This window comes from Dromaius novaehollandiae, chromosome 6 (assembly GCF_036370855.1).
Source record: "Dromaius novaehollandiae isolate bDroNov1 chromosome 6, bDroNov1.hap1, whole genome shotgun sequence".
NCBI classification, from domain to species: domain Eukaryota; kingdom Metazoa; phylum Chordata; class Aves; order Casuariiformes; family Dromaiidae; genus Dromaius; species Dromaius novaehollandiae.
Genome location: NC_088103.1, coordinates 17,980,451 through 18,124,629, shown reverse-complemented (window position 1 = coordinate 18,124,629; position 144,179 = coordinate 17,980,451). Strand labels below are relative to the sequence as shown.

Genomic DNA, 144,179 nt, shown 5'->3' with positions numbered 1-144,179 from the left:
AGAACAGATACTTACTTTCTTTTCTCTCTGTAACTGTTCTAGATTTTTGAAGACCGTTAGCAGTTCAGTCTTCTTTCTTTAAACTAATCAGCACTAATTTGTTTAGTCATTCATCATTCCTACTGCCTTTCAAGCTGGATGTAGTATTCCAGCTGAGACCTCACCAAAGCTGAGCAAATCAGGCTGTTCCTAAACTGAAATGCAGAACATACGGGAGGTGTTTCTCTCCTACCATCCATTTGCCCACACCCACTAAGAGGGCAACAGACTTTGATGTGAGTATGAAAAGTCAATTTTAAGTACAAAAAGAAAGGGTTTTAGAGCCTGTACTCCCAATATGCAGAGATGTGTGATTTTTCTGTATCAGAGCAAGGATATTCTGGGACCATGAAAAGTTCCAGTCCCAGGGGAGCACAAACAACAAGCTCAGAGTTTAATGAGCCTTGGGATCCTGAGCCCTTCATCATGATCTGGCAGAGATTTTTGTGTACTGGATGCCCTGTGGTAAACTCAGAGAAGTTACCCCAAAGGAAATAAGGACAAATGCAGCAGCAAAATAGCATTTTATAGAAAGGTTGATGTTTTAAGACAAGGACCAACAGTCTCTGTTCAAGCAACAATTTCAAACTTATTACAGGCTCACCTCTTTGAAAAAAACCTCTTTTTCAAAAGCCTACACTGTTTGCTGAGAAACCTACACTTTAATATTGAGCTGGAGAATAAATACACTGTTGGAATAGAATCCGGAAACTGGTTAATTTGTAAGACTGAAAAAGAATAGAGATCTGTTTTTCAGGGCACGGATCCCAACAAGGAGATAGGAAATAGATTAGTAATTGTAAGTGGATTCTTAGGGTCATTTTCATAACAAAAAATACTTTGGCTTAGGCCCAAATAGGCACACTTAGAGTGTCTAAGGGCTGCGTTAAGCATGAATGGAAAAAATACTCCTACAAATATTTCAGTTGCCTTAAGTGGGCTGGGTAATAAGCATGTGGAAAAAGAAGGTAGATGTATGGAAAATGCTGGTTCTGTCTCATTTCAAATTCTAAAGGGTTCTTCTATTGCAGCGATTCAGGAAAATTAGGACTGCTTAACTAACTGATTAACTGGAAAGTGCGATTAAACTTCTGAATGGATGCTCTTACTCTGAAGCATTTGTTTGACATAGTTTAGTTGTCATCCAAATTATGTAACTTTAATACATTTGATGAATCTCTCTTGACTTTCCTGATTGCCTCTGTGTAGACAAGCTCTAACAGAAACCTGGGAGAATAACAGGACTTGGAAATCCTGCCTGCTTCCAGTTTCTTATTTGACAGAGCTCGAATAGCCCCACTCCAACCAATGCCCCTTACGTTGGCGGTAGGGTGTTGGTACCTATGCTGGGGAATACTGAGCAGAATTAGGCCTCTCTCTTCTTTCGGAATTTTACATCCTGTCTGATAGGCGTGGTTTGGGGGCGGCCCTCTGCGAATATCTTTTATTAGCTTCAGAAATTGGTGTGGTTCGCTCAGAAAATTGAAGATTTGCTCACAGGGAGCAACTGAGTGTGAGGAAATTGTCTTTGAGCAAAGGCAGAAGTGGTGTTTGCCACAACTTGACCTGCACCCCGGGAGGTCAGAGAGAGCTCCCCTGTTAGCAACGGTAGCGAGTGATGCCACTTCAGTGCTTAGTTGCCTGGATGTGTCCTCTCTTCTGCTGTGTTTATTTGAAGACAAATGTCAAGTGGGTTGCTAGAAGAGTCTTGCTAAATGGTTTGAAGTAAAAATACTTATGGTTTGGCAGGGTTGGGACAGTCAAAGCTTGAGGAAAAAATAACTGATTATAATAATGTCTTATAATAGTACTTCCTCAGCTTACCTGTTTTGTCTGTCTTAGTCTTGAGGATTTGGGGAGGAGGAGTGAGGGGAGTACAGCTTTTCTTTCATGAAAACTGTTCATATTCTAAAAATTCGGGCAGTGGAAAAATCAAAGTCACTTGCCTTTCACCCTCCAGCATCAAAGTGGGTAGTATAAAAAGAGCTGGTCCATGTCAGCCCTGCAGTGGTCGCTTGTTCCCGTGCCCAAGCCTCCGATGAGCAAGAGGAAGGTATCTCTGGACTTGCCGTGTGGCAGCACCAGTCTGTACTGTCTGATGTCCAAGACCTCTGTGGGCAAACTGGAAATACGCCACGGGAGTCCAACTGAAAGGGCAGGACTTCCCGAGAGCTCCCGCCTGGCTGGCATGGATTCCCCTGTGAAGGTGCCCGAGAGACGCGTTTTGCTTGGGGTGCAGAATAGCTGGGAGTGCCAGTGTGCAAAAGCAGTGAGTTTCAGAGTAATTCCAGAAAACAGACTGTTTGCCCCTTTTTAAATTTCTTTTAACCAATTTATGAAGAGTAAGTTGGAAAAAAATATTAAGCTCTCATCCCTGAGCTTTTCTTTTCCCTTTCAAAGGCCTGACAAAATAGCTGCTCTCAAGCTGGATGTATCCTACTAGTGAGTAACAGGGAGAAGCAGAATATGGCAGAACAGCTGCTTGAAACGGTGCTACTATGCCAATGTCTCTCTGCTAATCTCTGATTTTAAGACTAAAATTAACTTACTTGATCATGTGGATTGGCTTTCTGAATGTGGCACTTGCGTGGGTAACTGAGCGTTACCCAGCAGCTCCATTGGAGCAGAGAGAATTGGTCTTCCTAACCTTCATTTAATAAAAATATTTTCCTTTGCCCCTACCTGTAAATATAACTTCAACAAAATACTAAAAGAAATTGAGGGATTGGGCATTCTGCTTCTCAGTTCAGCTATAAAAATTTGTGGCTTTTCTGTGTGGTGTTTGCTTTCCTGCTTTGGAGTCATGCTAGATTTGGAATTAAGTGTTCCTTTCATCCATGCAGCACACCGTATTAAGGCAGCATTTGTATTTTGTATCATTGTGCTCTATGTCTTAATGAAAAACTGGGACTATTTTTACATAATCCAAATGGGCAGAGGAGTCAACTGCTGCACATTATTAATTAATTTTGGGGAATTCGTTATCACAGCTATTATTCAAATACAGGGAGCAGCAAGCTTTTTAGAAACGCACTTTTTTTTTTCTTTTTTTTTTTTTTAACAGACACCACTCCTGGAGTGGGCTATCTATTTCCACACTTTATAATTCTATCAACTAATGTTGGTCCTTTTTGGAGTTTCACGTAAGGTCTGTTCTCTGGGGGATGTTTTGCAGTTCTACCTTTAACATGCTCTCCAGATGACATACCGTACTGCACCTTCTGGAGTCATGAGATAGAGATGGGTGAAAAAGACATTCCTCATTTGATGTAAAACAATTTCCCCTGCTGACATCAAAAGAAAGGCATTGATTTATAACAGCTCAGGCTCTCACACTTTGAATTTCAGTTTTTCCAGGGAATGTAATTAAATTTTTGATTCTGTCACTTGGGGGAAGCTAACCGTAGGCAGAAACATGGGGGAGCGAGAAGGCAAACAGGAGGATGGAGAGCACAGCTCCCCTATCAGCACACAGGCTCTGCTGTTCAGTTTAGCTCCTTTTCCTGGAAGGAAGCTTACAGGTGCTCGCCACAGCCGTCTGCCTTGAACAGGAGCCCTCCTGGGCTTTCCCCGGGGGTGAGGATGCCGAGACTGTGTGTGCCTCTCTGAGCTGCATGACCCGTCACGGTTAGCTTGCTCCTAGCGCTGGTAGAGGTGAGACGTTAGCAGTGCACAGGGTGTTTATTGAGATCTCAGTCCTTCACATGTGTATTGTATAGCCACACAAAGGGCTTCAGAGTAATATTTATGAATATGTATGAGTGTCAGTTAGTTACTGGGACAGACTTTTTCTGCTTCCCCTTTATGCTTTGCCTCCTGTGCATCTACCTTCCAGGTGTTACTTAAACCCTGCCTGGAAGTGAGGTGGTGGAGAGGCAGTGCAGAAAACTCAAGCACTCAGAAGGGAACAAAATCGTTCTTCCTCTCTTCTGTTGTTTTCTTTATGCTTTTTGGTGCTTAATGTGCAATTGAAATAATGTTCATAGAGTCAGAGAACCCCTGTGTGAGCGGCCTTTGCAGTATTAGCTTCCCAGACATCTCTGTGATCATGTCCCAGATTAATGCATTTTCTTGATTCTTCCCTTTTCTATCAGTATTATTTCTTAAATATATTAAAACCAATTGCTTCTATCATCAGGGCACCATTTTGCAGCATGCCTGAAAGAATGAGGTCTGCATGAAAAACTGAAGATACTATGTGTAAATAAACTGTTCGCACACTCACTAAATACAGAGGCATTTCTTTTTGATTTTAGCAGGCCCACTGTGTGTGGTGATTCAGAAGAATCTTGGATTGTACAGAACAGTGTTCATTTTCCCTCCATTGCAGGAGATCCTCCCTTTGTTAGCTGCCAGTTTTACACTTCAGTCTTTGCTAGCTGCTTTTATTTTTATGGCATGGAAGAATGCAATAGACTACCTTAGAAAAGTAGTGCAATAGTAGAAAAGTAATGCAATAAGCTACTTTAGAAACACTAAATTTTGTGGGGATCTATGTAAATTAAGGCAAATTTTGATAAGGAAATTAAAATATGCTTATCTGCATGTGAAAAGTGTTTTTAAGAGAGCATTTCTATGTTGCATAACTACCCATGCACTTTCTGGCAAGCTTTTGATTAAATGTGTCAAAGATAGCAAACGCAATCTCCTACCGTTTCTTACATCAGGCAAGTTGGAAAAAGGCTGCACAGTCCAGTATAATTTTGCTCTCTTCTCCGGAGAGATTTGGAAATAAATAGCAAACTAGCTCCAGGACTAATGTGTAGTGACAGAAAGTATTTAGAAAACCTGAGTTTACCACCTGCCTATTGATTTGGGTTAGTGTTAGTACTCATTAAGATCTCTCATACTTTCAAACACAGTTTTCAACTAAACTATGTAATATTTCATATTTTTTCAAAGTTATTCACTCAGTTACAAGGTTTTTTTGGCTGGGAAGAATATCATAGTGGTCATTTCATTTGGACTGCAGTTCAAGAAATGAAGTAAACCAGGATATCTGCTTAAAATAACAAGTGCCTTCACTGCAATTATTTTTGTGTCATAGCTTCTACTGTGTACTCTACAAAAAGACTTTTAAATGCCTTGCTTTTATTTCTAATGGGAGTCATTTATGCAAATGGTGTACACAGGCCATGTGATTGTTGTTTTATTAAACTCTTTTCCATCAGCATTGCACAATGGTCCTGACTAAAAAACAGGAAACAAAAAATTCAGTCCCAGATGAAATTTTTGCTACAGATATTTTCCCCTCATTTTTTCCATTGCTTTACTTCCAGCAAAACATGTTTACATGTGACTTAAAACTTTTTTCATCTCATGTAGTGACAATATCTCATCCTTGAGGACGCAGGAGGCAGTAAGAGAACCTTCTAATTTATTTGCAAGATAGTGGCACTGTCCCTCATCACTTCCCATTCAAATTTGCAGCCTGCTCAAGGATTATTTTGTATTATTTTTAATAATTATGTTAATATTTATTAATTCTTTTTAGTAGAAGTAACACTTACTAGGAATATTTCTAGAGTTTTTGTGTGCCTGGAAAAAAAAATATTTAGAATTCCATCTGAAAATTTCTAGGGATTCTTTATAACAAGCAGTATCGTGCTTGTGTTTCTCTTTCTTTCATCCGTGCCTTTGTTCTCCTACTGTAGTATATTAGCCCTATATTATCCACTCCTGTATTTTGTAAGTGCTTTCTCTGTATGTGCATATGTTGTCTGCTTAAAATAGAGGCTACTCTATGAAAAATCTTATTTGGTCCAGACAAAACACAGTCAAAACAATCTGGCGATGTCTGTCCTGTTTATCTGATTCTCACATTTTCTACACCTTGCTTACATACGTGAAGGATAAACTAAATTGTTCTGTCTAAATAAGATTGAAGATTTTTCTGCGTTTCACATTTTCACCTTATTCCGTAGTCGGAAATTGTTTTTTAAAAGTACATGAAAGATCTTTTTCCTGACTGTCTTATTTCTTGAAAAAAAATGACTGGGGGAAGAAAAGGCAAAAGAAGAAAGGAATTTGTTATAAAGTTCAGTTTCTCTCTTCCACAAAAACTGATTAAAACACTTCTAAGCATTACACTTTTATCTAATGAAATTATTTTTAATAATCACAAAATTAAAAACAAGCACATGTCATTTAGTGTTGCAATACAGTTTTGCAAATGTGTGTCAGATCACATATGATGTTTGTATTTTAAAATAACATTTAAATAGTAGTAATCTAAATTAACCAGCACTTCTCATTAACATAGGACTCCACATTCATTCATAGATACATCCCTGTGTCTGCTCGTGTGGATGCAGTGTTATCCGCACATCACAGAGCAGTAAATCACTGTACAGATCTCTTAGCCAAGGCTAAAGAGGTCACCTGGGGGGGAACTGAAATTAAGCCCAGGTGTCCTGGGACCCAGTCCCAAAGCCAGTCCCGAAATCTGTCTGCCCACTGCAGGTCCTTGTTGCAGCCCTTACGCATGTTGCTTTCTGTCCCAAGGCTTCCTTAGCCTTTTGGAAACATCGGCTCCATCGAGGGGTGTCACTGAGCTGCCTGTGTCGGAGCCCAAGCTGACGGCCATCCTCTGCTCACCTGGGCTTCCGAGCCCTGTCCCGCCAGTAGCTCCGTTTCACTCCGTGGAAGTCCTGAAGGGTACAGAACAGCCGTGTCGTCAGCTCTGCCAACAGCACCGCTGCCTAGTATAAAAAATGCTGTTATCCACAGCGAGCTTTGCAGTATGGTTGCCCAGAAGCAGTTGAAGAGCAGGTTTTGGCTAAGGAGCCTGTTCCCCGTGCTGCCAGGCAGGGCCAGCTCCTCTCTCTGGGACTGTCGTTGTACCACGCTTCAGGCAGGTTCTCTCTCTTCCCAAACGTCTTCCTGGTCCAGCAGAAATTGTTGCTTTCTATTAAATTTTTCAGAGCTACTTGCCACCTGCAGAAATTTAGCTGCCTTCAAGTTTTGTCTCTCATTGTCCATTTACTATTATTTTCTAACCTCTGTCTCTCACTTGTCTTTTTTTATTGCTCTGAGCTCTCCTTTCTTGCAGACATCAGCTTCCTAGTATCTGGCACAACAGGGTGTAACCTCGCTGTTCAGTTTAATTCTTTGGAGAATTGTGGCCCGTTGTTGCAATGGGTCCTGAATCGAGGATTAAAGGAGACTTTGTTTAATCAGCAGCATCTGTGGACGCTCAGCCTGCCGGCGGTTCTGGGGGCTTGACTGCCACTTTTGATTAGCTCACTCTGGGCTCAAGCGTGCAGAGCGCTGTCTCTCTAACCCAGATGCAGTGAAGCTGACAACCACATCCCTAGTTAAGGTTAAGGTATTGCTTTAGTTGTATTGTCCAGGAAGTCTGTTCTTGAACCTACTCACTTAAAAAATTTATTCAAACTTCACTGAAGCAGAATGCCTGCGATGCGCTAGGATTGGCACAGGGACTTGAAACATGGGGAGATGTGATTTTACCACTTCAGTGCTTACGTTTCTGCATTTCTTCATACAAAAAGAAAAACATCCTGAAAATGCCAGTCAAAACTGGCGTTATTTTTCATTGACTCACCGAATGCTTTCCTTCATGTAATATTTAGATGTCTTTTATATTCTGGATAGGTTATAACTTTTCATAATTCAGTGTCATAAATATATGATTTGTCCATGCTGAGAGGTGTACTCTGTTCTTGCCCCACCATTTTCCCATAAGATGGAATTTGCCATCTACCTTGCATGCAGACTCGCTGCCAATATGCACACCACTATCTGTTTAGTCCTAGATGCCAGTATCTGTCAGGCAGATCTTTTTTTTTTAAAGTCATTTCCACCCATTACAGCAATTCACGTATATTTAATAAGAGCATCATGCATCATTTCTTTCTTTCCAGGCTTGTCTCTTCTCTGTGGTTTCATCCAGCGGCTTTAGCGCTCCATTCTGCTGCGTTATTCTCTCCAGAGCCTACCCTTGGTGCGTGTACCTGTCAGGAATTTCAATGACAGTTTCCCAGCAGCTGCAGATGCTTCTTGGGCTCACACAATTCTGACCCCAGCCCAGCAATATAAGTACGACTGTGTTCTGCCTGCCAAAAGCTGTGCTTTTTAATTTTATACACTGTAATATTCTGTACATTCAGTAGACTTGAGAATTGTTACCAGCTGCTGTTGCAATTAGATCCAATACCTAAAGCAAGATTCTAGCGTTGAATTTTCTAAGCTGGTAGAAGCGTTTAGTGAAGGAGAGAAAATACGTTATTCTCCCTTTTCTCCATTTCTGTCTGTTCCTTTTCTGCATTATGTCTACTCCTCTCTTTCCCTTGTCCTCTGAACCACAAATTATAGTAATTCAGTCAAGATTAAACCAGAAATTGAATCCTACCCTATTTTAAATCATACGTGAAAACTGTTGTTTTGGGTTTCTGTGGGATACACGCTTTTATGGGCTGAATGCTATCTCTCACAGTTAAACCTTTGACTTCCGAAGTTCTGGATGAGCTTAGTTTGCCAAAGCTGATCAGGAAAGTTAGTTTCCCACATAATATAGTATGTGTATATTGGTCTTTTTAAATTTTAATAAAAAACTGAACCCCCCAGCCAGCCCCCCCACCTGTATTATTTTGGGACCTTTAAGGGCATTTACAAGATAAATGTTGACTATCTTTGCTACTGTGTGACCTGCTCACTGCGGCCGGTATTGCAAATGTGCCAATTTGCAGGAAAAGGACGATGAAAAATGTTAGCTGGAGCTTCATGTTATTTGTCACATACAGGCTGGTAATGTTTCTGAAAAAACAACGGACAGTATTCTGGTGATGGGAAGTGACACCTTAAGAAAGCTGAGATAATTGAAGCTGAAAGTAGGCTCAGTTAATACAAATTTGTTGTACTATTTAGACTGCAGATAGTACACAGTGGGATGTAGGATAGAAAGGTTGACCAAAAAAGGGCACTTTCTGAGACGGATAGTTCCTTAACTCTTTAAAGAGCTCAAACAGACCAAAGACTGTTGGACTAAAGCTTGGAGTAAAACTGATTTGGAATTTTTAACAGAAGAGTTTTTGAAACTATTTCTGAGTAAAATGAAGCAAGATTTGACCCTGACGACTACTTTAATTCCCTGGCTACTCTTTTTTTCTGAAGTGAGGCTTTCTTGTTACTTGGGGAGTAGAGGAGGACGTGGTTTGAAAAAAATGGAAGTGTGATTTTTCTTTTTCATGCAGAACAAGAAAAAAATATTGTTTGGTGAAAAAAATGGAAATAATTTCATGTACAGCTCAATTTTTTGCAGTAATTTTCAATAAGTGTATAAACACAGAAGCACCCACTCAAACATTTATGGCTCTGATCCATCTACAGTTTATTTATATGCCTTTTTTTATGACTAACGCCATTGCATTTCCAGTTTTGTGTGCTGAAAATATTATTATTGTTACTGGCAAGGCATGTCTGCTTGCAGATTTAGCTGCCTGACTTTAGCCATTCAAATTAAAAATTGATTGCTCTGTCCTCTCTGGTTCGTGGAGTGACACCTTCCTAGCTGACTCTTAATAATTCTTTTTCATTAACACTGTATCAAAGACTTTTTTTTTAAAACAGATTTATTCTTTTTTGCAGTTGGGTGGAAAGGTTAGAATATATTTTTCTTTACAACAGATTTCTCCTTGTTGATGGTAGGTACTTTTCTTATTCTCAAAGCCCGCCAACAGTCATGGTTTGAATTCTGCAGTATTGCTGAAGCATGGCACTTCACAGGCCTTATCACAGTTTCCGAAGTTCCCTGTGCCCACATTTATAGACAAGGCAGTTTGGGCCTAAGTTATGACCTGGTGTAAACCAGCTTATATTCATTAACTGGGAATGCTGTCCATACTTTTTGAATTTTCCTGTAGAGATGATGTTCTTTGAAAGACACAAGAGATAGCAGAACTATCAGTGTCTGATAAAAATGATACACTGAATAAAAGATACTTTCTTCACTTGTTTTTCCACGTGTTAATAAAGATACTCTGTTTTGAGAGGAATTTCTTGACTTGTCAGGATCATAGACAGAATGACCTTCAGAAGGCCCCTAGCTTAGGAGCTGGATGGGGAGCTTTGCTTTTTAATTTTTGTTTTAACGAGGAAACCGACTAAATCGCTAAACTTCTGTGCCAAATAATGACACAAAGGAGGTCCTCAAACTGCTTCTCCTGTGGTTTGTAACCACACAACTTGTGAGGAATTCTACTGGCATCGCTACTTCTGCTGCAAGCAGAAGAACCAGGGTATAAAAACATCTGTGCTGTGAAGAAACTTTGATTATGTCAACCATTATAGGGCATAAGGAAGGAATACCTGTGGTAAAGGTTTGAGAATGCTCCTGTTAACAAATATTCATATGAGCTTTATCTTGGGACTGCCCTGAATTGGTTACCATGTTTTCCTTGCAATGGAATAAAATTGTTCCTTATCACCTGCAACCAAAAGTCCTTATGGTTGCATATTTCTTTATAGAAATATAGCTGTCGAGAGGCAAATTGAAGCTATTATTGTTTTGGAAGCCACATTTATAAGATACTGTCTATAGCCATAGGGATGTATAGGCTTAGGTAAGTGTTTGGTTCTCTAATGTGCATCATGTTTTATCCTTAGCAGTACAAACACAAAGAGACATACTCGAGGATCAGAGTTCTCCTGAGAGGAGACTTGGCCTCACTGAAAATGGGCTTGTCACTTTTCACTAGGTTGTTGATGTATTCTGTAGTCTTTGTTCATTCGTTACATCCAATACGTGATACACAAATAACGAGAAAAATGTATTATGGGCTGGTGGATGGAGCTGGTGAGCTAAAACACACAACCCAATAATAGAGAATTATAAATTATTTCTACATCTAGTCTCTATTGTAGCTTTCTATTTTTCTATAATTCCTTTTTCTGATGTTTTGCTTTGGTTATATAGGCTCATAAGAACAAATGCTGAACATCAAGATGGTCAGCATTTCTTCTGAAAAAAGTCTTTTTTATTGTTTTAATCTTACAGGTGAAATTAAATCTTTTAGGAGTTGTGGTCTAAAAGGAATGAGCTGAGCCATTGGGTCCAGTTCTGTGTATTATTCCTGTGTTACATTTTGCATTTTGGGAAGGGTTATCAGACTGAGAGATTTCACATTTCAGAGTCAACATATGGACATCTTGATTGGAAAATTTCTGGCCAGCACTATTTTACAAGGTCATTAGTTTGTTATCATGGATTGCCAAACTGTTTCTCATCTTCATAGCTGAACCATTTAATTCTAATTGTAAACCAGTAACCAGAAATTAAGGAGATTAAATGTTTTTTGTGAGTCTTCACGTTCATTTACTGGGTATTCTTGCCTGGTTTGCTGTAGGTGATATTCCTATTTGTACTGTCCTATAGGAGAATGCAAGACCTGTGATAACCTTCAGTGTAGCTGGAAGGGAAAGGGAAAGGAGGTGAGTTGCCAGCCTTGCTGCTGCCCATTTCCTGCCTTCTGTGTGCCCTGTCAAATCCTCTGTGTCATGCAGATACTTGCACAGGATGTGATTTTCTAAAAGAGTAACTAAGTCTTTGCTCTCTTCAATGGCTCATAATTTATCATTGTCAAAAATATGCAAGCGTTTCTTTTTGTTAGGTGGATGAGAACAGAATATAAATGCAAGTGTGTGAGTGACACTGTTTCAGGACTGATGTCTATAGTGGCAATCAATCACAAGTGCTTCAGAGGTGCAAGATTACTGAAATGATGTGCTGCAAAACAAGCAGTACTGCAGTAGGTTGGGTAACTGGTGCTTTTATTAGTGTTATTACACTGTGATGCTTAAACAGTATGCTGCTTGCTGTACATTTCCTGTGATTGAAATGACTGGGAATGTGCCTTTGCTATTTCAGGCACATGTACGACAGAGGTGTTAAAAGAGATTTAGCTATTGACTGGACAAGATATGGTTTGAAAATGATGAAATTTAAGAAGGAGGATTTGGAAAATATTTCCCAACTAGTTTCAAGGTTGACTGTAAGAAAACTGCTTTCCTAATAGCCACGCAGTGAAAAAATAGTACGAAAAAAGTCTCTTTTTTTCCCTGAAAGTTTTCTATTTTTTTCTTGTTTTGAGCCTTTGTGTATAAAGGCAAAGTGATGTAGCTCATTCTATACATAGCAGTGGGTCACTCTGGCTTCATGAAAAAATGTAATTGCGAGACAAAAGAGGTATGTTTTCAAGCTGGTCACAGCCTGTTGGCTTTTCAGCCCGAAACCTTCCCCGGTCCTTCGTAACCAGGAGGGATATGACCTGCTGACGTGTAACTGCATCATTTCAAAAGCAATGGGGAAGACTAACGTGCGCTTGCAGGGAGGTCACACTCCTGGCACTAAAACAGTAAATTTCTGTGTAAACAGAAGTGATTTATCTTGCACCTTAGTTATGGAGGGGAGGAGGACTCTTGAGTAGCTGGCTGAAGGGAGCACAAAACAGAGCCTGGAGTACGTAGGAGTCATACTTTTACGGGAACAAAGGACTTTGTATCTCTCATAAGCACAAGGCTTGTGACGTATATGGTGAGGATGCAGTCATCGTGCTAGCTCCAAGGTGATCACACAGCCTATCCACAGGATTAAAAAGGGTCTTTTTGCTCTATGTTTAAAAAAAATGAAACTCAGATCTTCTTGTGGAAAAGGTGAAGTATATCCATGCATATACTAGGCTTCCTGTTCTGAAAAGAATATATATTATACGTTACACAGTGATTAAAAAAACCCACAGAATTTAAAAACAATTTATGGCCGACGTGAAATAACCTTTCTTCCCAGAATAACACACATCACAAAGGACATTCCAAAAACTACGGATTATTGCAAAAGACAGCACTTGCTGATATTAAGAGAACAGTATTTTACTTTACAACAGGAAGGAAGAATTATCATCCCAGAGAAGATTTATCCCAAATGACAAGATCTGAGGGCTCAGTACTCTGTGTTACCTATTCTGGAAGCATGAGGTCTGTGACTCTTGGGTTTATCACTTGACTCTGTTACTCACATAGTATAACATTAGGTGGGCAGAGGCTTGGGCTACTGTGATGTCCCCAGGATCCCCATATTTACTGCAAGTGACAGGAATGTGCTAGGCTGGTCTTCGTAGCCTTGAAAACAAAACAGTGCCAAGAAAATGAATGAGCAAAGTTCTGAGTCCTAACCTCTGGGACTCAAAATCCCAGACAATGCTCAAATGAATCAAGTGCTAAATTTCTGTGAGAAACGGTAAGAACTTGAGCAATTCCCTGAGTGCAGGTTGGCCACTGTCATTTGTTAACGAAGAACATTGCAAATGGCCTAAAGAGCAGTGTTTGAGGCTTTCGTCAAGGGCCTCTTTAGGTGACAAGTATTCCGAGTATTATTAAAGCTTACAGATGTATGACCTTATTACAGTGTCCTCTGTACCAGAGGCCCTTTTGAGTGCCAGATCTTCTTTGCTTCCCTTCTGTTCACCCTTGTTCTCAGAGAGGCGCCTCTTTCTTCTTATATAGCTGAATGTCCAGATATAGGCTTGAGTATAAATGCTATAAAAATGTTTTAGCCTTATCTAGAAAACCCATGAATGCATGTAAGAATGATTAATATATGAAAAAGCAAGGTTAACAAGTCCACAGTGGTGTTGGGATCAGCTTTCTCTGAGCTTTGGAGATAACCTTATGCTGAAGGACTAGTGGGGAAAATTCCTGGCAGCTCCCAGTTTCACTGCTTCATGAGAAGAGGAAGGGGAAGGTGGTCTAGAAAAAAGGCTGTGTGGGGAAAGATTGGGAAAACTGCTGCTGTTCAGCCTGAAGAGGTGTGTGTAGAAAAGGAAGGGAATAATCTATTCGCTCGGTCTGTGGGACATAAAATAGTGACATTAATTTGCAGCAAGGAAGAATCATGTTAGACATTAGGAAAAACTTTCTCAGGGTAGAGATGGAAAACCACCTGAAAAGGTTGGCATCTTCAGTGTGAGATGCTTTTAAGAACAGCTTGAACAAATATCAGCAAGGAATTGTATAGGGCTAGTTACAACCTATGTGGGGAAAGGTGTGTATTAGACAGCCTCATAAAAGACCTGCCAGCACAAGCCTTTTTTATGAGTCATTCTGCCTTACTTGTTTGTAACTCAGACTGTTGCCTTGCTGCAGGACTCTTTTGTGCCTGTCCCTCACTCCCGTCTTTGTAGGAGACATTTCATTTTTACCTCCGTATCCTAAGAATTACTTCCTCCGTGAACCTCGGAGCCAGAGCTCAGATTCCTAGTACCTTTAAACCTGTCTAGCTGTGTCCGTGTTGTTTCACCAAGTGCAAAGGTGACTGAACTAGCAGTGACCCAACCCAAAATGTCCAGACTGGTTTCACTTTGGTTCAGAACTTGTTTGTCACGACGTGTTGTTGAGCCCTGTTTCTCACTGCTTTTAGTAGACTGACAAATTCTGTGCAGCGCCGTGACCTCTCATGTGGCCTCGGGCGCTCAGTCACTCAGTGCTTCTTGTCGGCGTGTTTTCTTTCCAGTGAAGCACCATCCCAGTGAGCTTGCCGCTCACTTCATTTCTCTGTGATGTTTGCATGGCTCCAGGGGACCAGGAGCCATACAAGGATGGTTACCATGATGTGTAGGGGGTTTGTAAGCTCAGGCTTGATGCTTTTTCCATAATATCACGTAGTCTCTGGACTTTTTCTCCATTTTTCTTCAGACCCTCCATGACTCGAAAATGAGTTGTTCGCAGCCAGTAGATGAGCATATTCACAGTACATGCATTTCTTTCCAGTTCAGGGAGGTGAGCGTCAGCACCGTTCAGAGAGGGGCTGCCTCTGACGAGCTTGCCTTGTCAGTGATTTTGTCCAGGGCTCGGGGTTCCTTGGGCAGGACGGCAGTTGTTGAATGCAAGATTATTACTGTATGTGTTCTCGACAGAGCTAATTCTCCATTTAGAACAAAAAAGATGACATTTGAATTTCCAATATTGAGAACAGTTGATTAGATTTCTGTTACTAATCCAGTCTTCTCCTCTGAATTTGCTTTGTATGGCATACATTATTTTGAAAGAATACTAACTTTATCAACTGAAAAAGAGGAGTATCTTGAAATAGCCAGTGCAGACCATCAATGTAAAAATCAGCAAGAGAAGTCAAGTGGTTCACAAAAGAACTATAACATAGGAGCCTTGCCTCAGAATGAGGTAAACAGATCTGCAAGGGTTTACTCTAGCTTAGGATGTGTAAGTATTAGTTTGGGTCATATGTTTTGGTCCTTTACCAAGTGCTCATGTCAATGGGCTCATGGTATAGCATGACATCAGAGCAAGATGTGCAAACAAACAGCAGTGATAAGGTAGATAAATATGTGTGTCCTATCGGTATTTGATTTTCAGGAAATGTGCAATGCTATTTCACTTGCATGAGAATTGTATATTTAGAAATAGTGCATTTACAATATTTTACTTTAAAGTGACTGTCTGTCACTATGATGGGCACTGAACTTGCAAAGTGCTAGTCTAGTGGTTTCTGAGCTAATCCTTGCTTTTGCGTAGAGGGCAAAAACACTGTTCATTGCTGGGAAGGACAGACCAGGTCACTGACGTGAAAGGAAGTTCGGTTGAGCTACCTGCCATTCAAGTTCATGCCGTACCAAAAATGTATCAGTTGTAATTGTATTTCTTTGGGAAGTAACTTGGAAAGGTGACTGGAAGAACAGGAAAGTTGCATTTAAATTTAACAAGTATCAAGATGGTCACCATACATTTAGCCTGGAGAATTCAAGTGTATGTGCCTTTTCACTGTCTTTTTTCATATATAAATAATGATGGTGTACAGAAAAGTTTCAAGTGTATAAGTTCTGTTCTCAGTTGGATGGTATAAAAACAGAGACTGAAGTGAGTAAGGCAACACCGGAAGTATATTAATTTTCCTGTTTAAAAATTACATGTAAACATCTTTAAAAAAAGCGACTCATTCTCCCCTTTCAAGACCTGACATTGGAATAGTACATTCCTGCGGCAGGAGTGTGTGCTTCACTGTTTGCATTTGCTACTGAAGTAGTGCTGGTTAGGCATAAAGGCCGTTGGACGTTTATTCTGTCCACTGATGGGATGTGAGCAGGAAACAGAAAAAAGGCATCTAACAGATTTTCAGAGAACACCCACACTATAATATGAGGAAAATTAACTGGGAGATTCCCCAGAAACGCTTGAGCCAGATATGTCTTGTTGCAGTACTGGAAGTGAAACGACAAGCAGTACATAAAACTGCACAGGTGAAGATCTCTGGGAGAATCAGCATTAGCATCTAAGTTTAATCAAATGTTGGGATGAAACTAGTGAAAGGATGTACTCTAATAAGATACGAAGGGTATTCATATATCCCGAGACGGTGATTCTGCATTTTGGGACTGTCCGCTGCAAATGTTGCCAGTCGTAATGCAGTATAAATAATTGGCTCAGAGTGCTTTGGCCAGTGAAGCACAGATGAAGCCAGAGACAGGAGCGTGCTTGTTAACAGATTGCATCCCTGCCACAGGCGCCGTGGAGTCTTCTCTCTTCATTGCCTTGCAGATATAGACATATATCTGTGCTTCTTAACTTGCCTGTCATGGCCAAGGGCTAACTGTTGGCTCTCTGTGTTGCTCAGTGGTGTGACAGAAGTAGTACATAAATCAACAGATCACTGCAAATGATCATTAAGTGCAATGATGTTGTGGTACAGGAATTTGGGAGATATACTAACCTTCTGTTAATACATAGAAGGATATCTAGATTATTGTATTACAGAATGCTGTAATACTGATTGCACAAGTTTAGTCTTCAGAGTATGTGAAAATTTGTAACGTTTTGCATCCACAGATAAGGCTTCAGAATAAAAACACATAAATAATCTCTTCTATCTCATATTCCTCAGTGATTTCATTAGGTGTAGTTCAGCCAAGGCTCCAATGTCCAATATATAACATTTGTTTCCTTTCCCCGTGTGTCTGTAATCAATCATTCTTTAAACAAGTATTTCAACTGCTTTTTTACATAACTTAAAGTAACAGTGTCCTGGAGACCCTTCAATAAGTATCTAATTCTGGGTCTGTTTTAGTCAGTCATTTAGGACTAGTCCTTGCATATGGATACCACGGCAATGGGTATCTTTTAGCAGAGATCTCTGTTTCAAGTTTTCCCTGCTTCCTGAGGACAGTTTTCCAAAATAAAAGGCAATAGGTTTCTACAGTAGTCTAAGAAAGCTGAGAAGAAAAAGCCTTTAGAGAGCCACCCCCCTCCAAAATGGTCTCAGCCTGATGAATGAGTTCTCCCCCAGTTTCTCCCTTTCTTGGTGAAATTAGCACTGAAGGTGCAAGGGGTGGATGAGGCCAGTGTACCTGTGGAACACTTTCTACAATATTTCAATAGGTGGGAGGGGAGAAATAAGAGTCAGTCATTTGGATTAGACGGTCCTTGGACCTGTTTCCATTTGCTTCTTAAGTATATGAAAAATACTTTTTTACTTCCTCCTCTCTAAAGATGTAGAGAGAGGCCAGTGGGATGTCAAAAGGTCCCTGGCACCAAAACCCTAGGGAAATGATATTTTGCCTATTTGAATAGTCAGACAGGTGTCTGCTGATTGAAAATCTGGCTGTCAGCATAAAACCCCTAGAAATGTTTGTAAAGACAATCCAAATTGACCTGCCAAGAGGACACACTGACACAATCGTAAGCAATACTTAAAAGTTAGCATTATACAACCCCTGAAAGCATTCGTATTTTGATGTTTCTTAAAATCTGTGAACACTTACTAAATGTCTATCAAAACATTTGTTTATGTTGCATTAAAATCAGATTATAAAGGGCACTTATATGGTTATGCTCAAACTTTTTACCTCATTTCACTTATATTTGTTTGCTTCAAAGAGGCTCTAATTTCAGTCATGAGGATGATGACTTACTTCAGCCATCTTTGCCTGGTGAGAAGGCAAATGATTGACTTCTGAACTTGTCAGAGAGAGAATATTTAAAATATCTTTTAGATCTACAGAATGGGAGAGTAATGTCTAAAACGATTTCTAGATGAAGCATTAAAAATAACAAGCATTTATTTCAGGAGTTCTGTTTTGAAAAATAGACATATTTATAGTCGGAATCCTTAGTAGGCAGTGAAACAGTGAAATGCAACACAGCTGGTCTTGCTCTGTCCGGAAGGCTCTTCTAGCTCACAGGTGATGTCTGGACACTGGGAGCACAGTAACTACTATCTCTTTACTATCCTGACTTTTGGAAACATTTCCCCACTCTTTCTTCTGAATATCCCTTGCAGTAATTCCATCTTCGTTTTAACTGTTGATTAAATTGGCATTATAGCAAGTATTTTAAAAGGAATGGAAAGAAGTACTGTGTTATACAGTGTAATTTGTCCGTGGAATTCATTGCCGTGAGGTCCGTGTGAGGCCAAGCTTATTGGAAGTGCTATAAAAGAAACGTGAGTTGCTATGTAAAAGGAGACTCTCCACAGCTGCAGTTGCAATTAATAACAAACAACAAAAAAAGTAGAATGATATAAATTACAGACTCTCTAAGTAATTAGGACTTCTTGCCCTTTACTCGAAGCAGGTGATGACATTGACCGCTGTCACTGATTGAATATCTAACTGAAACAAATATTGATCTGATTTGAGTACGGTGGACACAACGCCCTTAGGAATTTCAGTGGAGCAATTCAGATAGTATTAGAGATAAGGTCCTGTACCAAAATTTAAAAGAACCAAAAAAAATAAATATTCCAAATGTCAGTTCAAGGTCTATTTCTGAATTTTACATTTGGTGTAGGAAAGGAGTCTTTTACCATGTAGGTAAGAATTTGATCAGACAAATCTAAAATCAGCTTTTACGATTCATAGTCCAGCACTGAAATGGAAACCATGGAGCTAAGGAGGATTGATCAGTCTCATCCCCACTCAGTCTCCCAGGCTCAGAGGCAGTTAGAAGAGGAGTTAGACCACGACCTGAGAGCATGTGGGAGAAGGAATCAGCCAGATTTGTTGACGCTTGCCCTCTAGATAAGAATTCATGTCAAATCTAGCGATTCAGTAAATGTTTTTGTGGAGCTACATACCTAATTTAAAAACGGTGCATTTTTACCCTAATGTAGAGTATCTTTCCTCTTGTAGCGCTGCTGCATGACTCACCTGCATTTCTGTGGGGTCTGATCCATGCAATCCACTTGTATCAATGTAGGTACTTTGCTGTTCAGAGCCCCAGTAGGTTAGTTTTGTTTCTTTCCTCTAGAGGAACTTGAAGAATAGTGCCGCTGGTGATGTGAGGCAGAGGGCTTTTTTCTTTTTCGGCTTGGAAATGACTGTCTTCTTTCCAGCCACACTGGGAACACAGAGGTCAGTTCAGTCAGTCTAAGCAAGAGCATGTTGTGCACTTTGAGAACATGCTACACCCTGGCTGATAAATCTGTGCAGAGAATTCGCGTGCCTGTAACTTGGTAGTGCACAGCTCCAAGTAACCCCCAGTGTTTCCTTTGGATATGATGAATCGGTCGCAAATGAAATTTGCAGCATTATTTGTAGTTGCTCTGTTCTTAGGAGGAAGTTATTGGAATTCGCTAAGGAATAAATAAGTTCTGTCAGTTTGAAAACTTAAAGCATTAGTAAACTCCTCATCTCTTAAAAATAAGAAGAAAGGTTTGCAAGTGCTGTAGCTGCAAATTAAAGACTGAGAAACCCATACAGTTACCTAAGTACTGCAATGGACTATATCGGACTGTGAATGGCAAGGCCAAGTCATGATTGGTTTAAAAATTACAGGATTAAAAATTAATAACACCTTTGGGCTTTTTCATTTTTCCTAGCCTTTTCTAATCCTGAATACAGCACACAGTTCACATTTTAAAGCTCTTCTCCACAATTGTAAGGGCTAGAAATTTATGTATTTCTTTCAGTTTACTCCAGAAGCAAATTAAAGGTCTTAAGAAAGTGATCAAATAACATAAAACATGTAACAAATTCATGAGTGGTGGCAGAGCTGCAGGATAGGTTTCAAACTTGTATGACTGAGTCAAAAAAGAAAAGTTTAAAGTCAAAATAATCTGTTATTTAAACAAAAAGGTACTAAAGGATCAAACATACTAAGGAAATAAATATTCCAGAGAGCTCGGAGTTCAGATGAATGTTCAGCAACTTTTAGGACTCACCCCAGTAACATAAAATTTTTCACTAAATAGCTTCTAATAATAAATTTGATTGTGGAAGACTTGTATCCTCTCCACCTCCGAAGGGTACTCAGCTGTGCAGGGGTATACAGGTAGCCAACACACCTGCTCCTGCCCTGGCGTATTCTCATGCTGTGAGTCCGGAGTCCAGCTGCAGAAGGAAAGGATGAAGCTGCTCGTCCAGTGGTGTCTGTTTTAAGTAAATGGAAAAGCCAGATAGTGACAGTAACCTGCAGTCCATGCACCCTGTGACATCTGTGTAAGTATGGCTGGATACACAGAGAACAGACATAGAAAAGAATCATTTAAATCTCTGGTGCTGTGTAACTCATGGAGGAGCACAGCTAGACCTTGCCGCTTGCTCTGGGAGGACTGTAAGGGCAGCCAGGCCTGTTCTCACCACCTGCTTTTGTTACTGGCTTCCATTGCTGGAGAGTAGGTTTGCACTTGTTATAACAAGAGTGAAAGTCCTGAGTTTCACATCTAGCTCAAGCCTTTGTGTCTTCTTATGCAGTTTCCAATATGCAGATGAGTAATATAGTAAGAGTTACATCCCAAATTCTTGATCACTGGGATTCCTTACTGGAAAGGTAGTAAAAAAATGTAGATAATAGACTACATCTCAGAAAAAATCAGCACACTAGCTTCTGACAACAGTAGAATTTAGATCAGAAGTCATGTCTTCTGTTTGTGCTAGTAACTTTTATTTAAATTTAGCCAAGCCATCCATTCTTCGTGCCATGAAGGAAAGCAGAATGGAAGTTCCCTTGCAGGAGCGGCATATCTCAGAAGCGTCCTGCTTGGGATTCCTACTAACATCTATGAGTCACTTGGCTGATACTTACACAGTGCTTAGACAGTGTAGTCTGAACTGGGCACAGTTTTGGCTGATTGTGCAAACATGTCCATGGTGAAAATTTTTAAATCCTGAATTAAGTTACACAGGTACTGAAGTACCAGTCAGTGTATGCCATGCTATGCTGTGTGCCGATGATTCTGTGACTTAAGTCAACTCTGTGTCTCCTCTTATCGCAGTGGATTGAATGATGTGCTCTACTTCATGCCTTACTTTGTAGCTCCCACCAGTTTTGATTCTATGTGATATACAAACAAGACAGGAAAGCAACAATTGAACACAGGGAATAGATGTTTTGTTTTAATCCTCGCTTAAGGAAAAAAAAAAAAAGAACAACCAATGTATGACTGCTCAGATATAACAGGATTTCCCAAAAAGGCGAGGTGAGCAATAGGAATACAAATGATAAGATTTTCCCAGAATATGAACCAGTGAATCAAATCATGAGTCTCACACACACATGCGTGCTCACGCACTCAGAATCATCTCCCTGCATGTAAGCCATCAAATCTTAAGAAAAAAACAGAATAAAAGACATTTTAAACCCCTTTGCTAGAGGGAATATGGAGTGTTCATACTGAAGCATGAAGATATGATCCATAGATATTGTTCAGTAGATAGGATAATAGATCATTCCTTTCAGTTTCAGCTTTACAAGAAAGCCAATAAAGTGTTTATTATTTCATTACTATGGTCAGTGGGCTAAACTGGCAGGAAATCCAATTCATTCTGCCCCATGTATAGCCACTGACTGAATCAGGGTCTGAGCTTGAGTGGGAAGATTTTATACTATTTGTGCCTCAATTTTGCTTCTCTAAACAGGGAAAATGGAATGTTTTGAGAAAGAAAAGGGATACAAGTCAGATCACATAGTAACCCATACAGTGGGTTAAAAATATCCAGTAGCCTGGATTAGACTGTGGTGGGAAACTCCTCACCCTGGAGCCAGTTATGCTTGTCCTGGGGGTGACACCTCCCTCCGCTGCGCACACAGCGTTCTTCACCAGCAGAGTCGCGGGCGGTTGTTGTATCCAGTGTCAAAACTCACCCGAATTCTTCATGGTGCTACAGGCAGTAGCTGCTGTCAACAGACAGTATCTTTCGCTAATAAAAATGATAACATATTAAATGAGGTATATGTACCCTTGGACTTTGCCTTGAACGTGTGTGGATATATGTACCCACGCATGTGTGTCTGTTATTTACCTGTGATGTATTTATACACAAAAATGTATGTATACAAGGCATTGAGGTGAATCATTTGCCTCTGATTTTAAGAAATACTTAGGATCCTAATACAGCTACAGGCAAGCATATCATAGCTGATTTCAAAACAGTCTGAAACACGAGCCTGTACTGCCTGAGGGTATGGTCATATGTGGATTAATACAGCACTAAAAATTGAATTAAAATAATAATTGTCATTGGTCTTTAGAAGAGCCACAGAATGCTCTAAGAACTGCCCTCTGATGAGCCTCCCAGTAACAAAAATTTGGGCCAAAATAAATAAATGAAGGAAATACCTGTTAACTGTGTGCCTTGTCTCAGGTGAAATATAGGAAGACAGTTACTTATATTTGGAGTGGAAATAATAATGATGAACATCATACTGTTCCCTGGCATCCTTCCAAGCATGTAAATGTCAGCAGAGTCAACAGTGGATAAGCATACAACGTGTTAGGTTATGTCTCACTAGGCTAAAACAGTCTTACAGTTTACTGCACTACACCATGCAAGCAAAGCAATTTGTGAAGAAATATGATGCCTTCAAGTCAACATGACATGTGAAAATGATAGCACACGTAATAAATTTTGATTACTAGAAAATGTGTATTATTCTTAACAAAGCAACTTTACTGAAAGTCTCTAAAATGTGCTCTTCCAAATTTGATTAACTTAACACACATTAGCTTATAAAAATCTCTCCATGATTTTTCACTTTGAAACTGATATCACTGGTTGAAATAGTAAGAGTCCAGCTGTGGTGTTTAGATACCGTAGTCTGTGAAATCTACATGTTGATAATTTATGTAAAGAACTAAATCCTCACCTGTTACAAATCAGCATACCTCTGTCATACATAGGATGCAGTTTTCATCTCCATTTATGACTTGGATCAGTGTCTTCATGCTGCACAGACTTTCATGCAAGAGACTAATCTTACGTTTCCCTTTATCAGTGTCATGGGAAAAGGTGGACATTAATAAGAAGATGGCTCGGCAGAAACATGGTGAGGTTGGTATATGCTGCTGCAGCGGCATCCAGCAGTCATACTATTAAGTTACATCACCACAGTCAGCAGCTAAGTCCTGCGTGGTCACAGCCATTTCCACCTTTTCATTATTCAGGCGATGTCTGTAACTCAGGCTGCTTTCAGGATACAATATGAAGAGGTGAATTTCTAAAGCTTGTTTGTTTCAGCCATTTTGTGGTAGAAACAAAAAATGACAGTAAAATGCTGTTACTCGAAGTTAAGTTTAACAGGGCCTGGCAGACTGCTACCATATAATACATCTTTTGTTCAGATAAAAATACCAGTGCAGGTGCTTTCTCACATACATTTCATAGATTCATTATGGTAGACACTCATTTATGTACTCAAAAGAGTAATCTCACAGTTTGGCCTGCTAAATAGATGTCCAGATTATGTGACATTGGGAATCGGTTATGAATATATAGCTTTATCAGCTGTATAGTAGCTTGCACGGTAGGTTTTGTGCTTTTATGGAGCTCATGTACTGCAGCCTCTTGATTTCAAGAGCAGCAAATACTTGGTAGTATTTTCTTTGAAAAGAATTCCACTGCAATAAGGAGATACTTCTGCAGCTCCAGCCAGTAACCTTAAGGCATGGAACATGGCACAAAGAAAGAGTAAAACCAATGTGCAAATAGGGAAAAAAAGGAGTCAGGTTTGCACAGAATATTAACACTGACTTATGGTCACCTTACTGCTGAAGAACTCCGGTCAGCTGGTACCCGAGTTTCTCTCGCTCTTTTCCTTCTGTACCAAAAGCGACACACTAAAAATTCATAATGTAATCAGCCACTTATGCTTATAGAGCACCGTTCATGCAAACATCTCAGAGCGCTTTACAGTTATTAAAATCAAATTAAAATACTATCTCAATAAATGGAAGAATATGCATAGTAATTCTCATTTGAATATTAACCCAGTCAAAACACTAACTTATTTCTGGAAAATTCTAATAAAAAAACTAGATGGCAATGTATTTTGTCTTTTTACTATTCTATAAGGAACAGACTCCTCTGACTGGATTCTGCTCCAGCACACATAAGTAACCGAATATTATCATTAAAGTCAACAGAGCTACTCAGATACTTAAAATTATGCTTAAACTAAACTACCTCACAGTCTCAGGTGGGTTATATTGCTCTTAACATGCTCCTGAAACAGTGTAAATGAGAGCATAGTCTAAATCCTATATCTGCTATGCCCAGAACACAGCTTTATTGATTTCTTACTATATATTGCATATGCTTAAGAACCATCTTCAAGTAAGTTTTCTTCTTCTCCCAGTCTATAAGCATTTGTCTATGTGGTCTTTTTGTTGCCTGGCAATAGCAAATCACATCAGAGCTGCAGATCCCCTTATTTCTTATTTTCTTTGATCCATTTCTCTGCTGACACACAGAATGCGCAGGGGATGCGCGGTACCACTTGCCTCGGGGAACTCGCATGTATCCAATCAGTCCAGCTGGTGGTGGTCCATGCAGTCCATCTTCTTTCTGCTGCAATGTCTCATTCGTTCCTATTTTTTAATAACGATGGTCATGAGTCAGCTTCTTATTTGTTGGTGACAGCATACAGAAATTAGAAGGCAACAGTCAGTGGTTTCCAGTTTTCATCAGTAAAGGTGTCAGTCGTTTTACAAAACGCTCTTTTGCATAATCACTCGGCTCTTCTGCAAGCAAGCAGGCAACATTTGACTGCACTTGGCTGCAAGTAAGCAGCCTGCCTGTTCTGTAAGCTGCGCTTCTTTATTTAGTCTTCACATTATTTATTAAATTATTGGCATGTGTTCATCCATGACCTCTGCTAGACTGACAGGGATTTTTTTTTTCCTGTTTCACTGACACTTTGTATTAACTAGAATTCCCGATACTGAGCAGGAATTGGTCAAATTAGGATGTATATATCAGTGGATCTCCCTTGTTACTTCTGGGTGAAAAAAATTTGCAAAGCGTATGGCTATGTCTGATCACTTAATTTCATGTTACTTCTTGATTTTCATAAGCTAAAGAGAAGGTCCATGTTACTGATTTTAGAAAAGATTTGGCGATTTATGCGATTGACTGTTTTTAAGGTTTTTTCTTTTAAACACCACAAGTCCATTCCTTTCAGCTGAAAGCTCTTGCCCAGTTTCAGTTATTATGAGTATATAACTAGAGGGGAAAAGGAAAAGATCATCAGATGAAATTAAAAATGCATTATCAGTCCTTCCAGCAAAGGAATGAAATTACAGTTTCAGCATGAATCAATCATCTGAATGGAAAGTGAGAGCATTCTGAGGACACATAACGTGGCCAGTCCTTCTGCCTCTATTGCTGTGGGTTTTTTTCTCTGCAGAGCTTCGTTTGGAGGTCTCCTTGTAGAAACTCTATTTGTGGTTTATCTGGGCTTCTTTTCAGCTAAGAAACAGAGATGGGCGAGGTGAGACACTGTAGCGTTACAGTGTTTTGTCTAGGAAATTCTAAACAGTAGGGGAGGGAGGAATGAACCTCTTCTTTAAGGCCCATTAGCAGTGTAAAACAATATTCGCACACTGTAGGAGATTAGAGCTAACACTTTTCAATTACTGTAAGGTAATACAGCTCCCTGGGGCCATCGTATCAACGATTGATATGGAGCGCCTGGAAATCTTGACCAAGATTCTTCCCTCTATTCTACATTCATGTTTCAGAGATGCATTTAATATTGTGATACGATCTTCTCTGTAATTCTCTCATCATCAACAGTCTTCATGTTAGGAGTAAGAAGTCCTACTCCTAACAGATCCATTTTCATGGGTTTTGAAATGTTTTTCCTTTTTATTGAACCTGGGGGAATTCTAAACTTGTGAAGAAGTGCTATTTGGCACTTTTCAGAATAATTTTTATAGTATTTTCTAGACTACAATGGAGTATCTTAGTTGTTCTGCCACAAAGCAGAACTTTAACGTGAAGAAATTGCTAGTGGCAATAGCTAATGATCAGTTATGATCATGAAAAAAGAGGGAATAATCACATTGTGTCACCACTCTGTCTTCATTTCAGATCCAGCAGGTACCTACCAGAATAAGCTACAGCAAGGATTAGTGAATTATCTTCACAAAATTGTCATTTTACAAGTTTTATTTTAAAGGGCAGTAACTGTATCAATAATATCTGATGGTTGCTCATGCTGAATATGAATATTATCATGATAAATCTTCATGAATTTTATAAGGAGCTCATGACATAACTGTTTTCTGGATGTAAACTAAGGCTGGATTTTTTTGGTTATTCACATTAATAAAAGACAAATCCACTACTGTTGAATATTGCCACTAGGTTGCCAGTTCCTGGAAGAATCCTGCTAGACAATAGTTTATCGATTCCCTGGTAGAGAATCAAGCCCTTTTAACATTTCTTGCTCTTGTGAGACTCTGGTAATATTGCTCAAATCCAGAAAGAGTTTTGCATTTCTTGCTGTAGGTGAAGCATCACCATCTGTACAGAACCTGCACAGATGACTGTGCTCCACCACAAAGCAAGAAAAATGTAAGAAGCATTTGGAAACCACTGCATAGGTGGCTGAGGAGACAAGACGACTAACAACCATCAAAATTAATTGTAAAGCATTGATAGTGCCACTGTAGAGAAGAAAGATGTTTAAATTTTAAAGACTGCTTTTTTTGGTCTGTTATGATGACCCTGCTCTAGACTGAACATATGCTTAGCTTTAGGAGCATCAATTAATTAGTATGAAGGGAACTGGTTACATGCCTAAAATTAAACAGATGTTTTCATATATTGGTGAATCCAGACTTGCTTTCCATTTTCATCTAATATGAAAGTTAGCTCAAGAATGAAAATCTTCAAGAGCATAACAAATTTCTAGTTTACACGATTTAAATCTTAGTTGCACTTGCTTTCACTGGGACCATGGCTCCTAAGCCACTTATTCATGCACTTCTAAAGCCATTATCCAGCGCATTAATTATCACATTGTCTGTGTAACTAATTCTCCATACGTTAGCACAGGGATGCCCTTCAAAATTTCAGCAGGCATATATCTCACTTTAAAATCTGTCTCTGGGCTATGTTTTTAAAATTTAATGTATATCATTTGATGGCAGTGCTTGTTCATTTCAAACCTTGGTTTTATTTGGTAGCCTGTAGTCTCCTTGTGATGTGATTCATGTCATTTCTCTGTTCTGCACAATGGGTTTGGTAAACTCTCAACAAGTATATATTGAAAGTAAAGTGGAACTTGTTAGTCTGCCAAGATACATAACAAAAATCTTTTGTAGTGAAAATATTACAGCCATTGTTCTGAACTCTCACACAGCCAGAAATTAAGAATTATTAGGCAGGATTTGCCACTTTTCATTCATGTATAGGCAGTTTTTTTCTCCTAAGCCTATGCAAGTTTATGGTACTAGTGATCCTAAATTTTTGGAAACATGGTTTTTCCATATTAAAACACTTAGCACACACCCTGAGAAGGTGCTGAACATGCTGGTCCCAAAGTAATTCCATTTTAAATTTACAGTTTCTCAAAGTAGGCAGTCTGACATGTTCAAGAATTGTACAATAAAAACAAGTTGCTAGTTTGCTCAGATGTCAAAACAGGATTATCAAGTATATCTCAAAACTGGGTTCTAGAACTTGGTGAAGCTCAGGCAATTTGGCATCTCACCAAAACTGATGTGTACAAAGGATCCGTCTAAAATATGTGTGGCAGAATATTGCATTGCAGTATATTTTTCCAGATAAATATTCTAGCTGCTTTAAAACTTAATACCTTTCCATAGTATGACACTGATGTAGGCCATCTGCAGATCTATCCTAGGGTTAATTAGGTGACTTAAAGATGGAATACCTTGTGTTTCTTATTCTCCAGAGGATAATCATCTATCTCCTTTTTGATCTAAACCTTATTTCCTAATTTAAGATTATTAAATGGAAATGGGTGTTTCCACAGTCACTTTTTTCAATATACTCAGTAGGAAAAGTACTTTTCCTTAAGAGATGTAATAGAGGGTTATTTTGCAGTTATCATCCAAACTGCTATTTAATTGTCATCTACATCTGTCAGCATGAATATGAGACCTGAAAACTGTACATGGTTTTAAGCCCCAGTCATATTTTGCATCAAGATTATGGCTACATTTTAATGTTTAGATGTTAGAGATCTTCTGAGCTTGTATTTGAAATAATTTGTTTTAATTGGCACAATTTGAGCTCATATTTACAATATTGCAGAACTGTGTTATCTGCTTTTTAATGAAAAGACAGAGTGGGAAGAACAGAATGACTTCAATAACATTTTATGCCTACACACAGTGTTTTTCATAATGATCTGCGGGTGGCTCCACCTTGTTTAGAACAGAGAAGTTTGGCCAAATCCACTTACAAATATCTGACTTAAAGTGATGTATGCTAAATATATCTGAGCCTATTTATCAAGAATTGAATGCAACCTTTGTGTATGAACTAAATACACAACTTCCTCGAAATTGGTCCACTTTTTTCCCCCCCCAGTTTCATGACCTTTATATTTTTTTCCTTTCCCATCCTATCCCTCCTGTCTGCTTTTTGGCTTTTATTCTTCTGACCTTCAAATAATTGCAAGCCTCTTTCCATCCACATCAGCATCTTCCAACTGCTTGTCTCACAGTTGAATGAAGGTTGCCTAGAACAATTTGATTCCCTCTGCTCAGGTTGTCCTGAGACCAGCCCTCTCCTCTGACTACTTTTTCAGTCACTTGAATCCTTCTCTTCCCTCTTTTACACCACAGCTTTTAAAATTCTGTTTCAAAGGTTACAGCAGCTTTAGAGTTCATCTGATCCCGTCCTCTTAAAATAAGCCCTTGAGCAAATCAAAGGACATTGATAATCCAGTTGAAAGATCAGAAGGAGAAAAAATATTCTAACCATCCGGTTCACTAGTGTCCTCTGAGAGAGAGAGATACAAAATCGCTGATGTCTGCTGACCAAGTCTAGCTCTTTGCTTGAATCTTGCCTGCTTTGGATCATGCTGTTGATTAGCATGCTGCAGAAGTGAGGGTCAAAAACAAAGGAAATATCCATAAGACCTTTTGGATCCTTTCAGTTTGGCCTGCTTAGGTCATAGGCCTGGGTGAGTAGAGCGGTGTCCAGTTAGTAGGGAGATGAAACCTGGAACAAATCCCAGTAGGAGCAGGACTGAGGTATACCCTTCTGCCTCTATGGAAAGTTGAGGTAATGAGCAACGCTGACAGTACAGAGGCTCCGACAGCTGAAACACAAATTTAGAAGAAAAATGATTGAAAGTGAGCTAGGATGATTCATCCCTTATCCCTTATCTATCAACCTTAATGCTTTGCTGTCTGTCTGTAGGCAGTGAGAATGGGAGATAACACCTATTGTCTAATGAATGTTATGTTTTTGATCTCCTAATTTTCTTAAAAAAATTAAGCTATTTTAAAACAGTTTTATCTCTATTAACATTTATAAAAGGAATAAACAAAAAATCAATGGATAACAACAAATTACAGTTTTGTCTCTCTTCCCACACCTGAGACATTGTCTAGAAAGTTAAGCATAAAACACAGGACTTGTCAGCTGACTGCTTTAGAGTTACATATGAAGGGATGGGGTGAACATACACAGATTTGCATCTGTTTACAGCTGAACTGTGAATATAAAACTTAAGGCAATACATGATGGATTTCTATGTCTATAAGTTACTAATAGCTGAGGAGAGGCTAAGGGATTTGACTACACTGGTCCTATTCCTACCTTGAAGGTCTGGTACACCATTGCAGCTGTCATTGCTTCAATTTTCCCTTTGAAAACGAACTTCAAGAGTGTTATCCATATGTACAGAGTATAGCTAGAAAGTCTAAAGGTTTTTTAAAAAGTCATGTTACAAATAAGTTTTACATTACTAACAAGACGGTGTTACTCAGAGAGTTTCACAAGCCCAAAAGACAACCCAGTCAGACATTTTAGCAGGTGAGGGACTGAGAGAAAGCTGATGTTGCAACAAAGATTAAATGCGAGTGATGCTTTCTAACTCAGTGTCAACGTGAACTAAGTTGAGGCAGCTTGAAGACAGCAACAAGTAGGCTGGCATGTGATGTGCAGGCTGACTGTCTGTGGCAAAGGCAATAAAACCCTTGCCTGCTTAGGGATTTATGAAGAGTGAAAGGTGAGCTGGACAGCTGGCATGAACACAATGAAGAGGAAGTTCCTGACCTAACATCACCTAGCAAGAGCAGTAAGAGACAAGAAACTGCACAAAAGCATGGTCTCCCCCACAGCCAAACCTAAATCCTGATCAAATCTCGCTTATTTGTATTACTTTTAGAATTAATTAGCATTTGTGGTAGTTATTGATAATAACATTGCCAGGTGACTGGTGACATAATATGTCACTCTCTGTGTTTTATAGTGTTATCATAAGTCAGAGTAGGTATTTTGCCCTGCTGAAGAGATTTCCTTGCCCACCTCCTTTAAGAACCAACTGGTAATTGGACCAAAAGTATTAATTAAGTGGCTGGCTGATTGGTGAGAGGCAGCTGCTTCCAGTTGGGGTGCAACACTGAAGAGGCAAATCATTGCTTATGAAAGCACTCCCAGAGATGCGAGGACATAGCATGCATGGGGGACACACATAATTGTCCCAGTGTGAATGTACTTATGACTGACCAAATGGTGCTCTTTGAACAGTTATTTGGAGAATTTCTGAAGGTGTGGGTATGAAAAAATAACGCAGTGCAGACTGTAGTGAAGTACACAAATGATCTAGCAGCAAGATGTAGGTTCAGAATGAACGACTCAACTAAACTGTGTCGAAAATTGGTGATTGAGTCACTTCCGTGGTGCAGTTTACTCAAGTTGCAAAAGTTGTAACCTACCTTTCTCTCTAGTAAACTAGAACTCCAGATGCTTGACGGAAGCTGGGAAAAACTCACAGACATACACAATACTACCTACATGATACCGCGTACAATACTAGCTGTTTAAGCCTTGGATTGAAATACAACACTCCAAGAAAAAATCTGATCAGTCCAGTTGCAGTTGTTAGAAGAAGTTGTCTGGCAGCCCAACCATGAGAAGCACACAAATCTAACTCACTCCTTTTATTAGTACTTTATTTTCTAATATTTGTCAATATACAAGGGGCAGCTGAGCTTTTGGCCCTGGCGTGCTGCCTACAGGGCACCTCACCCAACAATGCCAGCTATCTCACAGTCCCCCCAGACTACGCTAGGAGGTCCACCCACTTGCTCCAAAGTCTTTCAGTGCGAGGTAAGTTGGGATCTCAGAGCGTAGGAGCAGGAAGGAGAGAGGAGGGGACACAGACACAGAGGGGCAGAGAGGACATTTGCTCTTCCCAGCTGAAGTCTTCCAGATGCTGCGTCCTAAGCACTGTATCTGCATAGGTCTCAGCCTTACTGAAAACATATTTTTGGAGTGGCGGAGCAGTCATTTTCATTTTTCTCAACATCTTCAATGTTCATGGTTGTATTAATGTATCATTTTCAGCAACAACAACAATCAAAAGCATACTCAAATTCATTGCTCAAAGCCCAGATTTCCAGTTTCTAAAGGACCCCTCTGGCACTAATTTAGGAAATCACAAGTACTCTTCACTTTCAGCATATTGGTAACTCCTACTTTTTATAACTGAACTCTCCCTCCTCCCTATTTAATGTCCAAAGGTCTTGTGTCACACTTGAAGTCAGAGGCAGCTGAATACTAATAGGAACTTACGCTTTTAAATTCTACCTCAGTAAAATTTGGAAGGTGCTCTGAAATTCCTCTGAATCAGGTATGACTTATTATATAAAGATAACATCATTATCATTGTATTGGCATTGGGATAGTGCTTGCCTACCAAGATGGTATTCCCTTGCTGCACAGGATTTGGTGGATTCTCTGCTGCTTAAACAGCAATGGTGTGATGCTCTTCCATTTCCTTTGCTTCTTTTAACGATGCTATAAAATCCTACACTGAAGAGGAGGCTGTGCAAATGCAATTTCCAACAGTATTTGTGAGGTCGTTTCTGTTCAGCCATACCTCAGATACTGTAGCTCCTTACAGACATGTTGAATAAAATCAGTATCTTTCAGAATATCTGAAAACCTTAAGAGATCTTGTGGTACTCAGAATAATACAGATTTTAGCAAGATTAATTACAGCAAAGCAATAAAGAAACTCAGGCCTTATTTCCTTGTTCTTTAGCAGGACTTTCACTTGCTCGGCCAAATTTGCACCTCTTTTTCTAAGAGGAACTTTAGAAAAGAACATTCAGAGAAGTAAGCTGCCGTTTCTGAATGCTCTTTATGAATCGTCTCGCTAGTTCTTAGGACAAGATAGGTGCCTTGCAGGGACACCTGTCCCCCGCCCCCCCAACCCATCCAGCTTCAGCAGCAAATATGTGAATCGCTTTGCCAGTGGCCGACTTCGCAGTCAGTAACATACCACAGAGATTGGTAAAATGCTGTGTCCTGTATTTTACAAAACAGAATGATTTATGTCACACATGAATTGCGAGCTTATAGCTTCTCTGCAAGCATTTCATACCTCTTTGCTAAAGGAAAAAAATGTGAATACAAAATATGAATACAAGAAATACAAAATATGAGTACAACTTCATTTCTAATGAAAACTCTCTCCCAGTTGCAGAGTTTGAAAAGATTAAAGCCATGGGGTAATTTTATAATGTCAGATAAAAGGCACTATAAAACATTAGCCCAAGAAAACTCATGTTAACTGTTGTCAAAATTAACATATTCATAAAATATTTTTGTTAAATGATACCAATTTTTTACACTCATATCAGATATGGAGGTCTTCTGCTTCTTTAATGGCTTAATCCTCAAAAAATTAAGTCATTATCAGAAACATGTACAGTACATCAAAAATGCAAATTGTAATTGAGTTTTTAACCTTTGCCATAGTGGTTACATTTGTGTGTAAGGGAGTGCAAGCTGTTGTCTTTGAAATGAAGGTCCTGGGGATAGTCTTGTCAGTAGCAGAGTGTCAAGCATTCAGCTAAGCATTACTGAAATATATAATCAGAGGTTTGTAGAGGGGGAAACAAGCTAGAAAGGGAAAATATTAGTGTGGATCAGGAAGCAACACACTAGTGTTCATAGATGGCATACATTTATTTCAGTAGTTGGAACATACTGCAGTTGCAAGCTAGCTGTCTAGCCGTTTTCGATAGACAGTTCATATAGATGCCTCAATATCCTATTTGTTTGGGATTCGCTGATGCTGGTACTATTTATGATTGTGCAGCACCATTGCAGCTTTAATGGTAATGAAATGCCTGCGTGCGTGCAACATCCAGACCAGTAGGACGTCGCTTCTAGTTCTGTCGGTCGTCTCAGGGGACTGTCGCGCAGACTAGTCTCTTCCATGTCTCTTGCCGTAAAATACAGGTTTCCCCTCGTTTGGGTTGTCTCGGTAGAGCACTCCTGCTGATGCCCCCATCACTTCTGTACGGCCAGCGGAGGGGTTGTGTTTGTGGGAGCGGGGCTTGGTCCCTGGCGGCCCTTTGCCGCTCCGCCTTGGGGCCGCGTGCGGTGCCGGGAGCTGCGGTGCCGGGAGCTGCGGTGCCGGGAGCTGTGGTGCTGGGAGCTGCGGTGCCAGGAGCTGCGCCAGCGCCTGCGGCGCTGCAGGGCTCCGGGCAGCGAAAACCTGCAGGGCGAGATTTCTGTTCACAGTTTGAGCTTGTTAAGCAATAGCATCCGGAAGTGGAACAGACGTTAACGGGAACTTCATTTCATTGCAGGCTGAAGGATTTGATCCATGCTTTGCTCCAGAAAGAGGACAAGGCATATGCAGAAATTATTTACTAGGCCGAGTATAGGAAACTTACTTCTCCGTGCTGTTTTCATTTTACACATAATGATAAATCTGACATGTTTTCTTACCATTCAGTGTTAGGAGGGAGATAAATACTGGCCCAGATCCAGTGCTAAGCATAATTTAGTACAATTTACACTTTTCGTGTAAATGGCATTTCCTGACATAATCCTGAGTTTATTTCTTCCCTTGACATAGATTAAAATAGATTCCTTAAAGGCTTTTATCACTTTATAGACTGGATCATTATCACTAAGTTGACACTTGCCTAAGTGCTGACTATCTGGTTTGGCAGTACTGAACACTGCGTTTTAGCACTTGGTTTGGGTGGCCTGGGAGAGCGCTTCCCGGAAATCACGGCCTCTCTGGGCGGCGCCTCCGGGTTCCCGGCCAGCCCACGCCGCCGGGGGCGACTTCCTAAAGACCCCCTCTGCCTTTAGCCTGTCACTCTGCGTGCAGGCCGGGTAGTCACCCAACTCGCTCGCTCAAGGAGCAAAAATGAGAAGTTGGAAACGAGGTATGTTAAAGAAGAAAAGCTTGTTTAAAATGTTTCTTCCATATTACTTTACCCATCCTATTACTTGTGCTCTGACTATAACTTGTCTAGTGTTAGAAAATCCTGTGTGTGTACTGCACATTGTATGTCCTATTTGAATGTGAGCCAGCATGGCACTGTCACTGGTTTTCCTTTTAGACATTAAAATTGTACTTAATTTTGATCTAGGTTTTAAAAGTATTCTCTAGCCTTTGTTTGTTCAGAAACCTTGAATATAAATTTCAAGGCATTTTTATTAACCTTTTTGTGACCATCTATATCCTAACTTCTGACATAATTCAGAAAGGAAGTGAAAGTGTGTCTTTTTTAAGGACTACGTATAAATAATAGAGAAATTTTACAGATTCCTGCCTTCATTTTGGTGTGGTTTAGAGAATGGAAATCCTTCCCAGAACAACAACTCTTACAGCAATTTTTGAATTAAAAAATGAAATCACTATTACAGTCTGAAATTGCAAAGCACTATCAAAAAAAGTTAGCAAAAAAATAAGAGCAAAGCTTAATGTGAAAAGAACTCATCAGCGTAGTTAAATACTTGCTTGAAAAAGGTTTCAAGTAAGGGACTGTCATTCTTAAAAAAACATTGCACATTTCCTGAAATTTTGGCAATTGCCTTGTAGCAGCCAATGAAACCTGTCATCAGATGTCTCCTTAGATCACGTCATCTCTAATCTAATGAGCTATGACAGATGTAACCTGCTATGACACTTAAAGGAAATGTTAAAAAATGCACCTGCCTGTGGATTATACTTTTCCAGTTTCTAGAGAAAAACAAAACAGCTTTTGAACAGTTCAAGACCATGGAAACTGAAACTGAAGCTGCAACTAAAAGAAGAAAGGAAAAAAACCCAAGACCCAAAGTACTGCTGATTAGAATATACTGTGCATACTGCAAGAAAAAAGTGTTGGTAGGATCAGGAAAAGTCGATACGATGTCAAGAACGTTCACGAACACTGTATGGAAGGTTATAGAGGGTTGTCCTCCTATAACAGAGGAAATGATACACAGAGGATCTTACAAATCATGCTAGAGACGCAATTGTATTAGAATAGAGCAATTGTTAACCTAGTCAGGCATCCTGGTGTCCACCAGTGGTAAATGCGTGCATCAGAAAAAACGTGAAGCCTTCATAATGTCTTGAACTGTGCAGGGTTATTATGTGATACAAATAACACTTCTTGACCTGCAGCAAAATCCACTTTATGACCTAACCCCAAAAGTAAAGCATTTAATAGTTCTGTATCCTTCTAGGAGATGCTCGCTGCAAAGTGTCTCATCTTTTCCTTGACCTGTACCAAACCACTTGTCTCAAACTTACACTGTGATAGCAAGAGATTACATTGTAATGTTTTGTTGTACCTGCCTTAAGTTTGTTTCCTCATACAGCCACAAAGTATTGCGCTTGAATGGTGTTTTCTTATCATTACATTCATCATGTCATAATAAGATTTTGCTTTACACACCTCTTCTTTAAGCCGGGGGATCCTGGTTAGGTTTGGTGTAGTCTCCACTAGCATTCTTTTTCTGCAGAAGATTACCAAAGATTAAGTCATGTTTGAAATAGGCTTATTGACCAAATAACTGGTTTAGCTATTTCTTTAGTTGGGATGGGGAGGCAAGGATGGATTCTTCCCTCTCTCCCCCTCTCCCTCCTTACAAGGGGCAGTAATTTTTTGCCCTTTCTAACCTTGAAAGCAGGGACTATAAGACTCTGTTTGGAGCAATTTTGTTCTTTGCAAGTGAGGCTTACTGTGGGTTAACAAAGTTGCACATGGAGTAAGGTGTTTAAGTTGATCATGAGATAACTTTGAAGAAATAGTGTGTTGACCAAGCCAGGTCAGTAAGTGCCATGAAGTCACAGTAAGTGACAGGTGAAATCACACACCAGCACATCAGAGACAGTGTTGGAGGAGTCATTTGCATGATTCAGATACTTAGAGCGTCCTAAATGAGCCTTAGCAATGCAAGAGAGAATTTCAGACATTGTTGCTGACAAGGAAGTGAAAATCTTCTCTTAATGGGCAGCAGCTGTCTAAGGACAACAACATTTTAGGGAACAGAAAAAAAGGAAAAGTCGTGAAATTGATAATACTGTGAAAATATTATCAAGACAGAATATAAACCGGTATTAGTCCCACCCTGCATTTTCTCTTATTATATATTACGTATCATTGTGACTCGATACATTATTATAACATACGACATGAAAAATAGGTACACGTCGGAAGATTAAAAAAGGAACAGAAGCAAAGGAAAACAGAAAAAAGAAATTAGATTAAAAAAAAGGACTATATAGATTAGAGATTTATAGGAAGGCACATTCTGAAAATATGCAAGACAATTAATGGTACAGATAAGCTAGATTAGGACCTTATATTCACTCTTCTATATAATACATGAAAAAAGAAATAATGAAATGGAAAGAAACCAAACTTAAAACCAGTACACTGAGTTTTCTTTGAACAGTGGGTATTCATTGTCATACAATATACTAAGAATAGGACTTAGACTATTTGAAGAGGGGAGCCAATATGTGTACAGAAAAGAACATCGAGAGTTAAAAGAGTAGTTTAAAAAGAAAAAAAAAAGCTTGTGATTCAGAGACTGAACTCATGAGTCAAGTTAGTAATGATGGCTGGCCCACATACTGCTGCTGGATGTTCTGCAGCCTTTTCTGAAGCATGCAATGGCTTTGCTGTTAGAGCTACACAGACTGCTGGCCCAGATGTAATAGGGCAATTCCCATATTTCTCATCTCTGAAGTATCATAGCTTTCAATATACAATTATATTAACAATATTTTTGCATTTTGTCATGAAATGGCAGTATAAATTAGACTTCTTTTGTAACTGGACTGTTCCACTTATAAGCCCATCTCTGTAATTCAGAATTTTCTTTGGAGCAAGGTTCTCTACATCTTCTGATTTTTTTTTAATGGAATGCAGTCTTTCTAGGAGCAATTGCTAATGAGGTCCACACCAGCTGCTGCTTTATTTCCATCTCAGTTTATTAAGTTTTTTATTTATGGTTTAGTCACTTCTGCAGCTGTGCAGAAACCTACTCTTTAAATAATATTATGGGCTATTCAGTCTGTGGAATTTGGGGCAAAGACATTGGAGAAACAGTCATCACAGGAGTTGTAGGCTGCCATGAAAAAATTTCTGGCCCTTTCAAAGCTGGGGGAATTGTCTTTAGAGTGCAAATATCACCTAAACTGGATCTATTTAAATAACTATAGGTGAACCCTGAAGGAAAAAAAATCAGAAAAGTTTTCTTAGACATTTTAATAGCATGATTTCAGGTTTGTTCCTTTATTATTTATTTCATTTTTGTACAGATTTGCTCTGCACAGCTAAGCAATGCTCTCTTAGCACAATTTTTGTAAACATTAGATCAGACATGAAATTTCAAAATACCCTATGAAATCTTCACAGAGACAGGATTTAAAATGTGCAAATGTTTGAGCTTTTGAATCTTTGATTATCAATTTTTCCATGTATATACCATTGGCATATATAAACCCCCTGTCATTTGTGAGTGTGTGCTGTGGTTTTAGTTCAGGTATCTTGATGTTGAAGATGAGATTCTTACCGCTTGTTTTAATGATGTAGAAGTTCAGTGCTTCGTAATCAGGGCTTTTTGTGGACAATGGAGGGAGATGGTGCTCTCGGAGGACAACTAATCACAGCTAGCTTAAACATCCTCCATAATCTGTGAGGAATCGCATTCTGGAAGTGCTTCATTTCTTTCCACTCAGAAGAAGGAGAGCTTGACTAGTTTAAGCCAGATACCTAATTTTTAGAAGCCAGAAGAAGGAGAGATGAAGCCCATTCTCAGGAAACGTAAGTTATGCTAAAAACATGATCATAAACTTGAGTTTCATTTCCTGACTAAACTTCCATAGAGACTTTTATAACAGGTAAAACGAGGCAGTGTTCTAACGAAATCTTAAATTTGTGCTATTATGAAATGTTTTTTGTCTCAAGAGAAATTATTTTATGGCCCAGAAGACACCAGTGGTCAGCTAAATGTCCCCCATTAGCAGCAATGTAGCATTTCAAGAATAAAAAGTGGAAAGAAACATCTTCCAGGCTACATTAACATAAAATAATTGTGATAATAAATTCCAACTAAGTAATACATTCTGTGGCTATTTGAGGAGCTATTCTTTAAGGGTATTATGGACAAAAATCTCTAAGTAAACCTAATGAAAAAGTTATGTATCACAGCACATGTTATTACTGCAAGACTGCCCGCACTGTGCAGCCTGCGGGGAAGAGCAGCAGACTGGAGGGGGATGATGCTTCTGAGCAAGGAAGTAACCAGGGAAACCTAAGGGAGCTCTTCGTGCCCTCATCCCTTGCTTCTTCCCCAACTCCTTGGCTCCTTTGCCGATAGCCTTATGGGATTGAGATGAGGGAAGCTGATTTGTTCCCTGCACTCAGAAAGATTCGGTTGTTGCTGTCAGTGAAGGGTATGTGAATAATTAATTCAGATTGCTGATTATAGTTCTTTTAATATCTGATGGGAAAAGGGATGAACTAGTATAAAATATACGTGTGTATGTGTGTGTGTGTTAAAAAAAATAATCAATTCTTATTCTCGTGAGTCACGAGATTACATTCCTCATGGTCAGGTTGATGATTTTAGTGAATTAGGCCCCCTATTTAACCTGCTGAATACCAATAGCATGTGGTATTGCATGTGGGTACTTGTTGCTTCAAAACTGCTAGTTGGAGTTTTAATCTAGTTGATAAACTCTTATCTACAGTATCTAATGTATTTCATCTCCAAGTCAATGCTAGCTATACAGTTGTAGAAAAAATACCTGCCTTTTTAATGAAGTTAAGTAAATATTAGCCTGGCTCTAAGAACAGGCCAACGCTTTTTCTTGGGCAAGGATTAGACAATCGCTGTGTTTATATTATCTGTGTTAAGAAATAGCTTTATTATCAGAACATATATTATGTTTTGGTTTTTGCAGAAGGAAAAGACCGCTGTCTTCACTCATCTTCTGATGTTATAGTAAGGGTATCATTTTAAAAATAAAAGCTGTCTGTTCATAGTGATTGTTGTCATTCCTCAACATCCTAAATTTGCCATGTGCCATATTGAAGTCAGAAATATTTAATTAGGTATGGATTTAGTTTTACTTAAGAATTCAGGGGATTTGAAGCTATCCTGATATCATCTTGGAATACTAAGGAAGTAAAAATCTAATAAACGTATAAAGGAAAAATACATTTATACATTATACAAAGTACATCTCATATATATATATATATATTTCCCTCCAGTTATTTTTGATATAATCAGATACTTAATCAAGATCAGATTTAACTCAGTTTCAACCAATGTTAAACTGCAATTATGGACAAAGATCATTATTATAAAAAACTGGTGTCAGTAACAACTGATATATACAACTGATGCTGAGGCACGAGCATATACAACTATTATACCTTTCTTCATCTTGCCATCTTAACTAGCACTCTATAGCACTCAGACCTTAAATAACCCTAGAAAAGAAGTATTAAATAGTTGATAAGAGCGTGCAGTTTGGTGTTAAGGAGGCAGTATCAGGCAGCAAGCAGCCCTCTGATGTGCACAGAAAACACTAAGTAACCTTTGGAACACCATGAATAATGTGAAGATGAGAGCTCTTACCTGACAGAATTACTGGTATTTCTGGGAAGACGCATCACTTAGTTGAATCATACATGTAGTCAGGTAAAATGGGAAATTTATATTTTATCCATGCAAAAGGACATTAATCTCTGAACTTGCTTAATAAAAGACTTAACGGTTTTTCTGGCATAAGCAGACTACATGGAGGGTGCTTTGCCTGTGAGGAAAGCTTGAAAGTGCTGCTGAGCATTTCCAGTGACAACCTGCAATCTCTGGGAATGCCAAATGCTAGAGCAACTACAATTAGACTAGAAGTAGTATAGTCTTTGGAGATGAGCAGATGATGGCAGTGATACATTTTCCTTCAAAGGTTGTGAGGACTTCTTACTGCAGGCTATTGTAAAGCCAAAGCAATTAATTTCCATCAGTTCAGGTCTCAGTTAAGAAGCGGTAAGGACCTGTGTGTATTAAGCCATTGAATGAGGCAAGGGAAGCATTTTTGTCAATTTACGAGCAGATGTAAAATACAAGGTTCAGTGACTAAAGGTGCTTCACACTGAAAGGCACAGACTGAGTCACCGTGTGGGGGAAGTTTGACTGCTCTGAGTCAAGTTTGCAGGCTCCTCAGCTGCTGGAGGTGGCACCTGATCTGCTAAAGTGGCATTTGTAGCTCCGAAGAGGTGAGGCAGTCTATAATTTAGTGGAAGAAATATCAAAACTAACTCCTGAATACCTTAGAGGTAGATAAACTTCAGAGGAAGGAAACTGAGTCTGAATGTATGTGCGAATCACTCCAAAAAATAAAACAGGAAAGGTTTGTCTCCGATAGCTGAGCTATCTGTGGTACGTATATGTTTGGAAATCTAGAAAGCAAGAGTGGATTTCCCAAATACCTAGTAACGCATCAATTATCCCAGGAAAAGAAGCTGCCTAGCTAATGAACAACAAGCACCTTCAAATCCTCTAGAAGTGTGGAGGATCTGAAGCACTCCGTACAATGCCAAATCAGCCTTGAGGTTTTTTAAGTAAATCAGCGCTTTATTTATAACAGCTAGAATTATTTATAGCTGCTAGACCTGTATTGGGTGGTAAGCACATTTTCTGCACGCAGCTATGACTATAGGGTAAGCAAATTGCCGATCTTTTGCACAGCTCTGGCAATATCACCTATGGTGACAAGTGCTATAAATTCTCATCCTCAAAATAAATCTCTTCAAGATTTGACACAGTTTAACACAGCCATCATGTTCTGTGAGGAAGGGTTTGAGTGCAATTCGTCACAAGTTCAGAAGGCCCCTACCGCTGCTTCTAGATTTGCGAGGAAGTAGTTGGCTACCCATGAGCTTGACAGTATTTTTTCAGTTTCAGTGAATACAAGTTGGCTGGGAATAACTTGCAGCTGGTACAGCTCTATTTTTAACTAGATTTATTAAAAGAAATTGAAATTAGCCTTTCTCCTTTCCCTCAAAATTCCATCTGCTACAATTAATATTAACACGATTTCTAACTTGTCGTCTTAGCTAATTATATTTTTAGAAAGACTGCATAAAAGGTTAGAGTAAAGAACATACATTTCACATTCTTATCAATCTGCTTGCAGAAAATGTGATCCTCCATAGCAACATGTGGGTCAAAATGAATTTTATTTAATGCTTTTCCACTGATCGGTTAGCACATAAAGCACCCTCAGGCGTGTAGGTATTTTTGAGATACGGTTCAAGCCTTCATCACCATCACGCAGTGAATTTCACAGAGCACAGATGTGGAGGCTGGCAGAATTCAAAGTACTGAACGCAGAATTAAGCAGAAAACATTTGCCTACCCTTCCTCAGTAATACATGTCTTCATCAAGTGTGGGTGCTATAAGACAATCGTTGGAAGCACTGAGCATCTTTTCAGAGATCCAGAGCACACTCTATTCCTCATGTTCTAGTGGGCATTACAGGTCCTCCCTAGCTTCGGTCCCACCCTTTGTTAAATTTTCTTTTTGGGAAGATGACGGGCTTGGCTCTGGAAGGGGTTGCAGCTCGAGGCGTCTGGGGGACTGCAGAAGCAGAGTTGTAGCTGAGCTTGCACTGACAAAGTAGTCAACCTAGCCCTGATCCAGAGAAGCAGTTAAACATATAACTGGACTGTACTGGGTCTATTCTTATGAGAAGAACTTTATACTATATAGCTTTAAAAATTCTCTTTAATGTAAAAACTACCTTCCTTGTACACACTATACTAATTTTCTAGACAGGTAGATCAGCATAAGATTTTAATTACAGTATGCTTTGGGATGCTGAAACCAATGTGTGTCACGTTTGACAGTAGTGTTCTCCAGAGTAAAAGGTTGCGAAAACAGAGCCGGCTCATGTAATCTTTTCTCATTTGAGGAGTCTCATTGACATGAATATTACTGTTTATTTTAGGGAAGGAATTGTAGGACAAGTCCTATGGTTTTTACTCCCTCCGTGGCCTTTCTGATTGACAGATCTCAGTACTAATGAATCATTAAGAAAAAACAGGTATTGTATGTATTGTTCAGATGCATCTGCAGGTGCACAAGTAAATCAGCATCCTCTGGAACTTGTGCAGCTCTGTGCTCGCTAGCAGGGACGACTCCATAGAGAACTGCTGGTGTTCGGTCTGCTTGTAGCAATAATCCACCAAAATATGCCCCATCTCTAAAAAATGAGTACTAATAGTTATCATTTTACCTTTTTTTTCCAGAGTCTGAAAAACCTTCAAAAACTTTCTCTATGTATTCCACAATCTTTTCCTTCAAATGAGTAATAACCTTTTTGGTTAATGTCTAACCTGCAGAATGATACGTTGAAGGTAGTAGTAATGAGGCTCTGTGGACACCTGGGGTATTGCCACTGCTGCCTGGGCAATGAAGGTAGAGCAGTGCCAAGGGTGAGACTGCTCAGTTTGAGGGCAGAGATCCTGTGCCAGGTAATATTTTCATCTGTAAATCTAGATGCATGGAAGAAACCAGCTGTTCCTGTTGAGCAGTTTAGGTGCAGTTAGAAAATTAATTGTGAGTGCTCCACAGTCCTCTTCCCTGCCCCTCAACGATGACAGTGTGCTGTGCATTGAAGTGCAGTATCTAATAAGAACCTTAGCTATTGCTGAGGAAATAAATATGTATACGCAATTACTACAATAATGAGCTGGGAACACAATTTCTAGTGTGAAAATATTTTAATAAAGGAGAAATTCATTAGCACTCACTTAATGACTCTCTTTTGCTTTGCCTCTGTGAAGTATCAGAAAAGGAGAGGGAGGAAGGGAAACAGAGGCATCGTCTTTGATTCTGTATCCTTTTTAGTCAATGGCAGTTTCTTAAACAAAAGCACCAGTAAAGTTATTCTACAAAGCATAATTTTGCTGGCAGTAGTTTTGCTTGATGGCACGTCTTAAAATAGCTTTGTCATTCAAATCTTTAAAAACAGCTTCTTCATTCAAATCATTATTACAGAACTTTCATTTTCGTATTCATAGTTTTATAAATACGTGATCTGTCTGGCACGAAATAGCCATGTTGGCCCTGGTTCAGAAAATCACATACTGCTTAACTTTAAATACATACCTAAATGATAATTAAGTCAATGTTAATTAACAGGTATGTGAGAACCTGGATAAAGTTGTTTTCTAAGTAGAAGGATGTGAGGTATAAAAGTAAAGACATTTTGGAGGGTATCATAAGCAGCACTTGTAAAGAAGACGTATTGCAAACAGGTGCTGTCCCTACAATGAACCGAAGTCCAACTGCCTTTTTCAGATAGGAATGAATTGAGTTGACCCAGATTGGTTCTGTCTCTACTTAATCTAAACATGATCTGCCAGTTTCTACTGGAAAAAGAAATATAACCAATCTTTATGTAGGTGTGCAAGACTAATAAAGATAAAAGTAAATGCCATCAAGGGCATATTCTTACATCAGATAATGGAAGCATTGCCTATGGATGCAGTTGCTTCATTCAGAAAATGAAGGGAATGAGTTATTTGCGCGCTGGAAAAGCTTTTCTGCAGATGCTAGTCTGATACAAGAGTCCTGGATGCTGGCAAGAGATTGGACTAGATTGCTGTAAATTCCTGCAACTAGCTAAAGTTCACACCTCTGAGAATAAAGAAATCAGAGGTCTTAAAAATTTCAGGGCAACAATGATGCCTTCTTCTGTTTCAATCTAGAGACATAGTTTCTTTTGAAGTGGATTTAGCACTCAGTCTGTTTGCTCACTTACCAGAAAGAAATGCAGTGCAAACCCTTCATTTTTCTTTCCTTCCTGCGTTTATGCACTCTGGAAATACACATTTGTGATTCTTCCACAGTCCACATTTATAAATACGCATGCCAAGGCAGTGTACTGAGAAGATTTCTAGGTTTAAGCTGCGGACCACCACCTCTATATGGAGTTTTAAAAGAACATTTAAGTTTCATTACAGTTAAAATTTTTATTATTCTTTATAGCTTGGGGCAAGTGCAGAAGTAGTTTCTCTGGAAGTTTTGGTGTAATGTGCTCTCTGAAGGGTCCGTACAAAAATTGTGTATTGCATTTCATTGTCTTTTCCTGGCAGGGTACAGTAGAAAGGAGGCATGATTATAGTCTTGCCTCTATCCTGCCAAAGCATGTTCACATGGTATTTGTAGGGAATTATATGGCTTCTTAGGGAAGCCAGGTATCCTAGTGTCATACCTGTACAAGTCTAGATAAGTAAGTTTTAGCAAACCACAATAATTCCTATCAAATTTTCAGTTCCCCCGTCCCTGAAGTAAAGTTTGCTTTCAAATAATTATCCCAAGAAGAAATGGCAGCCTTTAAGGACTTTAGGAAATGCATCTGTTTCTGACTGAAGCTATGTGAAATCTTTGTAGTGAATAACTCTGTCAGCTGGCATTCTGTGGCCAAGGAGGCAGCAAATACATTTTCATTTCAGTGAAATCATTCTTTATTCTGATTTCTGGGTGAAAGTCGTGTGAGAATTTGTTTAAGCTAGGGTTTGTCTCCAGCTTTTTGCTGTGGCTATTTTTTCCATTCAGAATTCCCTACTTACGTATGATTCACTCATCTCTGATGTGGCTTCCCCCTCTTCAGGTGGTTAGTGTTTTTATTAGTAGTGAAAGCTTTTTCTCCAAGCTGCTTTGAAGTTGGACGTGCAGATGAGATGGGCTTCCCCAGAAGCTCCACCGTTTCTAAAAACCAGTGTCCCTCTCCATCCTGTCTTACTCTTAATGGTGTCGTTTGTGTGAGTCTCTGAAGTCCCATTGCTCTGCAGTAACATGCAATCAGTGTTTTTTCCCTGGAGAAGACGTGTGGATGAGAACAGAAGGGGTCCAAGTGGCAGGAGCAAACGTTTTACCGGTGGGCACACCGTGTCACCGGGAGGAAGGCAAAGGCAGGGCCTCGCAGTGGCAGCATGGCAAAGCCAGAGCGGGTGCCCACAGGTCTCCCGGATGGGCATGCAATGGCTTGCAGTGTCTAGGGAAGGGAAAGAGTGACGTTCGTAACAGTGCCACTTCCCAGATGTGTGCTGTCTTGGCCAAGTGACTGCTTCGCTCTGGTTCTGCAGCACTGCCCTGCTCTCCCATCCCCTCTCCCAGGCTTCTCAGCATTTTGACACAACTGCTTTTCCCACATATTTGGCAAACATAGCAAGGATCAAGTTCACGTTCATTTTGAAACCATATAAAAGTTGCTTAAAAACAAAACAAAACCCTTAAGCATTCTGTCAATGCAGAAATCAAACACTTTAAGCATTTATTCAGTCTCTGTGAATAAAGTAGTACATGTAAAGGAAGCCCTGCGGGGCAGGACTCTCTCTCTGTGCTGCTTCCAGAGGTGTTCTCGGAGGCACTGAAACAGAGACCTGGAGGTAAAGTGCTAGGGGTATTTCTGGAGGAAAAAAGAAATCTGCGTCCTTTCTAAAAAGAGCAAACTTCTCTTTCCTGTATGATAATAGAAGATCCCGTAGAGCTTGAAGGGAGACTTCTGAATCGGGCTCTTGGGTTTCATCCCAAGCTTTTGTTAGGGTAGCAGTTTTCAGAACTCAGTTGTGCTGCATCTTCCTTGTTTTTCTTCTCTTTTGGAGAATTTTCCTTGGATAGGTTTGGTTGTCAAACTTTTGCGCAAATACAGCTCAATGAGCTCTGTCAGTCATCTTTTGAATATTAGGTAACAAAAGTAAGAGCTGTTTTCGCAGCTGGTTGTTCTTCGTTTCTTGTCCAAAACCCAGAAGTGTTTGTGTTACCAAGCAGCAGTCTCTTTTCACAGTACTTGCATAGAAAAAGCACTCAGGAGGCAGCTTTACAAAGGTAATGAGGTGCCTGAAGATGCAGACTGATACCCACAAACATTTACAGAAGTACCTACAAATTTGGGAATTAATGACTAAGGTAATTAATCTGGTCAGGCACCTTCCTGAAAATTCCCACAGTATTTGGCAGTGTCTGTGCTTTGATTAACTTTTGTGGAGACTTGGGCCCAGGTAACTTTTTTAAAGTGACATTTAGTGTCTAAAGCATGGTGTTCAAAGGAAACACTCGTAGTCTGAAAGTTAAGATTGAGCCTAAGGTTCATACAATTTAGTTTGAATACCCTTTTTTTTTGCCTATTGTTACAATCATTCAAATATCATTTTTTACTCTGGTTATTGTTTGTTACAACAGATTTCTCCCTGGCAAGTGAATCTGCAGGCATCTCCTAGGAAGTTATGTAAGATGTGTGGTAGCTGGGAGTTTCACTCACCCCAGTAATTTACCGAGTAACTCTTTTGGAGTTGATGGAAATTAAACATGACTCATGGAACATACTGTACAGTGTAATCTCTTTGTGTGATAACGGAGTATGCAGTGACTCTGGTAGCAAACCACAAGATTGAGCAGTGTCTCCAGTAAACGTAATCCATATTCACTGGTGTGCTTGTTTCCATCTCACTCTGCAGCAGGCATACAAATAGCTTCCTAAGAAAAAACAGCCTGCAAGCCAAATATTCCTGAGTTTTCTAGTATTTCACTAATTGTGAGAGTCTGAACTGTACAAGGCAACATTTGGACTTTGGTTTATTATGGAGATGACTAAACCATCTGATTTACTTATCTCTTCTTCTGAGGCTAATGAATCAGCAGGCTTTTGTCTCCATATAACACATAATTAATAAATAATATTAGTGAAGCCAATTGAAGTACTAGCACATAGAGGCTAGAGAACTAAGTTGGAGCTGCCTGGATCTTATGCAGAAGCAAAACTGTTGAATTGCGTGCAAAATTGAGTGACAAAGCTAATGGTCCCAGAATTGAAAAAAAATCCATTGACTTCATGGGAAATGGATTCACGACCAAAATTAGATATTTAAAGTTGTCCAAAGTAGACAGCGTAATCACATTCGCAATGTTCATGCACCGCTTCTGCTTGGGGAAGCTGTGCGGTACCTCCCCGCATCAGCAGCCGGCCTCTGCCTTTCTGTGGCGCCGCTCGCCACGAGTGGTCAGTGCGAAGCCCTCAGTGCCTGAAAGGACTCTGAGCACCATTCGGGAGGGTTCACATCAAGCCTCTAACTGCTCCAGTTTTGAATTGATCCAGGCTGCTTTCCTAAAATAGTTTTTGTGCTGTCAATAAAATCTCCTGTGCACCGATGTGTTAATTGCTTTTATGTGCTAATGTAATCTATAAAAAGCTGTGAAACCCTGAACAAGTGCTTGCACATGATCAGTTTCCATTATTTACTGAATAAATAAAAGACGAAAGCATTAAAATATATTAGTAATAGTCAACACTTAATAATAAGTTTTATTTAGACAGTATAAAACAATATTAATAACCATATTATTCTCATACTAGCAGTTTGTACAAATATGATCATTAAAACTTAACCTTTGAATACTTTTTTATCAGTTATGTTTTTGTTAAACATCCAGTAATGTGTTTCTAATGAACTCTTATTTACTGAACAATGAAATAGCCGAGTTCACAAATTTAATTAAATAGTCAAGCAGTATACCAATAGGGACCAAGACCAAGGTGACAGCTGAATAGGAGTTCTGTGAGCAGTTCTGATGAGGAAAAGGGAGGAAGATTGTCTGGCAATACATTTTAAGAAGAAAGTTGGAAAAAAAAGTTGAAAAATGATAAAGGAACAAGGAAAAAGAAACCATAGGAGCAGTGCTGTGCAATGCATGTTCTAATTCAGAGTTAAATAAGCTATCATCATCATCCTTCTCTCTAGTCTAATTCATATCTGTAACACAGTATCTGTATGCCAGTCTAGTAAACATCACTGGAAGTTTATTCACTGGCATTTTTATGTTTCTCAAGCCCCACAGATTTCATGGGAAGAGACCTGATGATGCCAGTCCTATCAGCCACCTTCTGTTCCATCAAGCTCTGAAGAGGTGTGAGCAGGTATATTTTTTCTTTAATTGCTGACTCACTGGACCAGATCCATAGAGCTATTTCAAAATACAGTACTTTAGAGAAAGTGCAAGCTCTCTGGTGTCTTCACGTATCAGACAACTGGGAAGTTAACCAGAGAAATGAAGCTTAAGGCTCTAATGTGCCTGTGAGATCAGTGCTGCTCCTGCAGCTCTGTGTCCAAAAGGTTGCCGGAGCCACTCCCGTGAAGGGACGCAGCCACTAAAAGAGGGCAGTGCTGGAGCCCACCGATGCCCCGGGACCCGGAAGGGCGCAGGGTCCCGGCCCCCAGGACTCAGCCCGGGGCTCGGCAGCAAGCCGTATCGCGGAGAGCGGCGGTGCCCACCTGCGTCCCTCATGTCTTGGAAGAGCTTGAAAGGTTTCCTCACGCTGGGGCCTCTGACGCTGTAGCTAGGTTTGTCGTTAAAGGAAGGAGTCTCAAAGGTGCACATCAAGATCAACCATTTGTAAAACCACAGTTTCTTAAAATGTTTTTTTAAAAACCTATGAGAATAGAAAACATGGTTTATAAACCCAAAGCATTTATTCCACAAGATTGTCCATATCTTTTGTTAAAGTTATAAAAAGACACAATGTGAGCACAATTTCTACATGGTATTCACTAGAAAATATAAATTATTCTTCTTTTAAATTAGGGTAATTGGATTAGGCAGCTGGCTATGTGAATGCAATACTAAGCATGTGCTAATGTATTTTTTCCCAAGCTGTTGCCTGACTGAGACACTGCATCATCTGATTTATTGAGGAAATTTCAATGCTATAGACTGTAAGAAACAGTTTTTCGTGTTCCACAAATGCCAGTCAACTCCTTGCAAATCCGGTTCTCCATGTTATCTGTGTACGCATAGATATCATTCCTTTTTCTGTCCTGTCCTCAGAAAATGGGAGTGTTGGCAAGAATGATTTCTGGATTAGAAAATACTCACATTGTGAAGTCACTATAGGACAGACTGAAAGCTTATTGATGTTAATGGAGAAATTTCACACGTTTTAGATCAGGCTATAGACAGACCCGTCTGATGAAATGAGAAAAATGAGTGAACAATCAAACCTTTTTTTTAATGTAATATAAATCCTGATTCTACTGAAATACATATTCAGCATAAGAGTTTAGTAAATTCTGCAAGATAGAATCCACTGTTTTCACTGATGTCGCATGGGTGGAATCCATGTTTTCACATCCCCCCACCACGGCTTACCTTTCCCACTATTTTTTTTAATCTTTACATAAGGGATAAACATCTTAATTCAACTCGCTGACTTCCAGATGGCAGTAATGACTCAGTCTGGAGAATGGTCATGCTGAGGACAACCATATTACTGCTCACAGAAGTTAGATGTCATTCATACTTGTTATATCACACTTGAAAAATGGAGTTCTTTAGCCTACAAATTCATATAAGAAAATGAGTTTCTGTACATTTTCTTTAACTGTCTTCTTTGAAAAGCCTCCTTTCCATTTACACTTTCAAAAAATCAATAGTTTTTTTGTTTTTTTGTTTAACTTCATTAAATGAAGTATTTTAAATACAGTATTTTATCTATGACACATATACAGTTCTATCTGCAAGCACTGCTGTCTTCATTTTAACTAACTTCTATCTTCTGATACCACTAGCAATTTTCCAGAGGGGAGAAATAATTAGAATGCTTGGTGATTTCAACTATGGCTATGATCATATTAATCTTAATGTTTCCAATTTTAAAAATGAAATGTTAGCTACCCTATCAGGACAATATTCAGTTTAAAATTAAAGCTATGAAACAAGAAAGATGAAAAATAAGTTTTTAAAAGACCATGTCTTTTTACTCTTCAGCGTAATCATAGACCTTAAGCCAAAGTTACATTAATTCATTCTATCAGTCTAAGTTATCAGTTCAGAAATTGAGATTTAGAAGGTAGGATACAGTTAAACTATGTTAGTTCAAGAATATAGTTCTGTATTGACTTGTTCCCTAATGAGTAGATATTTTTAAAAGGGAGAACATAAATGGGCGTAGAGTCTAAGGCAGATTCTGATTATTGAGTGCTCATGTCATGTAAATCTTTTTACAAGGTCACACAGGAGCTCGTTGGGTACCGGACAGTCTGAAAATCTTTTGGCAGTTTGAAAATTTGACCATAAAAGTAGGTGCAGAAGGAATGGAGTTCAGCTTGGTCATACAAATCAGTAAACATTTCCATCAAATTGAATGGTCATCTCTGTAAGAAAATCTCAAGGACCACATATTGAAATATTTGAACTCTGACTTAGCAGAGAGTCTGTGAACAGTATCATCTTAAAACATAGCACAGCTATGTATGTGCTCCAGTTGCATGAGTAACAACTTTATAAAACTGTTAGATGGGTTCTGTTTTTTTCTTTGCAGTTTAACATCAGACGGGTTTAAAAACCTGTGAGGAGTTAAACCTCACTGCATTGAAGAAGAAGCTTTGCTACATCTCAGTTACCTCTGACTTGTCAGCCTATTGGGTCTTTGTGGTTTGGTAGTTCTGAAACTTTCCAACCAGGTGACACCCCTGGCATCTGGTGACATCAACTAAAAGAATTATTACACCAACTTTCTTCAGCAGTGAACATAAAATTCATCCCATGTCTGTAGTTTTTCTCAGATATAATGTCCATTTAACATCTGCGTCATCTATACTAGATGGCCAAGTGCTAGGTGGACATATGCTGTGAAGTATGAAAACTTCCTGTAAAAAAAAGAAAACTGAAAATAACGTTACTAATTAATATTAGAACAGTTGGGTCTTTTCAGAACATGAGAATGAAACTATGTGTGTCCCCACGTGCTATTCATAATCACAAGCCCAGGTGTACCTGGGATGTGAACAGCAGTGGGTAGGTACCACTGGTCTGCGGGCGTTTCTAGAGTCCCCAGTGTCTGGAGCAGTTCATGGGGAGCACAGGAAAGACCGGCGTAGGCTAGAGTAGCTTCAGTGTAGCAGAGTAGCTACCTGGGAATTTATAAAGGCATGTTCGCTTTCGGTCATTGGCTTGCTGAATTTCTGTACTTAGGAGAATGTGAAAGGAATTGTTTTGATTTTTGTCAATTTTGACTCTTCATGGAAGAAAAAGAGGCTTTGTTTAGCCATCATAGTTAAGACATGGCCATACTAACTTTGAACATACGCTGAATCACATCAAAGTGGGTTTTAAAGATGGACCTGAAACAGAGCAAGATAAATTTATTTACATTTTACAATCCCTGCTGTTCTGAGGAAAGAATGATTTGACCTTATGGGTGAGGGAAAAACAATGAGGGCCTACAGCTGATTTTGATTTGGGGGGGTTGTAGCCTTGGTTAGAGGTGAATGTTCTCTGCACATCGTAGTACAAAATATTTAATTTCCAAAAGATGGTGTGTAGTATACTCATGCAATTAATGGTATAACTTGGCTACTAATGCTAATCATCAGCACACTTAAAAATGAGGATAATGCAAATGTGCATACAAGTAAATTCACATTACGTAGGACTTGTATAACATTTATAATTAGGATTCATTTTACAAGTGCATGAAAATGCCAGGAGGAAATATGAAGTGACATGTATTACTATTATGCAAATCCAGCACTTACTAAACTCCTTATTCTCTTACTAAAATCTGCCATGTAAATAATTGCTCCACAACTGGAAATTATCACCAGCAGCCAAATTCTCCTCTCCCTTCCAACCCTTCCCTTGATCGCGTTTATTCAGAAATGCAGCAGCATTCAGCGATGTTGATAAACATGCTTAGTGTTCATTTGGGTAAGCTTCAGTAAACTGAGCCTTTGAGCTCAGCAGTCATTGGTAAGAAGGCTGCACTCCGTGGGGTGGTATGAGGCTACTCTGCTAGAACCCTGGTTAAAAGAGCAAAGAGCATTTCAAAACTTGGTTGGCGTTTGCTCCTTTTTCTGTTGGGAGAGTCACTAGCTTTCACAGCTGTCATGTATCAGTTGTAGTCTGAGGTAGTACTGAACATTCTTGTTCTGCAGCAGCTAAACCGGGTGCTGCCCAGCAGCGGGAGCACAAGCCGCTACGCCGTTTTAATTATTAGGACAGCTAAGGGCGACTTCACTTCCTCAGCAAGTGAGAGAAAATCATCAGGGTCTGATAAGGAGAGCTTTTTTAAAGATAATTTTAGATGGAGTAAGATGAATAGAGAATAAACTTCAAAAAGAAGTTTTAAAAATATCAGAGACATACAAAATAGGCAGGATTTCTTCTTTACCCACCATTACTGATTTGTAAGCTGGAAATGAGAGAAGCTCTTCATCACTTCCATTTACTCGGCTTATACAAGAAAAATTACAGCTTTTAGGAGGCGTTCCTCATACTTTGAGTTTAGAGATTTTCTACCTAGACAACTGACCAGCCAAGGCTGAATGACCTCTATCTGACTATGGCTGGAGTCAGAGTTTTTCTTTTCCTACTTCAAGAAAAGAGCTTATCCCCTGCATTATGTACAAGTCCATCATGTTCACCTGGAGCAATTGCCCCAAAGTATAGCTTCCCATCTCAGCTGCTGGAATTGAAACACCATGACACTTTTGTGCTCTACTTGCGGAGTCAGTATTCGTAAGATGGCATCCTTTCAGAATTTAACCGTATTAGGGGGAAAAATCCTCACCACTGCTCAAACAATTATGTTTTATATGAAAGCGGGGGAAAATTAAGCGATACTTTACTGGAAAATACTATTTACTCAGAAAATTCATATTTCTTTTGAGCATTTAAAATATATATTGGTGATTTACTTCTTAACACATGTGTCTATTACAGTTTTCTATAGTGAGGTCTTGGAGTTCACCATTTAATCTTTTCTTCAATAGCAATCAAGAGCTGAATTCATTTGATATGGAGCTTGGTTTCAATTTACTTGTCTCTCTGGCTGGCATTTACGCAGTTTTCATCTGGACGCAGGCAAGATTGAACAGTAACGACATTTTTTACAAGCTACCAGTGGGCATTTCATTGGAACAAGTATTTCTGGCAAAGCCGTTAAAGAGCAAGTTTGCCACATCTATTCTCCAAACAGCCATAGGTAAATATTCCCACTAATGAGCTGCCTGAATTATTTTAGTTAGATGAAGTGGCAACAGCAAGACTAATTTCAAGACATACTTACAAAACATCAGATCATATTTCCAGATGACTGGCCTGGTATTGATCCCACTGATATTAATGTAGGTCATGCATCACTGCTGTTCTGTCTCATATATCTCCAGCTGTCATTAGCTCACCGTGCCCACTTGTGTAGCTGTACATCGCTAAAACCAAGAATTTCACAATTGTACCATGATTGCACATCTGAAAAGGTGCAATTAAATGGTGAAAGAGTGCCAACAAGCACAGGAGAAAGGGATGTAATCTCATGTGCTGTTTTGGAAGCTTTTCATCCTCTAAGTAATGAAGACAGAATTTTTGCAAGCTTTTAAGCATTTCAGAAAGAAAATATGAAGTAATTTCTCAGGATGATGCAAATTAATTCTAAGCACTGAGACAATCCTCTCGTACTTGGTTGTAGTTTTCACTCATGGTCTCTGAATATAACTTGGATGATATTCATGCTACAGTTGCTATAACTGGAGAAGTTAAGCACATCTGCTATGTGAATCTCAAATGAAAAAATACAGCCTCATACTTCCTAGCAAATACTAGCACTTACTTCTGCCACCTCTATGTGGAAAAATGCTGTAGACCTGGATTAAGCTCACTCTAATGTTAGCTAAGTGTTAAAAGACTATGAAGCTAGTCTAGGTCAGACATTTATGCTCTCTCTATAGTCATGGAGAGAGACAGAGAGAGGGAGAGAAAACTCAGGATGTTATCCATCCCACTGTAACTCAGTGCTGAAAATCGTGAGGCTGAATTACCCTCTCTTGGTTGTCTTTTTCCATTACTTACAGAGGGACCCCAGATCTCTTAGACAAGCCACCCGAAGTGTTGATGGCTACAGTTAGAGGGGCTGACTCCCAGCCTTTCTGTCTATCCGCTGCCACTGGTTTCAATTAGGATGTTCAAGAGTAAGACGTCGCTCACTCTTTGTCACAGTTAAGTCAAGCCTTTTTTTGGAGAAACAGCATACAACATACATTTGTTAGTAGGTTGTTCCTCCTGGAAGCAGAAGGCAACTCCCTAAATGGTTAAAAGAAGCTTTTTAAAAAAAAAAAAAATTTTTTTGCTGTCTTCTTCACTTCTTGGTGCGTGTGAGAACTCTACCAGAAGAAGGGCCCCAAAAGACAAGCCACTGCCTTTCTGCATGTCACCCCTCTTGCTAATGGTAATGCTGTATGTGAAGTGAGAAGCATGACAAAAATGAAGGTCAAAGCTGTCTGTTTGGGAGTGCTGGAGAAAAGTACCTGCCAAGCAAAAGGAAAAAAAAGCTGCACACATGCTGCAGCTCAACATTTCTTCTCAATTGCAACAAAACTCATCCTCCTTTCCAAACAGTTCTGTATAACTAGTAAGTATTCACTGACAGAAGGTAATTTCAGAAGCTAACAACTTCAAGACAGTTGATTCCTTAATGGCACCAAATGGAGCTGCAGTACAAGTTGGTCTGCCAGTTCAGAAATGTCACATGATGTGAGCATCTTATTTTCTTACAAGGAATCAAGATGAATCAGTAAGTTCTGTTAGGAATTGGTTTTAGATTATCAATACAATGTATAACTTAATTAGAAACTTGAACATTTTTTCAGCATTTTAGCGTTTAATTTCACTCTGCATGGTTTATAATCAAGGGTTATAATCGGTTGAGATTAATTTTTAATTAATTTTTAATCTGATTTCCTGCATAAACAGTTATACTCTTTGTTTTTGTATGTGTGTGTATCTCTCTATTCTTCTTTCTTCCAATAATTTTTTAAATTGCTAGCCTATTTTATCTGAATTGTATAGAAAGATCCAAGTTAGAGAGAAATTTAGTTCCTGTGAGATTTAGATGAATAAGTGGCTGGAAGAAGGTGGAGAGAGGGAGGGAGAGCTCAGTCTGGGAGTTAACCTCAGGACATGGGAAACCAGGCTTCTTTCAGAAGTAGTGATTAATACCGGACTGGCCAGAGTGCCGCTTACCCAGGAAGTAAGACATATAATTCAGTAAAAGCAGGATACTTGGAAGTGAGGAGCAAGAATAGGATAGGGACAGATCAGTCTGGATTCATAGGATCTCTTGCACTTGTAGGGGGGTAAATTCAGTTCTGCTTCACATTGATGTGTGGAGGACTACCTTCAAATTTCCATCATAGGTAGGCACAAGATAGTATAGTGTATATTTAGTACTTCTTATTCTAACGAGGAAATTCCCAGACAAAAGTTCAGCTCAGCTAACTGAAAATCGTAATTGTGATATTATATTTCTATGACAAAATAATATGCTGAGTTTATTACTCTTAATAAAACATTAATTGTAGAAAAGTAGAGAACTGATCTCGTGAACTGAAAGAGAGGAAGAGCCAAACATAAGGTGATGTGATCCCTTTGAGCTGGAGGTGAATTTTGAAGAAAGGGCTACCTGTAATTGTCTTCCAGAAGTATTTCAGTGGGCATTTGCAAATCTGAGGCACCTAAAAACTACGTGGCACTTTTCAACATACTTTTATATAAGGGAGGGAGGTGTTTGTAGTGATGTGTGCATTGGCAGAAACCTTTTGTTTCCATGGGCATGAAGATTAAAGGTGGCCTATTAGCAAGAAAATGGAAAGAAACAAACAGAAATAGGGAGTAAACTATTCCTTAGCAGATAAATGAGAGTGCTTAGAAATACGGTAATGAGGTTTGGCAGAAGGGGACAATGTTGTGTAGCTGATGATAATACACAGATTATTATTTCACAACTCAGTGCAATCATAAGCGTGTTCCTTGTCTAATAAATGTAAAATACATTTTATTTAATTTTGTAATGCATTTTATTTAATTTTGTAGCCAATAGCATTTGCATAAACTTTTTTCAGTTTGCTGGGGATTTGTGCTACCCACCCATTATGGCAAACTACTTCTTGTCCTTTTAATATATAAACACACTATTCATATTAAAAATTAAATTCAAAAAATGTACAGAGTTATTTAACTTATATTTTCTTTCTTCATCGAAAGCAATGATTAGAGACTAAGGAAAATACTAATTTTATGAGCAGATCTGGTAGAACTTAAGACATAAAATGGGTCAAATACACCTTGGAAGATAACATTGCTTAGCAGTCAATAGCCTTACCTAAAATTATAATAAACATTTTTCACTGTGCACTCACAAGCATTTTAGCTTCCCATTTTATGGAAAAAAATCATGGTATATAAAATACTGAGGAAAGAAACAGTACTTTGATTGAGATTTGTAACTGTTCCCTCTAGCAGGGGCGTTCCCTTCATCTACTGAAAGGCTAGTATGTTTAGCTACATACAGATCCCTTGATGCTAATGGACTTCCAGAGTGTTCTATGCTTTTCCGGAATTTCAGGAATGAATATGGGAAAGATACCATGTCCGTAATTCTGTATGATACTGGTGGTCATGGTCAACAAAGCCATCCTGAGGCACCCAAAGGCAGCTCTGAGGTGCTCTGAAGCTTCTCTCGGTAATGCTGGCTGCTAAAATTCAATAAACAGAAAAGGAACAAAGAACCAAATTGTAATACTTGAATTACAGGTTAGAAAAGTGCCGTGAGCGATGATTCCTGAGCATCCCAGCCATTCTTGAGAATCTATCTGGGAAGGGAAAAAGCAATTAGGCTTACCATATAAGCCTCTGATAATCTGTAAAAGGGTATGCATTTCTGCCCCAAAGCTGCTTCAGCCGCTCTCTGAACCATCTCTGAAGTCTCCCTAAGCCCTAGGAAAACCCAGTGATTTCCCATTATTGCTGCATGTTATTTCGCCTCGTAGTTTCCGTATCAATATCACAGAAAACCATGAAGACCCATACCAGTGGGAAAAATTACTAACAAATATTTAATTTATATTAAAGCTGTAATAATTAGGTACATGCATAAAAAGATTAAATTTTATTTTCTGGCACTAAATTTCTTTCTTCGTCTATTTGTCTTTAAACATGCAATCCTGTTTTCATAAAGACTGATCAATTATGATATTGTTTAATAACTCTGTTGGGTATTTTTTAGGCACACAGGCAATAAGCTTAGTAGAGTTTCAAATATGAGTTCAATTAACAGCTTTATCAGCTAAACGATTATTCCTATGAGCTGATGCTTCTATATCAGTTGAAAGTTTTCATTAATAAAAGTTAAAATTAACAAAAACATTGAGAAAATCTTGTCAGACTGTATTGCTGCCTAAAAAGATACAGCTTTTTATAATTACTTTGGAAGAAACTTTATTTCCCATAATCTGAAAGCCAGATTTTACATAAATATTTTCACATGGATACATGTAGAATTTTACAAACTTGTATGTCTGAAGAGGAATTGTCAAGTATTGAAGCAAAGGAATTACCGTTTACTGTCCCTGTAATCACACATAATAGTGTAATGCCTTAAGAACAGGGTAAGTCTGAGGTTGGTCGTATAACAACACATCAGGGAAAAAGGATCTAACGGAATGATATTAGAGAATTCGTACATATATTTTGACAACTATAGCCTCAAGGATGCATTTCTGCTGCGTGACTCATTTCAGATTTCATTCACTGTGTGTTTGGGCTGCTACTTGTTCTCTGCTAGGAATATCCTACAGCTAAGATCTATCAGTCTGCATATCTCGCCTTCCTCTTCGCAGTTTGAACAAGGATGAACAATGGAGATAAAATATTTGAAATATAGAGGGAACCTTTGCCAAAGTAAGCTGGTTGCTGAGTATACGCCCCTGTTTCTCTCTCTTTCTCCCCCTTGTTATTTTACCTTAGAACATTACTAAAGGATCGTTTAATAATAAATCATCTAATTAAACAATTGGATGTCAAATACTTGCCTGACGAAGCTACTCTTCTAAGAAAATTTACTTTGGGTGTCAGGAAAACCAGATCATCCTCCTCTAGCACTGTATTGTTAACGTTGTTACAGCTCTGCGGGCCGAAGCATGTGGTGTGATAGTATCTGGTTCAGCAAAACAGACGGAAAAAGGAAAATGATGAGCTGGATCTTGACTGGTGCAAGTCAGTCGAATCTGACTAAAAACAGTTTAACATCAGAGATGATCTGACCCCTGATAGATCTGGAAATCATGCCTCCATCTTTACTCCGGAAAGAAAGATTAGTGGTGGGAATTGACAGTGAGGGCTTCTGACAAGTATTGACTTTTTCTAATGGCTATTACTGCAGACACAGTTTGAGGGAAACTCAGTACCTGAAAGAAGGACCTGAACGTGAGATGCTGCCAGGAGCTGATAATGCAGCTTGCGTTCAGCGGCTGTGAGCAGCTGAGAGAGATGCGGACCTGCACTAGCAGCTCTGAGTGTGAGAGCAGAGGTGGTGCAGAAATGGGGTAAAATAGCTATCGCTGAGCACTGTAGCACCTCTTTCCTTCAGGTACTTGCAATTGCAACATCTTATAGACATCTATGTAAGCATCTTAGTCAAAGATGCTTTATTTGCAGTTCATCAAGCTTGACTTCAGTGGTGTAATGGGTCTTTGACAATTGACAACATTTGCAGCTTCTCTACCTAAAAAGTAAAAATCCGTCATAATAAAAGAATGAGTAGCAGCTCTGGTGTCTTCTGGTTTTACATAACAGTTTGGGGGAAAGGGAGACGTCAGTACAGTGATTGCATGTCTTTTTGCTTATGTCTCTTAAAATAAGTTTTGTAGCCACATGAGTTGATTGGTATTGGATACCACAGTGAGATTATAGGATTTAGCTCTTTCTGCGTGGTCATGTGGCATACTTTACATAGATGTACTTTTTAAGTAACAGACAATTTTTTGTAAAGTTTTTGGATATTGTTGCTGTGAGTCACTGACCAAAAGTTCCCCCTTACCTAATTGGACTAATAAAATAAGTCTGGCATCAAAGGTTGCAATTACTGCTCTGGTGAATGAAGGAGAAAGTGAAGCAGCTTTAACATTTTACAGTGTATTTTATGGTTATGCACTAAACTTTCCAAATGTTAAATGGAGGATTAAATTCAGTATTAGAGCTCAAAAATATGAAATTTTATCAAATTATTCTTTCCATCTAAACAGTCAAGCCAATCGAGTCTTATTTGATTTCTGAACTATTTTAAGCTTTATACAATTTTTGATGCATTAGGACATTAGCTAGTTAGAAGGATGGTGCTATCATTCTGTTTCTATATCTTATGTAAACGGTGACATTTTTATGGTGACCACTGTAGCAATAATGTTGCTATTCTGAACTTATATTGAAACTCTTATTTCCAAACTCTGTTTAAATACGTGTGAGAATTATTAACTCTAAGTGAAGGAGAGAAAACTTTGCAGACAAATCGGTTAGGCTGGCATATTCAGTATCATTCAGTTGACAGAATTAGCAACAAAATCCAGGACTTGGCTCTTAGGTCTAACCATGAAATAAGTAATGTAAACCACTGTTTACAATATAGTAAGACAGTATTGTCTTGAGAGATGTAAGTATTATGTGCTACACTATGTAATTATTGTTTGGGTTTTTTTTAACTAAAATTAATCTCAGTATAATACTACAATATTGCCATCAGCATTATTTCCCAAATCAGAAAATAAATAGGTGTTCATTACCAGGACAAAGAAATAAACAGTCTTCCTGTCATTACATTGCATTTTGCAGAAGCAGTATTATTGTAAAAAGTCAGTGTTGATGGCTTTGGAAAATGAGTTGCACTCTGTGTACATGGGCATAATACATCTTAGAGATGCTGTCCCAGAACAGGATGGTTTACTTCTGGACTCTGTCATGCTGAATTAGAAATTCTGCGTATGCACCGTTCTCACTCAGTGTGGATTATATTGGGACATTGCTTATGAATGCAGATGCTTACAAAGCACAGCTTACAGCTTTCCTGTTCCCAAGAGCAGTTTGGCAGTTACTGCCTATTTCCCAGTTGCTCACCAGTCGCAGAATGTCGTGTAGCTGACGCCATCTCTCTCCTCAAATATCCCTTCTCCTCTGCTGATATATGGGATACTTCAGGTGTAAATGCCAAGCTGCTTACATTGCTCTTCTGATTTATCTTTACCTCTTCTGCATGTGGAATAGCTTGTCTTACTATAAAAGACTTCTTTCCTTACTCATTCCTGTCCATGATGCAAGTATTGTGTGCAAGGGATAAAGTACCCAAGTCCCCTTATCAGCAAGGGTCGCTGTCTCTTTCTAAAGGGACGGAATGAAGAATAAACTATTGATTGAAATTTTTCTGCCGTACATTCACATATCTGCATCCTGCAGATATGTGGTAGGGTATTGTTAAAATGTGGTAGGATACAGGGACAAAAACACTCTTCATGTATCTGGTCAAATGTTTTACAACAAAGAAAGTATTAGGCAGCATTGACCTCTCTTCTTGCTTGTGCAGATACAGCCGTGCTAACTCCTTTGCTTATTCTTCAGCAAAGGGTTGTGTCGGAATAAACTTGTGCTTATGCATAACTTTGGAAGGGTTTGCTGTGAGTATTCCCTCTGCTAGCCAGTATTTGAACTGCACGATCGGTCTAAATCTGATTCTTTTCGGTGACTGGATGATGAAGATTGCATGAATTACTGTTGGTTCTGACAGAAACATGTTCTGTTTCATATTGTATTTTCATTTAACCTCTTTAAATGGCTAGAATTCAAATTTCATAGAAAGGAGAATATTGGAAAGCCTTGGAGAGATGAGAGTGCCTTTAACTCTAGCAAGCGATTACCAATATTGGTTTCAGACAAGCTTTCATAAAAAGCAGTAGTTATGAGACATTTCCTACTAATGTCCAAATATTATTTTCTGTAATTTTACAATTCAACCTTGTATATATCCATATACATATAGGCCATCATATTCAACAGTAACTATTTTATAACTTAGTCTTTGAGTATCAAACAGAAGACACTTTACAGTGGGTTGATCTTACACCTTTTGAATATCAGGCCGCTGGTTTTCAGGCTGTTGGTGGTAACCCCAGAGAAGGAGCATGCCGAATCCCAGGTCACTTTTGAAAATCCACATTTGGTGAGGTAAAAGCACTAGAAATAGCAGTTATTTTGAAAAGAAACCATTCAGATATGCTTAATTTTCTAACCCACATGCAGTTTTTAGAAAGCAGAAAGTTTTCTCCCATGTATGACGATCCTTTCAGCTATCAGAGCTCCCAGAAAGGTGCCCATGAACAAAATGAAACTAGAGTCACCTGTTCGGTGGAACTTTAAATTTTTACCAAACAAGCTGGTAAAGCAACAAAAATCTATTGTATGAAGTAATCACAGCATGGGAAACTTGTACACGTGTACAGCATGCGGTAAGGTGCAAAAATCTGAAACAGGAGGGCAAGGTGTGTTTGTTAGCGTTGCAGTGCCTGGCGCAGTGCTATCTCGCAGGCTCCGTTGGTACCATCCCACGACAAGCTCTTCATCGCCAGCCTAGGCAGCCTCATTCTCTGTTTGTCACACGGGCAGCAACGAGTGCCGAAGCAGCAGAAACAGGTACGACCAGCCCATGCTGAAAGTTGGGTTTTACCTCAGACACGGACAGCTAGTTTTCCACTGGGATGAAGCAGCAGAGCAAAACATGTCTTAAAAGTACACCTATGGGATAGTACTTCCAGCAATAAAAGCTCTCCTCTGCAGTTGTGTGCAGGGGGAGAGACGGCAGCATGTTGTGCTCCACCTGGGAAGGGTGGTGTTAGCTTCACGTTCAGAAATGAGCAGCGACGATAGAAAACTCTTCGATCGCCTTCTGTCACTTTTTAAGCAGAATGGAAGGTGAAAGAGCATTCTGTCACAGGAATGTGCGCTCTGTCTCTGTGAAGAAAAAGGTGTGAGTAGAAAATAATTTACAACTGAAAACAAGTAGGAAAACAGCCATGTTTGGTGTTAAAACTTTAACACTTCTAATAGACTAGAAACTCAGTGCTTAAATTTAGTATTATAATGTCTGTGCAGCTTATAAATCATTTTTTAGTGCAATATATTTTCTGCAGACCACTACAGTTAGTCTTTGCCTGATATTACCTTGTAAATTATTGAGGCAGTTTCATACAATGCATCACCTTTATTCATTATTAAGAAGGCAAGGCACAGAACTACCGTATTTTCACTTGGCTGCTATTAATAACGAGAGCCAACCAAGACAGACAAGGGTAAGGATTGTGTAAAGAGAAAACAGATCAAGTGAATTTTCTTTTGCACTGGAGAAAACACAAAGGATAAACATTTACAGCTGCCTAATAGTAGTGCTGAGGTAAATTAGCCAAAACTGACTAACTTTAATTGAGCTATTGATTATTTTGTTATTTTTAACTAGCATTTTAAAAAATATATAGTTGCTAGTGTACCAGCAAAAAGATTGATAATACTTCTATTACTTCATATTATGATAACATGAAATGTAGATTTTTTTACAGAAAAGACAGAAAATGCACGATTTGAATTATTCAAAGAGCTTCATGTATTAAATTGCATACAATGCTTGTGGAACTCTTCTTTATTAATTTGTTTATACTGTTTTATTTACTTACATAAGGTAGATGACAAGGATACATGGAAGATATATCTTTGATTATCAAGTGCTAATGTACTGTGTATGCTTGAAAAACAATACATGAAATTGTGTGTCCTAACGCTAGAGGGAAATTTGGAGAAACAACGTCATTTTAAATTGTTGAGCCCCTTGCGAAACGTGTAAAACTTTCCGCAGACATTTTAAAACACTTGTAGCACCCTAATGTTTTCACCCTGACTTTTAATTCCAGATAGGAATTTGAGCATTAAACCCTAAGCAGTGTTCCCACTACCATTTTAGATGCCCTAGATGCTGCCGACAAATACATAGTCTCTTACCATCACCGGTCTCCAGGGATTCTATGACACTTAACACTTAAATTGTGTAAAACCTTATAATTGAACACAGATAAAATTAGTGCAATATATACAATTCACTATTACATCTTATACTGCTTTTTTGTATAAATCCCTGCTTATATAGAATACCAAAGCACACTGATCAAATCAAACATAAATATCCTAGTGCCCACATTTGCCTACTGGGTGTGACTAATACTCTTTGAAAAATGTGTCTCTTTGTGAGACTCCATGGGAACATGGTTTTATAAAGTTAACACTGTCCTTTACCCTTTGACTTGACAAGGCAGTCACAGAGCTGTGTGCCAACATTAAGAGTGGAAAACATATTTGTAAGGTTTATAAATCCTTCTTTGTTTTTTAACTTTTCCATAGTCTTTTTAGCTTGCTTTCTTGTGAACATTCATGCAATAGTTTTTTCATGTAAATGCAATCTTTCATGTGTGAATAAGAACACTGCCCATGTAAATACTGGGATTCATTATGCACTTAAGGAGTTCTGACTTCTCTTCAGTAAATGTCACTTTACTCACCCAAGCAGCACACCAACACAGCGGAGCTGAGAGGTCTGACCGTAAGGAATTGGAGCAATAAATACCTGAAAACAATGGAAGCTGAATCTGCAAAAAGCTAAGGCTGAAATATAGCTTAATATTTCATTTGTTGTAATGAAGAAATCTATAAAAGTCCAAATCTGGATGTAAATCCGTTTCAGAGAGAAAAAGGGAAATATTAATTGGGTCACCTTTTCTGTCCATGTCTGGTGAGTAGAACAGGTACGTGCCTCTGGATTTCTTTTCAAAATCGTATATTACCTACCTCAGATGTGATGATAACTCTGCAATATTTTTAAGCAATTCAAATTGCGAATTTACTGTAAACTGTATGATGTATGACAACTGGAGATGTAGAACTCCATCCTTGAGTGAAACCAGAACGTGACTTTGGCCAAAAGAGAAATCCAGATGCTTGTGTGATAGGAGGCCAGCATGAGCTGTCCAGTCTCACATTTCAGGCTTTCTCATGATTGTTTAGGAAATGTATTGACTTTGGGATGACTTTCTGCCAGCCATAGGGAGATTTCTTTTGGTTTGAGAAAGGCTTTCTGTAACAGCTTTTAAACAGTCACGGTTTTGCATGAAGTTGTTGAGGTTTATCTGACTGTCCATCTCCTTTAATTTTATATTGTTAATATAGTATTGAGAATTTTAGATACTTCATATTTTAGTAATTGCATCCCTCCTTTTGAGCATTTGGTGTTAGGTAAATATGGGTCGTATGAATGTTGCTCTTCAGTTAAGTGGAAACTACCAACTCTGTATAACTGAAGTCTATTGAAGGTATCAAACAGGTGCAATGGAGTGATGTAGCAAGAATACAAAGGATAAGGAAGAGTTTATGGGAGTCTTTGTGATGAGTTTTGCGATTTGCTAAGCATGACTTGATAGAACATACGGTACTGTGACTTATTTTTCATCTCTGCTTATAAAAAAATCCATTAATCTTTATTAGAAAGCAAACAAGATCCTGAGGGTGAAAATGAGAGATAGGGTGTTCAAACTTCAGAGAGTTCAAAAAACAAAAAGGAAAGATGATTTCTGTTTCATTTAACTAATGTGTCTGACAGCATGAGAACACTGCTTTTCAAAACTAGTCTTTGAAATAATTTGAAATACTCTCTGAGTCAAATTTGGGGGTCTAAATTGTTTTCATGGCTGAGCTTTGTTTTCTTGGTTTTTATTCCTCTCTCTTTGTTGTAAAGAGTAGTTCCACAACAGAAGAGAGCATCTGAAGAAAGTAAAGAGAGGAGAAGTGGGAACTGCTTACTTTTTTTGTAAACTTTAGATATTTCCTTTGAAACACTTCAATCGCTTTCATATTTTTCTTGAACTGCCATTAGGTTTTCAGGCTTACTATTTCAAATTAATACTTTTTAATTAACTCACCATAATTTATCTATCACATCTGAACTGGGTCTGCATTTACAACAACTTCAATTGACTCAACTGTTGGTGCTTGGTTCTGCATTAGACAATCCTAAAATTAGAAGGACCAGTGATTAAAACAATTAGTAGAATTTATGGATGAAAAGCCCAGACAAGTCTGTTTGCAGACCATTAGACGAAATTATTCTGAGCTCTTTTATCAATTATATTGACTTCAGTGAAGATTGTTTTAAAAGATAAAACCCTAAATCAGATGTGTTGGAGTGACTTTAGAAATATTCAGTATGGTGGAAGGGTACTCATTCATCGATGTCAGGATACCCCAAATTGCATAATTTTGGAAATAAATAAAGACAAAATAGTTTGAATAACACTCAATGTATTACCAAATAATCTCTTGACTTTTCTGCTGGATCTGCTGTGGGATATCATTGATGATCAGCATAACAGGCCCCTAATAAATTATCTTTGAGTTTTAGCTTGGAAAAATGGTGCTTTTTACTAATGGTGACAATAAAGCCTAGGATAGCACAAGTAATAGGAAAATATGAGTTATCAAATAAGAACACAGCAATGATGATAAAAGACCAAAGTATTCTTAGAAATACTGTTTCTATTTATTCATAATCAGAGGAACTTCTGCTGTGGGACTAAAACTCTTGGCTATTATTCTATATTAAAATATATAAGTAATAATTCTAAGCACATACTAGGAGTAATAGTTAGGAAAAAAGAAATTCAGTTCTTTACAAAGTCACAGAAGTAAAGAACACAGATACTAAAAGAAATAAGAAGAAATTGTAACTAATGTTCTCAGACCTGAAGAAACATGGTATGCGTAAATTTAAGGGGACTTCTTTTGAGCTTAATCAATAATGTCAGGAACTGCTCAACTTTTCCACTGTTACCTAGATCATCTCATCCTATTCACTGTGTTCAGAAAACAAATTTTCTCTCAACTGGCGTTATAAGAAGGACCTAGCTCCCTGTTGGTGCTTTTCCTGGAGTTTACAACACTCTGCCCAAATGCAAAAGCTGTTGGATTTCCTGAGAAAAATCCTTTCGTGAAAAGGATTTTTTATTTCAGGAGACAAAATGATGAATAATTTGTTTTGCCAAAAAAATTAGGTTTCCTGCGCTATTTCAGAGGTATTTTAAATATTGCTTAGCTTGGCAGTCATTAGACCAGGTTTCATCCTCTCAAGGGCATGTCCTTGTTGGGCCACATGCTGCCAGTTAAACTGCTTTGACATTCAGCACTTCCGAGCACTGCTCCATGTCAGGCTGGAGGTGACTATTTACTGCAGGGAGACAAGCAGCTAAAACAGCATTGATAAAACTACAAAAATGGTTGTGGATAGATGAGCTGTGTGGGCACTTCACTTAGCTTTTCTCCATATTTCCAGCCCAGCCACTGTTACTGCCAATAGGAGGAAGGAGATGGAGTCTCTTGGGAGGTAAATATGAGGATGGCAGGTTTGTTTTTCTTGAGGAAGTACATTTGCAGTATTGGTTGAGTCTTAATAAAGACAAGGGCATCCGCTAGGATTCAGAGGTCAGGTTTACATAGCCATATGGATTTCACTCAAACATTCACTGCCACCGATTGTCCAAAACAAGCTTTTACACCACTTTCTACAAAATGTAGTTATCCATGGCTTGATGCATTGTCGCTGTATAACCTCCATAATATGGATGTGGCTATGGGCAGAGCAGCTGCTGCATCCATGGGTTATTCTCATGCTGTGCTGTGTCTGCAAAGAAACTTGACTTCAGCTTTGTTGCCCACATCTTCTCTCACTTCCTGATCAGAAAGTCATTATAGGGCATCTTTAAAAGAAAGTTTTGAGATGGTCAATATCAATCATTGCTCTTAAGATGCAAGTTTAAGCAGAAGGCTCTCATGCCACTGTAACAGTGGTCATTTTTTTAGTTGTTTTGTACTAAGTCATGGTTTGCTTAGAAGTTGATACCAAAGCCTTCTGCCACCTGTCTGTGAATTGTTCCCCTCACTCTCTGGGCACCAGGGATGGACAGGGAACAGGGATGTTCAGAATTCAGGACTGAATTTGTGAATTAGCATTTTTGGGGGGGTTCTAAGGGACACCAAAGGGCAACATAAGTCTGCATCTCTCCATGAACTGTGTCTGGTAGCAGAAAGGACCCCTTAAGAGCAAGATCTAATTTAATCTTAGTAGCCTCAGGAGGCCAATATAATCTAAAAAGGAAAGTTTGGCTTTTGTTTTCTTTTCCTGGCATGTGTGCCATCAAGTTTGTTCAAATGAAACTGCAAAGAACAATTCTGCTGCTTGCAGAATAACTGTTGCAAAGAACAACTTGAGGGGGGTTTCATGGTAAAGTCAGCAGAGCTAACACAGAAGAAGCACTGTTTGTAGATCTGTTGAGGCAGAAAATGTCATTTACATAGCCATTTTTCAAAGTAGAACCACGCTGTCGGAAGTATTAGAATTTTAAATTCCCAATCCATGATTCACCCAGTCATTCCATTTTTCCAGTCTGTTCAGTGCTGTGCAACCCTCCATCTCTCATGGATGGTCCTGCAGTTGTGCACCTGTTTGGAAGCCTTTCTCCTTCCCACTACAGTGCTGAATCACTTCCTCTCCTGGGATCTCATTGAAACCTTCCCATCTGCTGTTAAGCTAACCATCCCGCTCACCGTCCCCGCAGCACAGCGACACTTACCTGCATCTGTATTGCTTACAGATTCCAGCTTGCTTTTCGTACGCTACTTTTTTCTCACATAGGACCATTTTCCTTCTGAACGTGTGCAGCCCTCTGAACCAGCTGCTCCCCGTTCTTTCTCCTGGCAAAGCACTTTAGCATATTTTGCCTACGCTATGTGATACAGTAGTACTTGGTCTGTCAGGGGACCCATTCCTTTCTCAGTGTTTGGAGATAGCCACTCACCTCATATAAAACCGTCTTATCCAAATGTAAAGAAATATATCCATGGCATGGTCTTCCTTTTGTTATTTATGTCAGCCAATAGAGGGTGCTGCGGAATAGAGTGATTATGGAGGAGCAGACTGCAGTCTTGTCTGGTGTCGAGACTTTTTAGTACTTCATTTTGATCAGTAAGTTAAATCTGAGGTAATTATTTCCCAGCGATGAGACAGTGTGTAGGTTGGTGCTGTAATAAAGAATTCTGGAATCTGAAAATGTAGTAGTAAAAGGCATTTTTGTAGCGTTTCACTCAATCAAAAATTTGATTGCACGCTTATTAAACTAATACATATTTCTGCCATTAGAATAGATCTTAGTGTTTTCATTAATTCAAGAAGTCTTTGTGGTGATTTTTCAAATATTTCTCATGACTCGTATTGCAGCATTCCAGTGTACCCAAACCAGGGAGCTCAGCATTTGTGAAAAATCAGGATTGTAAAGAAAGACAAATAATATTAATAGGGACCTGCTAGCACTGAGAATATAAATTGAGATCCCTGTTGGAAATCCAGTCCTAAATCTCTAGGGAACCACTTTTTATGCCGGCAGCCTGTCAAAATAAACTGAAGTGGTGGAACACCAACCCGTAGGAGATTAATGCCCAAGCCTTTTCTGTTTAATTTAGGCTGAGCTTTCTAGAGAAGCCCAAAGGACGTGGGCGCAGAGTTCCTGGTGAAAGTGAACATCTGACTTCCTCAAGCCGTATGGGAAGTCTTAGTGTGAGGGGCTGTTCAAAGTCTGGCCCCTGCCTGCTCTCGCTGTGTGCACATCCGAGCCGCATGCAGGATTCTTCTTCGCTGCCTCCTCCTGCCCACGCTGCCTCTTGAGTCTCCTGGGCACAGCGGATGGAAATAGATACCTCATGGAAGTGCACATGGATTAAATGAAGATACAATTTAAACGGCCTGTGAATATCCGAGTTTTCAATTACTCATTTTAAAGGTGATTTTAGAGAACATTACACATGCTTTTGCATTATTTTAATGGATTGGTTGTTGTGAAAACTGTCACACTGACAGTTTTTGGAGAAATTTGCTGTGTGTCCATCCTAGACTGCTGTCTTTTAAAGGAGAGGGAAAAGGGATTTGTCTCTGCTTTGCAGCTGTCAGGAAGGATCTCAGTTAGTGCCTGCTGAGAAAGCGGGGTTTGTTATTGACACCCATTTAGGAGCAAGTCCTGTGAGCCCGGCAGCTCATCTGCCATCAGGCCGTATGCAGGCATTAGATTTCCTTTGATCCCCGCTACCCTTGAGTGCATTGCAGTTGACATGTGCAACGTTGAAGTGAGCCCTTCTTGTTGCATAGGAGCTGGTACGATTCCAGCTGAAATCAGTGGGGACTGGAGAAGGCCTCAGGATGCTAATAGGGAGTAAGCACCTCTATAATTGAATTGCCTTTTACTCTCCTTTGGGTTAAATTATTATTGTTTTTACATTTTGTGATAACACATGCCACTGCTATTCTTAAAGATTAGAATAAAATGGAAATCCTTTAAGCCAGTATATCTTTATTACCATTTAAGCCTGAGGACAGATGCATTATTCATATAGGCTTCTAAGGGTAGCAATTAATGCTTGAATATGTATCTCTTTGGGAGGAGTTATATGAAGAATATTATAGGGTCAACCAGCTTCACAGTCCAGGATGACTTATTGAAAGATTAGGGGTTGTTGATATAATAACTACAAAAAATAGATGAGGCTTTTTGCTCTAACGAGGGGGAAATAACATGCATGCACAAACAAGTACTTTGCAGCATGCTGAAGCAGTGTATCTTTCTTCAGGGAAAGAAAAAAGAGAGTCTTTGAGGACTGCTTGACAGCCCCCAGTCAATGTGACAGATTAGTTTAATGAAGCACACTACCACCAATCCCCTTTTTAAACTTCCATGCCTTCCCCAGAGCCTTTACCTTTAGGTACGTCAAGTGGGCTATACAAAAGCACAGAAGGAATGAAGAAAGAATTAAAAAAACATGAAGGCACCAGACTAGCTGCACGAAGCTAACCAGTGATCAGCTTTCCGTAGATGCAGGGGTTCAAGGTTGCCATTGCTGGTCAGTGTTAAAGGCAATCGTGGCTGTCAGTGTCATGTCATTTGTTCCTTCAAAAGCGTTGATAGTTTGTATAAATAACAGTCTGCATGAATGGGCTACGTGCATTTAAACGGCTCTAATTTTTAGCTTTACGATATATATTGCACTTTTGAAAAGTTTAGAGCTGCAAAGGCAGCTTCTTCCATAATTGCAATGCAAATAATGCTACAGAAAATTCTTTCATCACGAATTTTGTATTACCTGGATTTTAAGAAGCGTACAAGAATATGAAACTTCCATAAAACTTGTCTATTTTTGCACCCATTCTCTTAAAATCCATTGTGCAGTGAAAATACCGATATATTTAAAGCTGTCTGTCAGATCGACCCCAGAGTTCTGTACCAGGCAGGATTGAACCCTGTTGCGTAGCACAGTTCTTGTCTTGGACGGTGGAGAAGCGCACTGAGATAATAATAGATTCCATCCATACACATGTGTTTGTGTATGTGCATGTGCATGGCTTCAGTATTTATTGAGAATATAATGACTTGATATCTCTTTCTCTTTAAGAATACTTTCATATCAATGCTGTAAAGGAAAGAATAATAAAAAATCTCTTCTAAATGTAGTTGGAAACACCTTTGGCCAAACACTCTGATGCTGAGTATCATCACAGCTTTATTAATTGAATGCCCCTGTAGAGATTTACACAATGTGAAGATCTGGCTTTGTGTGTTAGATCTGAAGATTAAAGAAACAGCACCGTAAGTTATTTTAAAATTGGTGGCACGCAATGTGTGTATACTGCAGTAGGTTATCTTATTTCTCAGGTCAACTTCCAGTGAAAAAATATTTTGATATGAAGATGTCAGACAAAATATCGTAAAATATCTATTAGTGTTATTTATATTTTAGATGTTGATACTGTTGAGATGTCTTCACTTTTCAAAAATATATGCTGGGAAAATTCACGTTCAGACAGAACTGAACTGCTTTATACATGCTGATATTTTGAAAACACTAGCGATAAAGGCTATGAGGACACTATTTGCTGGTTAAAAAGCAAGATTAAAGACATGAGATTTTTAGTAAGGTAAAATGTGCAGCTTGATTGCTGTAACCATTTTGGCGTAGCAGTGAAGAACCAGGCTAAGTTACAGCAGTAAGTATATATAGTAAAACAGTAAAATTGTAATGGTCTCTGACATAAGTCAAATGAAGGTAATTTAAGTAGCCAGTAAGAATGGAACTCTGAAGTATTAAGCAATACAGTTCGGTAATACTTGGAGTAAGAATATATAAAGGAGAAGGTGTTTGGACACTATTTGATCTGTTTAATTTGACAGTGAATGTAACAATACCTAAGAGCCCCAGTGAGTTCTTGGGCCTTATTTAACTAGGTAGTGCACATTAAGAAGTCACACTCCCTGGTTTGCAACCAGTGTCATCTTACTGATACCAAATACTCACTGAAGAACACCTTTGCTTCTGTGCCAAGCAGATAAAAATCAGTATTTTCCACAGTGATGTACTTACTCTCGGGATCTGTAGCAACTGCAGGGGAGATGCACGGTGGTTCTGGCCCCCCAGACATGTGGTGGGACACCAGGCCACCACGTGCCAGGGCTTCCCGCAAGTGGAGACACGGGGGGCTCATTTCAGAAGGAGCTCCTGGCCTGGCTCCTGCAGTTCAGACGCACCCTGACTGACTTCATTTGCTCCACTCTTTGGAAATCTTTGCGTTAACATAATCCTGCTGCCACCTTTTTGTCCTTTCCCCTCAGCTCACAAAGGAGCAGCAAAAGGCACAAGGAGAATTTGTGCAAGGGAATTGAAGTAAATCTAAGACTAACCTAAAGCTGAGGCAGCAGGAGGAACCTAACATCATTCATGTACTTACTACAGTTTCTTGCTGAAAGATTCCAACCAAGATACTTTCCATCCCAAATCATTTTAACACATCCTTCTTGTCTTCAGCACAGGCAGAGAGCTTCCAAACAACGCTGAATTCGGCTCTCTTAGACTTCTTCATCACATTCCAGGCATCTAATTTTCTCAGGAAAAAATGTCAAAAAGAAAGTTGTTTTAACAGTGTAAGGGCTTCTCTTTATCCTGTTGTAACTCATGTGTCTTCAAGCCTACGATGTCATAGTTGGTGAGCAGATTTTAGTAACGCTGCGACTCTTCAAAGACATAAAATGCTAAACTCATAGCAAATTTTGCTCCTAAGTCCAACTCCTGTGTCGGCTGGCTTATTCGTACTCTTACCTCACCTGCTAGTTTTCTAAGAGCTCAGTCACATGAAGGTGAGGCTTACATTTAAATAAATAATAAATACTTTAATAAATAAAGTTACATTTATTGTATTTCTGTTGGGAATTATAGCAGCCTTGATGAGAAAACTTCATAGTAGTAGCAATCTGTTTCAGCAATGACCATTTTTTTCTTGCTTTAGTAATTAATTATTGCAAATCCAGAATATTCCAAACCACGTAGTTGGGTAGGCTGAACACGATGGCAAACAAAACGATAGTCATCTAGCAAATGTTATGTAGTAGTAAGCTATAAGTCATGGCAAGAAAGAGGTCGATGCTTCCTACCTACACATTATATATGTTTGCTGAGCCTGCCTTCTGCTTAATTAACTCCATATTACTTAATTAGAATTGAGACATGAAGATATGTATCTCCTCTGAGATCCAATTTTGCTAAAACAAAAGGAGCCAGAGAAAGTTGGCAGTAATAGAAATTTATTAACAAATTTTCAGTTTGGCACCTATTAGATAGACAAAAAAATATATTCACTAGAGGAACAGCATCTGCCAAGGGCTCAGAACATACTTCATAGTGACAGGTATTTAAAATTTGGCAAGCAAGGCAGGTTTTGGGCTCAGGATACCCCAACCGGAGGGTCTAGGAATATAAGGAGAAACTCAATTTCAAAGCTTGAATTTAGCACTTCTCCTTATAAAAGAAGTGTTAAAAATATGAAATCATGCTTGTGATCATAGGGATGAAAACTCTGTCCACAGACATTTTCTTCTTGAAATTCACTGTAGTCACTATATCATTCTTCACTGCCAGAGCTGCTTAAGATGCCCTTTCATTTGTGGAAACCATAAGTACAGGTGTCTTCATTTTTGAAAGCATCCAGCCCTCCTCCTGGGTATGGGGGCAATACCACACAGAGAGAGGCCAGTAGTAGGAAAACCATATCAAATGCACGCATTTTTATATTCTCCCTTATAGTTTTATGTGTCTTAAGGAAGAGCTGAGTCGTGTTATCCATGAAAGACGCTGCTGTTAGCCCAAGTACAAGATCTTGCAGAGATGGTACCAAGTAAAGCACCCAAAAAGAGAAACTAAAGCTATCTTCATGTTGCGACAAACTGAAGTGGGTTTTAAAGTGGAGAATTTGGGGATCAGAATGGCTCGTTGGACGGTTCCCCTGACCGTGCCTTTGAATTTCCATGCAGTGTTTGTTCTTTCCATCACTCTGATTTGCTTTCAGTAAGCAGACATCATATCTGTGGTGTGGTGTTTAGGTTATTTCTAATTAGTTTTGTCGTTTCACTCATCCTAATATGTAGAGCAGCAGTACTAATTCTTCCTATATTGGGTATTTTCTGATTATCCTCACTAACGTCTAAGGCAAATGAGATTGTGCTGCAACTCCTTCATCTTTGTTCATCTAGCACTCACACACACAGACGCCCACACATTTCTGCTAGGCTAAATTCTTTAATTTTATACTGAAATCTATTTAAACTGCTCCCAACTTACAGCAAGAACTTAATCAGCAAAAAAAAAACAACACGTTCACCACTGAATATGCACTTAATTAAATTTAGAGTAGCAGATTGGAACTCTTCTTTGGACAACTATTTGTAGTTAAATTTCCAGTAATTTTTACACTGATTATTTCTGGATGTAGACATTAGAGACTGCATAATGACACCCTCATGATTAGCAAGTGAAGAGACTGCAAACTGTATTTTACTGTTATAGTGCAAATGATTAGAAATTAACCAACATGCTGATCTGGATTTCATTTAGGTAAGTAGTATTTCATCAAGCCACAGTAACCTTTTAATTAGAACTCATTGAGGGTATTGTTGTATTAGGAATATAAAAACAAGAAGACTTGGATGTTAAACCATTCATCAGGTGGTTTAGTTCAGCCTTCCAACCCACCAATGATACTTTTGTATTAGAAAAGATCATTTCGTTTGTATTCTTTCAGTAAAAATTAGGTGGTGGTTTATTTTGATGGGCCTAATATCAAATCAAAAGAACTGTTATATGGACTGAAAAAAAAACCCAGATACCCAAACTCCAACCCAAAGCTAACATCCCCCGTGGTTGAGCTATTCTGACTGCAGGGTTTTTTTCTAAGTAATAATAATAATGACCCACTGGAGTTAATGAATTTAATAAAATTTCTACCTGTGCAGATAAAGTGAATAATTTTCCCTTAATTTTCATGTTTTTGTATCGTAAAGATCACTTTTAGACAGGAAGGTAAATGGTACCGTGACGACAGAAGTGTGTAATTTTCAAGAAGTCTGAACACCAGAATTTCTTCTACTATTAGTGAAGGCAAAATAATACATATTAAATAACTTAAACATCATTGTTGGCAGTTTTAGTGGAGAATCAATGTATAAATAATTGATCTTAAAGGAGAAACTTTCAAAATTCAAAGCTGTCTTGATCTTTATCAGTATCTATTCCTTTTGGAAATAAAAAGTATTTAAACAACCCCCTCATCTGTCATTACAACTAGTCAGGATGCTACGTTAAACCCTTCTCCGCAACATAAATGCATACTGCAGTTGCATTACAAACACGAATAAACGGGCTACGGATTGGGAAACGTTATGGGATTTGAGCTGTGCAATAGTCAGAGCACCCACACTGCCCTCCGTATGACGCCTGCCTCACTCCGTCTCCTGTGGGGCAGGGGACAAGACCCTGAGTCTTCCCCAAAACTGCTCTCCCAAAAGTCTGAACGAAGTAATTGAATGAAGGAATGAAAGAATGAATGAAATAATTTCATTCGCTTCTGATTGCATAATGCTTTTCTAAAAAGGCTGCAGCAGTAGTGGTTTAGGGTCAGAGGCACATTAAGGTTATAGAGGTAGTACCTTTTATTAGACAGCTGGAAAACCGAGACAAGCTTTGTTGTTCTAGCCCTTCTTGAGGTTTAAAATAGAAACAGCACATTTCACAGCTGAAGAGTAACTGGGAACCCACTGAGCTGCCTAACCTGGCAATTTGTTCTGTAAACAGTCTGAAAGCCAGAAAAGTGTCCCCACCTTTTCCCACAACTTGATTTGATTATTTAACGCTGACTGTAATAGAAAGTGTTAACTGTTCTCTTATTTAGATTGAAATACCTCTGTAGGAACAGGATGATAAGTAGGCAAAGATATCTTCAGTACCAGGAGATTTTAAGCAGCCACAGTTCCAGCTACTTTCAAGTGTCTTTGCTTTGCTAAAACGTCTTAGTAGCTGAGCTTGAGACCAAGAAAAGAATCAAGGGAAGCAGGAGTAAAATTATAACCGGCATATCACAGGCAGAACTCGTAACGCACAACTGTAATTGTTAGTAACAAGCAGGGGAATAACATACCCTCAGGACAGTCGCACTTGTTCCTCAGGTAGGCTTTCAAAAGTATTTCCAGATATAATTGTGATGTTTTTTGACTTTATTCGTCATGGCAGAAGCAATCATGTTAAAGTGGAAGGAAAATATCCCCAGAATATAATTGTTTAACCTCTTTTTCTTTCCCTAGTAAAATCTCTTTTCTCTCATCTAATGCAAATTGATCAGAACACTGCAAATATATGTCTTGAAATACCAGGATTTACATGACAGCCTGTAAGAAAATGCTTCCAAATTGCCCATTATTTTGGCAGGTAGCTCACTAGAAATCTAAACAAAAGCATTCAAACTGTGACCCACATTAACCCAACGGTATATAGCAACTGCCAGTTGAAAGCTAGCACATACGAGCTGCAATCATCCGCTTCCCGAAGTGGATTAATAATCCCGGGCTATTTCCCTGCAGCACCACATCTCTGGATGGCCACAGCCCCGGATGCGCATTCACCCTCGCGGGGAGCGGACGAGGCCTCGGCGGGCCCAAAACCAGTATTTTCTCATGTCTGTCTGACATTCATTTATATCTTTTACGTGAGCTTCAGTTCTGTTTTTCCTCCTCTGCCCCGTTGTCCCGGCGCTGCGTGTGCCCGAGGCGCCCCGCGCTGCCCTCCTCCGCATCCGTCTCGGGGCGGCCCCTGCCTCTGCCCAGCCCGGCATTGCTGGGCTCGTGAAAGGGGCAAGAGTTTACAGTTTACGGGGTCCTTTCTGCCTGGGTACTGTTTCTTAGCTTTTCATGAAGCAACGTGGAATTTTTTTAGCCTGCGTTTACAACGGTCTCTCAATAATAATAACCCGCCCTGCTGTTGTCAGTGGTACCTCAAGCAGTGCTGTCTTTTACGGTAACGGCAGAGCGGCGTTTGTGGACTGGCTGATCAGACTGTATTAATGTTAATGCCACACAGACAATCAGAGACCCCAGGTCACAGTTAAAGAGGGTAGAGGAAAAGGGTATTAGCCAAAGCTTATTAGCACAAAGAACAGCCTTTCCTTTGATTCAGTAGGTAGATTACTGATAAATATTTCCTTTGAAAATACATGTTTTACACAAACGATTTTTTTTGGTTGTTTCTCTTGTTGTGGGAATAGAGGAGTTCATCTCTTACTTATCATGATAAACAGTATGTGTATACTAATTTCCATTGAAAAGGGGAAAAGAATATACGGAATTACGTCGTCGCTCTAGACATTTATCCTGGAAAACTGTCTGCTGTGTTGTCCACCTCTTTGTATCTCTTAATATACAAGACCATTTTCTGTTATGCACTGTCAGTTTGAAAAAAAGACAGGACACTGGGTTAGAAAAACTTGGTCCATGAGTTTGCTAATTAACTACTGATTAATTGTTTTGGAATCAGTGGGTAATTTTAAATATTCTTTCTGGTTGGAGGTCGCATAAACTTTCATACAATACAGTTCAAAGTAAGGAAGGTAAAAGGGGAAGAGTGCTGACCATCAGTCACACGTTCGGGTTGATTTGACTGCGAGTAAACTGGATCATATGTTACCATGGGATCCTTACAGTATAGTAAGTAGTGGGACAACGATGGCCCAGATACAGCAACACAGGGCCTGATTTGAAGTCAGTGTAATGAGTGTGGAGAAAAAGAAACTTTAATGACCTTCAGATGAAATGCACAGTAAATTAAATGTTCTATGCTGAATAAAATATACCGCTTCCTCTAAATCCCTCTTTGTGTCAGCAGTGAAAACTTACTTCTTTAAGGAAACAAATATGAACACACTAAATTTTAAAATGCTGAGATTGAGATATAAATTTTGAAAGACCTTGTATGGAGCAATTCTGAAGCCCATTACTTGTAAGGATTGATACCTGAATATGGAAACCTCCTCCAAAGCAGTGCATATGATGTAAAATGTGTTTACTAACCAAGCAGTAATGCTGAGTCTTGTCGACTGCAATGTTATTGAGTGGAAGCAATTCATGGTTACCGAATATTTCTGTTCCTTGCAATACCTGTGAGAATATGCTGTTTTAAGCAGTAGATTTTATTTATATTTTCTACCTTTGGGAATACTCAGTAATATAGAGTTAATGTATACTTAGAGATGAGCAAATCACTAATTAAGTACAAAAAACATGCTAGAGAAGCTCAGCTATACTGGTAGAAATACACAGAATAGGAGATTCATCTAACACTAACTTGTATTTCTCGTTCCAATTTTCTTGTCAGTGACTTATCACTTTGTGCTGCAATTTTCCGCCTTTTCTCCTGTCAATCACATTCATTGGTGTGAATCCAAACTAAGTCTACAGGCTTCACTGGCATCACTCCGTATTTACAATAGCATATCTGAGATCAAAATCCCGCTCTATTTTAACATGCCTTACTCCCAGTGAAGCCTCTCCTCTATGCTGATGAAGTTCCCAGAGTGCACTTTCTCTCGACTGATGCTTATGGTGTATAAATAATTTGGCAGGTGCATTGTATTAATATAAATGATCTGTCACAGTAATGATTTCCTTGCAGCCCGGGTGATGTGTGCAGGCACAGACAAAGTGACAAGTGCTCTTGGTTAACTTTTACTGCTAGTGCTGTTTTAAGTAGGGCTGCATTTATTTGCAGCTGGTGGGAATTCTCTTGCGTTCTCCAGGCTTTTTAGATGCATTCTGTTTCTCTTATAAACTAAGTGACCTTTTCTGCAGGTTAATATGAATGCCTTGAGGATTTCATTCTTATCTTGCCTTTTTCTTTTCCTTGTGAAATTGCATAGTCACAACAGGTTAAAACGAAGGCTGAAATGAAAAAGAAAATACAAGGTTGTAAAAATGAGATATGAAACTTATCTGAACTTGAATCTGAAGAAGAAAATGTATTAACTGCTTTGAATAAAATTGTAACTGCATAATTATTAGTATATTAGACAAGCAAATGAGATATAGTGTCGCTTTTCTGTTTACCACAGTGGTATCTACCCTGTGAGCATGGAGCGGAGGCAGGACCTACCACAGGCTTTGAGGCCAAATTCATGGTACACCCCCATCTTTACGGACAGTTTGAGGGCCAGTTTCAAAACCAGTGGATCATGGTTCATCCCTGGCATGCTTAGCTAGATTTAAATTAGCAGCAATATGCTACGAGTTCTAAGACCATTCAATATCTCTATTGAAGTTTCTTACGTGACCCGCTCTGATACAGTGTTGGCTGTGTGCATCCCAAGCCTTTTATCCTCACAGTTCCCCTGTGAGTACCTTCTGCCCTGTTCTGCCTGTGGCAGAACTGATGCATAAAGAAACTGTGTAACTTGCTCAGGTCATACAGAAACCTGTGGCAAGATGTAGGCTAAAATACCCTGACAATAGTGGTAAAAATCATGCAAGTCTAATGAATGGAAGAGTAAATATTGAAACTGGATAAGCTCTTCAAGCAAGCGTGCTCTTCAGAACGTTCAGCTCCCCTATGCAGGTAATTCTCAGGTTGTTACAAATGTTTTTATTTTTCCAAAATACTGAAGCAGCATAGTCTCATGCACAGTCTTCACTGAGGTTACTTTCTGTATTCACTGTTCAACATGCCTTTGCCACCTAAATTTTTTTGATGGGGTATCATGGATTTGGTGTTTTTGAATTTTCCCATATTTTTCACAGTTATTATAAAATCTTTTTTATTTAAGCAGATATTTCAACAATTGACACTGTTGAAAAAGAAGAACTCTTGAATATACTATCATGGAGAAAGAGATACGCTATGTCGTCATGACCAATTCATGAATTTTACTCAGATGTTCACAGCTGTTTTTTTCTGCCATATTTGCTCAATCTTGTATACTGCATGCATATATATATATTACAATATTATTGCTACTGCCTATGACAAAAATTCAGCTAATTAGGCATGCTGAAAGGAGAACTTTAGCTACTTTAATATGCATTGCTTCTGTCACAGAATGTTCAAACAGTGGTGGTGAATCAATTTGAAAACTCCAAGTGGGATGGTTAAAATAAATTAAATTAAAAGCCCAAGGCTGCTTGATATGCACTTTTTAAGACTTTGGCTGAGATCCTGCTTAAAAAGTCCCTGCCAGACTCAGCCACAATTTAAAAAATTATCATATTTCAACAAACTCCCATTTAACTGTCATGAACTTTTCTGTGCTTGCTTTCACATCGTTACTGATTACCAAGATATTTGTGTACAAACAGAAACTCTCTTTTCTGTTAGCTGCTCCCTGATTCATTCCTTGACAGTACATTCCTGTGCTGTAGGATCACATTCATTCTTGTAGCAGTGGTAGCAACATTGTAAAAGAAAATTATCCACTGTGGTTTCTGTTGGCTAGAATCCAGCCTCTTTCCTCGTTCCAGAGACAACTGGAATTGTGGCGCTCCTGCTTCCTGGTAAAGAGCAAAAATAATGACAGGTTCTCTGCTGGCTTTCAGTACTGCTTCTGTAGGATCACCCACAAACAGGAGGAGGAGACCATGATCACAGTCTTAAGCTTTTGTTTTCCTTAGGATAGAGATATTGGACATTTTGTGCCCCTTTTTTGGCCTTTCTTTCCTAGTCTCCACACTTTGTCTGATTCTGGCTGATTTTCACATTGTAGGTTTCAACCCACTTCTGAAAGTCATCACTCAACTACATCTCACTTCGTGTGCAGTTCTGTCATTTTCAGACCATAACTAAACCAGTTTTGCAAAAACAGACTGGGAAGACCTGAAGATGTCCCTTTGACCCAAAATGGGTCTGGTTGGACATGTGGCATCCTAAACAGATACATGTCAAATCTTTTTATGAATATGGAGACTTCAGACCTTCTGGGAGGCAATCTATTCTAATAGATGACGATTCTTACTGTTGGAAAGGTTTTTTTCCAATATCTAGTATCAGCCTTTATTGCTGTGATTGTCCCATCCACGCGAGCATAGCAAACATTGTATTGTCTCTCAAACATCTTCTCACATGCTTGGTGCTTCTCATCATGTCTGCCTTTAATCTCTCAATTCCAGTTCTTTCAGTCTTTCCCTGCAGGTCATGTTTTCTGGGCCATTTTTCTTGCCCTTCCCTGGGCTCTCTCCAGTTGGTCTGCCTTCCTCCTGGAGGGCAGTGCTTGCACGTGGTGCTGCTCTCCAGCTGAGGCATGTCCAGTACCAAGCAGCGTGGGGCAGCATCACAGCAGGCCATATCCCGGACATATCCATCCCAGGACGGGCTTTGTTCTTGTACACAGCATTACATGGTTGATTCATACTCAGCTTGCGATTCAGTATGGCCACAGACTGTTTTCTGCAGAACTGCTACCAGGTTTTGTGAAACATATTGCACCTGCCCAAATGTGGTGCCTTTCCCTTGTCCCTGAGAAATAGCATCACATCTTCTCAATCTCTTTCTCCAGCTTGTCAGGATGAATCTTCCTTGTACTGAAAGTCACTCCTAGTTCCTTCACATTTAACAAACACACTGTCTTTGTTCTTTCTTAATAAAAGCACTGTATAGGACTAGACCCAAGGCAGAGCTCTGAAGAGTCCAGTTCAGTACATCCTTCCGTTTTTACAGTAAAACATGGAACGAGCTCTCTGGGTGCTGCTATGCAATCCTTTGTGCATGCATGCTACAGTAACATGGTCTAGTCTGAGTTTACCTATCCCTTTTACGAGAATGTCTTCTGGGACACACTCAATACAGCTTACCTTGGTAATCTTCTGCTGCTCCCCTCTTCACAAAACCTCTTGGCCAGTGAAGAATATTAAAATGAATTAGATTGGTCTGACGCAACTTGTTCTTGACAACTCCACTTTTGATGCTACTCATCTGCTTGTAATCCCCAGCTGTGAAAGTACGGGAGTAGTAAGTAATGCAGTGCTGGCAGTTACTTGCCATATTTGTATGGGCCATTATTTGAGAAAACCAGCTACAGCTTGAACTGGTCAAGCATTTTTACAGTTTTAAGATCATAAATATCTTTGGAATATTTTTCCTGTAAAAATGTCTTATTTTATAATGACTATTTCTAGAAAAACAGTTTTTACTTAAATTATTTGTTTGTTGCTTTTTAGGCTCCATTTCCCCCCTTCCCTTCTCTAGCAGATGAAGAGATGTAAAGCAGTGAAACAAATTTTAAATGCTATCAAAAATGAAAACTAAATCATGTTTCTAGTATAATTTCTGGGAACTGTGAGTATATTTCAGGAGAGTATCATGAGCAGTGTTCCTTTTCAAAGTGTATGCAGATAATACTGCAAGGAGCTATTCTTTGTCTAGCCCCTGCTTATGTACTAACATCTTCTTCTCATTAAAAAGAATAATTAGAATAACTGTTAAAGTTATATGTCACCTATATATTTAGGAAAACAAATATACTCTAGAAATCGTAACTAATCATTCCTTGGAACTTCAAACCATGCATGCATAGTATGTGTGCATCTATGTCACATTCAAAACAAAAATAAGACGAATGACTCTCTGCAATCCCCTTTTGTCTTCCCTTTCCATTATAAAAGCGGTATTATGTTTGCATGAGCAAACACTGAAACATTAGACTGTGTCACGGCAATCTTAATTTGGCCCTTGTGAGTTTGTTTTTAACACTGCCTTTAATCATATGATCATATATTATTTTTTTCATGAAAATCCTGTCTCCATCTGTGCATAATGAATAGTATTTTTACATTTTCATAACTTGCTATTACTTGGATTGTTCCCCATTCAGTTCTTCAGTTATCTTAATCCTCTTTTAAAAAACTCATCCATGACTGAAATGCCTTCTGGTAAAGAGTTGTTTTATCCATGTACAAAACAAAGGATTTTTATGTCTCCTGCCCACTCCATCTGTTTGCTAAGTACTGCAGTTTAAAAGTATCACTAATGGATGCTGTTGAACACATTCAGAAAATATGCCTATTTAGCCCTGACGTGTCTTACCACAATACAAATGCTAGTAGAAAACATACTTTTCTTCCTTCTTCTTTCACAGAGAAAATGATAATGCATATAAGGGCAGCAGTGTGCGATCTCTGCTTAGCACAGGGAAGTCTCCTATGTTTCTTTTGTTGCAGGGTGTTTCCATGCTGACGTGTGTTTGCTAACGGGGCGCCTCGACACAATAACCCACAGTACGTGTGTAGTTTTCCTGAACGGCAGAACCTATAAGATAGATGCGCACAATGTACTGAGAGGAAGCACCTGGTTTCCCGGGTCTTTGGGCAATTGGGCAGTTCTAAGATGAAGCCAAAGTTCACGAACTCCTTTTCTCCGCAAAGGGTTAATATTAAAGCAGAAGGCATGAAGTGGGTGGGATACAAATATCCCAGGGCCTTGTTACTCTCCTAGGAGCAGCTGTGCTGTGTAATGGGGAGAATAAAAAGCTCTAGGTTGAAGCTGGGTTCTTTTCCAAGTTGGCTTGGGTCTTACAGCAGGAAGAGAATTTACCTCTGCAACTGTGTCTGAATCAGCTGAAACTGGACTGAGGTAATATTCATGGTGGGTGTACTTGTTCTTCTGAAAAGTAATCGTTTGAAAGGGCATTAGTCTGAAATGGGAGGAATTTCAGTGTTCTGTGTTTCAGGAGAGAAGCTGTTTGCATGGTGGAGGGAGAGATGCCACTAAGACTGTCTATTAAATCACTGTATTTTTGAGGTCTAAGTACAATGCTTTTTTAAAATAGTTACTAGTTACCTTGTGCTCATTAATTGTAGGGAAGCCATGGGACTGCTAATAAAGCAGAATACTTGAGATATGGCTGTGTGCTCCAGAAGTTCATCTATCTTACTTCCTCTTCAAAGAAAGAGCAAAGGTTGCTTTCTTGCTTTATAACTTCTAGTGAAGTCTCTGGTGAGGACAAAAAAAAAAAAGAAATCTTCATGTGTTCCTGCCACTTTATTTCATGGTATTTGCTCCCAAACTTTGCTCCTGCTATAGCCTCCTTATACTTTGCTGCTTGCTGTTGAAATAAAGACTAGAAGCACTTGCACAAGGTGTTCTTGAGCTCTCAGTGCACGGCAGCTTGCATTAAGGCAATATGGACATTAAGTGCATACAGCAATGTCCCCAGTGGTCTTGCTCATGTTGTATGGGCCACCAAACCAGTATTGTAATAACTGGATGAGACAAGAGGAAAAGCGTATACTCCTTTTTATTGGAGTGAAAGGAAAGGCTGATCTCTGTAAACTAGCCAGGGCAGAGCCCTTACGCTAAAAAGGCCAAGGCTTACACGGACGGCCTCAGCGCTTGATGCAGTGCTATCCTGGTGGGCCTGTGCAGGGTCTTTGTTTCAGTGGCACTGGGGTCATGTCATAATAGTTCATGTCTAGTAAAATAATGAGGTAAGTTGGCTTCTTTCATATGTTTGTTGTCAGGTCATTTGAGGAATCAAGTTCTGGTCACTCTGTTGGTTACCATCACATCAGGCATCCAGAATTTCTTCCCCAACTTTATATGAGAGCTCTGATTCTGAAAGAATCATGCGATTATGGAAATTAGGGATTCAAGAATAATTACATCCATCCAGCTCTGTCAGTACAATGTGTAAAGAATATTATTTCTTATTTATGTGCATATAATCTACCTCTTTCTGTAATGCTGAAAATACTTCCTTTTCTAATTTTAGCCTTATTCTTATATCAATGCAATTGAACTAACATCTTTTCCTGATAAGCAATCACTGAGGTTTTTCTTGAACTTTGTGAAGCACAAATGGTACTCTACAAGTCTATAAAAATATTTTGCAAAGAGCTGCCAAAAAAAAAAAAAAAAAAAAATTTAACAGAAGTGATTCTTTGTCTATAAGCGGTTTCCTTAGTTAACTGTTGGATGAGATGTTCCTGAACAGAGAATCAAAATATTGCCTCCTTTGCGTGCAAAGTAAAATGTAAGTATTTATTATTGTTTTCATCGTATTCCTCCTCTGTATAGCTGTCTGTGGTATATGGAAATAGGACCTAACTATAGCTTCTTCTCTAAACTAATCTTGCCACTTACACAAATTATTTGTGAAGGCTTTTCTTAAAGCTCTGTTTCCCAGTGGGGCTTTTTGTGATAAATATTTTGTCAAGTATTTTTCATAGAAAACTGAAATAGATGAATCTTGCCTTTTATAACAAGGTGAAGAAAGTCATTTTTTTTCCTACCACTCAGTTTCCAAGGTAGATTTTAATTTCCCCCAAGAGAGTAATTATATTGATTGGCTGTGAAATTTGCAAAATGGTGATGGATCTGTGACATCTGCCGCAAGAGTTCAGGGTGTTGCGCTGCAGCCGCCCTCTAGGAAACCTAGGGCATCTTTCTGCTGTGGAGTTGCAGCAATTTCTCTCCAGTCTAAAAGAGATGAAGATTGGCTTTCTGATGAAAATTCTGGACCTGTGAGATGGTCTCTAGCACTGCCAAGAAGTTTGGCTGACTTGCTGAGGCTCCGGTAGCAGTGTAAATCTTTATAATACCAAACTTGGCCAGTCAAAATGCCTCAGGTGAACATGAGTAAGGAAAAGGTATCTGTCCCTTAGTATTCCCTTACCTCACTTCTCAATCACAAAGTGGATGTAACACTTCAATGTCTTGAGGAAAAATGCGTATGCATGTATTTATGCCTTGTCTGTTTGGGCACCCCCAGATGTTCCTGGCCGTGTAGGGCTATGTGCGTGCTTGTCCTCTGAAGCATGCTCTCATGTGGCAGCTACCGCTGAACATCTTTAAGAAGCCCATATCCAAGATGAGCCTTACTGGGCATTTCTACACTTGGGTTGTTTCCACTGATACAGCTTGAGAAGGGCAGATAAAGCTCCACAGAGCGCAGCAGTTCAGCGGGCTCCAGTGCAGGCAGTATGCACTAGTCTTGTGTACCGGCATCTCTGTGCTGCGGGCCTGGCATGCAGCAGCTAACTACTACAGAGTAATGTCAGTCTAGTGCTAAACTGGCAAGCCAGCATGCCTACAGTTACTACAGAGATGTTCTTTTTCTAAATTGGTTGTATTTTGTGCAAAACTAACTAGTTCTCAGTATGGAATGGGTATTCTTTCAGTTAAGTTTCTTGTTTATTTTATGGTGAAGGTCCAATAATGGCTCAGTTTTATTGTGTATGGCATTCTTTTAATGGGATGTAACTTGCCTGTAGTCCTCCATCAGGCTGGTAGAAATACCTTGTAAAAATGTATTGACTGATGAAACAACTGGTCAGGTTCTCAGTGCCTGCAAATGAGCACAGCTGACTTGGAGGTCAGCAAAGCACCAGCAGCTCAGAGCAGCTGTGTTTCTGTTGTGTCTGAGAGCTTTTAACATGGTAGCAGGGAAACTCATCTGTGTGCCTGACCTTCTGGCTAATTCATATTTGGCCTGTTAACATTGCAAGTGCAGGGACAGCATTCAGTAGTTGGGGTTGGAGAGGTAGTATGTGTTGGCCTTCATGGTTATTAAATGCTCTTTTCCAAACTGCACCTGCTTCTAAAGATGTAACATAAAGTGGCCATTCAAGTTTTGCCATTCAGTGGTTTCCACAGGCGGTAGTTTTTGGAAAAAACTTGGTTTAGAAATATCAAGTGGACACTGTTACATGAGATGTATAATAGGATAGAGAACTAATTATAATGAGATCTGACAGATGAGGTTGAGAAATGCAGTTTCACAGGCAGATATTTGTGTATATCGTTGCTTGTAGAGCTCCTTTCTCACAGAACTCCTTCCACCATTGACAGTTAGTTATCACAGTCTGCATGGGCTCATACCTAGGGATAAGTATTTCTAGTATTTCTTTTTCTTAGTATTTCTGCTAAGAAAACAAGTTCGTTAGCCTCTACTGCCTTAATATAGAGGCCTGAATTGTAATTTTAAAGTCTACGCAAATAACAGGCAGTATAAAGTCTGGCATTAAGGGAGGAGGAAGACACCCAAGCCCTATAAATTAGCTATAAGCCTTTTCACAGTATCTTTTTTTTTATATATAGAAGAGTTAATTTTCACCCGGTTTGACCCAACCACCAATATTCACACTTTCTTTGTACCTCTCAACAATGGTAATAGACTAAGATATGCTCTCAGCTTTGTCTTGGATCAGATTACTTGGTTTTTGTAACTTTTTTCACCACAGTAACAAGGTGCCTAGATCTTTTCTGAAATCATGGATCTGAGAGTGGTCTGAGATAGGTTGAAAAAGTTACTACAATAAATCTATACAGAAATGGAGCAGTATCCAAGTTCAGAGGTGGGCTTTGCATCTCATCCGGTGAGAATTAAAAGCAAAAATGGGAGTCAAATTGGAAAACTAAAATGCTTGAGTTTGCAAAGGTCTAAAAAAGTCCTAATTCTTTGACAAAAGTGTACACTTGTCAAAAGTTTTTTTCCTTTTGAGGAGAATCTTAATCTAAAAATCTTTGAGTTGGTTCACTTTTAGGAGACTGGCCGCTTCTATCGGAATACTAGTAAATTCCCTTTTGGTCCATATCACATTCATGTTACTAATTGCTTGTGAGGGTTCTTGGCCATTAACAACATAAACTCAATCTTCAAATTTTAGTTTGCTGTTTTTACTGCAATGCTAGATGTCAGGCCAATTTTATTGCTCTGGTTATTTCATTGATTCACTAGAATAGCCTCTTAGTAGAATTTGCCTTATTTTATTTCAAGTTCATTGCATGTGCCAAAAATGATGTTAAAGTGACTGCATTTGGCAGATTTCTCTCTTCCTGAAATACCTCCTTCATCAGCTGCTAATAACATTTTATGTAAGAAGTTAGCTTACAAATCCTACTGATGCAAAGATTTCTTAGCATCAACTTTTAAAATCTTTCAGTGACCTCAAGGAGTAAACTTGATCGTCAAGATGAACTGCCACTTAATACTTTGACCTTCTTAAATTTCAGTTAACACTTCCAATGTTTTCTTGAATCTGATTCATTTGAACATAAAAATTCCAAGTCTAACACTACAGATGCAAATCCGTAGTTAATGAAAGAGCTTCCTTGGACAGAAGCAGTTTAACGATAAACTCGGAGCCCTGTAATTTAGGAAAACCAAACATTACAGTTTCAGGACAATACTTAGCTGCCTGGCAGGCCATCCTGTTCAGCTCCTGAAAACTCTGCTTTCCACTGCTGAACTGAGTTGTAGCAGTGACCTGTGAACTCCTGATGCATCTGCTAGTGCAGTCTGTCAGGTTATTTGTATCTTTTGCCTCAAAGCAATATAGCAGCATATACAGTTGTCTCTGTAATCTCCCAATGCGCAATGGCGAAAGAAGAACCTGCGTGCTGCAGTGAAAGGAAGGGATAGGCTGGGAGCAAGGGAAGGGGTGCAACTTTGATTTGCTGATGACTGGCATGACTTTTGCACTCCTGCTGGTTCAGCACCGAGCATACTGTAAGTCAACGTATGTGCCCTAATGTACATTCTTCCATTCTTTGTCAAAGTAGTTTTTAAATGGCACAATTTAAGGACTTAAACCATTTCCTTCTGAAAGATGTGAGCTGAATCCAATCACCATTTAGAAGGTGAAAAACCCTTGTATTTCCAAAATACCATCTAAACCTCCAAATATTATCTAGTGTTCTGGAGGAATTTCTGTGGCAGCAACTGACAACTTCATGTATTTGTTTTTACAGAAGTCTTACTTATTTTGATAAATCAAAGTGCTGCCAGGGTGCTCATCTGCCACAGAACTTATTTTTCATGTTATCTATTTTATGAACAAGAAATGAAAAATCTTTCTGTAGTTATCTGATTTGTGTGGAGAAGAAAATGCATGTATTAAGTTCTGCAGGAGAAATACACTTGCACACGTGCCCATGCACACCGTCATAGTTATGCATATACAGACATATACACATGAATGTGCCTAGGGTGAGCTCGGTCTAGAAAACAAAAGTATGTATCTTCGGGGGCGGGGGGGAGAGGAGGGAGTGAAACAGTGTAATCGTTAGACCACATATAAAAATAACATATCATTATGGTCCTTTCCAAACAGGTGAACTCACTTGTAGGTTTTTCATTACAGACAAGTTGGCTTTATCTTTCCCTGTGGGCAGGTCAACAGCCCTGTGGGTAGCTTGGTCCTGTGCATCCTAGGGAAGGACCTGTGCATCTTTGAAATGCAGGGGAAGGAGGCAGATGAGACAAGAAGTCTCCAAAGATATGGTTCTTTTTTTAAGAATATCTGTAAAATATATAATGTTTAGAAATGTTTCCCACAAGGCTTGCAGGTGTTCTGTTTACAGTCAGACCACTGTCTGGGGAACTTCAGGGTTGCAGAAACTAAATATATTATGATGCTGAATATCTATTTTAGTGGCATGAGACTAGCATAACTGGATTCTGACATCCAATTCCCTGGATAATGACTGTCCATATTACTGAACATCCAATAACTTTTTCCTTTAATAAATATCTTAAGCTATTTTTGTCGTTGTTGCTGTATGTATGAAGGTGACTTCCCAGAGTAGGAAACTGCATTTTCCATGCATGAGACAAGTTACATTTTCACAATAAGCAGAAACTGATACTGGGGCTAAAAGGCATGCATGTTTTTTAATTTACAGTGTGGTTTCTTTTCAGAATATCCTGTCTGTTGTGATCTACATTTAGTTCTGATGAACTTTATCTCAAGCTATGTATGCAATACTATCACAGCTCAATGAGCTCAGAACATCAGGATTTTCATTCAGCCTCTCTGAGACTTTAGAATCTGTCCTCTAGAGTGAGAGGCCTAGAAATTCACTGAAATTAATGCTGAATTTTAGAGTATTGCAATTTTTAATCAGGCCTTTCATTAAATGTGATTCATGGAGGTTCTCCCTAGCTTTCTTTTTGCATACCTGTGGGGAGGCACCTCTGATAACCAGCAGACAGACTGTAGCCACTCTGACAGTGGACATGGCACATATTCAGTGTGCAAAGAGATCTCACTGCAAAGTGTGAGATAAGGAGCTGGCCCTTTGACATATTGAATAGATGAAACAATTGTGAAAGTACTTAGTTTGCATAGCAAGAAGTGAGATTTCACATGACTTGTTGTAGCAGCAGAAGTGAATTTAGATTTACTGGAAAGTGAGGTGCACCCTCCAAAGAGTGTTACTCTTTCTCTTTCAGTGTTCTGCCTTTCCTTAAATAGTTGCTCCTGGCTGGGGGAATAACTGCTGAGAATGAAATGCAGGAGAAGACTTAAACCCTTCACCTCAGTCTTGCCACTGCAGTAGGTTAGAGAAAGTCAGTATCATTGTCAAACTATCATCCTTTGCAGCTGGGACACATAGTTATGAGGGAAGTATACCATCCTCAATGTTTTTCCACAGATTTTGGGAAATACTGCATTCGAACTTAAAGCTTAGAATGAACCTTTAGCAAGCCTAAAAGTCAAAAGAAGGATTTCTTATAACGGTGTAATTACTCCAGACCTTGCAACCTAGGCGCTTGTTTTTGTAACTCATCTTCTCCTGAGCTTCTTACTATAGACTAAAAATGTCTTGTTTAATAAAACAGTTTAGGGGCCAATAATCAAATTACCAAATTCGACTTTTTACCTGACACCTTTGAAGGGGGGAAGGGAAACCACATTACTGCTGGAATGTATTAAATCTTTATAGACAGGGCTGTAAAGAAGGTGTAAGGGAAGACAAGAGCTTATCTTCTCCTCCTAATCCAGTACATAAACAAATTTTCTCTAATTTAAGCCTGAAATTACTCAGTGATTGTCTGTTGTAACTGTCTTTCTTTTTTCTTCTCTTTACAATCAGATTAGATGGCAGTGATCTAAATACTTTATCTGTGACTGTAAAATTAAGTGTTGGGTAAATACAATTTATTCCTATTTTATAGCCTGTGAGAGGTTGTAAAGGAGAAAGTTTAATATCTTACAGTCTAAGAAAGAGAGAAAATACATTGTGGTGTTAGACTGTTTTGTGGGCCACATTGCTCTCCAAAGCTGAATTTTGGTCAAGGGAAAAATTAGAGACCGGGATTAAATGCTGAAAATTTCATCTTTGAATGTTGATAAATTCTCTTAATTACCCTATAACCAAAATTAACTATTTTAAATGTCAGAATAGGGACATTGGTTTGCTTGAGTCATAAGTACATAATCAAAGTTAACAGTTCAGTGAGATTTACAGTTGCACTACAAGCCTGCTAGCCACTGGCCTGCAAGACATGAGGAGATAAAACAGTGAGAAGTCTGCCACCAATTTCATGGTATGTGCTCCATGGGTGTGCTTTGCATGCTAATTAAAATCGAGTGGATGTGCACACTTCAGTGCATGTCTTCTAAATAAAAAACTCAGATGCTAGTTTTGTACAACCTAAGCTAGTATAATATTGAACCTTTGCTCATGCATCTTCCAGAACTTAAAATTAGTGATCCCACAGTATTGACATATGTTTTGCAGTGTTGAACCCATATACATCATACATGAAAACATAACTTACTTTCACATGTTTTCATTACTATCAAGCAAATCTTCTATCAGTCCTTAACAAAAGCAAGAAACTAGTTATTAACTAATATAGCTCTACAAATTTGACATCTAAAATATAAAAATCCCTCTTAGAAAAAAATCTCAAACATACAAAAATGCTAAAAAGAAAAATTCTGGACACTGTAAATAAGTACATTTTCTGACATGAATATAATGAATTTTTCACTGTTTCATTAGCTTGCCTCATAAATCGGTCTATAAAGCCTTTAAAACACGAGTTTTCTTAGAACCCAAAGAGTTGGTTGTGTTGCTTCACAGGAGCGCTGGCAGGTGACCCAGGTGGCTAACTGTGAAAATACTCAGTGTTTCTGGAGGGCCAGCAGTATATCACAAGGACAGCTGCAGTGCCTTGTTTTGGTATATTCAGTGTTTTCCCCACCTTATCTTGACATGCCCTTTTAAGAGCTGTGGGGCTACTGACTACCTGGGGCTATTGACCAACAACCCTGTTGTCATATGAAGGTCGCTGCTGTTCTCGAGAGGAAGTGCTCTGCGTACATCCTTCTAAGGGGACCAGCTCTGAATTAAAGCAGGTAGAGACAGTTTAGACCTACTACAACATGGGATAGGTTTTGTTTGAAGTTTTCCACATACTGACTGCCTCAGTCAAACTGTCCCTCTTCTGTGCCAGAACTTGGAAGAAATGTTTACTACAGAGACAGTCATGACAGCCTGAAGATGGGGGGGGGCAGGGGGGGAAGGGAAGTAGAAGCCATTTAATTTCAGTTTCATCACAGAATAATCTAAATAGTTCATTTTCACAAGATGACAAACTGTAATACTTAGGGTTAAAAGGTATATTATACCAAAACAGTAAAATCATTAATTCCAATATTGGAAAATCAAAAATGATCATCAGACCTGTATACTGAATCAGTGTTTAACATCAGCTATTACCATGGAGCATACTAATTCGCATTAATATAGAGCATTTCATTTTTGCAGTGACACTTTCTTCTTTGAACTGCGTCTTGATCTTGTGTTTCTCACCGGCTTGTTCAGGTCTTGCAGCAGTGCTTTCCCAGGCCAGGCCCCCGCTGCAGCCGTGGCAGGCTCCCGCAGCAGTGCGCTTGACAGACCCTGCGTTCACTTCAGCAGTTCCAGAATCACTGAACCAATCTGCTTAAATCTGAATTTAAGTTAATGCGTGCATGTGTCTGTCACAGTGCTGATAGTGCATTCCATTTCCAAAACTCATGCAGAAATGATTTCCCTATTCTCCTGCACTCAAAAAGAAAAAATAAATCAAGTCTGCTTCCATTTTTCATATCCCTATGTACAGGGAGTCGTCCTTGCCAAACAGGCCTGCTCCGGGCCCAGTATTGCTCTGAGCTTTACAGCCTTATTAATGTGTCAGTCAGAGATAATTCAAGGACTGTTGATGGAAATATCTTAATAGATGTGGAAGAAGTAGAGAAGCTCTGGGTGCAACAAACCCTCCTTCAGTTCTGCAAGCCCTTCTGAATTCATTTCAAATATGGAAAAGGGGATGTTTGTTCAGACTCTTGTCTGCTTTTTAGCAGCATGCTAACTGTTCTTATTAAAAAGTCTACCAATCTTTTCTGGACTCTCTTTCAATCAACCCAGCTACTACAACCCTACAACAACATACTGGTACACCAGCATATCTGAGAGAAGTTACGTTTATTCAAATCACACAAGATCTTGGATGCTTTCCATGCTCTAATTTTTTATTCCATGACAAACTTCAAACTGCAGTGGAAGAGGTAATGGTCAAAATCTTAACTACAGTGGGATTTTGTTTCAATTCCATGTGCCTGAAGACAATTTGTGACAGAATACACGTAAATGAGGCATTATATTCTTCTTAACCAGAACTCTTGCTAGAAGGCAGTGGTGTGTTTTTGTTATTATTCAATGCTCTAAGCTGCTTTTACTATTCTAAGCATTGCATGCTAATGTTTTAAAGTGTTAACATGCCAATATTATGGCTCTAAGGTTGTTGAGTGATTCTGTTTGTTTTGGAAATATTGTAAGTTCAATTCTGTTAAAGCAAAGGGGAAAAAGGAGAATAAAAGCAAATAATATTGTTTACAGAAATACTCACTGCTATAGGCTGGCTGAGGGAACAGGGTAAACACTTTCTCTTGCATGTTAATTTTGGCATGCACTTGGGTAGTATTGTCATGACATGCAAACTTGATGGTCTCTCAGTCTGAACAGATGAGTGAAGAACGCTGCATTTAGTTATTTAGGTGCCCTTTTGTGGGTAATTGCATGGCATTTGGAGGTAGGATTTCATGTTTGGAGATGGTGCTACAAATAACGATGGGGAAAGAGCAGTGTGGGTGAAATGTAGGTGCATAACAACTCTAGAAATGCAGCTTGGCAGCTAGCAGGTAGAAAGTGAACGTTGCTGACAGCTGGAGGACAGTAAATACCAATAAATGCAATGAGGTGGCACATAACAAATCTGGCATCGTACTGCAGATAATTGAAAAGATCTAGGCACTTCTGTAAAATTTTGTGCTTCAGCCCAGTATGTAGGTATACGAAAGAGTACTGGCAAGACTGGGTAAAGTGCAATGCAAATGAAATTTTAATGACTGGCTTTGAGATTTCACATTATAATTCACTCAAATGAGATGAGAGAAAAATCATAGATAGTTTCAGCAGTTATGTCACTGCTGAAAATAAGCCAATTTTCACTCTCATTTCTGCTCTTTAGTTAAAATGCAAATGGCAGTTTGACCTTAGATGGCCAATATTTTGGCAGTTCAGAAAAGCATGCCCATCCTTCCCCCTTTTTTTATATGCTCAGTAGTACTAGGCAACAAAATACATTTGCATATAGCCAACTCAGTCATATGGGACAAATTGCAGCAAGAGAAGGTATTGCAAAATTGTAAAGAAGTGATGGAAATGTTGTTTTTGAGCCACTCCTTTTAAAGCGGTTTTTAATAGACCCAAGTGAATAACAGGACAACTTCCTTCAGATTAGCCCTCCAAATTTACAAGTGGCTGAAGCTGTTTATTGGCTACAGTGGATTTCCCGCATGCTCCACACTAGGGTAGCATGTAGTGTTATCTCGCTGGAGGGAGCGGGGACGGTGTTCAGAGCTGTATCATCCCACAGTTCCTCAGCAAAGTCGCTTTCTGTCCCTTCTGTGGAGCAGTGGCAAATGACCCCTCTCCTGCCTGCAGGGCAGGTGCCAGGCAGGAAAGGGCCAGCCTTGCCTTGACTTCTGAAGTCTTCGTGCAACGATTACCCATTTACATGATCTAAACTTATATATTTTCACTGATCTTGAAGGATTGATTTAAGAGCTGGAATTTTTGATTGTTTATCTGTCTGCATTTTTTCAAGTTTTTTTAATAAAACAAGATGCTCCTGTTCCTATGCAGGAAACCAGTTAGGATTTACTGTGTCTTGCTTATCTCAAATCTGCTGGGACTCCTGTGATAGCTGCTAGCTACACAATTAACTAACAGATCTCAACCCTGTGTCCGTTAATTTTTCTTTCTTCATCAACGCTAATCTCAATGTAAGCAGTTCATGAATATGGTCCTCCTCTTGCCCCACCAAAATAACCTTGGAAGCAAAGAAGGGAGCCCTTTGCTTGGAAGCAAAGAAACTGTTCTTTTTAGTTCAGGTTGACCAAAACATTCCTGTTACTTGCAGTAACTGTTTTAAAATTATAGTTCTAGTTAAAAAAAAAAAAAAAAAATTACTTGTAGTACTCCTTGCTATTCCCTGTTTCTTCATCCTGACTCAAGGCTAAGGCAGATTAGGTTAGGAATTCATCTAAAGTGTCAAGCAGGTAGGAGGTGAGTAAACATGTGCTTATCAAATTGCCCATATCTTACACTGATAGAGGCAAGAGAGTAATGCGACAATCTTAACAGGCACAGTGTATACCAGCGGAAAAAGGCTTGCCAGGAGACTGATTCCAATCTAAATTAGTGTCACAACAGCTTCTTACACCCCGAAGAACTTTCCTTTGGACTGAATGTTTGGGGCTGCCCTAACGGTTTAAACATTCAGTACTATTGCCCTACGGCCACTGAGCGAAGGGGGAGAAAGCTCTGCAGCCTTGTAGGAGGCAATGAAAGGAAAGCAGTGGAAAGGAGTGTGAGGGAAAATGTCTAAACTCCAAAACTCTTCTTCATACAACATGGCTCATATACAATTTTTTTGTCACAAATCTTTACCGTGCCTACTGTGAGTTAGACCTGGTGTAGAGGGTAAGCTCCTCAAGTGGTACGAATTGTTGTGACTCCACTGACAACAATTTGAATTAAAAGTTCAGTTCCTGAAGTTTAAGGTGCGTGGTAAATAGTGGGATATAAACATATTGGGTATATTTTCTATGTAAAGAAATTTTTTATTATTATTATTTGGTAGGCAGCTAGCTGATGCTTCTTTGAAATGTTAATTTAACAGAAAACAGGGCTGCCTGTATTTAATTTAGAAACAGGCAGAAAGATTTCTGGGGAAAATCCTGGAAGATCAGCCTACAAGAATACTTCCAAAGGTTTTGGTAGTCATCTTACTGAGTGTAGTAGATTGGTTGCATAAAATATTGCTTAGTATTAAACAAGCTGTTCAAAAGTAACTCTAAGTTTCTGATACCACGTGCTTTGAAACCAAGAAAAATCTCCCATTAATTTCTAAGATAATAGGCCTTTTCATCATATAGAAAATGTGTGGGGTGTGGTTTTTTAATTCATTATCATTGTACTGGAAAAACATTGATCTAAGATTTTTAGGGATCTCCCAGAGGATAAGATCAGTGAATTGTTGCCAGGTCTTTATTTCTCTATTGGAACCAATGATAATTCTGTTTGTATCTCTGATACTTGCAGATGAAGTTAATCCTACAACTGGAAATATGGAGATATACTATGAGTGTCAGATATATTAGAAAACAGAGAATACTGTGTGTTTTATATGCACATGTATCTATATATAGAAAATATTACACAGAACACAAAACAGTGTATGTGTTTGTGTGTGTATATATTTGGAGTACAATGAACTAAGAATAAATCAAATGCTTTGCTCACTTAGAAATAGTTGTGAGACTGACATATTTGTTAGTTAACTATGATTTAATGTTTAGTCTAGACCATTAGGAGGTTTAAGTCTGAACAAGCACTGTTAAACAGATAAAGATCACTTTTTGATATGTTACTTGTTTAGCTTCCTTTGAAATACTACAGTATCCAATTCAACAGCATGACAGTTATGTAAAAATGTCCTTTAAGTGAACTGTAGTCTTACAATAATAGTACAAGATGGCCAAAATCCAAACCGACCAATGGGTTATTTCATTAGTATTGGAAGAGTTCACCACAGTTTTGCTCCTACACTTCACATTTGTGAATACAAAAATATTCATAATGTAAAGAAAGCTTTTTCAACTCTTGAAATGGAGGGATGGAGATATGAGCATTAAAAGGTGTCTCAGATTACCTTGTACTAAAACAAACATTTCTCCCAAAAATGGGATTTGGTGCCAGATTCCAAATTTTCCTAAATATTCAGAATTAGCTTTTTTGTTGAGAAGGACTTTTGGTATGAAATATATTCTGTAAAAAGTATGTATTGTCCTAGAACTGGGAGGTAAGAAAGGATGATAATTAAACATTAATGAAAATCATTAAAAAGATGTGTAGTTGTAGAAGTAGACCATCAGACTAGATAAAGGAAAGTTGATTTTTATTCCTTTGTGTTTGTTTTCTGTATTTAAAATTAGGATGATTCCTTTCCTACGTTTTCTCAGATTATATTATAGATGCCAAATGAGAAATAAATGTTAGGTGGCATTGTAGCAGGAGTAATGACAAATGTATAAAATATTCTCCTTCAAGATATGAGAAGATAGTTTGTTTCTTCAGTTTTAGTTTTCCCTGATAATCATGTAACAAAAAAAGACAAGCTCTTATACAAAAGATCTGTGTAATGCATCTCTTACTAGTACAAAGTCTATATAACATAAGTTCTGCATAAATCTTATTTTCAGGGTGGAAGGTGGAAAATGCATCTTCTGAGCCGAAGACGAAGCTGAGACGAAGTTCACACCTGAGTGTAATCAACCTCCTACCTTTGGCAGTAAAAACTGGAAAAGAGCCAAGGTACAAGAGAGTCATGTAGGTTCTAATCTACCTTATGCATTATCAGCACAGGTTTCAGGAGTTTTGTTTTCTTAAATTAGCTGATTCCACACTTGCTGAAGTTGTTGTTAATTTTCACCAATTCCAGTTGCACAGATGTGTTAAATTCCAATCACTTGTAAGCTGAGCATGTTTTATGTGGCAGGAGCAATATGGAAGGAAGAGACCAAAACAGAAGATACACCTCAAATAGAATGTGCAAATGCTCTCCAAATAAATAAGAATTATCCTTGTATTTTCCAGTGTGTTATGTTAATTGTAAATTATTGTTCACTTTTAAGATAAAACATTATTTTTCCATTTTTCTAAGTCTGTGAAAATGGCATGGCATTTAAGCAAGCTGGATCTTTTTAGCCTTCCTCATGCTAAGTGTTTATTCCTTTAAAAAAAAAAGTGTAAATTGATTCTCCATATGTATGGACTTTCAAACTAAGATTTATTAGAGAAAGTCAATGCAAATTACTGGGCCTGTTTTTAAAAAAAAAAAAAAAAAAAAAAAAATTGAAAAGCTATAAGAACTGTCAGTCTTTCCATAGCACTTGAGTGTATTTAGAACTAAAGCATGACTTGAAAATAGAGACGCAAACCAGGATATATATATTTTTAGAAGTTTTGGCGAGAAAAGTAGGTCTGTAGTGTTAACAACGGCAGCTCATTTCCGAAACATAAAAACGTTTCTGGGATATTCAACTTATTTTGCTATTGTTCAGTGAAGTGTTGCTTGCCTTCCTACTGAGCACATCGTGTTCAATCTGTAATGCAAATAGATTCAGTTCCAATTCATTTCATCCCTATGTTTCACTTGTTTGTATCCCACAGAGCTATTCTTTCAATGCCAGATATCTGCTTACTTTACTTCATTTCTTTTTTCATTTATTCATTGTCCTGCTGCACAACTGAGCTACACATTCTATCTGTCAATAAGGTATATTTGAATACGTGGCTATTTATCTAGAATAATAATGGTCAGCTGCTACTAAAACTGGCAAGATGACTGTCTAACATGGATTTGCATGGTTTTATTGAGATGCTCATTAATTCTGACCTTTTAATATGGCTTTGTAGATCAGATGATTTTAAATTTTAAAAATGCTTATTAGAAAGCTCTCCATATTACCTACTTTCATACTACATACATGCATGTATATTTATCTTTTGCTATTTTGTATACAAAGCAAGCTCCTTATGTAGAAATTTCTTTCAGTTATGCATATAGATGCACATCAGGATTGCTTTCAAAGTTAGCTGAGTCTCATTGTGCTGAATTGAATTTAGTATTGATGAATTTCAGTGACAAGAACGATCTGTCAAAAATTTCTACACAAACCTTCTACTCACTTCCAAATACGAATCTTTTCAACACTACTGAATGTCAGAAACGCTTCTCAGCATTTTTTTCAATATGTTTTTTCTTTTGAGTAGAGTACTACAGAGAGATTGTGGGTTTATTTTCTTTTTGCATGTTCCCCAACATATCTCAACCAATAAGGAAAGTGGTATTTGCACCTTTGCTGAGTAATACTAGAGCTAAAGAGTTGTTGAACTCTCCAGGGAAAATTGGCTCTTGCTATAAGTTCATTCTATCTTAGACCTAGTATTTCAAAGGGATTTACTTTCAGGAAATTTAGATGACCTTGGAATTTGCAGCATACATATGCAAGTGGTGGACTGAATGTTGACTATTTCAGCTTAACAGTAATAGCTTTTACTCAGTCATAGAATCTTGACAACCAGATCTTAATGAGGCTGGAGCATGCAGGTGCCCCTTGCTGTTCTCTGAAATTGTTCCGTTTGGGATACTCCTATTAGATTGCACAGTGACTGGCTCATTTTTTTGCTTCTGCATTGATGCTTTGAGGAGTGTTTTGTGGTCTTCACCAACCTTTCCATCCTTATTCATATTGCAGTTGAGCTGGAACTTGAACTTATGTTAGTAAGATATATAGTGTACTTCTTAGCAAAAGCTGTAAGTGTATGCTGAAGAACTGTAGTTGTGGCAAAAAGCCACTTGCCCCAGCATCTTAAAGGCCAAAACCAGCCAGGGGTAATGGGCTTATGGCCTTTGTGTGCTAAGCACCAGTAGTGGGCAAAATCTTGCCCTTGCTCTTTTTCCTCAGCTCAGCCAGGAAGGGTTTTCAGCCTTCCTTCTGTAGCCACCTCCCTGTTTTGGAAACTGAGGAACCTCTTCTGAATGGGCAGGTGTGGTTGTTGCATTTCCAGGCAGTGAAGGGAATCAAATAATGTTGGATTAATGAATAATGATGAATAATGTCCTTTCCTGCTAAGGAAATCCCAGCTTTTGGAGGCTATGAACCTTGTTCCCCATGTATATATAATGTATTGGATATACTGTATACAATTATGGAAATGAGGTTATATGAAGCATAGTACTACATTTCTCATTAGAGAGAAATATGGGGTGGGGGGGATGATAGGCCTAGGAGTAGATGCCTTTCATGTTGTTTGAGGGACCCTGTAATAGAATTATTTTGAAAGTCTGGACCATATTATCAGTTGTTCAACTTCCAGGTAAACACCTCCTGAAGGAATGCCTCTTCAGTTCCCCAAATCTCCCAAGGAAAGTCTGTCCTATGCTCTGTCTGTAGTCATCGCTATCATGACACTAGCTTATATTCTAAATAAAGATCCTGTCAGTCTTAAAGCTACTATCCCAGTAGAAATCCCCAGCAAAGAAGACAGAAGATAAAAGAGCAATTAAAAAACTAGGAGTTGAATGACAGAATGAAACAAAGTCTGCAGGAATTTTATTGAAAGATTTGGGGTGTCTTCATATGTTGCAAGGAAAATACTTCTTTGCTGAAGGACATCTGTGCAAGCTGAACTGAGATCTAAAGTGGAGAGCAAAATTTTTCCATGATAGGCCTGATCATTATCAAACTGGACACACTTGCTAGGATTTTACGTTAAAACATCTTCCTATATAGCCCTGTTTTGCTGTTGTGCATACAGACGCATGTTCTTTCCCATGTGGTTGTCTCACCATAAAGAGATTCACTCATGAAAAATGTGGGAAAAGATTCTTAACGAGTGCAGTCATAACTAGAACGTGCCAGAATTGCCTTCAGAGGCACTAGGAGCTTACTATTCCCGTATGTCAGATAACTGAACAGCATGCTTCACATGGGTACCTCTGAGCTGAGAGAACAAGGAGCAGCATCCTGCATCCTTTCTTATAGCTTCCTGCTATTGGTAGGACAGTCTGGTCCTGGGAGGGGGAAAACCAACATCTCTGCCTGGTGTATCTGACTATACAGACTACGTATCAAAGTCACAGATTCTGAAAAAAATAGTCCAACACACCAGCCTGGTGTGTGTTTTCCTTCCCACTAGGACTTTCTCCAACATTTAGCTCTGTATTATTCAGTGTCTCTTACGGAACCTCTTTAGCTTACAAAGTGAAGCATGTAGATAAGTCCTTGTAGAGCAGTATCTTGAATAAGAAGTGATGTTTTAGAATTTTATTCTGAAGAGGTAGATCACTTTTCCCCCCATTATATTAGTACTCATAAATGCAAAAAAAGCTTCAATTTTTCCTTCAGTGTTTCACTTCCAGAACCAAATTTTACTCTCATGAATACTACTTAAAATTAAATTCTGAACTCAGAGGCTGGTGCTTTTACACCAGAGAATGTATAATGTAAATGGAATATGGCAGGCTTTCTAAAACCACTCAACAGGACCCTAGTGCATAGGCAGTTAAATCAGCCAGCTTGCAGTGAGCCCAAACTCCTTACAACTAGAACCATGCACACAGAAATAATTACTTAGTCTGATTCTGATAAGAGAAAATTAAATGTAAATGTTCTACCTTGCTAGTCAATGCTGCAGTGGCCTAAATTTTCTAATCATGAGGTCTCAGACCTGTGGCTGAATAAAAACCAGGAAAAGATGACTTAACATATTCTAAAATTTCCAACCTTCCTTCTTTAATCTGTCCTTTGTTTCCTTTTGCTGTGAGTACTTGAAAAAATGAAAACCCTAGTGATTTCTCTAGGGTTTTTTTTTTGATTGTGAGAATGACATTCAGTCAGTGCCTTGATCAATCTTAAGAACAGAAATAGAATATCAAAATCACAATGTAAAATTCACACTAATGTCCCTACATTACACATATGAAAAATAAAAAGGGTTCAATTTAAAGAAACAAATCTACCTAAAGGAATAATCAATTTTTAGGCATGAGCCCTGAGATTCTAAGTTCCTTTGTAATGCACTGGGGGTTTACATACATAGTGTATTTAATTTCATTATGTATTTCTGTGACTAGAGACCAAGAAAATTCAGGAACCATTTTTTTAAAACAGTGCATGGGCTTGCTGTCTAAAAGTTGAAGAATCTGATCAATAGCTTACAAACTCCAATGTGTATCAGCAGAGAAAGGAAGTATTTTTGCCATCAAAATGATGATACAGTAGACTTATTCATTAAAATCTTCTAAAAAGCCAGGGATTTTAATGGAAGTTCTTTATGAATACGTAGATAATGTATCAACGCTACATCTACTTACATGGGAATATCTAGTTCCTGATTGCTTTGGAGCCTGGTCCATCATCCCTGGACATCAGTCAGGTTTTTTTCATGGACATTAATAGATGTGGAATCAGGTCCACAGTGAGACATTTCTGTTAAACAGATGGAGCTTGTCCTACCTCCTTGAATTCTGAAACTTAGGCTATACGGACTCCTGGGACAGGTAGTCTCAGAAGAGAATAACGTGACTGAAATCTGCTGAGCCATCCGCACTAAAAGCTCTGGTACCACCTTGCTGAATAAAATGTCTATTTTTAAAAAGCAGACCTTTCAACTGAAATAGGTCCCTACATGAGGCCTGAAAGTCGCTGAGACACATTAGCTCATTCTTAATGATTGTCTCATTTCTCTGTCAAAATTAAAAACTCTGTAAAAGTTCAGCACTTATACCTTGAGACAGATATATTGATTGTATAAGAAATAAGCAATAACAAGTTTGTAGAGATAAGAAGGATAGATTATTTCTGAAGCAGATGGGCGCTTGATTAGCTTTAACAAAATATGTTATTCCCATGGAGTTCAACAAATTGCAGCAAATTAGGCTTTGGCTAAATGAGTTGTTGGGTGTCCAAAAGCTGGTAAAGAGAACTTAAGCAGTTTGCTCACATTTCTAGCAGAAGGTATGGTAAAATGTCAGAAGGTGAACTACTGAATGGACTCAGCAAAACAATATAACATGTAATTAAGTACTGTTTTTCTATTTGCTTGGAAAAAGCAAATGAAGGTGGGAGGGTTAGGGAAGAGAGAAAGGTGTACAAATTAGAGAACTAAGTTTATATCAACAAGTAGCATTCTATTTAGACACTGCTTGAGTTGGTCCTTGTCCATCTGTAATATAGTGAATGCTACCTTTAAAAAGATATCAGCATCTTAAGCCTGTAAGGGAAGCACTCAAGATTTATGGGCTAAGTTGATGGAAAATTCCAAGGAAGAAAGATTTAAAGAACTGAGTATATTTGTTTTGTCAAATGGATGATTGAGGAGACAGAGAGAAATGGGAAATACACTTTTTTCCATTACAAAATATTGATAAATCATAGACATTGAACTAAAGCTAAGAAAGGAGCAATTTAATTTGGGTATTAGACAGAGACTGGTAGTCAAAGGATACCTGAAAGACTTTTTGCTTCTGTTAAATACAATACATGATTCTATCAGTGGTCTTAACCATGCCCAAGTGTCTATATATTAGAAATATAGTGTCACTAGGAATATGATTAGGAATATAATCAATGGATTACTAAGTGTTTGAAAGAGGTTATAATAATATGATACTAGAAATTATATTCAAAAATGCTGTCTGATAGGGGAATATGTATTCACTTCATTCAGCTCAAATGGTATGAAGCAAACAGACTGACCATAGTTTTATCCTTCTGCACCCTCTTGGCATAACATACTCAGCAACTATAGAGATAATATTGACTGACTTTTTAATACTGCTTAGTTTTGCAAAAATCCTCTAGGAGTCTGTGCCTAAATAGCAAAAGGCAGCCTAAATATATAAAATGCCAATAAGACTTGAATGATACCTTCACCTCCTGGATTATATCTCCAGCAGTTGTCACTGCAAAGTAATCTTTTATTGAGATGCTTCTATGAAGTCTAATAAAACCTGCATAAAATTTTAAGCTATAGCAATTTCAATTTCCCTTCGCTGGCAGATTGATGAATGGTATCTTTCATTCTTCCATAGGTAGCTTCCTTAAATTCTTCCTGAAAATATTTATAGATGTAGATTTTTTTTCTTAAGATAGAATAGCACTGTTTGTATACTTTCTACTAATTTTTGTATAGGTGAAAATAATTTCTCATGCACAGTCTGAAACATTTCATTTCTGAGAGCTGAGGTGATCATCGAACTATGATGAGAGGAGTTGCTGTGTCTATGCTTTCATATGCAGTGGATGTAATATCCGATCTATTCGGTGCCTTTTCATTTCTTCGTTATTCCAGGCTGTCAGGGATTTACTAGTCTAGGAAAGTTATCCTCTGTTCCCTCAACAATGATCTTGACAGAAATCGTGGTCCACATGACTTAAGTCTCATTTGCTCTTTGAGGCTAATTCATCAAGCTTGATGCTCAGGTATAGTAAAATGGTGTTGTATGTGGTGGGGAAATAATTTGCTTTTCTTCAGCTTTCTCAGTGATAGCTGAGGACAGAACATCTGAATAGCACAGCATGTCTCTACTCAGCTCATTAGGAGAAAACATAATCCTATAAGCCCCCAGGAGAAAGTTCACCATTGACCTGGTTGGGATTTTGTCCACTGCATTGAGTGAGGGCAGGATCCCATCTGAAGTCTTTTCTTTGATGTCAGTGCTTTCATGATCTTCCTGAAATTCAGTAAGACAGGTTCTTGGGAGCCACCCAATACAATTCTGATTGTTTTCCAACAAACTAAGATTAAAAAGGCATTTTGGCAACAAATAATTCTATTGAGACTGAAGGTTTATATGTATAGCCAACATGATAAAACTGGCATTTCCATCCCAAGGAGCCATGGAAGATTACTCCAGTGTAAGGTTAACTTCTTCAGTGAAGTAATTGAAACAATGGAGACTCTACAACCAGTGTAGGCAACCTGAGATTATTTCAGTTTATTTAAGTTGGTTAAAGCTTATGCAGTCTCCAAGTTAAATCATTTGGATATCTTTCCAAATACTTAATTTTTTAAAATAAAACTGTTCAGACCTTCAACTATCCTGTTTGTAATTCTGCTTGAAAAAAACTATCATCCTGTAACAAAATACATTTTTTTCATGCCAGCAAGATGAATAGTGATTCAAGCTTAGCATATAACTTTGCCTAAAGTAACAAACACAGAACTTAGCTCTATACTTCTAACAAAATAAGACAATATGTTGATTTGGGGTTTGTTTTAAGAAACACCAGAATTCATGTTTGACTTGTTTTGAACAGCTTTTTCCTTTTGGATAATAGACCTTTCTAGGCTTCAGTGGGAGTCAATGTGTGTTTTATCTACTAATTATATGGGACTCACTTTAAAGTAAGTAGTACCCTTTGGAAATCCTATATTCTCCCCTCTTCCCCCCCCCCCCCCCCCCAATAAAAAGTACCCAGTTAACTTCTAGTGTAAGTTTTCAGGTAAGCAATCCTTACTGATAAAATTCATGACAAAATTTGAGTTCAAAAATGTTTTCAGAAGCACCCCCAAAACTGGGAATCCTCGCCCAGGGTAATGTCACCAGACCGCTCTGGAGAAGCAGTCTGGGGCCAGCTGGTACGAAGCCTCACGGTGATGGGCAGCCGTAGCAGTGAGGGGCTCCGCTGCAGTGAACTAGCTCAGACCAGGCTTCAGCAGCTTTGAGGAAACAGCATCTAAGCTGTGTAATGCAGGTTCAGAGTAAAAGGATATGAATAAAAGGACCTTCTTCACAGAAGACCCATGGCTGAACATGGCAAGCCAAATTCTGTCTCCAAGAAAAGAAAAAGGGAGTAGCTACTAATTTTAGTCAACTACAAACTACCGTAAGTGTGAGCAGTATTTGGCCAGGAAAATTTAAGTTGTCATATGAAAGTGTATCCGAAGTGTGGTGTTAAGGGTAAGCAAGTAATGTCTTTAAATTTACTCTGACGTTCTTTAATTTGTTTTATTCTTCCCTGTTCTTCATCTTTCCCTGTCCCCTAAGCAAATACTTAAACCATCATCCCTTCCCACATGGGAACCTCCCTTCCCCACTACTTCAGACATGAAGTAACTTCTCATCTGAATGAGTATGTTCATGAATAGTTTAAATGAAGTCAACTGCGTTCTTTTGTCTGGATTTAATATGCAAATACACTACCAGGACTATAAATGAAACTCGGCTGTAGCCACCTTTCTTATTGTCTCTCTTTAGTGAGCATTATTATGAGGGTATAAGTATGATGGAACACTTTTCTACAGTTTGCAGTAAACACTCTCAGAAAATAAACCCTGCTTTTTGTTATTAATTCTGGAATTATTTAATTGCTGTTACTAGATTTTTCTTCCAATTTTCTGTGCATATGGTAAAAGCTTTCTCTGCTTTACTGCAAGAGCTTAGGAAAAAAAAAAATCTTCACATTGAGATGACCAGCCTCCATTCAAGTGCTTTTAGGCCATATTCATCATATCATCTTTATCATCATCTTTCAAGGAATATAATGAAGATTTTCACTTTTTGGTAGTGTTTAATTTGCCAGCCTTACATCAATACAACAGTTTTTAGAAGATCAATAGGAGAAAATTAATCTTCCTGATATGGTACAGTGCAGTTCAAAAAATTTCTTGCCTTCAGAGGCTTCTTAAAATTATTCTTTTAATGTAATCACCATTTAGACAACTCACTTGAAAAAACTGTTAAGGGAAAACGCAAAATTGCTTTGCTATTTGATTACAATAAATATTTGGGGAAGGTAGAGCTGGTTAGGTCAACAAGTACACTAAAGACCTGATACTGCTAAAGTATTTTCTTCCCACTAATGAATGAAATGCTATGATACAAGCCATAACTTTGTGTAAATTAGGAAATTGTGTATCTGGCCTATCAGTAGCAATAATTGCGATGCTTAGAATTACGAGATGCCTAGTTATGCTATGGGCGGTGCAGGCCCGTCACCAGTACCAAGTCCGTGCTCCTTGAAAGCATGCAGTGAAAGAGCTGCAGTGAGTGGATACAGCAAGAAGAGAGATTGGCAGGGAGCACCGGCAGGCTCTACAGCAAGTAGATTTTTTTTGTAATCGAGTGCCCAGCACTCTGTTGGTCCACACTGCAAACTCAGTATTGAAGTCAGTTATGAGGAAAACAACTTAATCTTTGAAACTCTCTGATGCCCCAAGGCTGGTGCTTCACTATTCTGTCACTTTTCAGATTGGTCCAAGTTTTCAAAACCAAGCTGAACTAAATGCTTTCACTACATTTTGCTGTCAGTCCTTGTTATTTTTTAAAATGTTGTTTTGGTTCTCTGGGCTTATTTCCATTTTTTCCCCTCCATGTTTTGGCAAATTTCTAATTCCTACATATGTCTCCTCCAAACGCAATACAAGCTAGGTGGAAATTTTTTTAAAATTTCTTTCAGTATTGACAAATTGTTTTGTATTCCAGTCTGGCCTTTTACAAAGTGCATTTACATTCTGTATAAGCAGTTAAGATCCAAGTGAAAGCAACTCTATGGAAAATCCTCATAACCCAATGATAACACCTTACTCCCATATGTAACCATTCATGCATCTGTGCTGAAGTAAATGGAACACCTCTGGAACTGTGAGGAGCAATTCCTAGTTTCCTGAGATGTCATTGCTGCAAGATGTTCGTGGGTTTTTTTTGTTTTTCTTCCCCCCCCCCCCCCCAACTTCTTCTGGAGACTATTAGAAGAAGGTCTTGACGAAACAGAATGGACCCCTTTTCATCATCCATATCAGCCCAAAGTTAAGTGGTTTACTTTAAATACACTTCACCCTCTTGTTCACTTTCAGTCAGTGCTTGAAGAAATTAATCCATCTTCCAGAGAGATTTTTCACAGCTCAATCATGCAGTCCTAAATACTCCAGATAGGTTCTGGGTTTTTTTTTTAAAAAAAAAGGGGGGGCGGGGACAACTGATTTGTGTGACAGTGTCATGCATTTGGCCCATGCAAACTGCCCTGCTGCATTTCAGTGCTCGGATGACATTTGAGGCATAATGCGTACTGCAGAAGGTGATACACCTTGCACTGATTTGGGTTTCTCCATGAGCTCGTATCTGCAAGGGAGAAGAGGCATTTTAAAAGTTTAAACAGAGCAGTTTTCCTCAGTGTGGCAGTTGAGTGGTTCATGTTTATAAATCAGATGCGATTTAAAACTGACTGCATGGATTCTGAGGTCCCGTTTTCGCTATCGTACTGTGTGCAGAATCGTCATTCGTTAGCCCCTATGTCTTATGATAGAATACCATTATTTTATTGTGCATTATTCTTTTGACCCTTAGGTAAGCTACAGATCCTGTATTTTTAGAGAGGTCTGATAGTTTATACTAACATAACTTTCTGCAATAATTCAAAGGTTTTATTAGGGTAGGTTGAAATTAAGATGGAGGAGAAAAAGGCCCACCATGTCCCCTCCTTCTGTATCTCCTCCCTGTTACGCAGGTGGAAGGGAGGGAAGATGCAGGGCATCCTAGGTCATCGTACACATCTGCTTTTGCTGGATTTGTTCTGTTCTTGACAGTTACAACTATTTAGTGCTAGATTCTCACCATGCAAGGGAGCAACAAAAAGTCATTGATAATCTATAGGCAGCATTGATGCAAGGGCCATGGCAGAAGCTTCTCGTAAGTGCTTTTGCCAATGATTAGGTGAAGTGCTTTGTTTTGTGCTGAGACATGTTATGTTTGTGTTAGGATACTGGAATTGACATGTTCTCTCCGATACCTGGCTTGCAAATTGTGATGAAAACCAAAGAGGGAAAAATGACAGTTACCATTGTGTGGATGTTTTATGCTTGGATGTTTTTCACTGTTTCACATTTCTGCTAGAGATGCGCTATTTGCTTTTTTTGCCATGTCTTTTTCTTCCTGAATAAAGACTTCTTTAATGAACTAGGTTGTGCAATACATAAGGCTAGAGAGATAAGATTGTTCGCTGAATTGCTGGACCAGTGTTTCTGTACTAGTGAAATTTCCATGCTTTGTGTACAATTAATTCAAGGTTTCAGGAAGATTTTCTTTGAATGATAATTCTGAGCTCTTTCAGTTGTGTTAATTGAAAACATCTGCCTCCAAAGTATTTGCCTTTTCAGTTCTAACAGATAAGCCCAACACCACATTGCTCATGCCACAGGCCTTATTGAACTGTCTTATCTCCTGTGTATTTCCAATTTCAGCGTCACTGGAGCCTTTCTTGCTTAAAACAACATCATAACTTAAGACTAGATGTGTGCAGACATATACTTAAATTATATAGCAAGGAATGCATCAACTTTTCTAGGATTTTTAGAGGAGATTTAACATCCTGTGAATCAATTTGAGATAAGCAGAACGTGGAAGATGCATGTGGAAAACACGGGTTTGGCAGAATAGCCTTGCACAAATACTAAGAAAAGTTTGGGTTTTCCTTTTTTTATGGAAATACATGGTATTCACAAGAACTTTCAAAAGGGGCATCTAACTCTCATAGCTCTAATAATAAGCTCAAACTATGACCTTCAATGCAAATCACTGTTTTGTTGCCTTCAGTTTGTAAAAAGATGAGGAAAAAACTATGGGAAATGCACTGTCTCAGCTAGTGTTAGATGTGGAAAAACTAAAGGGGAAAAAAGTCAATGCTGTTACTGTAAACTGTTTCACTGAGGATCATCTTAGTAAATTATTCTGCTAATGTCTGTGAACACAGCTATCAGCCATAGTTTGAAAAGTAACTGTTAGCTAGATTCATGTTTAAGAAGTGTTGGCAGAGGTGTGTATTTGTTTTGTTTTTGTTTTTTAAATGCTACTAGTAGTAAGATTTTCTCCTAACTATATGCTGTGCGCCTAGTCCTGGCTTGCTGTTTCCTCACAAAATAAAAAGAAATGTCTTTAATTTCTTACTCCTTTTCTATTTATTTCTTCAGGTTTTGCTAAGTTTACCTTTAATCCTCTACCAGTTAGACTTGCACATATTCTACTACTCTTTCCTACAGCTGAAATCATTGATGAAATAAGGATTTGTAGTTAACTAGGCCTGTTAGTTAGCCATGCTGGTTTTATTTGGTGTTTTTTCCAAGCCTTTCTTGGGAAGTATGTGTTGACACTGAACTGCCAACACAGCACCTTTCAATAGTATCCATAACCTCAGCAAAGATTGCGTCCTTTGGTTTCTTTCCAGCAAGTTTCATAGATTTCATGTAGCTTTCCTTTGGAGAGTAAGCCTTACCGTCATCTGTGTTTGGGCAGGGTTGTTACACCTACAAGGGAACTGAATCTAAGCATGGTATGATTCCTGCAATACAGTAGGGTTTTTCTTCTTCTTCTTTTTTTTTTTTTTTTAACTGTAACATTTCAAACTAAGTCCTGAGCCTTAATCAGAAGCTTCTCTTCCTGTGACTCAGCTACCTAGCTACTCTGTGAAGAACACATCTAAAAATGCAAGTCTGAAAACTTAATTTCAGCATCTCATGCTTGTTCATTTACCCTAATTACCCTAATAATGGGATAACTGAAGTTTCATTGTAGTTGTGTTCTGTGCCCTTTGGTCAGGAAAGGAGAGAGGCTTCTAAAACTATATTATTTTTATCTTGAACTCAAATTTTAATTCATCAAAGTTCTATTTATAGACAGTTAATTTATCTAATCTAATCTGAAGCATTCATATAATATTGCTCTTCCACCAGCATGTCATTACCCTTCCTCTGTTGTGCTATTAGTCACATTAGCATTTCTGTTTTCACAAGGGTTATTTCTGAATGCTCTGTCAAAATGGAATCTGTTTATAAAAAAAAAAGATTAAATTATTGACTGTGAATGAATCCACAAGCTGTTTTTACTCTGATTAATCAATGCATCAGTTGTATGGATTTATCTCATGTATTAACTCATTCTGTCCCTGATAATGTGCTTCTGTCACCTAATAGCGTGATTACTAATAGTACTGACACAAGATTTTACAACTGATGATGAAAAACTGAGCAGAACTTTGAGGCTGTCCATCAGAGCCCCCAGGGGAAAGTGGGAAAGAAAGCAGAGAATAAATTCATGCACTGCTTAATTGATGCCCTTAGATGCTTCTCAGATGTCTCTGTTATAACTGCAGATTTTTTTCAATATTTGAATGCCCAAGAGGTAAGGGATGCCTAGTACAATTTCCTGAAAATCCCACTAAGGTGCAGGGAGGATCTGAAACCCCTTTAAAGTGCCTGCCCAAGCCTGCTCGGTTTAGCAGCTCTGCCAGACTTCCAGTGTAAGGTACTGTGGCCTGAGAACGTTAGGCTGCATTCACATATATTTAATGCAGTATTTTGTATTAAAAAGGTAGCTTTTGATGTTAGCACATCTATTGCCTTGTCCAGCAGAAAGAACACCAGTGAACAGCTTCAAGGAATTGTTGTGTCCTGTCCTTTCACATAATGATTATAGAGTAAAGGCCCACGTATACAGTGGGACTGAAGAACTAGCACATTTTAACTAGTAATGCGTGTACTGCCTCGGCCTGCCCACATCCTAGCCCGAACAGCCACAGCAGAAGAGGGAGCAGAAACTAAACCTCTCTGGTCGGGAGGACAGTGGCACTGAATCTTTTGCGGCTGTAGATTACAAATATTAGTCCCAAGGACAGCTCTCTTTCTTCATGTGAAACAACTGTTATCTCAGCCTCCTATACTGCCTTTCAGATATAGTGGTGGCTGCCAGGCCAGCCAGCCAGCGTCACCTCTGAGTCCCCGCTGTGCAGACTGCTTCTCTGTATGCCGTGGTGGCTCTGCGCGTTGCGTACCTTGCACTTCTGCAGTGGCAACCCTGTGTGTGTGGATGGACAAGTAATTCAGAGATTTGCCGACAGATCTCTCTTGCTCTTGGGCACGTTCTGGCTTCCTGCCATCCTGGCCCAAGGTATTTTTGATAATGATTCTTACGTGCAGACTTGTGAAATTCTTGCCAGAAGCTGCCGTGTGCTGGGGAGGGGCTGGGCTGGGCTGGGCCGGCGGCTGGGGCGTCCTGGCAGCTGGTAGGAGCGCGGGTCTGGCGAAAGCAGGGCAGGAACCTCAGAGAAGCAGAGGGTAATTGCAAGAGGTGGTGTGGCCTTCAGACACCAAAAGGATGTCACTTTGGCAGTGACTGAGCAGTTTGGGGAAGGTGAGATGGCATTTGGGAGCCTGAGGGAAGGGGGGGAGCCTGAGGTAGGATGGGCGAGGGCCTGGGCAGAAGGTCTTTGAGGGCCTAACATGTACAGGGGAGAATGAGCAGCGTGAGGGAGCGCTGGGGCTGTCGGCACTGCAACTCTGCGGTAGGACAAGGAAGAGAGGTGGGAAACTGGGGCTCTGGGAAGATCGCTGAGAGGTGCTGGGGGGTGAGAAAGTTGTAAAGTCACCTGAGAAATCCCTCTCTACCTGGGAACCTCTAGGCATGGTTCTGGTTTGAGGCACAAATATATAATATGTAAAATATATTTGTGTGTGTGTGTGTATATATATATATATGTGTGTGTGTGTGTATATAAGTAAAGCTTCATACGCCATTGTACCAGTTTGCTGTCTGACATATGGCAGAAGAGTAAAATTGTAACAGACAAACCACTGCAGTGAAGCGCTAGTCATGCCGGTAATTACTATAGCTCATTTTCAAAACAGTATTTCATTTTACCTCCCCGGTATTTCATACATGATAGCTGAACTACTAAAGGCATATGGGGCTGCCTTTAGTAGTTCTCTTCCCTATTGCTTGAAGCAGAGTATTTTAAAACAGTGATGTGCCCTGCTGAGGCAATGCTGGCCTTCTCATTTTTACCCTTTGGGAGGTGGTCAGAGGGCTGCAGAGGCAGGAGGACCCCACGCTGTGCGTAATCACACGGCTGCTCTTGGGCCTTCACTGGGCCTGAGGAAATGCCCGTTCGGTTCCCGCTTTGGCAGCGCTCTGATAAGTGTCCCTGGGCAACTCGCTTTCAAGCTCGCTGTCTCAGTCCCCCTCACAAAAATGAGGGTAATGTGTTTGTAAGCTACCCACAATTTTCAGTCTCCCTGCTCTACCCTGCCCTGAATCTGCACGCCTCGCCTGGTGTGGTCTGTGGGAGTTAACACTGGGTGCACAATATGGCTGTTTTCCCTTTGAAGGCTTTCGGAAATGAACATATCAAATAAGCATAATTTCTGAAGAATAAAATTATATTTATTTATATTCAGATATGGTCCTTGGGCTAATGCAATCACAAAATTTAACATTTTGGCTATGACAAACTTGCAGAATCTGTCACCCGCTGCTGCGATTTATATGCAGCTGTAGTTGTAATGCCCTCTGTGACACAAGAGGCGTTCTCCCAACACCGACATGCATTTCAGAAACTGAGCTGTTTCGAATAAAGCAGTAAGAACTAGAAAAGCCTACCTGGCAAGGAGAGCTTCTGTGCATTTAGAAACATTAACAAACACACAAACATGCTTTGAGCCCCAATCACTAGAAGGAAGCAAACAAAAGTCAGCAGAGAAAGCTGTCAAGAAAAGAGCAGTTCTTCAATATAACTTAAAAAAAAGAAAAATTTTGCTTCTGAACTGGTCTTAGTCTCAGATGAAATAACTGAATTTCTAATGGTAAATATGTAGATATCGGCAGTGCTTGGGTATTCTTTTCGACCAGACCAAGCTGGTAAGCGTGTTTCCATATGAGCTTGGCTCAAGGGACATTTTCCGTCCAGGCTGGGATCTCTGGAGAGCAGCTTGCTGCTGCTCAGGTCATTAACATGCCAAAATTGTGCTAGAACATGATTGCTACATCCTCTCTGTGCTTCCTGGGAGTCCGTAATTAGGGTGTAGCAGGGCCTCCCTGAACAGGCCGTGGAGGAACTTGTTAAGCGCGAGGGACCTGCAGAGCCCAGCTGGGACAGGGGTGCGGGAGCACAGCCTAGCTCCGGGCCACGCGGCAGTGTGAGACAGCAGCCGCAGCGCTGGGCCGCTGCCCCGCGGCGCTCGTGCCCTGGGCTAACCTCCCCGGGGGCACGGGAGTGCCAGGTTGCTCCCGCTGGTGAGAAGGGGTTGGGCTGAGACTCGCATTGGAAAAGCTCATTTTTCAGCAAGTCTTTACGACTTTAGAGCTTTGAGAATCACTGGCATGGAGTGATCCCCAGCTCCTTCCTCCATATGTTTGTCCTTTAATCATTGAATTGAGACAGATCTTCAAAAACCTGACAGTGCTGCAGATGTCAACAGGGCAAGCTGTTTGTGTTCTTTTTTTAACGTTCCTGTAACAATCCAAGATTCAACTAAAAAAATCATTTAATCCTATACTGTGCACTAAAGAAGTGGTCTGAGGCTTGGTAAAATAACTTGCTATGTCAGAAAGCATTTGTAGTCTCTGGGAAAGCCCTTTTTTTTCTAACTAAAAGATAAGAAAGAGTTAGGTGGCTGAATGAATGTTAAACAATCTTATGGGGACTGACCCCTTTCTGGTTAGCTTCAGGGACAAGAGAGCAAACACCAGTCACAGCTAATAGCAGTATTTCAGATCCAGATCATATTGTAGAAATTCAGCTTTGATTTGGAATTGAACTGGCATTAAATAACAATTATTACCAAAAAATAGAATTTGGGTTTTGTGTGTTTGTTTTTCATGGGATGATTTTGGGATGCCTGCATACTTGATACAGCCTGCATTAAATTTTTCCGATACTCCTAGTTGGCCAGAGCTAGCTGAAGCAAATCAGGGCAGGCTGCCCAGCTCAGCAGAAGTCCCATATTGTCAAGGTGCAAAAATCATGAGCTACAGCAGCCCACTTTTAGATGTAGTAGTGCTAAAAGCAGTGTTGATTTCCCTAATATATTAGACTGTAAATTGCAGTGCATCATAACCAGCAAAACCATCCTTACAGCAGGAACAGGAATTTGCAAAAGCTCTACAATACCATGTCAAGATATGCCATTTCCTTTAATTACTTAGACCTCCCGGTTTCTCGGGGGGGGGGAACGACATTTTTTTTTTCCACCCTACGCAACCACCTAGCCCTGTCTGTGCTTCTGATGCATCAGGTGAACAAAATCACATAGCTGTTCTGATTATCTGATTGTGGCAAGTAATCACTTTGTTAATTATCATCTTCTATGTTTTTCTGTCATTAGGAGCTATTTTGTTACCGTTTTCTTCCTTAAACAGTAGTTGCTTTTGATGTACTGAATTGAAAACTTAAACAGGAAACCATGGACTCGAAATGTTCAAGTTAAGGATTACGTTTTGTCTTCAGTCTTCATCTAGTCTCTCCTTGGGCTTCATTTAAAATTTGCAATATACAGAGGAAGAAATGAAGTTATAAGCCATTATACAAGGAGATTGTAACCACCTTCAGGTTTGGGCTGGAAACATCACATCTTTTGTATTTCTGTTTCATTATTATCAGGCTTCTTATTTAACAAAAACCTGAGGAGAGAAGGATTTTTCTTTCTAGCTGTCTAAAATAAAATACTGTATTAGCCAGAAGGAAATTCAGTACACATCTGTGCAGTACAAATGTTCATTTTTTCGTAAAACCGTATGTTGCTTAATGTGCCTGAGCATGGTATTTCTTTAGGATGTGCGTTTCAGAGTTGGGAAAGTATTTCTCTCTCTTTGGATTCCTTTTTCATTTAAAACAACTGGAAACAGTCGAAGGCCACCAAATTATATCAGATTTATCTTATTTCAATGACAATACAGTTCATTTATTTTAAAATTCATTATGATGCAGCTTATCACTGTTATCCACATATAATAATAGTTTTAAGTAGTGTTTTCCTCAAATATTGTAAATATTTTTTAGAATATCTGTACTGTGCATGCTTCCCATAAAGCATTAAATAACAGTTACTATTGTTCACAAGAAATGGAGTCACACCAGGGTAACTACATTGAATGAGAGGAATTCCTGTTGCATCCTGTCACTGTAAATTTCAGTGTTTTTACTCGTTGCAAGTAATATTGTCAAAAGTTTGGGAATCGTGATCAAATTATACTTAGCTTTGACTTTTTTATTGTTCGGTATCTGCATAGGCATTTTTATAATGTCAAAATAAATCTAACATGTACAAGGTAGAGCTGAAATACAAGACTCATGAAACTAAGGTGATAATATATAATTTCTAGTGGTCTTATCTTCTTAAAGGAAACAAATTGACAGGAGTAATACCACAGGATACAAACGGAGTCTGTATTTCTTCAGGCATGTGCAGCCATCCTTATAGGTTCTAAGTCGTCTTTGCAGTGGTATTTTAGAAGTTTGTTTAACTACTTCAGTGTCCTGTTCTTTTCACACCTTAATTGCGAGCTGATTTTGTGTTTTCTCATATTATTATTCGTCTCGGTGGGCTCTTGCCCACCAGACTGGGATTGAGCCCTTCTTCCATGCTTGTGATTGTTTTGTTGTGACTACTGCTTTTCATATCATGACTTTTGATGTTCCTGCTTTGTGATCTGCCTTGTGGCTTTCCAATATTGCAATGTTTCCCTTGCACGATAGCAAGAAGACAAGATCATTCCTGGCACAAATATATGGATGTTTATTTCAGCTAGAATTCATATTTACCTTTCTTTTCAGTATTATAACAGACTGTTCTGGTGAAGGAAGCTTTCATTTTTTGAGAAAGAAGAACATACCTCTAAGCACCACTAGCGGTTCTGACAGTTTTACCGCCATGTTACTGCACCTTGGCACAATGAGATGTCTCCTCACCCGAGGAGGGAGGACACTTTATGCTGTTCTGAGCATCTTAACTGGCAAAAAAAATGGTAGAATGGGCTAAGAACTGTTTTGTAGCCGCAAAAGCATCCATGATGCCCATTCCACAGTGGATGTCAGTCTCTCATCTGTACATGCGTTATGAAAATTGACTGCAGAAGTTTGTGGCTGTGATAAGGGTTGATTCATGGAAGTAATATTGACAGTGAAACTTCTCAGAGTTTATTCTAAGCTAGCTTTGATTTATAAATACAATAATTAGCAGATGAGTTTTGTATTTTTAATGTACAAAGGCCCTTTGTGCAGAAGTACTGCAGCAGTTGTACAACCTAATGTACAGTCAGGCCACAGCGGTGCCAGATATCAGCACCGCACCAATAACTAACCTTTCATTGGAAAGATTAAACCATTTAAAATGGTTAAGATAACCTCATTTTGCTATTTTAGAACTGTTTAAAAAGAGTATATTCAGTTGTGGTCTTTTTAAGTATCAGATTTTAAAATGTTTCACATTAAATTTTTTTAGGTCAAATGAACTCAACATGAACTGACAAAATATTTCATCAGTCCTGATCTTTACTTTTCATCTAGCCCTAACAGCAGTGCCAGCTGGGAGCTGTTGCCTTTCTCTTTCATTTGCAAAGATGTTTATGGGAAAGGCCAGCAGATCCGGGAATAGACAGTGCTGCGAGATCAGTTCATCTCTCCCCACAGCTTGTCTCTCCCACCATGGGAAAGGACAGATGTGGCCATATCAGAGAAATTGTAAAAATAGTTTTAAGGAAAGAATTCAGTAATGACATCTTACAAATCATTATATATGGTTATTTAGTGGGATTCTGCAAATTATGTAAAAACGGCAAGATTTGTCAGAATAATGGAACAAAAGCTGAAATCCATAACTTATGGAGGTTATCTCCACAGCCTTGTTTTTTCTCCTTTTATTCTGTCCTCTTTTTGACTTACAAATGTTTTTTACTGTTAGACCATGTTCATATAAGGCCAAAGTAGGACTTCTTTTTTCTGCCTTGTCAAATAACGTCTACCATATTTTTCCTCATGGTATTATTGCCCTGCTGTAGACGTTTTAGAGGCCATATAATTAAATTTGTTTTCAAGGATTTTTTTTCTAATTAATTCTTATAACACGTTTACAAAGCTTGACTATACCTTGGGACTCACTGGACAAGATAATTAAGAAGGACTTTTTTTGTTCAGCTGGGCATAATTGTTTCTGTCAGGACACGAAAGATCATAAACTAACAATTTACTTTTCAGCTGAAGGAGTTGTGTTTTATAGGTAGAACAATATAAAATTACATACAGCATATGCTGTAAGTGACAGACCTGATGTACATGTTGATTCATGCCACTACATAAGCACAGCACCAAAATCCTAGAGACCATTATATTAAACTCAGGCAAAAATAAGACCCAGCCTTTCTGATGCAAGTTGATTTGGACAGTTAGTTGTTATTGGTCATAGCCTACCCTCCTAACTGCAACTGGTGCCTCCAACTAGAAGTGTGGAGAAGCTTAATACAAAAATGAATTATTTTTGGCTATCTTCTGTGCACAGTGCAAGTTTCAGAGAAGGGGATAGAGAGCTCAGAAAACTGTCAGCTATCCTCATTCTGAATGCTGTAAAATGCGCCAGCAGTCAGGCAGAGGTCTAAGGTTAAGAGTGTGGTGGGCTAAATGACAAAAAAACCTATGTTACATTCTTTCCCTGAGATTTCTTAATTGCATATCCTCTTCCTGCAATACTCATTTTGGTTGTATGCTACTGAGTGAGTTCTGAAATCCTTGCTTTTTCTCATCATGAATGGTGTCTCCTTCCCACTGCAAAGTCATTCACACAGAATATTTTGCAATATTTATTGAGCAGACCACAAAATGCAGAAAACGTTCTTGTCTAAGCAGAGAACAGTGCTCTGCCATTCTCCATTTCAGCCACGTATCTAAACCTCTTTTTCAAAGTAGCCGATGTTAAAATGCTCCAAAAGCAGTTAATTACACCTAACAAAGGGGTCTAATTTCAGAATGTCTGTCTTGAGTTGAGAAAGAAGGTACGAATTAGATGTGTGGCAAAGTGACAAAATTCATGGTAAGGACACCCTGATGATTCTTTCAGATTCTGGGAACAGTCACGCTGAACTCGAGAGATCATCATTTTTCAAGTGTAAGAATTTATTAGAGCTCAGTGGTTCTACACGTATGACAGTGGACAATACTAAACAATTAACACCAAACAATCTACGAGTATAACAAAGCTCACAGAACTAAAAATAGAGAACACGTATCAGAGCTCTGCAGTTAAGTCACGGATGCACGGTACAATGACTGTTCTCACCCTTTCCTTGTCCTTGTGGGGCCTCCCCTCTGGTATAGTTTTCCCTGGTTTGTTCTCGCCGCGCTTGAGCTGCACTGGGATGATTCACGTTCTCCCTGGCAGCTGGCATCAGGGGCATCCCCGCTGATGGGTGGGTTGTCGGGTCTGCAGGCCAGCTGACAGTGAGCCCGAGTCCGCACCGAGGTATGTGGCTTACTTCCCTTTATCCTTTCTGGGCTCAGTTCATTATCCATTTGAACAGTGCCGGACCACGGTGACACAACGGAACCCGTGGCCTCAGCTGATAACAGGATGGTCAACAGATATCAGAACGGATGTTCAACAGATAACCCTGTGCCAAGTTCCACAGTACCTAGCTGCTCACGGTGTGAGCCTGCGGTGTCACTTCTCTGCTGACTAGGTTTGCTCAGCACTCCTGGGGTCACTGGAGGGCTGCAGCAACCCCATTGTGTGGTGACTCCGGCCGTGGTGCACCCGGGGTTCCTTAACTCTTGGGGAGCACCCCAGAGCAAACCTCTCTTCTATGGGCTGCACCATCCTGAGCCCAACGCTCGCTGGCCTGTGCAGCGCCTATCAGTATTCAGGTGAGACAAAGTATCAAGGAGACAAGGAGGATAGGGACAGTGTTAGGGATGTGTTTTGAGGTAGGAAAGCAAAAAGATGAAATTTGCAGAGTTCATTGAGGAGTTTATACCTCAGGCCCCAAGAAAATTACACATCTTGCATGTCTTTACTTCTCTCTTAAAGAGTCTCAGCTGAAGGACCGACGCTGCCCACAACGCGTTCCTGCTGGCGTTTTACTGAAGTATGGGTGTATCCTGAGACAGAACATGGAATATCCCAAAATGTAAGGAATGAGCCCCAGAGCTGTAATCAGAAGCTGGACTGATCTTGTAGGTTGCTGAGGAAATTAACAGAACAATGTCATTTTGCACTGCGCTGAGTTTCCTGAATTCAAGATACCGTTTATCGACCTCCTGCCCCCAGCAAAGTGATAAAGGGATGGATTTGGGGGTGAGGTCTCTTGGCCAGCTGAAGGAAAGAGCATCACTCTGAGAGATAGTACAGTGTCAGGAATTCAAGGGAAGAAATGAACATATGGGTTGTCAAAAAATATTTAGGTTGCATTATGCAGATCCGTTGATGTATTGTCTTGAAACTTAGCAAGCAACAGAGCTAAAGGTATTTCGGTAGCGAAGTATGATAGTTAATATTTAATTAAGTGGAGACATTGGAAGTGTATAAGAATCTCATTTCCTGTTACTTCCATGTTTTCCAGTGTCCACATCTGAAATATGTTGACATAATAGTGGTTACATGCTTTCCTGCATATGCAATAATTTGTTCTCTACTGGTAATTATATCGGTTGCTTCATGCAGTCAAAATTAATGAACAGCTTTATATCAAGATAGAGAAGCCAGATTCTTTCAAGTTGTTTTGTAGGTGTCTTAAGTGGTGCAATTCCAAAAAAGTCTAGTACTGCAAATGTGCCAGTGCTCAGTAACCGTTTTACTTAATACATCATCTTACACTAATGCATTCATCCAGGGGCTCATACATTCAGCAGGTGAACAAGCTGGTCAGTGTTGTGCTTTAACAATATCCTGTGCGTTATATGAAATGTCATGGTGATTACGCAGCCTCAGAGAATAGGGTCATGCAAGTCTTGATGAATTAGTTATAAACTTATATGAAAATGGCCACAGCTTGCTATTCCTCAGTAGCAGCAGACTAGCAAAGACATTTATTCCTCATTTAGAGATAACTGTCTATGGATTGCATATTTCGTTAGACCAGTTTCTCTGGCCTCCCATATTCAGTTATGTCTATGCTGATATGATGATGAAGAAAAGTGTGAGTCTTGCTCATTTTTTGCACACTTCTGCCCTTTTTAATTAAGTGTCTTAAAACTCCCTGTGATGACAAGTGCTAACTTCCTGCAGTTTTGCACTCTGTATTATGTCGTCCAGAGGAAAATGGAAACAGTTGTGTCCAAAGTAAAAGACAATATGAAGTGACAACTTGGGCTGGCCTGCAGGAACTTGATCACATTAACTCCCTAATGGAGAAGCTAATGTATGTCACCATTGTAGTATGTGTAATGAGGACAGATTGGAGAGAACGGAGTTGCCTCTAGTTGAATATGTATTGATCAATTTGCAAACGATTACTGCAGCTTTCATTTTTAAGTATGACTGGTAAAGACCTTCAATTTATATATTACTGCCTGTGTTTTTCGTTTTACAGTTTTGGAAGAATTCAGTGAAGTGAAAGATTGAGTGATAGCTTGCTCTTATTCGCTCAAAATGTAAATAAACAGAAAAGAATATGGTATTGGGATCCATTCAATAATAAATTAAGTAAGTAGAAGTGAGCAACTGTTTTCATGTCTAGGTAGTTCTCGCACGGTTAATTTGTTTGCGAAATCTTAAATTAACAAATAATTTTATACAGCAAATTAGAGATGCTGAATACTATTTAAATTACATCTTTCATGAGTTGCAAACCTTGCATCTATAAATATAAAAACAATTACTTTTCCCTTTGAAGAAGAGGCATAGTCTTGTGACTAAGACTCTTGACTGAAACCAGAGAAATTTCCCATTTTTTGCCTCAATTTCAGTATCACTGAGGAATCCCTTACTATATTAGTTATTGTCATTGTAAAGTGGGTGTAACAGTTCATCTTTTCCTTTACCTTTTCCTCTTAGACCTAATAAGAGCCATTCCTTACCTCATTAGCGATGTCTACAAGAGATCCTGAGTTTAATTGCTCAAAATGTTTCTTCTAGGTAATAATTGTAAGACTATCAATATTTGAAACCTATTCACGGTAGGTGTTCTTTATCTAACAGAGAACTCATGAGGTGGAAATGATGAACAATTCCATTTTCTCTTCTTCCTAGTCATGAGGAATTTTCCTTGTCAGGATTTATTAAGTGTTCAGCAACACTTTCAATGCTAATGTTTGCATGACCTGTAAAAGATGTGATCGTTGATGTTTCCAAGGCACTGTAGTGATACTAACCACTATATAAATGATTCCAAATTAATTTAAAAGCAGAGAAATTAAAATCTATGCAAGAAAGTGTTTGAACTGAATGTACAGTTCTTAGAGCAGAAAAGAGTCAGGAAATAAATCTGCAAGGACAGTCCTGGCACTGTTGGATGTTACCCTTCCGATCACCCAAGATCTCCCTCGCCCAGGTACATGTTCTGGTTTGATGCACCATTACTGTGCCACTTGGCAACTTAGTACTTCACAGGCAAAGCTAAAAGAGGTTCTTCACAAGCATCCTGCAGGCATTTCTGGGCACAGCTTGCTAGTCTCCTCTCTGGAAAGGAAATCAGAGCTGGAAACATGCCATATTCCCAGGTGCTCCTTGAACTGCTCTTTATAATAGTCTCTAAGCATACCCAGTTTTCAGCTTCTGTATCGTATGAGGTATTCCTCACACTAGGAAGAAAAGAATCATCTGTGGTAGAGAAACATTACCTTCCCAAAGCATAAGCTGTTACCGGTTCAGGAGAAGTGTCTCCTTTCAGATGCTGGAATTGAAGATGTTGATAGAGGGAGGCTGTGCCCGAGGTTGGCAAAATGTAGACCGGCAAAATGTAGACCAGCAAAATGGAAATATGCTGGCCTTCAGTCCCGCGTGGCTGCGAGGAGTGCCTGCCTCTGCCATCACCTGCGCTTTTCCTTGCAGGCACAGAAAGCCCCGTTGCTACACGCAACGCTGGAACAAGTCAGACAGCAGACTAAAGGCACAGGTAAGACTATGTTTGAGAATCCAACATTACGCTTCTTCTTCATGTCTTTTAGATGCTTCAGTAAGAGGTGTGGAGTTAACAAAAAAAAAATCTCCCAGATGCATCAGCTCTCAGGAAGCGTTCATGGAATTTACTGATGTCGACAAGTAGGTGAGGACAGGCACTGAAAGACCACAGGGGTTTCAGTTATACTTGCAGTATCTTCATTGCATGTGTTTGGAAGTGAAGGCATGATGCACTACTCTACATCATTTCTGTTCTGGGCTATCAGTTCTTCGCTCTCAGGAGCAGCAGCAATTCACTGAACTGAAAGCAAATACAAAAAAATCCAAGTGCTACTTTCTAAATATCTAGATATATATGCTTTCTGTCTCTGTGACTTTTTCTCCTGAAGCAGCCATTCCTGTGGCGTCAGTTCATATTTTCTGCACAGGTTGTATGCATGTTTTTAAGAATTACAGAGTTAAAAAGCTACCCCATAAAAATTTAAGGATGTATTTATTTAGTTAGTTATTTTTACCACTGAGGGCACTTTTAAGGAATTATTTCAACTCTGAAGACTTCAGTCAAGTCAGTCTTGCTGTCAGCACTTAGAGATGCTTAGAAGCAATGACATCAGTAAGATTTGCATTTTTAATGCATTTTGAAAATAGTCCTATCACTGAAATAGACTGTTTTAATACTTTTTTTTGCACAGATTCCTTGATCCACATGTGGGCTAGAAATATTGTGACAATTTTCAAAAGAATTTGCATGGAAGAAATTTGTGTCTAATGTAAAGCCTTGACAAGAAGTACCAAATCATTTAACTGCGTTTGATCACAAAGGAATAAGCTGCATCTACAAAAGAATTCTTTCAACATTTCTAATTAAGTAGCTTAGGAGAAAATATGCAGCCATTTGGCTTGTACCACACTTCTTACAAAAACTGAATATCAAAATAGCTGCATGCGTAGATAGTCAGTTCTTCCATTGCGTTATTCACAGCAACCCACCAGTCTCATAGAACAGAAATGTTTGCTGTGTAAGTAAGGGTGACTGCTGGCTAGTTTAATTCCAAAGCCTCAGAGAGGAGGTGAGTGGCTCAAAATGTGCAGGGATGTGCTGTGGGGAATATTCTTGAAGTCACATGACAATATATTGATTTGGTGTGTGAACAAGATAATTACTATCAATTGGGTAATTACACAACTGCATACATGATATCATTTATTCCCTTAATCTAGTGCTTTTGAAGATGAGGTTTTTATTTTTTTACACAAGTGTTGCATCCACTTTTATCAACTATTTCCTGTGTATAAGAGGCTTGCATACTATCACAGGGAAAAATGCTCAGTTTATGTAGTTTATCAAAACAGGATCAAAGTGGTTTATTGATTTATTAATGATATTAACTGGAAAATAGTGAAGCATACACTTTTGAGGGAGTGGAACGTATAAATATATCAAAATACTTATGTGCTTCCCTCATAAAAAGTTCAACTTCTGAATATTTGGTGTCACCTGATGTAAGTACAGTCACCTGGTATAAGGAAGGTATTAGGAGTGAATGGATGAAAGCAAGCAGCTTACAGCAATGAAAAACAAGTGGCACAGTGTGCCGTGCAGTTGCATGTGTCCTATTCGCAGGATGTAGACACAGAGTTGCAAAGAGATTTCCTTTTATCATAGAAGTTAATGGAGACACAAAGTACTGAATAGACTGTAGAAAAAGAAATTCCATTAACTTTATTTTCACTAGTCACCTATAAAGCTTTGTGGATGTGTGAAGCCAGAATGCCATTCCTGATACCTGTACGGTTCCAATTAGACAATTAATGGAAATGTCCTATAAGGCTTGATATATGATAGAAATAAATCATGTCGTGGAGAACACACAGAGAACGAAATACAGCAGCATTTTTCATCTGAGGTTACTGGAAGCTATTAGACGTTTATATCACATCAAAAATGATGATCATTAACTGTAGTTGTCCAGTCTCTGCATTAATACACCTATAAAAGCACTTGGTGCTTTACGCCCTCATGAGCGCTCTACTTCCATCCATCCCTGTGCACCGCAGCATTACATACTGACTTGGCATAACACCTCCTGTGGTATTTTGTAGTATTTACCTTTCAAGATGAAGTGGGTGTTTGCAAAATTGTTCAGCAGAATGGGTTCTAATAAAACCAAAATTCACGTTGATTTCCACAAGGCTGTGCACATAGACAGGGACTGAGCTGAGCCTCAAAGCAGAGAAGAACGAAACAGAAATCCAAAGACAACAAAATGAGAATTACATTATTCATGCTGTTTTTTAGTCTCTATCTCACCAATAATCTGAGGTCTATAGCGAAAACTACTTTTTAGTACATAAACATTTTTGACGCTTAGTTCACACAGTTTGTAATCTTTTCTTTTTGGCAGGAACAAATCTCACTCTTTAAAGACATTTTGGAGATCTTTTTGATGTGTGTAATTTACATCTGTTTTGCGCTTGTGTCTGATATCATTTCTAAAATGCTACTGGAGCATAGCGCAGAGTTTTCAAGCAGTCATTGAGGAAGATCTTCTCTCAGGACTATGTAAGTTGTAGTAGCCAATCCTGAGTATTTTTCTTAGAGTTTTTGGCAGGTTTTCCAGTTCAGCTGACTTGAAGTATGAACCTAAAAAATCACAAAGGTTTAGCACCTGAAGATATTTAAGTTTTACTCATTACACTTCAAAATCATCTTAATAGCCAGTGGGAAGCCAATACAATGAGGGAAATTTCCCTAGACCTGGAGGTATGTGAAGACTGAAAGGAGAAACAGGGGAAAGAAGGAAGTGAAACAGTTTTACATGGATCAAAGAAAGAAAAGGGGAAACAGGGCAAAACAGGGAGAATAGTTTCACCCTTTGTTTCTTTTCTCAGAACAGATGAGGTTACCACGGAAACTTGAACACAGCTTGATTTGAGAGAAAGAATAACATTTCATCCATTCCTTCTAACTGCCATAAATGCAATGCAAAAATTCATAACTGGTTTCTGTTTTGCATGGCTAGGCCAGCTACTTCCACAAAGAAGTTCTCCAAAGCCAATGAATCTATCAAACCCTGTGGTGAAACTATGAATACAGGTTATTTTTATAAGTCAGTAGAACAGTTTTGCTCAGAGCTAAGTGGTATCAGTAAGTATTTAAAATGGAGCTTGTATTTCATCTTAGCAGGTCATGCACTTACATTGTATTGGTTATATGGATTTCTTGAAATATGTATCTACAATTTCCACTACATTTATGTAAAATGATGATACTTTATTGTAAAGGAGCACTTCTGATGTGTGTTTTTTAGGTCTTTCTGCAATACCTAATATTAACTTTGTTAAAAATACATAATTATGCATGTAAAGTGTATATGATACTGTGCTATCCAGAAAATTGGTAGAAACAAATTAATGTAATAAAATTAGACTATATAAAATGAGATCCATATCAAACATTGTTTATAATTGGTGTGTACTCCATTTTTTGAGGCAGGCTACACATGGTCTGACCAAATTAATTCAGATTATATGAGCCTGAAGCTGCCTGTTACTTTTGCATTATCACCTCTTGATATTGTCAAGATATGAAATGATTCAGGGTTCATGTCATAAGTGTGGGTTAATTTTTAAAGAATTTCTTACCCCCATGGGAAAGTTAGAAATTACAGGTGTTCATTACAGATGGATATTTTGCTAAACTATAAACTGCAAGATTGCTTTCACAGAAAGCACGGCGCTAAACAGTAGCTTCACAGTCTGTTTGTAGGGAGTGGGTTTGTGTGTAGCTACACATGCCCAGGAGCAAATTATGGAATTAACAGTTACCACAGGGAATAGCAGCTGCTCCTTCATGTTAGGAAGCAGGTAAGTTCAGTTCCACAAAGGGATATAGACCCTGCAGTGCGAAGAAGGTGGAGATGACATTTCCAACCTTGTTCCAAGTACGTGTTTTACATTAACTGGTCATAGAATGAAATACCTTTAGAAATGATTCAGGGTTCATGTCATAAGTGTGGGTTAATTTTTAAAGAATTTCTTACCCCCATGGGAAAGTTAGAAATTACAGGTGTTCATTACAGATGGATATTTTGCTAAACTATAAACTGCAAGATTGCTTTCACAGAAAGCACGGCGCTAAACAGTAGCTTCACAGTCTGTTTGTAGGGAGTGGGTTTGTGTGTAGCTACACATGCCCAGGAGCAAATTATGGAATTAACAGTTACCACAGGGAATAGCAGCTGCTCCTTCATGTTAGGAAGCAGGTAAGTTCAGTTCCACAAAGGGATATAGACCCTGCAGTGCGAAGAAGGTGGAGATGACATTTCCAACCTTGTTCCAAGTACGTGTTTTACATTAACTGGTCATAGAATGAAATACCTTTAAAAAAACCCGAGTATTTCAGCATGGAGCAGAATATGGGGTTCCCTGCTCACAAGTGAGAGCTCACAAATGAGGACTACCTTTAAGCACAGGCAAATAACTAGTGCATCTGTCGGGGGGAGCGTCGCAGAAGGCCCAGGGCATGTGGCTGGTGCCAGAGCCCCAGGCACCGAGGCTGCTCCAGCTGTTGCCTGCTGGCACAGAGAGGAAGGACAGGAGGGATGACCGTCCTCAGCCTCTGCAACTGGTGTGTGCAGCAGGGCAGGCTGAGGGCACATCGCCTCTTGATTACGGCACCCTCGAAGGAGATGATGAAAAAGCTTGAGCTGCATATAGGAAGAAGAGAAAGCTGAGAGGAGTCGTCATCTTTGGTATGCTGGACGCTGCGAGGGGCGATCGATGCGGCTGTGTTCCTCCCATTGCACATCTTGTGCAGTCAGCCCCTGAAGCTGCCTCCTCCTGTCTGCAATTCAGATGCCCGCAGGAACGATCTCACAAGACTTCAGGCAGGGGATTATTTGCAGAAGCCTAAACAGACCATAGGTATGACAGTGGTATCCTAATGCTCAGCCCTAGACTTAAACACATTCCCACTCCGGCTTGCTCCTCACAATGAAAATACTGGATACTTTTCACTACAGGACATCACTTACTCAGCTAAGCATGGACACCTAGCTACAATGCTACAGGCTGGAAGTCTTTGGGTCTAGATTTAAATGAGAACTCCCAACTATTGTAACTTAGTTCTGTGTAATTACAGCAAAATTAAGATTTCGTCATACTTTCTTTTGCTGTTTTTTTTCCCCCATCATTTATCTCATTTTTTTAAATTTCCTGGCAGTGCTGAAAATAGAACAGGTACAATTATCTCCATACACATAATACTGTTCATAAGGAATAGATTTATTCTTAGTTAAAAATACATGCTTATTAAAATTTAATTTGCATACTGAACAATAATATATTAAAGGAGAAATTATTGAATACATGAAAAGAAAGCTTTCTTGTGATTAAGCCCAAGTGCCAATAATTCTCATTCTTAATATTTAATATTTTGGAGGATTATGCCATCATTTGCTTTTATTGTGATGATTATCTAAAATGATTTCCTTTACCATTTTAGGATGTCTGCTCTTTCTTTTCCACTGTAAGGATTTTTCCTTTGTTTTTTTTTTCTTTCTGTATATTTATTTGTGAAACCAAATACATGGTTCAGCATGCACACATCTTGGTAATACTCAGATTTCAGCCAATACGCATATTCTGTCTGTAATTCTATTCTATGCCAGTGGAATTATTGCAGTGATGGTTTTAACCTGTGCTCTTAGACAGGAATCTCCAAAGTCTGTGAAAAGGGTCTCTTTGACTTCCATGCACTTCAGATCAAGTTATATTGGTTAGTACCTTACAGTCTTGCTAAAACAATTAACGTACAATATTTCATGGTGTGTTGCTTCCTGACTATTATTGGCGGAAAATGTCTGGCTCCAGTAGACTAGAGGCTTGAGTGCTAAATTGAGGATGTTGTTCTCATTGAGATTATTTAATTATACCTTTCATGAGCACTAAAATGAATAAATATAAATTAAAATAAAAAGTAGTGGTTAACTGCTCTAAACAAGAAGAGAGATGCCAGATGTTAGTAATACAACTTGCTAAACTACTGGAAAAAGCTGAGTACTGTGGGGATGAGAGCAAAGGCCAAAGAGGGTAGCATAGAACATCTGCAGAATTGCCCTGGTGAGGAGATGCCTGTCTGACTGAGCACCCTGGCACTCACCAATCTGATCAGAGTACGGACAGAAATTGTTCAAAGAAGAAACATTTGAAATAGGAAAGAATATCAGATATAATAAAAAAGCTTAAATCACAGTTTACAGAATTTTCACAAGTGTCAACAAGTGAAAACATCTCAATTACAGTTGATAAGGAATATATTCACTTTCAAAATGTCTGGTATTGAAACTGTCTCTTGAAAACCTGTACCTACGGGTGACATTCCCAGAACTTTACATTGTCAATATCTTGAATCATTTTTTGAAGATCTGAAATGCATTGTTAAAGTAGTCTCTCAATATCCATCCTTTTCTATTTGACAGGAAGGAATACGTACATACCAGAAGGATTTCAAGGTGATATATTTCATGTTTTATTAAAGTATACTTCAGTATGCCTCCATTAACTGAGAAATTGTCTTCTCTTGTGTCTGCATATTACTAAAAGAAATAGATTTATTCTATTACAACCTCTGCAGCTTCAGCTTACCTTATCATTATTAAATATGCTTTTATTTTTTCTTGGCATACACAGAGTAAAAGAGGCATAATTTGAGACTCTATCGCAGATCAAAATGTGTAGATAGGTCGTATTTGCCCCTTCCTCAAAAGCAAACATGGTTAATACATGCTAACCTGAATACATCCTGTGATTAGCAGGGAAATCTATTTTTAAGCATTAGAAATTTATTATCATTCTGTTCCTAGAAGAAGCAGTAGAAATTGTTTTTTATTTCAATCTAAATTAAACCTTAAGAAATTTTAAAAAAAGAGAGAGAGGAAGCAATCCTTTTTCATTGGGCTACATCTAATTTGGGCTCTTGAAGTTGCCATAAATATTGTTCCCCTAATAAAGAACTGCTTGATGGGTTCTAAAGTCCTTCGGAGAGTTAGGACCTTGTTTTATAGACCTCTGCTAGTGAATTTACTCCCTGGCTTAAATCTAAAAAGTCCAGCTGTTTCCAGTGTTGAATTCCTAATGACTGAAATATTGGATTTACTTAGTCATGATAAATAGGACAGCATTTGTAGCATTAGAGGAGAATTAATTTACCAATCTATAATAGTAGGCCTCAATCCCACAATTCAAATTTATGGTGGCCATTTATGTGAAAGTCAATGCCAGCATTTTACATCATTAAAATGAACAATATGATCCATGGGGTGCCAATATAACAGCTCTCCAGGACCTGAAAAATTTACTAAGACACATTCAATTTACTCCATTGTTAAAAATCCATGGAAACCTCTTCCAGAAAACTCTTAGATATTTCTGTCTTATGATGGGAGTACAGGTGTTTGGATTCATAGTCTAGTGGTTCTAGTTATGTTATTTAGGAAACAAACTAGACCTCATACTGTTAGCATAAATGAGGCCAGTATGTTTTGTTTATTATTACATTTGTAACAGACATGTCACTTGATATTCTGCTTACTATCTAAAATGTGATAGGACATCAACAGTATGCTTGTATTTTTCATCATAACAAAATTCTGGTTTCATCAGTCATAATGTTGATTGTTGGATATTAACTCCGTATTAACTGAAAAAGTCATTTTTAATATGTTTATTATGATTACAGGATATTTTGGAAAAGGATGTTGGAGAAAGTGTTTTTCCAAACTGACATGATTTAAGTGAAGTCTCTGAAGACAAAGACACAATTTCATTAATTTTATAAGCACCAGTTTAGCTTAGCATTGATTTTTTCATGTCCCTAAATAGTTCGGGAGACCTTTTCTCCTTGGAACTCTGTAACTGAAATGTGGTACGCATATCTGCTAGCATATTTTACTGTGATCATGGGAACAAATTTGGAAATTGCAGGCGAGAGTGTATACATGAACGTTTCATAGAAAACACATGCATGCCACTATACAAAATCAAGTCCTCTTCAAATGAAGGTCTGAATCTGTCAGTTGAATATCAGTGTTACTACTGTACATGGCAGTCTTATAACTGTTGCATTCCTCTTCTTTGATGTGCAGTAAGAGATGTGCAAAATTTGTCTGGGGGTGAATTTTCTGTGAAATGCGTAACATGTAGGCAAATGAACAAAAAAAAGATCATGCACATCTCTTAGACTCTCCTGTACTAAGTGGTGTATTAGTTAAAATTATGCAGAATTTAAAACTCATATGGTAAAATGACCAGTTATTATTTATTAGCAGACTGTAATTGCTGATATTTTTGTTATTTCCTCCTCTCTTGATGATAAACAAAGCCACATTTTTATACTGAGATTTTCTTACAACCACTTAAATTTTTTCACAAAACAGAAAACAATAAAAACCCTTAGAATAAAATTGTCAAAGCATCTATTATATGCATTTCTAAAGAATTAAAAAATTGGCATCTATTATTAAGGACATTAAAAAGATCTTGATGCAAGTTATGTAATTTTTGATTCATTAATTCATCTTTTCCCTTGGAGAAGCAAAAGTAAGTCTCAATTATGCATCAAAGGACCCTATCCATCCAAAAATACTTTCTTCGGTCTAGTATATGTTTTATATTGGTAGATAATGAATAAAGTCAGAGACAGGCTTATAGGTATAGAGATCTCTTAAAAATGCAGTTGATGTTGTTGGTGCTTTGAAAATCTAATACAGCTTCTGGAACCAACAAGACTATTTTTCCAAAAAGAAAATATTATGATTTAACTTATCTCATTAATTGTATTATAAATCCTTAGTATTTTCTTTCAGTAATATACACAAACACATTAGAGTTTGCTTTAGCAAAAGTTTTCTAGAGGCACTAAATGAAATAAAAAAGGAAATGTTTAAAATGACAGCAAATGTGACTGCAATCCTTAAAGGCTCAGAAGTTTAAATTCCATGATAATAGCCTCTAGGTGCTAGAATTATGAAGACAAAATATAGTTAATATGAAAGTGATGTCACAGTCATGTGTAACTATATGTACTGTCAATCACAACCTTAGGACATTTGACACATGTAAACTTTTTTGAGCAGCTCAGTTTCTAATTTATTACATCTACTGTTAATCTGACAATATTAACAAAAATTAACAATGTTAAAAGTAAAGTAGGTTGTTGGAAAACACTCTCCTTTATTTGAAGGCTATAAACCAATCTTCTCACTGCCAGTGGTTAAAAAAAACAAAACAAAACTCAACATCCATTAATACTAGATTTAGTAAGCACTATAGCTAGACAGAAGTTCAGGTGCAAAGCCCAGGTTTGCTATTTCTCATCTTTTTATGTTAGCAAGTGTGAGAAAGCATTACAGAAGTTGCACGCAAAGCCTGGAATCAGTATGAGCTTTCGTTAGTGACGGTACTATAGTCATGTGAGAAGTTTCCTCAACTCTTTTTAAGATATATTTATAGTTATGTCCCCCTAGTAGAATGCTTCTCTTAGCATTGATGCTGGATTGTCTGGCCTGAAGGACCAGGTTGCTTGCATTTTGTGATGACTACAGGTATTTCAGAAGAGAAAGTTAGACTCAAAGTGTACCAAATTGAACATTTTGCAGACTGAATGGCAGGTTGAACAGTGGAAAAAGAAAGTGATAGACACATTACTTAGAAAAATCTATCAGAGCCGTTGAACTTGCTGACAACTGAGCTAGGCTCACAAGCTTTACTGCAAATGACACAGCTGTAGGCAACCTCTCATGTGATAGAGAGAATATACAATTGATGGTCGGGAGTCTTAAGTTACGTCCTTAACCCTGTCAGGATTTGTGGTATGAGGCTGATGAAGTTACTTGATTTTCTGCTTCACTGTTTCTGTATGGGGCTAATAATGCTCATCTATCTTGGTAAAATTCAGTGAAGACTGTTGATAAAAAAAAAAACTGGAAGAGCTCAGCTGGCACATAAGTGTGTGTGGATGTAAAATGGTGTATTGCTAGGTGCAGTGATCATTAGATGAGTTTCACTTTGAAAAACAAAACGGAGACATTAAATATTCTCTCTCAGTATAAGAAAACTGGCATTTGTGGCAGATGATCAGTTCATTCCTTTGTAAACTGAAAAACATGGCAGAGAACCAAAATATGTAGTACTAATATGATTTTTTTCATTGAGGATACTTCTAGTATTCTTATCATGGACATGCACACAATGCATAGTAGAGAATACTAGAGGAATGTAATCATACATTTATATAATTATTCCTCTGTACTACTGTCGCTGTTGAACAATGAGAACTTTTCGTACTAAAAATTCTGCTTCTGTTTTCAAACATCTTAACTGAAAATTAGTGCATAGAGGTTGAAGGTATTAAGTCAAGATAAATTAAATTATCATACTTAAAAAGACTTTTTGACTTGAGGATGCCTGAGTCTGCATTTGCGTTTCTATTGATTCTGAAGTATGCTTATATTAAAGATATGTACTTCCTTAAATTTAGGGACCTCTCTGCCTGAAACAGAATATCTTCAGTATTATTTTTACTGATATTATGACTACTTGTGAGCAGGAAATCCAACTAGATGACAATTATTAATCTATGAAAGCAGAATTACCACTAATAAAAAAAATTGATTAAATGTTTAAATATGTAAATCAACATAATCAATTACACATATAGTTTTTCTTCTAAAAATGGCATATTTATATTTTTAAGCAAGCGTTTTAAGGTATGCAGGTGTATCTGAAAAAAGGGTAGTTATCCATAATAGGTTAATAAAAGTTCATTCACATTTAGTTTTCTTCAGAGTTTTCTAATTCTAGTTGGACTGAACCTTTCTTCGTAAAGTAAATCCAAAGCTCTTTATGCAGTGATAAAAGTAGGCAGTTATATCAGAATGGATAGTATGCTTGGAAGGACAGTGTTATTCATTAATTGAAAAAGTACTGAAATATAGATTAAGAGGACTGGAAAAAGATGTACTCTTATGTGCCATAACTCATTGCAGAGCTGAATCCATTATTTTTGTTTTCCATGCATAAATTTAGCTTCTTACAGGAAGGTTTTTTTTTTCTTCAACTGTTTGTGTAATTACCCTGTAAGAGCTAGCATGTTACCACAAATAACATTATTATATCTCGTTTTATTCATCTCTTGATTTAGGTTTTTTGTGGTTGTCATTATAGGATATATATTCATAATCCATCTACCTCTATATTGATGTATAAGTATCTACAGTAAACTTTTAGAGTCATTGTATTTTAAATCCATCTTCAGTAAATTGGATAGCTGGACAGACTACGGCTATCGCAAAAGTGTTTTGAAGAATATTCATGAGCCTGCAGCTTTTAAATTCTTAAAATCCCATTTAAACTTTTCTCTTTTTTTATCTTTAACAAAGAACTTTATGGAAAAGCTGTGCAGGAATAGCAATAAAGAATACATTGCAGTACATGACATTCCATTTCTTCATAGCTGGGGAGATTAATGAACTGCCTGTAGGTTGCTCACTGCTATCTCTAGTGATACAGAAATACATACCCATAACTATAATGCATTCACTCTTACTTAGATGAACAGCACCCCTCCTTTTCAATTAGATTCCTATGGGTTGTTTTTCTTTTTAGTCTTTTCTATATTAGCATGCCAGCATTTTAAGGATGTTAAAGAGTAAATCATTCTAGCCATTTAATACAAATACAAAATACAATTTAATACAAATGTAATTAATTTCATTCGGCATATTGAGGAGGTATGAATGTAAAGATTAAGGCTTGAATATTCAAAATTGGCCATCTAAGGTTAAATACTTAAATCAATACGGAGGCACCTAAATGTGTGATCTGATTTTTAAAAGCACCTCTTCAAATGAAGTAACTTCTAAAATGAAATACCACTGAAAATGAGATGATATGGTATGGAATTTTAATGACTTGGGGAGGGAACATTTTGCCCTCAATGTATAGAAATTAGTCAAAAAACACAACTTAGCTAGTGGGGATCAGGTTCAAGCAATTACTTCGGAAATTAAGCTATAGTAAGAGATATTTCTGCAATTTCCACAACCCTCTTGCATACCACAATGTTTTAAATGTTTCAACCTGGTTTTCCAAATTTTATTACCATGATTTTATTTGTATTCAGGGAATCTGTTTCCTTTAACATTCTTTAGTGTATGATCAAGCGTTCTAAACAGAAAGGAACCTTGTAAGATCATGTTCCAGTGAGAGAGATTCTTCTCATGAGTTCTTGGTAAACTATTAATTTTGATTTCATTGTGCTGACCTTTGGTGGAACCTCTATCTCTCCATAATACTAAAAACATTTTAAATGTAATTTTTAGTATATAATTGGAAAGAGACTATTCACATACATAAAAACAGATTTAAAAAACCTCCTCAAAGATGTTCAAATTATATAATTTTTATTTATTTTAATTCAGTTCAAAACAAAGCTCATATTGTCCAGCGTGATAAATAAGGTGTGCTGACAGGTGTACTGTGGGTGTTGCAGCAGAAGGAAAATGAGCTGATATTTTCATGATCAAGCTTGTTTTTCTTTCCAAGAAATGGGATTCTACTTTTCACACCAAACAAGCCTTTGGATTGACTAATCTTCAACAGATCCACAACAGCTGGGAATGCGATTACGCCATCTATTGTGATTTTTTTTTTTTTTTTTGTACTTTTAGTTTTCTTTCTATCACCTTCAGCATGCCTAAAGAACAGATCAGGATGCAGATCTGAGTGTCTTCCTTTTTCTGTATTTAAAAATAAGAAAAAAAAAAGAAAAAAAACCATGTTGGATAGTTTGTATGAGAAAATCAGTGGAGTTTTAGTTAAACTATTAGTAGTACAATGTTAGAAATCTTGAGAAGGATAGAATATATTGACTATCTGTTCATATCTTGCATTCAGTGAGAATAGTAAATATTCTGTTACTACCTTCAAGAGCTGAATATTCTTTTAGCAAAAGGAAACTACATACAGAAATAATGGATGGCAGTTTATCTCCTATTGGATAGCCAAGGCCTTATCCCTGTGCATCTTAGAGGTAAGAAAAGGGAAACATAAAATAACTAAATATATAAAAACAGCCATAGCAGTTTAGACTGTCTTGTTGCTAGCAGTGACTTGTACAGGATGCCTAGGGAAGAGGAAAAGAGTATAGTAATATTTTCCTGCAAAAGGAAGTAAGAAAGCAAATATTGGCAAATCTGTGCAAACAGATAGATAAACAATATTACAAGCAAAATGACTTTTCCCTTCTTTATTTTGTTACTTAATATTGGTAGGCATCACTGCATTATGGCGGTCAATGAGAATAAACAATAGATTAAACAGCCTTTTACAGCTTTGTTTATTACATTCCTCACACTTTCTTATGAAACTGTCCAGAAAAAGTATAAGCCACAATAAATAAATAATAAATAATAAATAAATAGTAAGGTACGACTCATGCAAATTATCAATGCTAAATTGATTATGTATATAAAATACCCTTAAAAATACTACTAGCTAAGTATTTTGCTGACTATTTGGACACAAAATAGGCCACAATGAATTTATTTCTAGGATGCAAATATATTTTGCCTTGGAGTCTTCATTATCACATAGCTTCAGATTTATCGTTTTTTCATGCTACTGCAGATTATGGGAACCATCTATGCCTAAAAAAAGTTTAGCTTTCATCCTTCAATGAGCTAATTAAGCTAAAGAGAAGTATTGTATAGATATGGAAATGAATTTGTTGTTTCTTTTTCTATGAAATCAGGTACATCATTACAGAGATGTTTGCCAAGATGTTAATTTCTTTGCTCCACAAGGATTTGCAAGCACTGCCAAACTGTCTGTTCTTATCGAACTTTACTTGGTTGCAAATTAACAAAAGATATCAGATCAAAATGCACCATTTAAAGCAATTTGATTAATTACTAGACCATGGATTAAGTAACTAAATAAAACTCATACATGTAAGCTATAGAAAAATAGCTTGTAAATTTACTGAAGAATGTAAATGAGAGAAAACATTCTTCAGCTTTCCAACCACTCAGAATTTCTACTGCTAAAAAATAGTTTGAGATGTAAAATGGAAATGCATAGCCAAGTTCCACTTTTTCTTTTTTTTAAAAAAGCTATCACCTTGTCATTATTCTGGCTATGAAAAAAGTACAGTACTGTTATATATTCCTTATTACAGTATTCATTCAGAGGGTGTTTCCAAAAAAAAGTCAATGTCATAAATTGCCACAGCAAATAATCTACATTCAGTCCCAGCTTCAAATTTTATGAGAGGTTAGAGGAAAAACCTGGGCCTGCCTTACCAAGTCAGATTGAGCTTTTCTTGGTATCAGCTGCTGTGATGTTAAGGTAAGTTCAGTGCTTGTGCTTAGGTCAGTTTATTGTTTGCTACCTAATAGTACTTTCATAATGCCTAGAAGGAGAAATGCCACTCTGCTGTCTTCTTAGGCAAAACAAAAAAAATTTTTTTTTAATGCTTCTAGACTCAGTTCTGAGTGCCTGTATGCTCCTGAGTGCTGAAGCCAAAACACCATGACTTGCTGTGTTGTCTGTACATTGGTTTCTATCCTGGTCTGCATCTGCAAGGGGTCAAATAGCTCTGAAAATCTGAAATCCAGAGAGGATGGCTTACTTGCACTCAAGTCCTGTATCAACAGCGTTGCCTATACTTTCCCTACAGCATTTTAACAGGCTTCATAGCTGCAGTGTCTCGTCTGTGTTAAGCCCCCCTCCCTCCCCCCCCCCCCCCCAGCACAATACAAGAAGTCATGGTATTCTCATAGTTGGACCTTGGACAGGGTATTAACTTTAACCACAGGAAACAAGCGTTCCTAGTTAACGTCCCTAAATAGCACGTGCTAAAATTTCAGAGCCAAAAAAGCCGGCTGCTCACACCCAGCGCGCAGCACGGCCGGGGTCCCACGCCACCAGGTGGGAGCGCTAACGCCTCAGCGCCGCCCGCCCCATCAGCAGAGCTGGCCCCGGGGCCGAGCCGCGTGGGCTCCCCGCAGCGCCGGCCCGCTCGGGCGGGTACCAGCCGTGTTTAGCCGCTGCCTTGAAGACAGCGGGCGCGTGCTCAGCCGTTAGGGGCTGGGCTCGGGGCGGGCGCGTGCTCGTGCTCAGCCGTTAGGGCCGGGGCGGGCGCGTGCTCAACCGTTAGGGCTAGGCTGGGGCGGGCGCGTGCTCAGCTGTTAAGAGTCGGTGCAGGATGAGTGCAGTCGGCAGCTGTGGGAGAGGTGAGGGGCTCTAATCCGGCAGCTTCGCAGGGGATGTTGGGGGACAGGTGTTGGAAGTTGGTGAGTGACAGCTAGGCAGAAGGAACTTTGTCTTCAAGGTTTTGTTCGATGCTACCAGCAGATTCTGAGTGTTCTCTCAGGACTTGTTGTATTTCTGAAAAACAGCCTGGCTTCTGAGAGTGAGGCCCTTTTAGATGTGACTGTGTGAAGTAAAAAGTGCTGACTGATCCATGCAAAATGTCTGACTCCTACAAAGTCTCAGTATGTGAAAGAAGATCCTGGTGATGCACCTCTTGGGCCCTCTCTTTTTCTCTGGGTTTGGGAAAAGCCTTTAGTTATGACTTCCGTGCTCTGAGAAATAGCTCCTTGCAAGCTGGCTACACGTTAAGATCCAAAGCTCTTATTTAAAATAAAAGTTTTGCATTTAACCAGTCTAGGGAAAGAAGTTTGGAGGCTGGGAGACATACTACTTGGTATGGAAAGTCCCAGTCTGTTGTATGATGCAGGCATAGCACCTGTGTGTAGTGCAATAATACTGGAGACAGACTTTGGGATGGTATATTACACTGATCACTCCCAGCTCTTCAGAGTTCATAGTCTTTACTGAAATCTGGACCATCCTAAATTTCATTAGCTGTTCTTCTGTGCAGTGGATGAACCTCTTGGGATTTAGGCTTGGGATACAGGCTACAGCTGTTACTCATTGTATTGAGTACCCAAAAATCCTATGAAGGAGTAACAATGTTTTTCTCTCACCCCCCCCCCCCCTTCTCTTCTCTCTAGAACCTTTTCTGAAGGAGCATCTTAGCCAATGATAGTACTGCAAATACCCCAGCAGTGAAGGTGAACTGTAGGGTTTTGGAGCATCCTGAGACTGAAGGGATGGCCTTTGAAGGTCATGTCTCAGCATGGTTGTGTGACAGCATTGTAGAGGAGGTGTCTAGTCTCAGCACAGAACACCAAAGGTAAGTTTTAATGTGTGGAAGCTTTTTTACTTCTTTTGGCAATCTCAGGTATGAAAGCTTATGTTTTCACAAAATTTGGGGTAGATATTTGTCTTCCAGGACTCTGGTTCTACAGACAATAGGTAGGTGAGTCTCTCCTCAGTAGTTGGGCCAAGACAAGCGTTTGGGTATAAAGCTCTAAACAATGTATACCAAAAAAAGGTTATTTCTGTATGATCCCTTGTAAATAGTTGGAAGAAAAAAAGATCAATTTTCTGTGTGACAAATTTAAACACTTGCATATTATCCTCATCTGGAGGAATATTCACCAAACAAAAGAAGCTTCCTATATAACACCAGACAAAAATGTAGATTTAATGAAGAAGCTTAGTTTAGTTTGGGTGAAAGAGGTTTTTGACTACTGAACAGTGTTAACACAGCTGAGTAAAAGATCGGTCATTGGTTACTATAGGTATTCCTTTTCACCAGAATCTCAGTGAGTACTTCACACTGCTCTTAATTGCTTAATTGTTTTCTTTTATTGAAAAAGCTTGTATGCTACTTCTCAACTTCTTGATGTAATTTTTGATGCAGCCCTAAATGATTAGACAAATGTATTTTCTCAGGCATGGAAATAACTGAACATATTTACATTTCTGCTAGATTGTCTCATAATTCTGATAAAAGGATTTAAGAAGCTTTTGGATAATTTTTTTTTTTTAACTAGTATCTCCTGCTTAGGAAGCAATGAGCAACTAGGCCATAGTTCTTTTAGGATGTACAAAGGAGAAAGGGGGTACTGAGGTGTGCTTCTGTGATGCTGATGGTTTGTACGATGTGTTCCCTGTGCCTCAAGATGTTGACAAAGGAGAGTGCACATTTTTATTGCAAGTACAAGTCCTTTCAAAGCTTTCATAGGATGAGGTGTTTTGGTGTCTTTCACTTCTGGGTCTATGCTTAGTGAACATAACTGGCCTATAAGGCAGAATTTCATAACTACTTCTCCCTTTTAGTTAGAAATAGAGTCTATTCCTACCTTTCATTTGAAACCAGTGGAATTTAAGCAGCAGAGTTTTTCTGTGTGTTCACAACTTGGAAGCAAGAATGACTGTAGTGTGAATTTTTTTCACTTTGATTTCAGACTGATGATACACAGTGATTTTCATGCTAGTATGGCAAATAAAGTGAAGTTACAGCTGATCTTGCTTATAAAAGTAGCTGATGCTTTTTTCTGCTCCATTTTTGAGCATTGTAGTACTGCAGTAACTACTCTCGTCAGGAAGTACGTTAAGAATATTCTGTCTCTGACATTCACTGAGTTATAAGCGGTTAGAACGCAATGATAAAAAGGAAAGTACCTGACCTTTTCAAAATTAAAACCAATATTTACTCGGTATAATTTTCTAACTAAGAGGTCGCTACCTAAAGAGGTAGGTTAACAAATTAGTGCCTTACCAGTCAATTAGCAATTTCATGCCACTGGTAAGCAGTCAATTAGTGCTCTACTGCTTCTGATCTCTACCAGGACAAAGCAATTTGTAATTATCACTTCTCAGTTCAATTTATGGTTATGAGTATCTACTACTTGAAATAATTCTGCATGAGTTTGTCATATACATAGAATTGAAAATAAGTCTGGAAGTGGAGAAAGGACATTGCAGTATAATTAGGATATTGCTGAATTTATTTATGTGCTATAGGAACAAATAAGATTACTACTTATTATAGGAGTATACAAATTTATTAAACTGGAGTCATGTTCTTTTAATTATGAACTGCTTTACAAAATATGGATTCTTAAGAGTGGCACTGGGTTATAATAGTATGCAAGGAAAGTTTGGTGATGTAAATGGGGAAAAGAGCTTAAAGTAGAAAAAAGACTGTATTGGGAGAATTAACTTGGTGTACTGCAGATGTGGATATGATTCTGTGTAGGATCCTCATTTAGTATGAATTGATATGGGTCCTTGGGTTGAGTGAAATGCTATTCTGTAAAACATTAGTATTCTCTCTGCTAGTGTACATTTCCATTCTGCACCTGGATTGTAAGGCTGGAGCAACCTAAATGGCAACCAAATATAATTCCAAACGGACTGCTTCTCCTTTTGCTATGCTTCTTGTTGGGACTGGAGGTGACAGGGAATGGCTGTTAGCACTCTTCCCAGGAAGCTTTCTTGGGCGCTTTCCTGATGCTTTTGGCTATTTCTGTAATGATTTCAGATGCGCTTCTGACAGAGAGAGGTGCCAATTCACCAAAGCAGTGCTTGTTCCTTTTATTTTTCTTCAAAGTAGCCAGCTATCTCATGTGTAACTACACTAGACCATGATCTGGGCAAGCTGCTGCGGTTACCATTCAGTTTAACTGCTTTCTATGTCTGAAGAAAAGTAACTGTCATGGCAAACAAAGGCAACAAGGTTTTCAGCTTTCTACAGAATAGGGACAGTCTGTAAAGCTATTCAAACAGCAGTATAACCATATATATATGCACCCCATGTATATATGGTCATGGTCTCTGAACTTCTGAGCTCCAATTTATGACCTAAAGAAAATCATAAATGCTCTCCTTGGGTTGGATTATGATGGCTTTATTGTCTTCTTGTTAAATCTTTGGGTTCTTTTCCTCATTTTTTTCTGTTATTTTCTTTAAAAAAGGATTTGTTTTTTGTCCTGTACTTTTATTGAAAATCTAGGAGCTTGAAATAAGTGCATGCTTCTTCCTTTCCTAATGCTTTTCTACCTCCATCACTAGAAAGGAAGTTGAATGCAATTTGCAACAACCTTTTTAATGAACAGAAACTAGTAGGAGAGCAAAACATAAAAATTGACCATTATACTATCGTCTTTACTAAATAGTAAAGTATTATAGATAACAAAAGTTGCCATAATTGTATATAATTATTAACTCGGGGTACCTTTCCCACCTCAAATCTTGAAAAGAGAAGAAAAAGCAGCATTTTATGTTACCCAGCCTTCCAGGAGTTACAAGAATCTAAAACTTTATGGAGAGGTTCTCTCCAGCTACCTTTTCTACTCTCCCTCGCTTCCCTCAAATAGTGGATGTTTTTTGTAAGTATCTCTTTCCCAACTGCAGTAATATTTCTTTTTTTAAAATAAAATGCATGGTAAAACATCAGAAAAATAGGTTTACAACTTCATAGTGTTCCAGAAGTTTGATAGAATGTGCATTTTTTTTATCAGCTTTTTCAAAAACTTGTCATTGGAGGAAAGCTGTCAGCAATTGGTGGGGTCAGCATTCTGTATGGATGGGAGAAATGGAATATTGTTTATATACACATGTACACAGTGTGTTTGTGTGTACATATACGTGTGGTATCTTACATCAGGACCAGAATATCAAATGCTGGTATGATCACTTTGTGATCAATGTGTACTGACACTTCTGGTGGAAAGTAGTCTACCCCAAATTTTCAAAATACTGTTTCAGGAGCAAGCAGGAAAATATTGCATCTAGAAACTTGGGAAAATATCTCTGAAATATTCCAGCAGCCTCTTTCAGATTTCCCTATGCTAAATATTATGTTCAGGTGGTCATCAGTGAAGTCCAGCATCCAAACTCTCCCCAAGGTGCTCACAGCAAGGACTGCAGTGGGGAACCCCTGTGGCTCCTCTGTAGCTGGTCTCTCTCTGACAGCTGTTGACATCTCAACTGCGTAACTGCAGAGAGCTTCCAGCATGGAGATAGACTTTTGCCTTTGCTCTGTCCTTACTTCATGTCGGATAGGTATTATAAATGCACTGTCCACTTTCTTCTTCGTGTGGGTGGTCAGAGGGAAGTTCAGCCATGTCCCTGACTGAGAGCAGTTGTTCCTTAGGGCAGCACACTGCTTAATGCTCACCTCCATAATGTTAAGGCATAGCCACTGTGACAAGGAGCTGAGAGGGTATATGTATTGTCTTTTTAAAGTGGGAAGGAAGAGAAGGTAAGGAGAGAAACAATGCTGAGAATAGTTTTAAATGCCAAACAGTTATCATTATAGTATTAATAACCAAAAAATATAGTTTGGGCAAACATAAAATGAGGGATTAAATCTTGTTTATACCACTCCCTTAGATACAAGGGGTACTTTTCCATGGCATTATGTGCTATCTAGAAAACAGAAGTGTTAGACGCGGTTATTAGTAAGATAACTGTTAGTATTAATGATGACTTTTTTGTTAGAAGAAAAATGAAAATAGATTTAAACAGAACTCAAGCGATGAAATAACCATGCCCCAGTTACAGCAGATTACTTTTTTCTTTTTTTCTTTTTTTTTTTTCTTTTTTTTTTGGTCAGTGGTGAGATTTTTTTAACAGAGCATGTAGGTGATTCTGTTTGTGGAAGGGCAAGGCAACTCTACTTACCTAGTCCCATTTAGTTATCAGTGATGTGGAGAGTTCACAAAAGTGAGGGATCATATTAAAAGCCTGAGTTTTCTCTTTAAATATAATTTGAATTTTTAAGTTCAAAAAAAGTCTTCAGCCAGGGAAATTTATGAATATTACACCGAAATCATATACTAATGAATATTACAGTCAGAATTAAATCCTTTGTTTCTCTGAGTTTACCAAGTGTACCTCCTGGGATACATCATCTAAATCATGTCAGCTTTTAACAGAAGAGGCAATTACTATTTGAAATTACAATTCCATTTCAATATTCCATTAAAATCTTTGGGGGGGGGGGGGGAGGGAGTGGAGGGAAACTAATTTAACTCTTGTCAGTGCTTTGTTAAACTCTCTGCTGATGTCAAAGGCCTGGTGGTGTCACTGTGCCGCAGAGGTAGCTGTATCTTGGGATAGTACCTTAGTAACGCTGTTTGCTTCTTCAAAAAATTGACACCAGAGAAAATTACTAAGGGAGGAGTGTCAGTGAAGTAGAAGAATGAGAATGGAGAGTGTGCTGCTTTCTGCATGCGGAGGATTTAGATCATTTGTTGCATACTTTATATTAATTTTCCCACTGAAATCCAAGAAAAATACTACCTTTGTACAATTAAAAAACATAAATAAGTAAAAGGTCCTTAGATGGGGCTGTCTGGTGTTAGCTAAGATGA

At 38.7% G+C, this 144,179-nt stretch overlaps 1 long non-coding RNA gene across 1 annotated transcript; it reads left to right on the top strand.

The window, feature by feature from the left end:
* The first annotated feature begins 48,655 nt into the window (after positions 1-48,655).
* On the top strand, positions 48,656-123,044 carry LOC135328801 (uncharacterized). Its single transcript, XR_010389839.1, has 4 exons — positions 48,656-48,736; positions 97,707-97,818; positions 119,854-119,953; positions 122,931-123,044. It is a non-coding gene; the product is annotated as an uncharacterized LOC135328801 (long non-coding RNA).
* The last annotated feature ends 21,135 nt before the right edge of the window (positions 123,045-144,179 follow it).